The sequence below is a fragment of the Sebastes fasciatus genome, chromosome 8, assembly GCF_043250625.1.
Source record: "Sebastes fasciatus isolate fSebFas1 chromosome 8, fSebFas1.pri, whole genome shotgun sequence".
Lineage (NCBI taxonomy): Eukaryota > Metazoa > Chordata > Actinopteri > Perciformes > Sebastidae > Sebastes > Sebastes fasciatus.
Window position 1 is genome coordinate 22,955,250 of NC_133802.1, and position 135,087 is coordinate 23,090,336.

A 135,087-nucleotide genomic window follows, 5' to 3' on the forward strand; every position below is an offset into this window, starting at 1 on the left:
ATGGGAGCTCCTCCATGGACAGTTAATAGAGAAACTCCTGACTTATGAGAGTGGTAATGGTGATTTTACCGGGAGGAGTATTTTGTGATTCACAGTTAGAAGCCCTGCATTTACAGTATTTAACTCTTTTATTCTAAAAAACAAAATCTATGAGTCAGTCAATGATTCTCTGTCAACAGCCTGACTGTGATGTAATCTGATTTCTTTTTAAACAGTTTGCATGTTTGAAGCGATCAACTTTACCATCCAAAACAATCAAACTAACACAATATTAATCTTTTTTTTAAGGTGGATTTTCTCTTGAATGTGACTGTAGTGATATATACTGTATGTACTACTAGGACTTTGTTGCACTGAGACCCTCAATGTACATGTATTAGAGATACTGTATGAGATATTTTTTAGTATTTTTCATGACATTTGATCGAAGGTGTTGGACCACACAAACAAACTCTGAAGACCTTTTGTTTCATTTAATGATTTATTGACATTTACTTTTTTTTCCCACCATGGTTTCTCTCGATACCAATAGTATTTACCATAAAGTTTCTTTTTCATTTAAATTACATTTATAATGTTTTACTCACATACACATTTATTGTTTAATTTTCTTATTGCAATAAACAAGAGTAGCCAGAATGAGTCAGGTATTGCTACAGTTCGCCATACAAACTCTTTGTCCCCTCTGACAATGAAATTCAAAAATAACTTTATTGGCAAGACAAAATTACACCATAGCCTCTCCTCCATCTCTCTCTCTTACTGTCTGTCCATCGCTCTGCTCTGGGAGAGGCTGAGGGCAGAATAAGGCTAAGGCTATTAGCCTAAACACAGCTAACATGAAATACCTGCCCAGAAAATAGGAATCTAACATTTATTTCCCATATGTGAATAATGAGGATGAATTAGTGCCACAGCATGAACATATCTGTGGTGCTGCTACTTGACCGACCTACCAGGGACAACATTACTACATTACTTTGAATTCGGGATGATTGATCAATCTTCCCAAACATGTGCAGGTTTTTTATCTCCATTATTGTGTTAGGCCACTTTTATAGCTCCAGGTTGCCTCTGTCTCTGATTGGTGGGAAGGGTCCCAACACACACTAGAACACATATGGTACACACACCAACAGGAAGGAGAACACGGATCCTGGAATAATATCTCTCTCACAAAATGAACTCTGCAACGACTGTTTCGTTCAGCGACAAAAAAAAAAGAAAAGAGCACGACGGTGGGAGCTGACACCAAGCCAGCTTCTTCTTTAAGTAATGGCATTGATAATGTTCCTCAGGATTAAACACATTTCTCACACACACAGAGAAAAAAATAACTCAGTAAGTCCAACTAAAAAACAAATAAGCCTGTTGAACAATTCTAGCTTTAATCCCTTGATACCTGGTGTTGTACCCTGTTCCCCAAGCAGAGATTACCATCGTAAAAAGGCCCTTTAATATGAAGGGTCGGTCCCTAAGCCCAGCTACACCCGTCTCTCTCTCTCTGTGTCCGTTCGTGGGCTTGTACTCCTAATGGAAGAACAGAAAAGTCTGTTTACACATGACTCCAGACAACATGTCACAACATGTCACAATGATAACAAGTCACTCTGATAAAAATTGCTCATTGCATTGCAATATTCAGACAAAGGTAAGACATTAGAGCTCATTGCTTCTCTATGAAAGGGCACAGTGTACATCTCGTTCAGAAAAGGGTGAACGTTTTCAAGCCGTCTGGTCTGCTGCCGCCGCTTAGCTAGCTTCTGTGGCTCCTCCGCCGAGTCAACACTTATATAATCCACCCTTCTTCTTATCCCTTCATGAATGCAGTTATTACCATTTCCTACCTACAAAAATATTTTTATTGTGTTTCCTATTTTCTTTTTTATGTGTGATATAAATGCAAACCAACAGTCCGAACCAAAACAAAACAAAGTGCTCACCAGTCTTTGTAAAAGAAAACAAATCATGGTGCGTTTCATGGCTTTCAGTTGTAAGACGGGAAAGTATGGGTGGACGCCTTGAGCTGGACGTCTCGGCTTCTCTGCCCCCGGGGCGGCCTCCATCGCTGGGCTTCTGGCTCTGTTGTCACTCCAGCTCAAGATCATTTCTCTAAGGATGTATTTGGCTTTCATCTTCCTCTCTTTTATAATTTGTTCCCTTTGATCATTATGGTTGCCAGTGCTGATGTGCCCTCTGCTATAGACTCATACGAACCTTTAGGAAATGGGGGAGGTGAGGAGGTGGAGGATAGGGCAGCGATGGAAACCCAATGATGTAGAAGCCTGACCTTGTTGATCTTATTGATCTTATGCTGCATGCAGGACATATATGCACCGGTACAAAGGGTCGCACGTAAGTCATACCTCCTACACAGTCAATCAGCCTGCGAATAAAGACCAGGGAGGATGTCGATAATTTTCTTTTTGATGGCTTAATGTGAACAGAAGTCTCACCAATTACATATGAACTATGCTCTCTCCAGTATTTTTCATTACTGTAAGTAAAAGATTATTGCCATCCAACACAATGTAAGCTACAGATAAGGATCAAGTATGAAATACAGCAGTACAGTATGTGTGACTTCTGCTCGTTCCCCTTTAGTGAGGCCCTGCTCTGACTGATATGGTGGTTGACAGACGTGCCCTGCGGCGCAGTCTATTTTAAAACACAGATTCGTTGGGGCCTGTGTGTGTCTGCATGCTGCCTGGGGTCAACCCATCCACTGACCCGTGCCAGCCCTCCTCTCACCTCACCGTCTCAGGAAATGACAGCGGAGCGCAATCCCCCACAGTCACTTTTCTGCTCTCTTAACCCACCCCCCCCCCCCCACTCCCACCAAAACCATCAGACATGTTCAGATGTGGCAACCACCTGCCTGTCATGCCCAAGTCATGTTGCATCTAGCGAGGACCTAGTGTCACAAACTGAAGAGTTGCTGACCTCCGGCGCAGAAGGGGACATGTACAGTACCGCGGAGGCCGCCACAGCTACACGTGGCGCATACAGCATAGACCGATTGAAGCAGCTACCCTACTGACATGACATTATTGTCTTGAGGTGCATAGGATGAGAGGAACACGTTGAGCCGCGACGACGGGAGAAAAACCAACCCGGCCCAGAATAATTATGTAACACTACATGTGGTTTTTTAATGTTTCTAGAAAGGTGTGTTTCTTCTGTAGCTATCGAGGCGGCCATGACGGGGCCACAGTGCAAGGGAGAGGGAACGGGGGAGGTGAGAGATGTACAAGGGAGTTCAATGCATAATGAAAGTCTCTCCTCTGCTCCATCTGCGGATCACTCAGAAGTCTTTGAAATGGAGGGAGAGTTTCAGGTAAAGGGAAGCGAGACATATACTTCTACTCCGCTCCGCTGCTCCTTTCCCTTGCGTTTCTCTCAGTTCAATATTTAAATGGTTGGACTTTTTTCCCCCTTATCAATTGCTGTTTGTTGATCATGTTTTGTATCTTCACAGTGTGCTTTTGGAGTGGCTGTTCCTGACTGGCCCGAAGTCAGAGGGGGATGTGTCAGTAAGGGGAGAAAAGGATCTGCCCGTGGGTGGTGCGCATGGGCCCGGGGGCGGGTCTCAGGATGGCGTGGCTGAGAGGCGGGCCTTGCAATAGGTGGTGGTGCGGGTGGAGGTGATGGTGGTGCGCGGGATTTGCTGCGCGGAGAGCCAGCTGGTTCGAGGAAGCTGCGGCGGCCATTGCTGCGGCAACAGCCAAGGGGCTGGGCAAGAGGCCTGCACCCAAAGCTTTGGTGAGATCCTTGGAGAAGGTCAAAGATGACTGCAACCAGAAGAGAAAAGAGAAAGAGAGAGGGGGAGGGATAAAATGATTAGTTCCAGAAGGTCAACACATGGAGAGGAAACAGATCGACCTTCCTCGCCAGACTCTTATGATCTATCATAATGCCGGTTTCAGTCCAACCGAGTTAAAAACGTTCAGGAGGAGGACACGGCCAAAAGGGGGATCAAATAGGGATCAAATAAACACGCTCTAAGCATTCCAAGGCCTTGCAGACCTCATGTTCTCGATTATCACCGTCTATCTGATCTGTGGGTCTCAGGTTCACTGACTGTGTCACAGGAGGAGTCAGAATTCAACAGTGAAACGTGAAAGGTTACCGTCAGATCAGCTCCCCTGTGCTTCTTGTGTCGGCTGAGGAGGGGGTTAGGCTTGCCCGCCATGCCGTCCCGGTGTCTTCGACTTGATATGTGCTGAAAGTAAGGAACACAGGAACTTATTCTCAATTTCAATAGGTGAAATATTTGCCAATTTAAACCATCAAAAATGCACATATTAAGGCATGTCAAAGTTAATAGCAATATAAACATGTTACACGCACACGCAAATTCATTTTAACGCCACTAATTTCGTTAACGCGTTAACGTAATCGATCTTTCAAAGGTTATAGCAGGCTCAATTTTAAAGCTAGGGTGAAGATACTGGTATCATATGAAACTGGAAAACCTAAGGAACCCATTGCTTATGTCATACTAGTCACTTACTTACTTACATACTCACTAAGGAGGTTAAATACGAAGTAATGCTAAATTTTGGCAAGGAAAAACTGTTATGGCCATTTCCAAAGGGGTCCCTTGACCTCTGACCTCAAGATATGTGAATGAAAATGGGTTCTATGGGTTCCCACGAGTCTCCCCTTCAGACATGCCCACTTTATGATAATCACATGCAGTTTGGGGCAATTCATAGTCAAGTCAGAACACTGTTGTTGACTGAAAGTTTTACCCATATTTGTTTCTGCTACATGCAGTACCTGTGAGGGTTTCTGGATGTGAATGTATCATTGTTTTGTATTGTTAATTGATTTCCAGTAATAAATATATACATACATTTACATAAAGCAAGCATTTTTGTCTACTCCCATGTTGATAAGAGTATTAAATACTTGACAAATCTCCCTTTAAGATACATTTTGAACCAATAAAATATGTGAGATTCATTTGCGATTAAATACTTTAATCGGTTGACAGCCCTAATACATACTGTATATCTTAGAATCTGGAGACTCTGGACCATTTTTGAGACTCTGGATTTTACAATGTGCTCTAATGAAAAGAGAATTTCTTCCATGATTAAATAATTATGTCGCTCACAAAATGCTTGTTGCATGAAAAAGTCATCTTCCAAAAGAGCCAGTTATATTGTATGTACAATATTTTGCAGATAACTATCAGATAGTAGGAGAGATACCGTCAGTCCTTCCTTCCTGCTGCTGTCAGACTCTACAACCAACACTGCTCTCATTAGACTGCACACACCAAAGAACTGACAATTCATTCATTCACTCAGTCATGTGCAATCAACATTTCATATTCATATGTGCAATAATGGCAAACCACTCATTCAGTCTATTTCTTTATATTTTGTTTTTTACTGTATACTTACTTACTATATATTTATTGTGTGCTTATTTATTGGATCTTGTTCTGTTTTTTACTGATACCTCTTGTTTGTTTGTACTTCACCCTTTTGCTTATTTTATTTTATCTTATCTCTTATCTTAAATCCAATATTACTGGATAAAAATACATGCATAATTTCTCCGTCTTACCTGTTTGAGTTGCAGTTCAGAGTTGACCCGCACATTGCAGATCTCACAGTGGAAGGTTCGTTCCTGAGTGTTGGGGTCCACCGGCCCCCCTCCCTGCTCTCCGATGGGCTTGGGGCCCAGGCGAGGATACGCCTTGATGGGGCCCAGCCCGCTCCGTGCCTCCAGGATAGTTTTGTGTTTGGTACCTGCAGGCAGACACACACATAGCCAAGATGAAATTACATATTCAGAAGCTAATAGAATAGAATTAAATAATACAGTGGAGATGCATGACTATTTATAACATACTGTATGAGTCAGCTGTCTGACATCAGTCTGGGCAGCGTTTCTCTGTAGTATGTAACAGTGACAGTGACAAATAGGCAGGGCATGAAAGAAAAGTAATCCCACCACTGGCTTGATTCTCCAATGATTGACCACATATGCACAACATGCTGTACAGAACATGTGTGGCTGTATAAAGTTGTAGTGGTGCGTTTTTACCACTAGAGGGCTGCAGTCAGACAGCTGTGCAACTGAAGGATGAACTCAAAGCCCTCTCTAGTGTTAATATTACAACATTGGTTGATAATGTTTGATCAGTGGAGCGGAGATGATCCTACTGTACAGTGAGCACTGTACTGAATTATATTTCCACATGTACCAACATCAATAACAGCGCTGGACCACTGAACCCTCGCTGTCAAGATCAATCACTTTGGTTGTAAATGTCAAAGACAAAATTTAAGGCCGAGTTATTATGAGAAGCAGGTTTGTCTGGTCTTAGGATGGATTTGCAGTCAAGACATTTGCTGCGCGGACACCTTTTACTTTTTACTGTTTCAGTAAATATTTGTGATGAAATGGACCCATTTTAACAAGCTACATAAACTCTGGCTTTTTTCATACTAGATACCGGATTTTGAAGGAGGTTCACGCTGTAAAACATTTCATTAACACTGCTGAGTAATCAAAATAGGGGCATGTTTCATTACAGATGGCAGTGTTACACTAGACACAAAACAATTACATTTAACAGATGTGTTTCTTGGCAAAACCAAATAATACATAGTTACATGTGTACTCAGACCTCTTAGTAATGGTTCCCCAGAATCCACCCAACGCCCTGCTATTAATCCAACCATGATTCCAGAAAAGATATTCTGTCAGATGTTGTCAATAAAAGATGTCCACCTGCTAAATAATGAATTTACAAGAGATTTTAAACTGTGGGTATGCATGTTTCATACATTTACATGACGCATTTCCATATGCAGCGTTTTTCTTAATCTGAACACTCCAGGGGGGCTAATTTTACAGACGAGACGGCACACAGAGGGGTGCTCTTGCACATTACTTTCCCTTTCAAGTGGTCTGAAAAGCAGCACACCAAAGAGTGCCAGAATAGTTTCTCATTAAATAATCACATTTTGTTCCTGGCTGAAAATTTTTAGTCATGCCCCCTCCCCCACCACCTCGCCATCGACCCCTATGTCTCTGTAAAGCATCCCTCTGTCTTTGGCTCTGACTTTGAGTCCCTCTCTAAAATCCCTTTGAACAGAGTTAAAGTTACCGAAGAGAGAGAGATGGTCGGGGTGGGGGTGGTGGGGGGGACATGGAGGCTGTGGGCTCCACTGGGGAGGGAAAGGGGTCTGGAATGACGGATTTCGCTCGTGGCCAGAAATGTGCTCTTGGGCTGTCTGTTTTTGCCTTTGTTCTATTTTGGTCTGACAATGGATGGCCCTGTGGATTTTTTGTCTTTGTACGGTCGACTCAGCGCGTAAACCGACACACAAGCAGACAAGTAAAAACACGAAAGAAAGAAACTGTAGAAATAACATCACATACGCATCATCCTTTCTGTTTTTCTTTAGTATTTTCTGTTTTTCATTCTGCAGCATGCCACGCACGCTGCTCATGCGTCTGCGTGACATATGCTTTCATTTTTGAACCCCGGTAACATGCACAGTTTTGATTTTGAGAATGAGTGAGAGTGATTGTTTCCAGATTGTAGAGTTTCAACCGTATCAACTCGTTGTCATTCCGCAGGCTGTGGCCCAGGTCATGATTAGAAGCTGTAATATACTGTGTGTGTGATCTCTTTTTATATGTTCATGTGCGTGTACATCATAAACATCCAAACAGACAGACGTACAGTAACATTAATTTATTGTTGAGTAGTTGTTAGACTGATAAACTATTAATTAGTGCACAATAAAGCATGAATTGCACGAGCCTACCAGAGGTTAATCTAAACATAATGGTGGCAGCGATTGCTCTTTTATTGATTAATACTTCATCCAACCTTAAGAGGTATTTGTTGGCTGCTTTCATGTCTGGCTGCATCAAACATTACTCAAGGCAAATGAGATACAGTTATACTGATGTGTAGCCTGTACCCTCACTGTCTGTAGTTTTTCTTATGTGTAGGAGAATGTATAAATAAAAGAGTGGAGGTCAGCGGGTACAAACTGTCGTCACAAGGTCACAGGGAGAGCTATGTTGGTAGAGCATACAGGATTAAAGCAGGCAGTGGGCACCTCGGGTATTTGGAGAAAGTGTCGTCATGTGTGAAAGCTGTCTGACAGAACATTGAAGTTGGTATTGTGGCGGGCTCAGCCACAAAACATGTTTTTCTCTTATTCCCTCACGCGGTGGTTACCCGCCTTCATCCTCCTCCTCTGCAACTTTTTCAAGTGGAAGGCTTCAGGCTGTAGGGAACAGTTTTTATGCTGCAGACAAATGATGAATGTTTGAGTGGGGGAGAGTTTTCTTTTAAATGATCACGTCATGTGTGGGTGAAGAAAGTATAGGGTGTGTAAGCAGAGTGCTGCATTAGAGTGCAGGTAAGGCACCTTGACAGAGATCCTGAAAGCAGGAGATCAGTGCTGGGTTACACAGGCCGAGCCCGTCAGTGTCAAACAGATCAGTTATCTGCTGATCAGTGTTCCTCTCAGTACCCTCTGCTGAGCCGCAGTCAAGTCATCAACTGAGACGGTAGCGCTCAAAGTAAGGGCAGCCGGATAATGGACTGTTTGTTTGTGCAACTTCTAGGGGCCACAAAGTGAGGAATAATTTAAATTTGTGTTATTTCATATTGATTCAACCTGCACACAGTTGAATTTGTCAAGTTGAATTTGCACATCGGTTTACTACCTCATTTAATGTTAATCTAAAAACAAAATTATAACTTGCTCACTTTGCTAATGTATATGTTATTCTATGTTTTTATTTTCTATGTTAATTGTAGTAGTTTGGTATATTTCTAGTGTATTATATTGTGTATTCTATAGATATCTATCCCTAGTACATGTGTACATTTTATTTACTGTTCCTGTGGATTGCCTGGATTAGCTGCTGCTGTAACAACTATAATTACTCATTAAAATAACAATTATCCTTCTATTAATCATGTTCTAAAATAGTCTTAAAAGCAGCAATTGCAGTAATCTGGTGCACATGACAACCAGAAATTATTACTTTAGGAGGTGTGTTATATGTAAAAACGATACTGGCATACATTAAAAATGTTTACAAGATATGAAATGTTGGCTTGTAAATATAAATTAAGAGAGAATGTAATATCATGTGTTATTACATAACTAGTTAATGTTATGAAATCTTCAGCTACAATATGTAATAAACTTTATGAAGTAAATATGCTTTTTATAAAAATGTAAATATCCCACATCATTTCAAAGTTGTGAACTAAAATAGGGGTCGATTTCTTCTCTTAAATTGAACAGTTTTTGCTTTTCACTAATGCAGTCATTCCCAAAGATTTTAGATTTTATTAGGGAATTTCTTCCGTAGTCTTTTAACATTTACATCTGTGGTACAGTTTTGTGCCACATGAGGGAGCCTGAATGTTCATGTTGTCCTGACAACAGTAGCCTACTTATAACATTGAATCTAATAGTGTATATTCTGTTTGTTTTACTGATGAGAGGAAATAAAAAGGATGATATATACTCTATCTAAATGCATTTATTTAGTCTCATTTATAAAGTATATAACATGTGTATATGTTTTCAATAACACATGCATAAAACTAAATTGTGATTTATCAAATGTATATATCTATATTCAAAACGGTTGGTTTACTTATAAGATAAGTGGTGATGCAGAAATGGTGGTAAAAATGGTAAGGAACGTTCATTTACACATAAATTTGCTCTTCTCACAATTTATAGAAAAGGCCTGTTGTGAACTGGGTCATGATGGTTTGTCATTTTTAAAAAGTGGGTCCCCAGAAAAAAAGTTTGGGAGACACTGCACCACTGTCTTCTTGTATTTACATAATCTACGTGTATCACATTAGTAACCAGTGCATTTATTTTTTACACTTTTAGAGTATTATTTAAATTCCATTTTAGAAAGTCATAATATTTGGAAGTTGCTGCAGTACATGGGTCTTTCTTGGCAGGATTCCTCTGACACAGGATGTGACACATGATGTTTCCAGCAACAACAACAACAGCAGTAGCAGTGTGGTTGTTTGAGTAAACAGAGAAGGATCCAAACATAGCTGCAAAAGATGAGGGAGAAAGTTCCACCTCCAGAAACTCCTATTTCATCAACCGAAGCTCCAAGACCGTCACAGTTAATCCCACATGGTTTGATTGCCAGCGAATTTCTGGAGAGTGCAGCAGCGCTACAGCGATTTCAATGTATCAAGAGCTCAACAGATTAACCCACCTTTGTTGTGGGCCTCCAGCTGTGACAAGGAGTTGACAGCCACCTTGCACAGGGAGCAGTAGAGCAGCTTCTTGGCCTTGTCCTCCTCCGTCTCTGGATTGGACGGACTGGGGGTCGTGGTGCCGGCGGCTCCTGAAACAGGGGGTCCAGACCCGGGTTGCTCTGAGCCGGCGCTGCCAGTGCCGCAGCCTGGGGAGGATGAGGAGGGGGGGATCAGGGGAGGAGTGGGGGAGGGCAGGAGGGGGCACGCCAAGGGCATGGGGGAGTCCATTGGTGGGGTAGGCGGGGTGGTGAGAGGGGGAAGGGGCCCCGGGGCCAGCAGGGGCCCGTTTAATTGTAACAGAGGCCGTGTTTCATCTGCGAAAACAACGAGAGAAACAAAGAAAGAAAAAAATGTCAAATGCAGTGCAGAGAAAAACAAAGAACCGATTATTTTATGATACAAACTTAAACCATAAACTGTTTTACTGTTGACTTCATTGTCTTTAAACTCAGCGGTGAAGCAAAGTCCCCCTGACATAAACGCTCTGCTATGCAAAACCACATCGCTAACCACTCCCAGTTGAATGCGGACACAGCAGTCTGCAGCGTAGATCAGACAAACCAACATAAGGCGCTTGCAGACGGAAGTGCGTTTTATTTCCTGTACCGTATACAGTAGGCAATAATTGGTTAAAAAGAGCTCCTTTTAATTTAAATTACACATAAAGTGAATCAGAGGATGAAAACGTATATATGCCCCATATGTGTCGAGGCGCGTGTTTAATACATCTTTAGGCTTTTTGAAGTTTTCGAGCCAGTCTTTCACTGATGTGGTTTCGTCTTATTGAAATGTTTCCGAAGAGCGAAATAGGAAACAGATACCGCAGCCTGTGCATGTTTTGACTCTTTCCAACACACCTGTTGTTTTTGGCTGCAGTTTGAAGCAAAATGGCACTTGCTTTGTCACAAAGAAAATATCATTAAGTGAGCTCTCCTCCTCACTTTCCCCTCGCTCTCTCTTATTGTTGCATGCTTGATCTCGGGTCCTTTTTCTTTTTCTTTGTCTAACATGTTTATACATACATTTCCAGACACATGTTTCTGGTCAGCCACTCCCACACGCAATGCCTTCGGTATTCTCTGAGCAATGGGTGTTGGCTGAAAAAAGACCCCCTAAATTTGGGTGGGGTATTCAGAGCTCCCCCCCCCCATCAGAAGGCCTTTCTCTAAACGCCACAGGATGTACTGCAGCGCCGAGGACAGGCAGTGGAAAAGCCCCACTGGATTATGGTATTAAAGGGATAACATGGAGTATTTCTGGGAAGAAAACAAATATTGACTTTAACTGCTCAATTCCTTTTAAGGGTTCCCACATGCTTTGTCATTTTATCACATGGCGGAGTCCATAGGGGTCGTGATATATTTATCTTTCCATCCCACCCTGTGAGTCTTATGTGGCTATGATCATCTGTGTAATGTATAGTTACTCCATTGCATCATCTCTGGTGAAGATGCCATTGTGAGTGCTTTCCATTCCACTGTTATATCCAGGATCAGAATTCCCTCTCTTTCCATATTGGAAGTTTCCACCTGTAAAGCTGCTGGCTGATGTTTGAGAATATTTCTTACTCTAACTCTATATGACATCGAGGAGTCTATAATCCAGGTGCACAGTGTGAGGGTAAGTGCTCTTCGGAGAGGTTTGTGACTCATAATGTGCTTACGTTGCCACATCGCTGCCTGAGCTGGTTAAAGAGCTTGTACCTACAAGTGCAGGAAGGCAGAATGATAGAGAAGTTAACATCTCGTGTTGTTGTTGAAATTCGCCCACACACGGTCATGCACACATGCCTACAATGCAGAGAAACAAACCCAGAATCCACAGCGTCCATAGCATGTGGTTTGAGTTAAAATCAAGAGGGGAGGAGCAGAGGTGGTTGTTCAAATGAGGGATTTTATGATCCACGATGGCCTGGAGGTCTGCCTCACCAAACCATCACATCCAGTCACTGTTTCACCTCCTACCGCAGTGAATACACTCATCCCCCTTTAGAGCAAGTTCAGCTTGAGGCTATAACCCCTCACAGTAATTTACCAGTTGTCTCAGCAACCTAAAATTACGAATCTCACCGAGCAGCAAAGCGTTTCTTTTTGTCATATTTACTGACTAAAATGAAAAGCATGAAAGATTCATTCTCGATGTGCTATTCTCTCCGAGGAGAGGACAAATTGCTATATTTTTCTTGCCCTTTTTCATCCCCACTGTCAGAGTTATTTGAATCTCCAGACACTATAGGGATATGCTGTAAGCCTAATTAAACATTGATAAGGCAGTAAACTGACCTTCCTCCCTGCTTGCTGGCCTCATAGCCAAACAGAAGAAGGCATTATTCAGTTGGAGAGGTCAGCAGGGGGAGATAACTCAGACCAGATGCTTTACACTGTCTGCATTGCCGTAATCCACCACAGGAAATTAAAGCTATGTATAGTATGCAGTCAGTGAGGAGAGGTTTTGTTGATAAAGCCGTGGGGATTTAATACAGACTAATTCAAATTCAGAGCAAAACTGCTTCTGTTGTTTGCTTCAAGAGTCAAAGTTCGTCCTGATTTCTTAAGTGTGATATTTTCTCTAGTCTGCGATAGCTTCTTGATAAATCCGATTGTGAAATTAATGTGGCAAATGTTCCTTATTGTACAAGGAATGTAAGTGATCCCATAGGGTCGGAGAGGAGACTAGATAACGAGTAAGCTTTTTGTTGTTATATAAAATATAAAGTTGAAAGCAGAACAACGGAGTTATTGCCCTAATCAGTCCTGGGTGTAGGTGGACATTGTGCAGCGATAGATACGCTTTGTTTATTTCAAATGTCGAATTAAAGTGGTGCAATTTAAACCAAGGTAAACAGATTACTTGTGCTGTTGTTAGTCTTTGAGCATTGTGAGATACTGTTCCAGCATTTTTTATCAGAAGGTTTAACACAGGGCTGGCGTATTGACTGTGTGGGTATGATAGTTTGTAGGGGTGTGTGCCCATTCTTAATGATTTACGAGCTAAGAAACCCAACGCTGGCCCTACGAGAGCCCAGCCCCATCCATAATGCAGTTGGGTTCCTTTTTCCCAGTCTGGCCTGCATCCGAACTCTGAGTCACACACACACACACACACACATACGCAATTATGTGTATTAGATACTTATGTTGATTATTTCAAGTTGATTTAATCAAATAGCTCACTTCAGGGGGAAAAAAACTGTTGAAAACCCTGAAAACTCCAAGACTATAACAACAAATACAGACGGAGCATGAAAAGCACATCAGCTCCGTGTAACTGGATACTATAGTCACCTCATAGCCGTGCAACCCTAGCCCCTCACATGAAAGTCATCTGTTTAATTGACCTTGGGTGGGTGTGTATGTGTGTGTTTGTGTGGACTAAAGAGCGCCATAATGTCAGGGTGGTTTTAACAGGGCCCTTCATTAGAGTGGGAGTGCCAGGCAGCAGTAGAGGGATAAAGGAGGAGGGGAAGGAGGGAAGAGTTTCTCTCCAAGTAAACAGCTGTGTCTCCGTCGCTCAGCCAAACCCCTCAGTTCACCAGGCCAAATTCCCCAAAGCCAAGGGCCTCCTCTCTGGGGGCAACTCTGACCGCTAACCCTTTGAGGGCTATAAAACACGTGATAGCCCCGAGGTTAAGGAACCAACAGCACTGCCATAACTGACCTTTCACTGTTTGAGCCTTCAGCAAGGTCTCAATGTGTCTCGATTACAGCCATCACTGCTAACTGCATTTGATATGTTGTCAGGCTATTAAATAGGCATTATCAGTTGTTATAAGCACCATAAATGTGGGTCAATAAGGACCCAATATTAGGTTTTATAATCTATTCAAATGGTAGATCACTGAAAGAAGGTATAAAAGAACACGACAGCGATATCTAGCGACCGTAGTAATTATGACAGGAGTAGAAGCAGAAGTCAGGCGATGTAGTTTAGAGAATATGAAAGTCCATAAAGGGGCGGAAGTTGGGGTTGATGGATGGGACACAAAACACAGGGCTTTGACTCGGGAAACCGGGGTTTGCATCCCTTGTGAGACCAGCATGTAGTTTGTCCTTGTGTTTGGAAGCCTTAAGTTTCATTTTCACTTTAGAAAGTAGTTATTTTAAGCCAAAACATGATGTTTTCCCCTAAACTTAACTAAGGTTTTGTTGCCTAAACCTAAAGATGCCTTTTGTTTGTGTTCAAAACATAACGTTTCATTCAGTTTTACAACGTGTTAGAACGTGTTGCTTTTAGTTTCACTTTCACTTTTACAACGTAGTAGGCATAGTAGACCCTTATTGACCCACATCTATGGTGCCTATAGTGACTGGTAACGCCTATTTAATGGCCTGATATCGGTCAAAGCAGGTGGTTAATGAGAAGTGATGCAGTATTAGGTCATCATACCAATGCTAGACTGTACTTTGACTGTATCATATCTGTCGTATTGCGTAAAATCCCAGATCAACAAACAGACCATTCACAGAAAAAAAATCATTCAATATCAAAAACAAATGCTGCTCTGTATTACAAGAGATTTGTACTGTGGGAAATCTTCTCCTCATCCTTCCATCCTGTGTGCTTGCTTGTGCCTGTTTGTTTGTGTATGTGTGTGCAAGCATTAAGTGTACAGCCTATGTATCTTTGTCAGTTTCAGAGTAACTCCCCCAGAGTGACCCATGTGTTAGTGTCCACAGGCCAAAGCACAGTGACTGTCCTCCAGACACTAGCTTTCCCAGTAGAGGCCACGCACAGCTGCCTGAGATCAGCCCCCCCCCCCTCCCCTACCATGAAGCAGAGGGACAGGATCACACTGAGGACACACACACACACACAGAGTCACACACTCACAAGCAAGCGAGCATGCATGGCAGACCAGGGAGAGACAAGGTTCCAGGGTCACGAGAAAGAGGCTTGGATGGAAAAAGGCATTCTTTCACATGTTGCTACTTTCAGAACTCGGTCATGGCAGGCTTGTTTTTGGCTCTTCCTGCTTTTGGAGTTCGCCCCGGGAAGTCTCACTAATGGCGACAGGCCTGGAGCTGATCTCAGATCCCCCACGGGAAGGAGAATGAAAAGGACTGGCCCTCTTACAGTACTACGATCAGCTAGAAGAAATTCTAAAGCGTTATTTTTATCCATAAAAAGAGGCAACAACAGCCTGTATTGGACCTGTGTTTCATCTTTTCATTCATTGTGTTTGCTCTGTGCCCTCCTGTCAATAAGGTTGAAATGTCTTGTAAACAGACAGCTACAGAAACCTTTGTAAATGTCACCAAAACATGGCCGGTCTATTCATTGCCTCGTGTTTGATCCGAGGACAGAGCGGTGACACTGAGGGAATGGAAAACTCTGTGTGGAGAAAGGAGAAGGGCAAAAGGCCCACAGCAGCACCCAGCCTCTGAATTATAGCTGGAAATAGGAAGATGAGCAACACAGGAAGAGAGAAAGTAAGGCAGAGAGAGGGCTAAAGAGATGCTGCTAAAGAAAGAGCTTGCAACGCCTCAACCATGCCCTGCGTCAACTAATAAATGAATCTTCCAACAGTGAATACTCTTCATTATCAGCTGCTGTCTCTATCCTTTCAGACGCTGGCTTAGATTCTGATCAAACTGTTCCACGATGATGTCATCTTTATTTTTTCTCAATACGTCTTAGCACTCATTACCACCATCCTGAGCTGAGGCAACGTGGTGTATTTTGACTCTCTGGCATATAATGGTGTTGCACTTCTAAATAATAACTCACTCAGGAGTGTGCAAACACACACACACACACACGCACACACACACCAACAAATGCACACCACAGTGGGGTTCCTTGAAAAGAAGCCAAGAAACTGCAATGTGACCACGTGTATGCCAACTGACCTGCTCAGTCTAAATGGACGGACAACAAACCAGTTTGACATCGCTCAGCTGAACAAAGCATTGCTGTGTTTAGACTGGACTAATACAGAAGATTGTGTGTGGAACAGTCATGATGCTTCTACTTTGATCAACCAAGCGAGACACCTGACATCTGGTTTGGATAGTCTACCCTTCCCTGTGCTACTCAGCTGTCGGCCAGACGAGATCAATCAAAGGGGATCCCCTGGCATCACTACTGGGCTAAATTAAAACCAAAAGCCTGTGATGTGAACTAATGAAGCAGGTGTATCTCTTATGACATTGAACATAAATTTATGTATTATTGAAGCACTATCTTCATAATGTGTCTTCCAGCCAAGCAGGCAATCGTTCCAGTTATTTTTCTTTTACCAGAAGATACAACTGATTATAAAGAACTGAATCAGTCACTCTGTAATGAATACATACTGAATATTATATATTTGGTTAAGTTTGTGCTAGCATTTAAATTTAGGCTTCTCAACCTTATTGGAAAATGGGTTCAGACTTCTTCTGTTTTAGTTTATTTTTCCTATAAACCTGTTTCCCCTTCAGTTATCTGATCATCAGCTGTTTTCATTAAGCATTTGCCAGATTTTTACTGCATTCAGAATTCGACCCGATGCTATGAATTTAATTTCTTAAAGAGGACCTAATCTGCTCATTTTCAGGTGCCTACTTGTATTTAGGCTTTCTAGCTCTGGATTGGTCAGCTGGCCCACTGTTGTGATTGGTCAGCCAAACAAAACTCTTCAGACTCCGCTTCAGCTCCGCTCTAACAAGCTTTGTTTGAGGATGTGCCAAACTAGCCGCTATGCAGGTATTATGCAAATGTGTAACTTGGTGACATCACCACGTTACGGAAAAAAAAAGTAGGACTTCAATCAAGGCGTTTCAGGCAGTTCAGGAGCAGTGTTTCTGTGGGGGGAGAGTAACTCCCTTTGACCCTGGACATTGGGCTTTGTAACTTTGCAGACCTTTTACATGCACAAAAAACTATTTAACATATTAAAGGAAAGGGGAAAAGAACTAAAGCATAATAGATCCCCTTTAATGTAATTTAATGTGTCCAGGGCTAAAGAAAGGAACTTAGTAATTATAGTAACTTCCTCAGTATTCTCAATTCAAATACACTTACAAATAATTATCTCAAAATGTAGCAGATTATAACTGTCTAAAGTCCTGGCGCCTAAAAGTGTTGTTTAATCTATTATGAAAGAATGTGAGTGAATATGTGAGACCATACTGTCAGTGCAAATAGTTTCTGAGGTTTTGTGTGACTGTGTTGTTGGCCATAAGCTGCAACCACAGACCACACAGAGAGCTGAGATGCTCACAAGAACAACAACACACTGCAAAGCCACTGTGATTAGATGCCTTTGTTATTCTTGCATACTTTCCAACTCATTTTCCAGCAAAACCGATGAGCCTCTAAACATCCGGCACGGATTTAAATGACTATTTCAACAACAAAACTTCTAGTCCTGGTAATATTTTCTGCTGTCTCACCCGCTTTGCTGGGCTCGCTGTCTGGGGCGCTGCCAGGGGCGCCGGGCGGAGACGGGGAGGTGGTGGGGGGCACAGTATGAGGCTTGTCCCCCTCCTGAGGGCGACTCTTAGAGGTCTCGATGCCTTTGACTCTCCTGGCATGCCGGTTTCCTTTGTAATGGGCTTCTGCCTGGCTCTATAGGAGAACACAGAGAAAGAAACATGTTGATGTAAGTGAACACCAATGCCAACAGGTGAATAAAACATTGCAGGCTGGATTAGACTGATACCCGCACACACATGCATGCATGTTATTCAATATACTGTGGGGACTAGAGCCAAAGACAGCAGGCAGGTTTACAGTGGATGGATAAATGGATTACAAGCTTGGAAACAAAATATGCAGTGATGGAGACATTCAAGACCCGTATGCCAACAATAATAATAATGCACTTTATTTGTTAACCTTTCATACGACAAATGCAGCTCAATGAACATACCAGAAAAAAACACATTATAAAAGATAAAAGATAAAATCAGTGACCTCAACAATACGCTAAACAGCGAACTGTCGATTCTCATTAAATAAAAACAAGCTAAGATAGAATAAATGGGTATAAAATACAATAATAAAAGTTACAGTGTAGTGTAAGAAATTAATAATTATTTGATTTAATTAAAAGCAGCAGCCAACAGCATAGAATGTGTAAATCAAGTGAAGTACATTTTAACCCTCTGAGACCCACAATAGACCCATTTTTACAGGGGGTCTTTAGGGGGAGATAGCATGTCAACAGTGTATGTCACACATCAATGAATACAATTGGGCTCTTTGGATCCACAAGAGTCTCAGCTTTGCAGTGATACCCAATTTATGTAATTCCAAGACTGTTTAGGGACCCCAGTATGCAAAAATATTCAAATACATAATTTTTAGAATAGGTGAAAACAACACATTTGTACTGCATGTTTTTTGCCCCAAACTGCATGTGATTATCATAAAGTGGGCATGTCTGTAAAGGGGAGACTCGTGGGTACCCATAGAACCCATTTTCAGTCACATATTTGGAGATCAGAGTTCAAGGGACCCCTTTGAAAATGGCCATGCCAATTTTTCCTCGCCAACATTTAACCTAACTTTGGTCCGTTATTTAGCCTCCTTCCCGACAAGCTAGCATGACATAGTTGGTAACAATGTATTCCTTCGGTTTTCATATGATATTTGTAGCGTCACTCTGGCTCTAAAACTACTGCTACAGCCTCTGAAAGACAGTAAAGTCGGTCAGATTGCCCACAATCCCGTGGACCCCAGAGGGTTAAAATAAGGGCAGTAGTGCATTATGTGCAAAGCAAAGTGCACAAAAAGAATTTGATGCCTGAGCTAGTTAAAGGCTCATCATGCAGTATATTGAGTCTATCTGTTTCTGGATTATCTGTTTGTCAACAGTGGGCATAAATGCTCAGCTCAAAGTTCTGACATACGTTCTCTGCAATCTAAACCTCTACGACAGTACTTGGCTCCAGCTTTCTTTTTACTACAGCTATGCTGACAGACATGCCAAGACGAGTTGAAATGGGGGTCAATGAGATGCCACAGTATCTGCCTGGAGGCCCCATAAGTCCCGCCCTGACACTACCCTTCACTCCTACAACATACACGTATTATTATTACAGCTCACATCATCAGTGGGAGGTCGGCATACATGGACTCCTAGTACAACATAAATACTGTCATCGCCTTCAGCTGCTCACTGAACAGGGTCAGGCATATTCCCAGACTTATACATGCTAAACTGAAACTTTATTAGGGTCGTCATAAACATACAGGTACATATATGAAATTTGACCTCTGCATTTAACCCATCCTAAGCATTTTTAGGAGCAAAGGGCTGCTTTGAAGCGCTCAGGGAGCAACCTGGGGTTCAGTGTGACACTTTGAAACGCCAACCTTAAGGTTAAAGGACGACCGGCTCAACCCACTGAGCTACAGCCGCCTCGTAAATCAGGCTCCTACCAGGCAGCTAAGACCCTTTCTGTGATATCTCACAGAAAGATAAAATGGGGATGCGGACTCTGGAGGTTTCCAGGGACTGGAGATCATCCTGCATTCCAGGAGAGAGAAAAAAAAATGGTGGAGAGATCTATAACAGAAGCTGGTGTGGCTAATCTCCTGATGAAAGGCTAGCTACTAGCTAATGTGTTTGTTCGGAAGAGTAAACAACAGAGGCGAGCCATTCGTCAGGAGACTACCGGGACACCAGGGGAGTCTGTCTCTAGTCTGTGTATGTTTTTGTGTCGGCACAGAGGTATGAGAGTCTGGGACAACATGGCGGATGAGATGCAGGGTCGCCGCCAGCAGTCGAGCTGCACAGTATGGTGACTGTGAAACCAAAACAGACACACACACATAGGTGGGCAGGGGTGATTGATGTAACCCTATTTGCCATCTGTTCCTCGTTCTTTATCTCCCCTCTATCATGGTTTAAATGTCCCTCAATTAAAAGCACAAACAGGCTCCTTACTGATGCAGACACATTATATCAGAGCGGCACTCGAGTCAGATAGCTCCCTGCTGTCTCTGTTGTCTGAGCAGATTGTGTCATGCCATGTACTGTGCTGGCCAAATAATCTTTCTATCGAGGGGCCAATGATGAAGATGATTATTAAGCGGCTGGATTACAGTTAGTTGCCGGGGAGAGACACGGTCTTGAAGAGCGGCTGACAGCTGACACGGGTGCTGAAAGGCTCGGAAAAATTAGGACAATGCACTGACCACAGGCTCAGGAGTGAGGATAGAAAGGCAGGGGGCAGGAGGTGATGAGTACTGTCCACAAGCCCAGTTATGTATGTTTGCTGTATGTGATGGCATCCAGGGTGTGAGCTGGAACGGTAAACCAGGGCAGTGTGGCTCTAGCGATTTAGAAGATCACTTGTAAATCATGATGACAAACTGGGCTCTGGATATAGCAGAGCCTCTGTAACCGTACCCCCGTCAGAGGGGTCTTAAGGAGCTGCTTTAGCAAAGCCTGCAGATCAAGGTGGAGGTGCAAAGGGGGGGTGCTGGTGAAAAAAAAGTGATCGCTAACATGAAAGAAGGAATGAGGGGAGGTAGGGGGGCATATGGTGGTGCACGGCGAAGCCGCCACAGACACTCTCTTAACCTCTCTAACCAAGAAGAGGGGATCAGCTGCCAAGCAGCTCAGATCTGGATGGAGTTTAGGGAAAGAGAATGCAGGGAAGATGAAGGCGATATGGTGCCCAGCCAGGGAACTACAAGACAAGGAAGGTGATGTAAAGAGCTGGACGGAGAATTGGAATGATATAAAAGAGACAAAAATCTCAGAGAGAGGAAAAGCTGCAGCGTATCAGCCTGTGATGCCTGTGTTTCATTACGCAGAGGGTTCAAAGTGAAGTGCTTTCCAGCATGACGAGCATTGTTAGGGGAAAGCCGTGATATTACAACAGCATACTGTAGCTGCAGCTGCAGATGAGACAAAGAGGAATAAAATTGGAGAGGAAGCTGGAAGTGAGAAAATAACAGAAAGACTGGGACAATAAACATGCAGGAAACAGAGTAAGGGAGGGCGGCAGGGAAGTAGAGAGGAAGAGGAAGAGAATAAGGGATGTATATCAGCCATGCTTGTCTTGCTGCTGCAGCAGCTGTGACGTTGGTCAATGCAGCGCGACAGAGCCTGATGATGTCACTAATGCAGCATGCCACCAAGGTTATTGTGCATGAACCTCCGTTTAACACCTCACACCACCACACGACGCAGGGACAGTGGGGCACAAACCCTCCCCCGATCTTTTCCTCCTCTCCTCTCCAAGTCTCCCACTTTCCGAAGATGCACTGGGGCTGTCAGAGCCAGACACTAATCCATGCCCTTGACGAATGCATCTTATAACAAGTAGTGGCAGGCAATTTTAGGCATTTCCACACTGTAAATAATGCAGCATGAGAGAGGGAGACGGATAGAAAGAGGGGGGAGAAGGTTGCTGAGAGAGAAAGAAAGACGCACAAAGAGAAAGATCACACGGGGACGCCTGAATGATGGCAAAATGAGGCGTGAAATGAGGGGAGCACGGGGTGCGAGCAGGAAGCCAGAACTGGATCCTTTGAAGACAAATACATTGATCGCGACTTTACATGGTGAGCCCCCATCGCCATCGCTATCTTTGACCTAAACAACCCAATCAACTCACAGATGGCCGATAAAAACCGAGAAATGTCAACATCAAGGGCAAAATAATCTCTCTCAAGACAGACCTCCGGACTGGAAAAATGAGGCGGGGAATGCAGCAGAGGATTCTTCGAAGTGTTTCCCGCTGTATTATTTTCACCCATGAAATATTCATCCCGACTTGACAGTATGTAAAAGAGAACAGTGTGGGTGGGGGAGTCATTCGATGGGGATATAAAGGACAGTTTTTCTCCAGCCGAGCTTAGTAGGACAGCACAAATTACACACAGCCTGCTGCAAGTTTGACTTTGCTCGTATACTGAAGTGTGTGCTCTTTTTTTTCTTGTGTACACTGGAAGTGAAAGTGACAATGACAGCAGAGAGTTGGTGTAGACCTGCCTGCATATTTCATAATCCGCAGATTCACGTGTGTGTTTGTGTGATGTGTTATGTCTTTTATCTGTCAGGAGCCAGAAGAAAAGCCGAGGCTGCAGTAGGTCTCACCAAGTGCACAAATAATCATGACATGGCTTCAGTGGAGAGACCAAATCATTTATTCTTCTGTCTTTATTCTAAAAAATCATGCCTGTTTATGCGTCTTACAGTAACTGGTCTAAACTCTTTTATTGCACGTTAACCAGATATTTTGTACACTTTGCGACAGTTATCCTAGCGTGTTTATTGTTAATGTTTTTATGCTGCCCTCTTGGCCAGGTCTATCATAACGAGATTTTTTACCTAAAAAGGTACAGTGTGTAGGATTTGGCGACATCTAGTGGTGTGGTTGCAGATTGCAACCAACTGAGTACCCCTCCACTCACTCCTCCCTTTCCAAGATTGCAGTAACGTGAGTCACCGTGTGCAAAACCGTGGTAATGCCATTCGCTTCACTCAGAGGCCATCCTTACCATAATAACACTACTTTAGGAGCAACGGAAGTCAGACGGCAACTTCCGGTACCACAGTTTTGCACTCTGTGGCTCACGTCACCGCAGTTTCACAAGCTTGTCAGAGAACTACGGTGGCCTTCAGGTAACGTAAAAACACGAAAAGTCTCTCTCTGGAGCCAGTGTTTGGTTTGTCCGTTCTGGGCAACTGTAGAAACATGGCGGACTGTGAATAGGACCCGCTCCCTATGTAGATATGAAGGGCTCATTCAAAACACAGCGGTTCTTAGTTTCAGGTTATTATACACTAATGAAAACATGGTTATGAATATTATATTCCATTTCTGCTAATAGATCCCCCAAAATGTTACACACTGTTCTTTTAAATAAAGGAAACTGAAAATAAAACCAAGCCCTTCATATCTGGAGTCATTTGCCCAATGATTCATAGTGTTAATGGCACTGTGAGGTGGAGGGATCTGTCCATGACGGGGGCAGACTACAGCAAGATATCACTCTTAGGTTCATGTCAGAAAGTGACAAATATCAGAAATGATTTTTTGAGAGGCAAAGTGCAGTTTACTGCTAAAAACACTATTTATCACCCCACTCTGAATGTGATGGCAACAATGCAGTCTAGACACATTAGATGCTTCTCCTGTGACTTTGCTCCATGTCTTTTCCTTTATAGCTGTCATTATAACAACAGTTTAACCATTAAGTTAAATATTTAAATTCTTCAGATTTACTATACATCCTAACTTTATCCATCAGGACATGTCTTTAACCTCCAGCTGTGGGGGCTCCAAGTGTTTCATCATATAAACATCTTTGTCAAACTGTTTCCTGCGCCTATGAAGATATACAGCAGAGAACTCTGCAAAGAGCAGGCTCCCGATTACAGCCCTGCAGCTCCCTGACCACATGGAAACCATGATTGTAGACCTGAAGAGTATATATAGCACCGGTCCACTCCTTAATGTTGTGTATTGTGGATGAATGTACGCCCTAACCCTGAAGTCTGCACCACTGAATATGGAGCATCACAGCCAAATTATACACTGCACACATGACATTTGGCACCGATGTTGTCATGTGTCCGTCCTGTTGGTCCACAGCAAGAAGAAAAGACTGAGTACGGGTTGGCATCACTACACATAAAATACTTTGTTTTCTTTAATTTGTCATCAGTCACGAACGCATGTTGCCATTAAACTCCCATTATGAGTTTGAATATAAACTACACCATATGGACAAACAGATGAGACTGCTATAAAATTAATTGAATTACACAAAAGCATGAAAAACAACTTGCTATTCTTTGATGGCACGCTTATGTGAAACTTACCACATGTTGAAGATCTTAATCAAGCTTAGTCAACGTTCATGGGCAACAGAAAATCTCTTTGCAAAAGTCCTTTTTTTCTGCAGCAGCTCTCTCGGCTTTGTGCCGCAGTGATTATTACTTCCACTAACTCCACACCGTCTTGAAACAGATTAAATTCCAACAGGCTCGCAACTGCCAAAATACAGCCCAAAACAAATGTACCACATCCTCCGTGTCAACACCCGGTCTCGGGAGTGCAAACAGGATAGAAAGGCCTCCAACACATTCCTAAAGAAAAGGTGTATGAGGTGTGTGCACAACAAGATACAGCATATTTAATGCCACATGGGAAATGGAGGCATCACGAGAGATGGAGGGAGAGAAACGCTGTGCACGTGTTGGGGTTTATTTGATGTTTCCGTACCTCTGAGTTGAAGCGGATCTGGCAGACGTTACAGGAGATGACTGGCCGCTTAGTCTTGATCAAAGGAACTCCAAAGGTGTGGTTGATCACGGCCTTCTGCACCGGATCCATCTGACAGAGAAAGAGAGAAACCTGTGAGCTATAATTCATACTCAGTTACTGCTACAGTTCTTTGAGCTCCAGAAGTCCCGGTGCTGCAAGTCGACAAGCCCGTCCATGCCTTTAACCTTCGGATGGTATAGAGGTCAGTGTAAGTAGAGACTATAGGGTTGTGTGCTGGCAAGATTCAGGCAATGGGATACGTATCATGATACAGGGGTTATGATTCAATATATTGCGAAACTCTAAGCAAGGCGATATATAGATTCTTTTTTTTAAATCGAATTTAAGGAAAACTCATAGTTTAAAGAAAACACCACCATATGCATAAAATATGAGTTCATGCAATCAGAACAGTTGGATCTGCATTTTCATTTCTCACAGTCCCTGCAACATCCAACATCATAGCTCTACTTTGAGAGGGCACATACACTGAGAGGGCGCAACTCTTTGCAAATGAAATAAAGTATTGACTGAGTTCATCTTTGCATGTAATCGCTTGATTAAAAATCGTTTTAGTGCTTCGGTGAGAAATATTCAAAGCTTCGTGGCACGACTTGGCGCAGCAGGCAGCCATGTACTTCTGTCTGTCTGTCTCCATCCCCCCGGTTTCAGTGCCGCTGCAGCACTACTGTACAGACACGCACCTCTACACACAACAAACAGCGATATCCATCTGAGAATAACTTATACTCATTAATGTTGAATATTAATAATGAATAATGTTGTGGGATTATTCCTTATGTCATGGGCTATTTTATTAATACATACTTATAAATATAAAAATTAAAAAAACAAAGCATTCAAATACTGATATGGAGGTTGATTACCATGGCAACGGTCAAAGCTTAGAAGCATTTGGGTCAGCCCTAGAATCGATACAGTATCACAAAACATAATATCGCGATACTCAATATTTTCTTACACTCCTTGTAGAGGCCCACAGTTTTTCTGCTCAAGAGACTAAATCTAAAAGTCTAACTGACCACATGCCTGGGTGAATAAACTACACAGCCAAGTGTTTACAGCGTCAGTCCAGTGTTTGTTGTAAATCTGTGTTTATGTTCAGCAAACAGTGGTAAACAGTGTCGACAACGTGTTGCTACAACTGAGACACCTGTTGCATCCTACCCAAACTCAGGCTTCTGATCCGTACCAGGTTGTACTTTCCGACTGTCCTACAGTAATTGTTTCAGCTGGGACGTCCATCATCTACATGGTGTTATAAATTTAACCTACTCGCTTTAGGAGCTCTCCGACGTGTCGGTGGCTATAAGCCGCTGTTCCAGACACTAAAGACTCTGCCTGTACAGTTCTAAAAGGGCACCGTTCCAATTATTTATCTACGTTTGAAGCTGCATTTATCTAGCGATCATCGCTAATTGACCTTAGCATTAGTCTGGGGTCAATGGCTGGTGTGGATTTCCACCACAGACAATAGTCTGGCACTACAGAGCAGGCAACATGTATAAGATGATGTGGCATTGTGTGGATACACAAGAGGAATGAAGAGAAACAAACGTCGTGGCCTGAAGGACAAAGTGGATATGATGCTGTGTGTTTTGAATTCATAAGGCAGCGAGGGAATGTTCCAGAGAGTCCTCCAAGTCTGATGCAAGCCCTTTGGTTCGGAGAGCCCGACAGACTGTAAATGACTCAATTTGGCTCGTCCCTGCATTTAATTTGGCTAATTACCAAATGTTCCCTTAAGCAATGTTGCACCCTAGAGCCACATAGTCTCATCTAAAACACAAATTGCTCAAGACTCTGGCCCAAGGAGTGCCAGAGACAAAAGAATGGCTAAAATGTATATTCTCATAACTCAACGCACAAACAATTAAAATTTCTGCACAGTGCGTGTTACTCAGCAACTCCAAGGAAACTGGGTAAACAGAGAAAGAGAGAAAGAAACGGGGAGGAGGCCCGAGACATTTAGCTGGGTGACGGGACGGTGCAGAAACGCACCATCTGGAGAAGCGAATGAGTGTTAGAGGAAGATGGATTGGGACAGATAGAAAGAGAAAGGGAGGGAGAGATGGGAAAGAGCCCAGAAAGAGAGAGAGGGAGAGAAAGAGGCCCAGGCCGGACATCCTCACATCACACATTCTTATCTCATTTGGCTCTCTTTCTCATACTCCACGTTCCATGACTCCCTCTGTTTCTCTCCCCAGAAACAGCCTAAAGTAGGCTCAGTGCTGCTATGAATTCAGATGAATAGAAGAGGATGGGGATGGGGGGGGGGATATTGAGCAATGACGTTGGTGGACGAATACTATCTGAGCAACCGCATGAATACCTCAGCAGTGACTCTGCAGTAGTCCGCTGAAAACCACAAAACAAATCAGCTTTTTGTCAAATCTTTCGAATTCTTGTTACCCCAACTCCAACTCCAACATTACAAGCAAACATTACATGTCAAATACTGTATGTGGGTGTCCATGTCGTGACCCATCATCAAGTTTAACAAGGGCTCGCTGGAGTTACTGTACACATGAGTCATGGGCTTCTCCCCAGCCGGTCATACAGTACTCTGGGTATGGGTCAACTATGATCCATCCCGTCTGTTCAGCTGTTACAAACACCTCCCAGCTGCCAATAAGCCTTTTTGGACGGCAGCTCACATGGCCTCTTACACCCATTTGTTCTCCAAAACATATTCTCATGAAATAGGAGCTGAGCGTTATGACGTAACTGAAGAGGGAATTTCCAAAATTCTCACTCAAGACGCTTCGACCAACTCGGTCAATTTTCCGCCAACAAGAAAATTGGCGACTGTCTTTCAAATTGGCTGCAATTCCTGCATTAATGGCTTATGATTTAATCCTTTTAATCGCTAAAATCTAGTCGTAAATAATATATATGGTCATCTTGATTAATACCGAGTGGGTTTTGGAAACATATGAGCTGTTTGAATGGGGTGAGAGCTCTGACAGATGTTATGTAAACCACACAGACCACTGACTTTAGCATCACTCAGCGGTCACGTCAACAGCTCTACGGGGCCTTAAACACCCAAACTCCCTAATGCCTTTTGTTTACACAGAGCTTCTTCTCTGGAGAAACAGCCCAAAAAAGAGCAAGCAAGCATCTCCCAGCTCTGCACAAATGCATGCACCTAAACTCACAGACATCCTCTTTCTCTTTCCCTCTCACTTCTCTCCACTCTTTCATCCTTTCTTTTCTTCCTGCTCTCTTGTTCTATAGTGTGTTTGATCATCAGTCCTCTGCAACAAAATGTTTGGAGGAGTTGAATTCCAGCAACGAGGGCTGCACTGTTGTGTGTCTCTCAGTGGGACCACTCTGGCAGTCACACTGGAGTCTGCACTGTGCCAGATAAAAACAGCCTTTGAAGCTCTCCAGTACTTTTGAGTTGTGCCCAGATTAAGACACAGTTTGTTGAAGAAGAAAAAAAACCAACAACAACTGCGAAAAAGCTCCAAGCATTAACTCACCTTCTTCTCCTCTGTGTCTGCAGAGTCCTGGAGCTGCATTGGTCCTCCTGTGTGTGTGCAGCTGGCCGAGGTGTGCGTTTGAGCCTCAGCATGAAAGAGATTGAGAGTGTGTGGTGCACCTTCCTCCCTCATTCAGCCCCCCTGGTCGGTTGTCAATGCTGAATACAAACTAACACTTAGAAAAATAGGACTTCTGCCTAGTGATGCATTGCCATCTACGATTTCTTTGTTTTCCTCGCTGTGGTTGGCACACTCTGTGCTTCTCTTTGAAACGCTGCAAGAGAAGAAGTGTCTGCTGTAAGGATTTTCTCAAATCTTTGCCTTTACTCCCTTTTTTTTGTCACTGACACATCACCTAACAAGTGCCTGTCCCCTTTTGTTCAGCCTCCTTCTCCTCTCCTTTCAGCTGCTTTCTCTCTCTCTCTGCCTCACGCTTCCCTGTAGTGCATTTCCCTCAGTCTGCTTTCCAGTTTTCTCCTCCCCTTCTCGCTCACTCTCTCTCTCACTCCCCCTCTTCTTCACGCACACTCGATCTGTCCAGATGCAGCCAGGATTGTGTATCCCACTCTCCTCGTGCTCGACTCTCCCCCCTCTTCCCCAAGTTCACACCATCTATCAAATGTCATCATCAGCCGCAGGAGCATTTGCCCGCCCCAACAACCCCCAACAAAACCACACATGAACACACACACACGCACACACACACACACACACACACACACACACTCACACACAGTACTCTTCTCTGGTTTCTTGGACAATGGTGTGATGCCTTGACACCAGTTCACATAAGATCTGATAAAGCCCCAAAACACTCTAAATGATTACTATTTTGATATGAAACCTTTAGAGGCAACAGGTGTAATGAAATGTCAGTCAGTAGACAAGTCTTGTAGTCAAGACCACCTAAACCGAGACCAAGTCATGACCAGGACCAGAGTGTATCAAGGTTGAGACAAGACCAAGACTTTGAGGGGTTGAGACCGAGTCAAGATCAAGACCAGACCAGTGCGAGTCCCACACTGCATGACACACCTTAGGATAAAATGTGGAACATGCAAACCATAGCCACTCCTCAAAATGATCTGAAAGATCTACATAAAAACGCCTACAGAAAACAATAGAAAATTCCTTTTCATTTACCTCTTTTATTGCCGTATAATATATAACAATTTAGTGATATTCCCACCGTTGTGGTCTTGACCGGTCTTGAGATAAAATCGTAATTTAACCTTTATTTAACCAGGAGTCAATGAGATTAAAAATCTCTTTTTCAAGAGTGTCCTGGCCAAGATAGGCAGCAGCACAGTAACACGGTTGCAGACAAACGAAGACAAAGAGCTAATTACAGAATCATAAGGAACCAAAAAATTAATTCATCAGCATTCAAAACATCTGCAGCCAGATGTGCTTGCTTCCAAGTCTTTTAGAAGCACTTTAAGGACATTCAGTGAGACCAGCTCTTGAAGATGCATGTCATTTTGTAACTGATTCCAAGAAGAGGGAGCAGCATACTTGAATGCCCTTTTTCAAAGTTCAGCACGGACTTTGGGGACAGTTAATAGGTTTAAGTTCTTGGGAGCGGAGGCAGGATCTTCCCGTACTTTTTTGAAGGATGTAGATCCGCAGGTAAGATGGAAGCAGACCGAGAATAGCCTTATAAATAAGAATACGCCAGTGGTTCAGGCTACAGGTGGACAAGGCAGACCATCCTACCTGAGCATTCGAAGAGTAATGGTGTGTAAGGGCTGTAACATTTTAAATAAAGTGCTCCATGGTAGACAGTATCCAGCATGCGTAGGCTTTGAGAAGATGCATGAATAGAACGTCACCATAGTCCAGCACAGACAAAAAAGGTGGCAGCGACAAGTCTCTTTTTGGCCTTAAAGGAAAAACAAGACTTGTTTCTAAAATAAAAATCCAAATTCAGCTTATGTTTTTTCCCCAGCTTTTACTGCGATCAAGACCTTCAAAAAGTGGTCTTGAGACCGGTGCAATACTAATGTCAGTCAATAAATGTGGGGGAGATTAGTGCTGGTATAAGACTACGGAATAATAGTTGTTTAGGAGGAGGGTGAGAAAAGAGATAAAAGGAGCACGGACAGCAGGTGAGCTTCAACAAGTCTGATCACGACTTTGCATTATTGGACACCTTCATCGGAAATTCCTGACTTTGCAGCCCGAGCAAACCCACATCAAGGCATGTGCATCTCGGCTCGGAGGTGTGTGAGTGTGCGTCTATATCAGGACCAGCTGCTGCAGATAAATAATTCAGCCTCGTCACTGTCTGGAGGCACATCGGGCGAGGCAGGCAGGTAGAGGACAAATCACATTAGAGGACCATTAAAGCTGTATATGGCTTTAGGAGAGGCCATTCGTCTGCTATGAGGCTAATAACCCTCAATGTGAGCCTCATTAAGACTGTACAAACTCGGCACAGATCACTTAATAAGAGATTCTGATAGAATAACTGGCTGATATCTTAGTGCGGGGGCATTTCTCAGTGTTACCGCTGCTATAATGCCGCGTCTTCATTGAAATAATATGCACATATATAGCGTATGAATGCCACAGTAATGCGCAAGGCAGTTAGCGTGTCATTTGTATGGCATGTAGACTGTAGCCTAGTCCAATGTAAACGCATCCACGTAAATATCCTGGTACTTATGTAACGTTGTTTCTGTACGTATTTTACTTAGTTTATGTACTTATTTCAAGCCCAACCATGATATTTTTCCTAAACGTAATTAAGTGGTTTTGTTACCTAAACCTAACTACGTACGTTGCCATAGTTTTGCTGCATGGCGTAAAAAAATGACACGCGAAATGGCTAATATATACATCCTCATGACACGCAGAATGTCTGTGTAATGTTGTGCTATTTATTTTTACTTTTATAAAAAATACGGAGGACTTAATTTACTTTGTTTTTTTATTTTTCAAATTAGTAGCCAATGAAGGAAAAGAAAAGTAATACTTATAATAACCATAATCTTAGTCAAACAATACTGCTTAAAAACAAAAACAAAAAAGCAGGGGCGAATAAACAAGGACATATAGACAAATAGCAAAAATTACAGAAAACAACGAGCTCATGTGCTATTTATATGCCTTCTCATGATACCGGGTTGGCACATCATACATTTAGCACAGTGTGTTTGGTGCAGACAGGCACCAGGAAGCATCTAAGACAGTGGAAATGGCGCCTTTTTTAATGTGAAATAGTTCATTCATACAGTTCTTTGAAAGACATGAGACTCAAGCAGAGTCGTGCTCTGATTGTTTAAACATTCTTCTACCTAAAAAGCCCAACAAGCCGTAAATTATTGTCAGTGATGTAAACAGAGCTGCAAACACTTACTCTACTACTCTGGGTCTTCCTGTAAACTAAATTTAAGCATAAAAACAGTGGGAAAGCTGCAGGGCTATGACTTCCTTCTCCGTAGGAAAACATTAAGGCGGCAGAGCTCTCATTAGCAGCAACCAAAGTTGTGTCTTTTATTTTTGCATTTTTACGGATCAAGGATGCACTCAAAAGATATTCTATACATGATAAAAACAACTGTGCTTCCGGCATCAGATGCTCTTCCCCTAGACCTTTCAGTCAAATATCAACTGCACTATCAGGGTCAGACATTTCTCCATTATTTTTAATGCAATGCAGTAAAAGCATCTCTGCCCATGTGCCAACATGCAGTGGAGCTGTAAGGTCAGACTGTCCTCCAAGCCTCTCCTATGGCCCCATCTCCTGGCCACGGGGCTGTAAAGCATCGGCTATTAACATTCACGGCGTCCCTGTGGACCCTCAGACTCAGTAGTTAACGTTGTGACGAGGAGGATGGGGAGCAGAGTGATGTTACAGATGAACAATGGAGAAAGAGAGAGAGAGAGAGGTTCAGAGGGAGTCTTTCAGATGCAACGAGACAGAAGGAAGAAAGCAAGAGTGATTTCAGGGGCTCTGCTATGGCAGATTGTGGAAGAGTGGAAACTGAGCGCCTGCGTAATTTCAGTATCTCTATTAATCCATGTCTGCTGGGTGCTCTGCAGTTGTAACATCAGTGAGAACGCTTCCACTTATGTCACAGCCCATGGAGGGCTATTAAAATGACTGTGTCGTAAAAGAAAAATGTGTTTAACAGTGTCTGGACTCCTGTTACTATCCCCGTATCATACGTGGTCAAAAGAATGTGCCAGATATTTCCAATTAGTCGCAGTGGATTGTTGCCCCTTTGCCAAATATACCAGGCTGACACAAGCTCTGTTGCAGACGTGGGCCAGGAATAGCATTGCCCCACATACAGTACATACAAAGTTCACTAATTTTACATATTGCTGACGAGAAATGTGTGTTGACATTCCCTAATGGAGTCTGGAGGAACAGGCGGCGCATTATGCTGAGCTGGTGAAATGCTAAGTGTCTCTACGGTCTAATCTAAATGATAAGATGTTAGTCGGGGCCTGGGGAAACAGGAAGATCCCTCTCCGTTAGAATAAATACCACATCAAACAAACTGTGGTGTTTGAAGTACACAGCTACTAGGATGGCCTCAGAACTGCTCTTTCATTCTGCGCTTTGAATTAAAGGAACGGGACAGAGTGTGTTTACACAAAATAATACAGTCTTAGGAATACCCTGCTTCCCTTGTAGTGAGGCCTGTCTGACACAACATGCATTCAGCCTCAACAATTTAAAGACAAGCAGCAGAAAAATATTATGTAGGTAAATACACAGACAACACCATGTCCTACAAGTATCCCAGATTTTGTGGACAAACAGGTGTTTTCCGTATTGCACTGGGTGAGTTAAAGGGCACCTATTGTGCTTATTTTCAGGTTCATATTTGTATTTTTGGTTTCTACTAGAACATGTTTACATGTTTTAATGTTCAAAAAACACTTTATTTTTCTCATACCGGCTGTGCTGAAGCATCTCTTTTCACCCTTTGTCGGAAACGCTCTGTTTGAGCTCCTGCCCCGCCCTCTCGAAAAGTCCAGTCTGCTCTGATTGGTCAGCTGGCCCATTCTGTTGTGATTGGTCAACCAAACCAAACTCTTCGGACTCCGCTCCAGCTCCGCTTGAACTAGATTTGTTTGAGGGCGTGCCAAACTAGCCGCTGGGCAAAGTGTGTTACTTGGTGACATCACCATGTTACAGAAAATAAAGAGGGGACTTCAAGCGAGGCGTTTCAGGAGCAGTGTTTCTGTTGGGGAGAGTAACTCCATTTAGTGTGGACTTTGTTTTGGACTCACCGCGTTGAAGTTGTGGAAGAGGCTCATGCTGTGTGGAGGGGCGGTCTCCATGGGGAACTGTAGGAAGGGTTTCATGTCCAGGTGGGGCTGGAGCATCGTGGGGGTCCGCAAGAACGTCGGCACCGCCGCCCCGGCCCGGTTTATGCCTCCTGCAAACAGACAAAGACATAAGTAGATAAATATACATGCCATATTCTTACATCTCAAATAGAATTAAAACAGTCTCCATGTTTGTTTGAACAATTACTGGCAATAAATGTCTTTACTGAAGTATAAAATAGAAATAGAGAGAATTAAATGGAGCTTATTACAGCTCGCGTGATGCTTGCTGGAATCTGCCTCTGAATTCCAAAAAGCACAATGAGCCATAATTGCACCGCAAAGCAATTATTTCTCTGCATACAGAACAAAACTATGTGGCACCCCAGTGGAACACGTAATCTCTAAACTGAGAGGAAGAAAAGCAGCATTTGGGCCGTTAAGGATGCTTGAATGACTGCTGTGGTTTTTCCTGACAAGTTGACAAGACTGAAGCGCCAAAGTACAGCAGGCAGCACTGCTGTGCACACAAAAATGCTGTGATACTGAGGGCTTTCTGCGCTTTGTAGAACTCCCATCAACGAAGCATTTCATTATACTACTAAAACATTCACATCAATTGAAGCAGGAATGCCACAGAGAAGAAAAGAATGCCACAGAGTCTATGGGGATTTCTCTTATCCACCTGCCTGCCGCTCTCCTCTCTTCTCCTGGGAGACATCTGCAGCTTGATGATAATGAGTTTCATCTCAGCGTGTGTCTCTTTATGTCGTCCTGACTCGCGCACTAGAGTTGGATCACTTGGTTGTGTCCAATCATGGATTCCTCTACTCACGTCTGACAACATGCTGTTTGAGCAGATTTTCACAGGAGCTAAAACACAGTCACTGCAAGGGTATCCTACACGCACACCCACCTGTGCCACTATGTCAATGTTTAATTCTCCTTTAAGAGCGTGCGAGGCTCTCATAATGATACACTGCTCCCTATTCTCGTCATTGCTCCCATCTGCCTTCTCTTCCTCTCCTCCTTATCCCCCCCTCGCCTCCTCTTTAACCTCTGTCAAGGATGATAGTGATGGGGCCCACACAGCAAAACTCAGCCTCAGCAAGCTCTTAGATTAAGCCTCTTAATATCCGCAACTGGATTTCTGTGGCTTTCAAATTCCCCCGAGACTTAAAGCTTTGCCGTTCTCCTTTTTTTTGGGATTGCTCTAAGCTACTCTCTCGCTCCGTTACTCGCTGCTGCTTCCTGCTGCAACCCGCCTCTACCTGCTTCCACACTGTCACATGGTAATTTGTGCATTATTTGACACCTCTGCATTTTCATCAAGCTTTATGTCAACTGAATGTGAGGCAGAGTAAATAATATGGCTGCCGCATGGATATGAATATGGTGTTAGCAGAGGCAGTTTCCAGAAGTTTGGATTAGAGAGAGAGACAGAGATAGAGGTTGACTTTGTCAGACTGAGTGAAAGTGCTGTCTCAGCTGAAGCCCAGCTGCCTTCTGCTGCGCATCTGTGCGCCTCGAGGTGGAGAGCAGCTACTGCATCATTACCTCTAGTTGGGCGTGTAAGTTTCTTCCGCTGAACAAACCACAGATACACAAATGTGGGCACATGTATGAATGCATAAATCCATGCACGCGACTATTCTTACACCGCGAGGAACAAGTGCCTGTTGGTTTTCCAGCTGGTGGATTGTACTCTTTTCATCATCGCAGGCCGACTCAGAGCTCTTAAACACCTCACCATCATACAAAAACATTTCAGTATGAAAGTCTCACACTTTGTTGTTATGTATGCACAGATTTCACAAATTTCTCAGAAGTACAAATATCCTCAGTCAGTCTTTTAAGCTGCGCTCCTCCTAGATGCTGTTTGTTGTGATGAGGGATGATGGGAGGTCCTGTAGCTGCTCTCTCCTCCACCTCTGCCTCCATGACTGATGGAGGCAGCTCCTCCGCCGGGGCTGCACCACTAACAACATGACTAATGCACTGCCTCTTGACTGCGTTTATCATGACACTATACCGCATGTTGATACATGGCCTGCCTGCGCGTGTCTGTGGCTCTTTTGTGCAGGAATGTGTGCGTGCATGTGCTTGGAAGGAGTGTTAGCTGTTAGTTGCACAGTAGTAATGTTTGCAGCTCCCTAGTGAGTCTGCACTTGAACATGGAGGCTGTTACTGGCAGTGGGTCAGCCAGCCTCAGGCAGGCCGACAAACGGAGAGATTCTCAGAACGAGTCTCTGCAGCAGCAGCAGGAGAGATCTGAGGGACTGAATGGAGCCGAGGACCAGAGAGAAGAGAGAGGAACGGCCGTCCTTGGAGCAAAGACACAATCTGTCTCATCAGGGACACTGTGTGTGCATGTGTGTGTATGTGTGTGTGTGTGTGTGTGTGTGTGTCAGTGTGCATAAATCACAGTGTGGCTGCTTTCTTCTCCCAGCGTATAATTACCCCATTAATTTAAACCTCTCTTTGGGGACCTTCCCACAGTGTAAATCAAACAAATTGCTGTACGGAGCCGGAGTGTGCCTGTGTGACCTGCGTGAGTTCTAGTGCATGTGTGTGTGTTAGTGCGGAGTGTGTGTGATGTTTGTATGTGGTCCCACCAGACTTTACACAATGACAAAATCTTACATTAGAGCCAGAGCTAATAAAATGATAAGTCTTAAGTGTTTCTTATTAAAAAAAACAAACTGTTTTGTAACAACAATAGAACAAGATAACAACCACATGGTCCAATAAAACCACAGCCACAGTTCACACCGCATTGCTACCGTGCACAGCTGTAACAGCAGGGCTGAATGGATTCTTTCATTAATCAACAGCAACAACAAGCAAAAATGCTGAACATTTACTGGTTCTTAACAGTGAGGATTTCTCTCTTTTGCATTACTGTAAATTGAAAACCTTCAGTCAAAAAATACAAGCAATTTGAAGACATGACCTTGACCATAAGGACACTTTTCCCGTTCTCATTTCCGACCTCAAATAGCCACGCTTTGACACGGACGTTGGCGTTCGATACAGCCGCACAAGGCACCCTTTAGCGGCGGTATGAGACGCACCGTGCGTTCCATGAACCACAATCTAAACCCGTCCACAGCAATAGTAAATGCTCAGAGAAAGTGATGTGATGATGTTGTATGTGTGCTCACAACATCAAGTCACATTTGCACTGTAAAAACGTAGTCATTTTAAGCCCAACCATGTTGTTTTTCCTAAACCTAACTGACTGGTGTTGTTGCCTAAACCTAAGCAAGAGTTTTTGTTTAATTCACAACATTAAGCATGAGTTTACCTCTGACTGAAAAATGACGCCGAGGGGTCTGACAAAGCGTCAGTATGTGACAAGTTTGGATGAGAACATGTTGGGACACTGTGATGGACATTTTTCTCTATTTTCTGATTAACTAACTGGTTGAAAGAACATACAAATATATATATTTATTATGGTCACGTAAAAATGAGCTGGTACATAACAATGTCTGTCTTCACTCTATCCCCTCCCTCGGCTCTCCCTACTGGCTCTTGGAGGCTGATCTGTGTGAGACAGAGTGACAGACAGGCCAGTCTGGAGGAGCTGCGAGGACTCGGACAGTGATTTGGATGTTGTTAAACCCTCTGGCGCGACAGGAATCCTACCAGACTTGCAGCGGCCATAATCAGAGCTCTTAAAAGGCCCGCGGGACACCGCCAGAGGGCTCGATGTTGCAGCCAGCGGCTTGCTTGAAGTGTGGGGGAGTATGTGCGTGTGAGCTTTTGCGGTTCGGGGCATTGAAAATAAGGACATCTTTGGTTTGAATTTTGATTTCTTTAAAAAGTCAATAAAGAGTAAATAAAAAAAAAAAGCATGCTCACACCGTCGTTACACAAACAGAGAAAGTAGAACAGTACAAAAGAGAAACAGACAAACAGGATCTGCAGGTGGAGGCAGAGGGGAAAGAGTTAAAGATGAAACTGGTGCAGTATAGACGGAGTGTTGGGGGGAAAGAAGGAGGGTTAAAATTAGATAGCAGGCAGAGGAGAGATCAAAGGCGAGAGCGACTGATTCTCCTATTTGGAATAATTCGCCAGCCTGCGTGGTCCTGATAAATCTGCTATTGGCCACATCCCCGCCTCCACTTGGGAAATACACACATCCACACACACATCCACACACAAATCAATGCTCCCCATCCTATCCTGTGTGTTTGGGTTTGAACAAGTGGAGGAAAATAACACACGAGTAAAGTGCAAATATCATACGGTCAATCAAAATCAATTAATCAAACAAAGATAAAAATATGATATTTAAAGGGGTTTCACATGAAAAGCAATATACGGTTTTGTATATTACAAAACATTATTCCATCAATAAAGTGTAAGCTTGTTATGCTCATGCAGGATTGTGTTCACTCCAGTGAATTTCTAACTCTAGAAACTGAAGCTGACAGAGGAAAGATCTTATAAAAATCACCATGGGGTGTTTTCCTCGTCTCCGATGCAAGACAAAAAGCGGTTTCTAGAATCTAGGCTAAGAGAATCTTTTCATGTCTTGAGATTATCTAACAGGCTGTGTAGGTTGTGCCTGCTCTCCCATGGGCGTTGGGTGCATTCAGGGGAGAACAATGGGAGCGGGCTAGTTGGCACCGGGCTCGCTGGACAGGCACAGATGTGCCAGGGTTGTTGGCAGCAAAGGCAGGGGGGAAGGAGAAGGAGGTGGTAACAGTCAGGCTGCCAACTCGCCTCTCTGCAAGCGGGCACCTGTCCTCCACGTGGCGCAGAGGGGAGGGCGACATCAGGACTACATACTCAGTTATAGTTAGTGCTGCTGATGTGGGAACATTACAGACAGGAACGCTGTAAGATTCAATACATTTGATAACACATGGCCCGACTGAGATAAACATAATATTATTTTTTGGCAAAGTTCTGTGCCACGCAGCAGCTTTAGTGATTATCTGTACAGCGTTCATAATTTTACTTTATCGACATAGTGTGCACGGGGCATTGAAATTGAGATAACTGCTGGCTCTAAATCCTGAGAAAACCTGCCCTCGGCTTATGTATACATTATTGAGGCGACTCCGAGTCGAGTGAGATGATTTAAAGAGACCGGGGCTGCACTGGGAGCTTCCTCAACATATTCCCCAACATAGTCTCCCTCGTCAAACCTCTTTTTCTCTGTCTCTCTCTCTCTCTCTCCCATGCACACACAACAGAGCACATCAGACTGGTACTGCAGAGACACCATTAGCAACTCCTCAGACCCAGAGTGACAGTTCAGAGGATGGTGGCTGTCTGCACATTGACTAACTCAGGGCTGAGATACAAACTGGGGTTGCCAGACTATTTCATAACCACTGAGGAGGAGGCGTCTAAATGACTGGTTTATTATTATTATTATAACAGTGTTTGTGGTCAGGCGAAGCTGTTTCATATGGGTTGTAGTGGGTGACAAATGGCCTGCCATCTGTCTGTCTGTCTGTCTCCATTTGTCTTAACCATCTCTCTCTCGCTCTCGTTCGCAGCCTCGCCTCCCTCATGATCAGCTCAGTGTGTATTCCGGGGTTGAACACAGCTGTGCCCCGGCCTACAGGAATAGCCAATTCATTTGAGCCGTGGAGGCAGCGTGCGGACGCAGCGAGGGTGCAAGAGGGAAACTGAAGGGAGAATGAACATTTTGGCCCTGCTCCATTCAGTATTCCCGTCCAGTCTCGGGGCCCAGCAGGACTGTGAGGTGTGCCTGCCTTTCACCTGACCACAGGCACAATCAACAGCATCACAGGCCTGAGCAAAAAGCCCTGCACAAATGCACAAAAAAAAAGCACTCACACACTTACATCTCAATGCACCCACTTTCACACATATAGAGGATTATCCAGCCGGGCCCATGAAAGGCAAAACTCCTGACATGACTCCTCAGACTGACTCACATGTCTCTCTCTGTCCATCATAAAGTAGTTGAGTCTGTTTTAAGTTTGCCTCCACATATCCCCGTCAAAGCAGCCTGATGATGCCTCACCTGTCACCTCAGGATCCTGCAGCACAGAGCACTGCGCAGGTCATTAGCCCTGAGTGTTTGTATCCTAAGCTGCTTGATGCTCCGCTCACAGACAGCTGTGGCAGCAGGCAGCCTTCCACCAGATAGCAATGAATTATGAACTCACAGCCTCTGACTCACAGGTAGCGATGCGCTTTGTCAGAGAAAGCACTGAGTGCAACAAGGCTCACACAGTGCTGGGAGTCACACAAGCGTGGAAAAAAAAAACCTGACCAGGTAGATGTGACTCTAAGTGGCCACTAGAGTGTGCTGCTGAGCCCCTCTGTGGACTTCAAAGCAGACACTTCTTTTAGAGCCGGAAAATGATTGTGAAATATAAAAACCATCAAACTTTATCGTCCCCATCTTCTCTAATCATGGTATGCTAATTCATAGCTTCCTATGAAGGTTAATACATGCACACAAAGGTAGGAGGATGCAGATAAAGATCTGTTTGATTCGCTGCCTGGAAGTGCTGGTGTTATGCTACGCTTTAATGGGAGGATTATGCAGGGGAAAGCTGGGAAAGCTGAAACTTGTTTCCTTGCCTCAAATGCCAGTTGGCTTCTCTGTATGCATTAATGTTGCATGTAAGGTATGTGTGTGTGTGTGTGCGCTCGTGTGTATGTCAGGTAGTGTAAAAGGGTTATGAGAGCTTAGTTATGGTGGAATAATGCAGCGGTCGATGCTCAACACTTCAGCACAGTGCTAGGTATTAGTCAGAACATGTCTCGGCCCTTAATCCAAATATACGCACTGCAGTGAGATTTATGAACACACACTCACAAAACTGACAATAACCCTTTACTGTACAGCGCTGTGTGAAATATGGTGGCTTTATTCATTTATTATAACTGCACTATTCTATGCCTTAGATTATCATTTTGCTTTTACATTTACTTGTTTGATTTTCCCTTTTATATATACATATTTTATGAGCATTGTTGAAGTAACCCGAGACCAAAGATTTTCATTGCAAATGACTGCTTTGCTGGAATTGAGATATGACAATACGAACCCTGGCTTATGAATGAATACTGGCTTTGTTTCTGAATGTTTTTCTTTGCAGCAGTAATCTGACTGCACAGGCAACATGTTTGTGTCTGTGTACATATTTCCGCATCAGAGGGAGGGTGTTAAACTTTCCCCTCTAATTGTACGTCTTTTAGACTTTACCCAACCTACCAATTTGGAGAACGGCAATTTTGCTAATTTGGTTGCACTGTAAGGTACAAGTAAAGTACAGACTGCAGCAGAGTGTGTGGTATTATGATCTGTGGCTGCCGGGATGTTAAAGTTAAAATAGCTTCCAATGAGTGATCAAAGCCTCCGAAATCTAAAGTCTCACACGCATAGTTTACATTTTTAGGCGAGAGGACAACAAAGTGTAAGTTCATCATCCGCCTCCTATCCCAACACACACACACCAGAAACTCAATCTGCTGCCCTTTGCAATCTGATCAGAGAACTTAACTCCGGACAGGTCCATTTCAGGAGCAGCTTCTCTTCCAAAAATTATCGCATATAACGAACAACACCAGACATACGCACTCGTATAGACGCTACACACACAGATAAACCTTCAGCCAGGAGTATTGTGCATAATGACAGAGTGGATGGGGCGGTAATGACACCCTAGTGAGATAATATGACAGTGGTAGGCCCCCCAAAAAGCCTCCCCAAAAGATCCTTCCTTGATCTCTCCTAAGTAGCTGCATCAAGGCTGGGAGGATTTAATTGCCAGTCTGTCTCTTTGGTAGACACTGAGGAGGTGACTGGGGAATCCAAGAGAGACGGGGAGAAGAAAGATGGGCGCTAAGGGAGGAGGTGTGATGCAAAAATAATGGGATGGAATGAGGGTGAAGACAGCCTCTGATGCCCCTGACTGTCAACTCCACAATACACAGTGTCCAGAAAACAGACCAGAGCCAGCGCACGTGTTTGAGCCAAAGAAGCAGATGCACGCCCCTTTAATCCTTCAGATAAATCTCCTGCTGGCTCTGCGTCCAGCAGCGACTGAACTTTGGGAGGCTTTTGGCTTTTGTTACTTGTGGGGTTGTGTGCTGGTACAAACATGCACATACATGCACACGCTGATCTCTCTGGCGTAGGTTGCGATCTTCCTGATTCATACTGTGGATATGTTGCAGCGCTGCGATCAGCTTTGCAAAGCCAAATCCTTTTGACTCAGTAGTTTTCCCCTTTCTTTTTAACATTGGATCTGTATTATCCACCCATCGAAGGGCAGTAAAGGTGGGCCGGTAAAATGAGACAGCTCTATTCCTTCCCACATGACTGATATCCTATTTGACTCCGGTTCCACCTTAAATCAATGATAATGATGATACTTTAGGAGAGTAGCCGCGTGTTGGGGTTTCTTGTTACAACCTGCACCAACCCATTCAGGACAGGATTAATAGACTTAATGAAAATATGTCTGAATTGGCCTCAGCCTCATTACATTCCAATGTGATGCTTATCTCTATAGCACCTAGCGTGATGAAACCCCACCATGTAATTAAGTTTGAACTATGGCGCAGGCACAAAATGATTTTGCAGTGCAAGGCTCAGCTAGTGTGCAGCCTGTGTGTGTGTGTGTGTGTGTGGTGACGGAGAGTGTTTGTGCTGTTTTGAGGTCAGTAATGACAGACAAATAGCTGTCAGGGCTAATGGGAGGGGACAGCCAGGGATGATGGGAACACAGAGAGAACAGCGCAGCGCAGCTCAACGCAGCCCGACTGTGGAGACGAGGCATACAGCGCTGCTACAGTGTTCACACACAGAGAGAGGGTCACAACGAGAGCACAAAGCAAACACACAAATATGCACAAACACACACCCCTGTGTGGTTACCCTTGTCAGGGCACTGGCATTCATTCCCTATATTTTATGTAACCTTATGTAAACCTGGATCCTTAAAGGAATACTCCACCGAAAATCTGTGACTTTCTACTCACTGCCAGTAGCTAGGCTTGAAGGGTATAGCTCTGACAAGATTGTTGCTTTCTTTTTCGCATACAGCTGCCGTAGGAGGCAGGAAAGAGGATTTTGCTGTGGTGCTGAGTGGTATGAGAAGTTTCTATGGACACTTGGTACTTTTTGCTGTGACTCACTGTTGGAAAACATTGTAGCTGCTGTGCATTTAAGCTGATGCTGCCATCCTCAGCAAAGAAGCAAGTGACAGGTGTGAAGTATTTGATACACAAATGATTTTCAGTGGAGTTTTCCATTATGCCTTCAGTATATTTCCACCAGGCTGCTCTCATACATCCCGTTAAATCAATACGTATTTAATCCACGTACTCGTGAACCGGGAAGTATAAAGAGCAACAAACACTGCGTAAAAACAACACTGGACTTTTGCCCAGGAGACTGGTGTCCGTTCCCCGTGTGAAACCAGAAGTCAACTTTGATTTATTTGTCACGTAATTTCCTTACTTGCCTACGCCACTTCCGAGGTTATTTTAACCCAAACTAAAATCTTTTCCTAAACTTAACTAAGTAGTTTTTGTCATGTAACTTCCATATTTAGGTTGCGCCATTCTGTAGTTATTTTAACCCAAACCATGCACTTTTCCTAAACCTAACTAAATACTTAAGCTTAACCAAGGCGATCTTTTCCTAAACCTAACATAATAGTTTTATTTTGAAAAGACTGGTGTGGAAATTGACACGTGTGTCACGTGTTTCTGGACATTTGTAGGAAAGCGCATGAAAAATGAGGAATAACTTTTCTTAAGAAATCATACAAACCGTATGAAATATTTGGAAATACAGCCTACATACAGTAACCTGTTTGAGTACTAGTCGTTCATTTCAAACATCATCCCAATCATTATTGTGATCCTGATGCCGTTATATAGCAGCATTTCTATGACAACTACCGTCCTGTTTTCTTTGCAAACTTGTGGGCCTTTAAAGCCCTTTGAGATGACATACTGTCATTTGAGGCTCTGGCGAAGCGTTTCAGAGATTGAGAGAAAATGTTGCTAATAGGTGAGCCTTCTGCTCACCGTAGCCGTCACAGTGAGCTCACGCGGAAGTCTAAACTATTAGAGAGATGGAGAGAAAATGATGCTTTCCCCGAGCTACTACTGCTGTAGCTACCGCAGCCATGAGCAGAAGGCTAAACTAATAAACACTTTCTCTCCATCACTGAAACGCTTCACTGATATTGTCTGGCTCTTTTTGATAAGTCTGTCTTCCTTTGTTTGGTTGCTTTGCAGTGTATGCAGTTGTTGCCGATGCTGGAATAGCAACTTTTCCTATAGACTTTCACCAAAGGGAAATGCACACGCATCTGTATTTCTAAAACAGCCAATAGGAACGCTCTCTCTCTGAAATGACCTGTGATTGGCCAAAGTCTCCGTCACCGGCTAGATTTTCTAAAGCCTGAAAACGGAGCCATGAGTAGGTGCAGAAGTCTAGTTTTCTCTCAGAACACTTGAATTACAATATGTTGAAAAGTTATTATTGAAATTTTGCCCAATGATGCCAAAAGTATTCTGCCTTCCCCTGCTTTAACAGGGAATAAACTGACTGTATCATCCAACAGCTGCAGTAAGAAGAGAAACAGCTTCGCCTCCATCCCCTCTGTCCTCTTTTAAATTCCCTGCTGTCTGTTCTCTTTCCTTCTCAGGTTTCTATCTTTTTATGTATTTTCCTTTTGTAATGAATGCTCCTCCCTTGGCCGAGGGCCAGTCAGGTGTGTAAGATGATCACAGAGTCGTCCAGGAGATGTGTCTGAATGTCTCTGGCTGTAGGCGACGTCTGAGTCGGTGATGGATGGATTGTTGGAATGAGGAGAAACCGAGGCATCGCTTTGTTGTGTCTGCTGAAAGACAGTGATCCACTGCAGCGGAGGGACATTAGACTTATGGCGCTGGGATATGGGAGAGAAAATGCTGTCTGTGTATCAGTGCACTGCAACGGGAGATAAAGAGATGGAGGGGAGAGAGGGAAGGAAAGAGAACAAGGTGACATTCTTCGCATGAGAAGGCAGCACTCCAGAACATTTCTGCCTCTCTCCACCTGTCCTCTATATTGTCCGTTGTTTTTCTTCCCTGCATCCTGTTCAAATCCGCTCCTACTTGTTCCCCCGCCACCCAGCCCCCACCCAAACCCACATTTCTCCCCTTCTTCCCTTGTTCAAGGCGGTGGTCACACACCCAGGTGGAACAATAGCCAGTGACTTTATTCCCATGCACCTCCCAGAAACCTGCGCCCTCAGGTATGGAATTCTATCACTCAGTCACAATCGGGTGGATCAACCCGAATACACTTCGAGGGACGGCAACAAAGGCGCCAGATTCTCTCTGAGATTAGACCCCCCCGCTCCAAGGGAAGAGGAAAAGGAGGAGGCATGATGGGTACATGTAGGTGTGCTCTTTGAAGAACAGCAACCATAATGTACCGTTGCCCTGACCAATGTTTGCCAGTCCATTTCAATGACTTCCATTCCCCAAGGAGGGTAGAGGGCAATATGCTATCAGCCTAATAGAGTGGGGGAGGAAACTTTATGTGGTTGACGTCCACTGCTTTTATTCCAGCCCTGCAGTGTATTGTCTATGAATATGGAGTAGCCATGTCCTCTAACACGCCGTTCTCTGTTCCTCCCTGGGCAATCCAACCACAATCTCTTTAAGTGCTGGGGGGTGTCTTTTGTAATGTCACTTGTCATTGGTGTGACCACAAATGACACTTTTGTTTAAATCAGCATCCATCACCTCCCCCTGCAAAGAATAGCTGGCAGCCGGGGAGGTGTGCACGCTCAGAGAATCAGGGCAAGCTGCCGAGAACATTTTTAAAGGTTAAAACATCTGAGATTTAAAACGCTGTGTTGAAATTGCGCGCCAACACTTTGTAATTGAGACTTTTGTAAGTGAAACACACACATAAGGTTCCCCCCCATGGATGCTAATTCCCCTGGCATAGCTCATTAATTGAAAGAGGGAAACCTCCTTGAACCAGACCTGAGCTCATTTGTCAAAGTAGAGAGCAGTGTTTCCCCTCTGTTGTCTCACACATAGAAGCTAAGTCAAGAGCAAGCTTTATGCGTTTTCATACCTCATCCTCCCACACCTTCAAGTTCAGCTGAGGCGTATTCAGCATATTTTTCCATGATAGCGGCTGATGCATTATTCAGTGAGCTCTGGTTGATCTTGGCTGTAATAAATCCATGCTCTATAGACACGTGGACATAAACCCCGCACACACTCACACACACACGCAGACTTGCATTCTCCAGTGTTGATGCATGATGAATAAAAAGGAAGTGAGCATCTATGAATCACGCCGCCGTGGAGAGATCTTAAACAAAGCGTACCATGGATGAAAGGAGCGCTGGGCTTTTTGAAAAGCTTTCCAAAGCAGAATGGTAATGAGAGTAATGAGGATATCAGACGAACGTGGTGCAATATGCTTGTTAAAGTTGACAGCTGAATTACATCAGAGGTTCACCCCCCTGTGTAGCAAAACAATGCTGAAGTGAAATATTCTGTCACATATCCGAACCTTTCCTCACCTTACTGTAGGCATGGGCATAGAAGTGTTCACACTCATAACCTACAACAATGGTAGCATGGACACCTGGCACCAGAGGGTCATAGGATCACATAGCTTCAAAGGCTTTAAAGCGCAACTCATGCATCAAAATCAGTTGACTCATCACGAGGGCTGTGAATACAGTTGTTGTTTAAAGTCTTCTGTGGCTCTAGAGGGCGTCTCATTTTGGGTTTGGAGACATTAGAAACTGGAGCATGGAGTTTGAAAGACATTGTTGTATAGCAGGCCGTGACGGTCTAATGAAAGAATGATTGAGTTGCATTATGAGAAAAATATGTTTTGGACCCACACTAAGAACTAAAGTCAGGATATCTTCACTACTACATTTTGACTATTCTTTTTCAATCTGTCTCTTTCGTGTCCCGTCCCCGACTTCATGGAAGTGAAATACGAAAATCACTGGAGTGCTATTTTAAACAAGATACTGAACTTAAAGCCATAGTTTGTCATTTTTTGGAAAATACACATATTCGCTTTCTGGCGGAGAGTTAGATGAGAAAGTCGATACCACTCACTTATGTTGAATATAATGCTGCAGTCGGCAGCGGGTTAGCTGAACTGGGTGCAAAGAATCAGCCTATCAGCTCGTGGAAAGCTCACCGATTAACACGTTGCGGCACATTTCAACCAGATCCAGTGACGGAGGGCATCTCAAAGCTGTCCATTAATATCCTATGGAAAGCAGAAGCACCCATCTGGCGCGATGCTTCTAGCTCACAAAACTTGGACCAAGCTGTCCAACTAGGCGATGTTGTTCTATAATCAAACAAGATTCAGCAGTGGCATAGCCTATTTCTTGCCTCAAATGTTTTGAGAAATGTTGGTGGACTGTTTTAGATGAAATAATAGAAAGTTTATGAGCATTTTGTTCCCTGTTTGAAACGGCAAGCAGAAATCCAGGGACCAATCAGGCGCATTCAACAATAGGGTACGTCATCGCTTGAGTGAACAGATGAGTGGATCTGATGGACATGTACAGTAGCGTTAGGCTATATCTTGTTTCTTTAATCTGTACAAAAAACAAAGTGAAAAACTACAATTTGCCATTTTACGGAGGTGGGGGTTAAGTTTTGGATTATTTCTTGGCTCTGTTGCCAGGCAACCAGCAGACACTCCAGGAAGTTACTGGTCACGGATTGTCGTTTATTTGTACAGATTAAACAAACAACATATAATGTGTTAATTAGTGAGCTTTAGTGAGCTAACTGTTGCATTTATAGTCTTTTGCTAAACTAAGCTAACCGGCTGCTCGATGTGGCCTTATATTAAACATACAGATATGACCGTGGTATCAATCTTCTCTTCTAACTCTCTGCTGGAAAGCAAATAAATGTATTTTCCAACATGTCAAACTATTCTTTTGACCTTGAGCAACTGGCTATCACTGAGCTCTGAGCCCTCTGATTACGTGTTAACAGACACACAGTAAATATAGTGTTTAAGTGTGTCTCAGTGGGTGAACAAATAACAGCTCCTGCGAGTAAATCCTAAAATTCATATGCAGGAGTGCATCAGGGTTTTGACCTTATGTAAGACCTGGAGATGACCGTGTGCTCTAATTGGTGAAGTGAAAGAATACAAATTAGCTACGAAGACTGTGTGTCTGCGTGTCAGTCTGTATGGAGAACAGTGAGAACCGAGAGAGGAAGATTGAGAAAGGTGAAAAGGACAGAGTGCTGACTTGACATAATCTGGTTGTCAGACGATTCAGAGAGTCTGCACCCTCATGCACCCTGCCTGTTCTCCACCTCTTCCTCCACCTCTTCCTCCTCCTCCTCCTCCTCCTCCTCCTCCTCACCACCCGCCAACCAACCAGCGGCACTTTTTGGTGGCTCGGCGTGTCTGAAGATCGGAGGACGGGTATAAAAGAGGGACGGCTGACCATGCAGGAGTGTTTTCAGAGGGGAAGAGAGAGGAAGAGAGAGGAAGAGAGAGGAAGAGAGAGGAAGAGAGAGGAAGAGAGAGGAAGAGTTCAACGTCGCGTCTTAGGTGCTGCTTGGTTTTGCAGCCCGGGCCTCATTGTTATTATGATTTATTTTTTAATGAGCAGCACTGCCCTCCCCTCTGCCATACAAAGGCCTGATTGAATCTGGCGTTCCATTAGCATGTTAAAGAGGCCCAGCTTCATCTGTGAGCTGCTGACTGACAGTGGATATCATCTCTGTAATTGCTCGGTATACTGGAGCCAGAGAGAGAAGGGAGAGGGGGGAGAGACTGTAGAGGAAGGGGGGAGTTGAAGCAAGATAGGGAGGGAGGGATTAGGATTTGAAAAAAGGGGGTGGGGGAGTTGCAGGAACCGAGCTACATCTCTGTATATCTCAATTTGGTACGGTTGGGACCCCATGCAGAGAGCTGGGAGCAGTCGGTTTGAATAAGGTTTTTTTTTTAAGCTACACTTACAGCCCATGACAGTTATCAAAGCAGAAACAGTGGTGGTGTTTCATAATAGAAACCCTGCATGTACCGAAGCTGTTATACAAGGAAATGATGTCGCACAGATTTTTTTTGTTTATTAATGTTCCAGCCTGAGCAAAGCACACATGAGATTATGTTGTGTATATATACTGCTGTATACTGTAAGGACGTGACACAGTACCTGACACCTTCATGTGACAGTTTGCTCTTCTTGTCAGCTCTGCACCACGTTCCCTGCTCCCTCCCCACCTCTGTACGCATCATGTTTTTTGCTTTTTTCTCTCTCCCCCCTCTGTTTTCACTCTCCAACTCTTTCACATCTACTTCCTCATCCCCTGCATCACTGAGCACCTCCTCCTCCTCCTCCTCCTCCTCCTCCTCCATCGCCCTCTTCCTCTGTTCCCTCTCTTTCTTTGTGTCTCTCTCTCTCTCTCTGCAGTAAATGGTAATTGAACAAACAGTGTGGTGGAGGAGAGCTGCAGAAAAGATGGTTATCCTAACTCCACATGCCATGCATCCAAAATTAGCCCCCCTCCCTCCCTCCCTCCCTCCCTCCCTCTCTGTTCTCCTCTGCTCTGCTGTGACAGTGTGACATACATGCAGTCCCACAGCATCGTCAGCCTTGTGTATTAATATTGGAGGACAGCCCAATGGTACCATGGTGTGTGTGTGTGAGACTGGGGTGTGCAGCGCCAGCACATTTCCAACGGTGACACTGAAAGATGTCAAACACATAGAAGTACTCATATCCCAAATCTGCACAACATTGCAAAAGGGAAGTTCATGTTAGGCGCTGCAGGAACTGTCCAGATACTGTATGAAGTCATTGAATGAAGAGTCGTGTCGTACATAGAGCTGCAACGATTAATCGATTAGTTGTCAACTATTAAATTAATCGTCAACAGTTTTGATAATCGATCAATCGGTTTGAGTAATTCTTTAAGAAAAAAGTCTAGTGAATATTTTCTGGTTTCTTTACTCCTCTATGACAGTATTTGAGTTGTGGACAAAACAAGACATTTGAGGACGTCATCTTGGGCTTTGGGAAACACTGATTGACATTTTTCAACATTTCCAGACATTTTATAGACCAAACAATTAATCGATTAATCGAGAAAATAATCGACAGATTAATCAACGATTAAAATAATCGTTAGTTGCAGCCCTAGCTGTACAGCAGAATAAAATATGCGGGGCTTCCACATCAGAAACGACAATGCACAAAGCACATTATGTCACAATGTCTGTTTCAAATAAACTGGATACATTTACTAATGACATAATTAATGCGCCTGTTTAATGCTTCCAGGTCTTACTGTCACACAAAGCAGCTTAATCCATCAACCGCTGGCTGCTATCAGAGGTTTATTTTAATCAGAATGTGGTTCATGTTGCGTCCTATAACCATCGCCATTCTCACAGATATTTAAGTCCTGGACTGAGTATATAGACTTGTGTAATTTGGGGTTCTCTGACACGCATACAGCTCTGGCAGACTAAAAATTAACTTCTTTGGAGTTTTTAGTCGGTGCCAGAGCGCCATCGGACATGCCTCGTAAAAGTAAATATGGATTACTCAGTTTAATTTAGTTTAAAGACGTGCAGTGGCCAAGTGCTCAATTAGTTTCACATGTAGTAAACCCAGGCAACCTTACAGTACTCTTGAAAATGAAAAAAAGGGTCATCGACAAAAGAAAAGCAGTCAAAGCAAGGAGAAAAGGTATTATTTAGTTCAAACATGATTGAAAATGACAAGCATTTGACCTCATAGGCTTTTCATTACGGCGGAGATAATAAAAACCTACTTATAAAGATAATTCAGGGCCACTATGACTTTTAGTGTTTTCATCCCGTGCCATGCTTCAATTTTATGCATATCCACGTTTATTTTTAAATGCTGTTTGCATAATGCTGGACTGCATGTCCGTGTTTCATGTTGGCTTCATGCTGTGTCTCGTCTGTCTGTTTGTTTTTGTGAATATTTGACAAGTGAGTCACATTCAAGATACAATACTTTATTGCCATATCAACATGATTGATTGGAGTTTGTCTTGGTGAGCTCAAGACAGAGAAAGGCAAACATAGTAAAGCCTCTCACTCATAAAGTACATTAGGGCTGTCCACGACCAAAGAAATTCTTAGTCGACTAACACTCATACAATTTTGTCGACGAATCCATTAGTTGATTTAATCGACAGATCTGTAAAACTGAGTTTCTCCACAAAGAATCACTCAAAAGCACCACTTTAAATCAGAGATGTGCTCATAAGTTTCTTGGAAATAAGTCATTCAGCATGAAAAAGCATAAAAAACGACTAATGGACTAAAGAAATCTTAGTCTAAGACTAAGAGTCGGCAGCCCTAAAACACATTACACATTAAACAAAGTTTAAAAAAGATAAAGCGGGTTATGTGATATTTATTTTATGACAGAATAAAAACAAACCCAACACCGGAAGTAAACCTTTACCCATCACATTCAATCACTAATTCAGTTTAACTTTGACTGCAAAAGCTGGAGGATTATAAGTCAATATCAATATTCAACCTGGTATCACGCCAAAGTGTGTAACAGACCCGCCTGTCCACCAGAGGATAGCGTGTCAGTGTTACGTTTTGCGTCAACGAGGCGAGAAGATTATAGGCGTGTATGAAGGTGCAGTACCAGGAAGGGGCAACAAAACCACTTAGTTAGTTTTAGGCAAAACGTCATGGTTGGGCTTAAAATAAGTACGTAAACTAAGTAAAGTGCGGATACACAGTAACATAAGTATGGAAAACACGTCACTGACATAACTTAAAAAAGAAAACACCGGTCTCCTGATTGAAAGTCCTGTGTTTGTTGGACCCATCCACCTCCCTGCCCGCCCGCCATTATCAGTCTTTCTCTCTTTTTATTCTACATCTATAGCTCCGAGGGTATATGTACGCGGATGCATTTACATTGCAGTCAGTACAGACTACACTGGCATGCCAAAAGCAAGAACAGCGTTGCTTTTGCCTCTTGTCATTCATATACGCCTATTTGTGCGACCGGCTGCAATATCGATCTGCCACAAGAAGAACACAGAAGAGCACAAAAACGTCATCCATTGTCTTTGCTCTCCACAATGACACGTTGATATTCGCTGTGAACGCCAGGCAGCAACACATTATTTCACGGGCACGATGCCATTTCACATTAAACACTGGTTCAAAAGAAATCCTTTAAATTCAAACATCTTCAGGATAACCCCACCTCACCATCATACATATCTCTCCTTTGTCTTTATCACACATTTATGTTTGTACCCATTATAACCATCATGATACTTTATTTTTTTAAACTACTAACTGAATTGGTCTTGATTCGGAGCCAAAAGAGCACAACACCTGAACACTATGTACCCGGCCCACATTCAAACACACATTCATGCACACATGCGCACACGCCGTAGTCGTCCTCTCTGCCCTGCAGGCACCCCCTCCTCCACTAACACACCATGAAATCTCCAACACTCACAACACATTTACATGACATTATCGCTGAAGTGCTATAAAATTGCTGCCTGAATAGCAACTGCAGAGATGCATTGTTTGCGTGTGTGTGCGTGCGTGTGAAGCACAACAGGATTTTCAGAAGCCATTTACATTGTGTTTATTGTCAAAAACATCCTTTTACCAGCGGCCTTTAAAATGGAGAATATTAGTGTGTGTGTGTGTGTGTGTGAATGGATTCTACATTTGAGTTAAGACGATAGTCGAGTCTGATTGTAATGATCTCCTGTGGTCTCCCTTGTGCTGTTTTGGGATTAGCATGGTAATCATGGAGCATGTTGACACACACACACTGTTAGTCAGATTGATGTGTTTGTTCGAGTGGTGCAGAGCAGCGCAGCTTTACATGCCGACCGACTGCATTAGCCACTTGCTACTAATCGGAGACTTAATGGCTTTCCCCAACGATGTCGTTCCCATGCACGATGTTTTATTCAAATGCTCGCTGGGTCCGTTTGTAAAGTGTTGAGATCCATCACTGTTACTTTCCCTTACACAAACGCTCTGTCCAAATCAATGTAGCGGCGTCTGAGTTTATCACCGGCAATTATTCTCCGAGTAACACCCTCTCTCTCGTCTGCAAATGGGACGAGTCAGAGTTTCAGATTCAATGAATATTGATGGAGCAGCCCCGAAGGCCAGTGATGACATACTGTATGTACATGTGTGTGTAAATGTGTTCCGAAGAAGAGGACAAAGAGCTGGCCGGCTGGTTTGCATCTGCAACGATACAAACAGCCACAGGAAACAAGCAGAGTCTTCATTTCCATCTCACTCCCCGTTTTATGCCCTACGATTTAAAAAATGTGTGCGCTGCTTAAATGTCATGCGCATATATCAAAAGGCTGCAATTGTAGTTCTTGGAGGGATTCTAGATTTGACCACATCTGTATTCAGAGTTAAAGATTTGCTCGTGTATATCTTTGGCCTTACTCTTGATGTTCCTTTTCTGCGTGGCACACAAATAACCAAAGGCACTGTGGCAGCAACTCTAAGCAATGATGTAGTGTGCATGCTTGTACATGTCACTGTGCATGTGTAACAGGCCACGGACAGTGTTGGAAAGCATGGTGATGCAGCTAGCTGCTGCTCCACTGCTGCTAAAAGGGACAGACAGATATGACGCTACGGTGACGACGAAAACAAACCATTATCTAGCCTTTGCTGTTTCTGCCCTGCGTGCTGCACACGTCCTACCATCACCCTCTTTACTCTCATCTCTCTCCTCCTTCTCTCTCCGTCCTGCTATCAGAGTCTCAGACTGCGGCAGCGCAGGGCAGTGAGACGGAAAATACTGTGATTGTTTCTGACGAAAATAGAGGGGCTCGGTGAGAGGGAGACGCTAAAAGAGGAGAGGAGAAAGGGGGGAGAGAGGGAGTCAAAGGATGAGGAGAGTGAATGAAGGGAAGGTGGAGCGAGAGAGACAGAGCATTAGAGCATTTCTAAGGTCGCTGCGTGGCTATACGGACTCAGGGGAGGCTTGTAGAGAGTAACAGCTCCGCTGAGAACTCCTAATTCTGTGTGTATTTGTGAGTTAAGAGAAAGGAAAGGAGGGGAAGTGAAAAGGAGAGAGAGCGAGAGCTGGGATGTAGTCTCACCTTGTTCTGCACCATGCACACACAGCACCCCAGCTGTCATCCAGCTTCGCTCTCTTTCTCCATCAGGGCCGGTGGATGCATCATTCATGAGCAGGGACTTATTTGGCTGCGTCATCTCCTCAACTGTCAATAACTTTTTTCGGTAGAGTTGCTCAAAATTGAGCTATACTCCATTAGAAGTTGTGGCACTAACAAAATGATTGATATAGAAAACCTTTCAAAGGATCATATATATATATATATATATATATATATATATATATATAAACTGAATCCGTTATATAGAAATTAAATGCAGATGTGTTCTTTTCTTTTTTTAAATTAAAACTCAGCCTTTTGGAAAAGAACACTTTAATATTCATCATACTGTTTAATGAAAGAGAGAGAGAGCAACCACACGTAGAGTGTAATATGAAAGGGTAATTATCTAAGAACGGCCGTGTCCTGCCCCCAGCACCCTTTTTGCCCGGCCTGTCCTCTTCCCTGAGTGGCTGTGTCGCAGCCTGCTGTGAGGCTGCCTGCTGTGAAGGTCACCCTCCCTGCAGCTATGGATTACACAGGCGCGCACAGTCAGGCAGAATACGATATTGCCCTTGAGGGGAGGTCTGAGGCCCCGGGGCTGGCAGAGACGAGCCCTCTGGAGCTTCAATCTGGACCCCACCGGGACCAGCCGGTATGATAACGGAGCTATCAAGGAGCAAAATAGGCGCAGCAACAGGATATATAAAGATGTAAAAGTCAGTGTGTTCCCACCACTTGTCCGTGGCTGCTGTATGCTCACCACCAAAGTGTGTGACAAGAAAGAAACAGAACAACACTCCCAACTGGCACAAGAGGGAATCTAAATCCCGTCATAGTCTTCATCGGGTGCTATCAAAGAGCCTTCAAAAGAGCATTCTTCCCTCTGTTTTCAAGCCTGAATTCAAAGGGAGGTTGTGACACCTTTTATCCTGCAAAATGGTGCAATGAGGGTCACTTTTTCTTGGCGTTTGACAACAGCTCTCTCTGGAGTCATGCCACTGTTTTAGAGGTCAGAAGAGAGGAAACAATACAGGCACGCACATACACACAGATACACTTGGCAGATGCCGTCGTCCTTCGCCGGCTCGGCTCTCCCCGCTGTGACCTTAATTTGTTCTGTCTTGAGTATGGGTGCCCACCGGGGCAGCTGATGCACCACAGGGGAACAATCTGACAGGATGCGTGAACGTTATGTACATGTGGGTTTGAGCATATGTGGGAGAAAGACAGAGATGGAATGAGACTGAAAGAGGAGATAAAGTAAAAGAGTTTGTATAGGTGTGGATGTGGTGTGAGAGTGCGGCTGTGTTCACAGGTTTAAGCAGAGGAGACAGGGAGGGGAGAAGCTGAGGCTGAAAGCGCTGGACGAATGGGCCACCAATAAAAGCAAAAGAACACAAGCTGTCTCCCCGCCGGCTAATCCTCTAATGAAGATTTGTGGCGGTGGCTGGCTGGTGATTATTGGCCCAGCGCAGAGACAAAAACCATCCTCAGTGCTACTGTAAATACAATCTCTCACATTTACGCATGCCATCACGGGCCCAAATGAGAAAATTTGGGATTGAGGCAGAAACACTGCTGTTGCAATGCATATACGGGCCGGCTATACTGCTGTGCTCTGACACGCTGTCATACCCCCGATGCTACTTTAATAAGCAATCCCATTACAAGCCCAAACATTAACCGACATTATTCAGATGTGAAGAATGCAATGTGAAGTCGCTTATGTTTGTGCTGTTATTCCCGTCTCATCGGGCCAATTGCACCGATCCTGACTATGCTAATTTTATGGAAATGCTCGTTTCCATTCTTCCTCTCTGCCTCCGATTTGTTTCATTTCATCAGTGCTCTTTTGAACCACATTACCAGCCTGTCTGAGCTTCAGTAGCTGGGAGCTGTGTTGGAGCAGGAGTTCACCCATCCGTGTATCCCAATATACAGACCGCTACTGCATTAGGAGATACTGACAGTGGGGCTTTGTATTGGCAAGAATCTGGCGATACGTATTATGATACAGGGGTAACGATCCAATATATTGCAATACTGTAAGCAAGGCAATATATTGCGATTTTTTTCAAATCTAATCTTAGAAAAACTGTCATAGTATAAAGACACACCATATGTATTAAATCTGAGTAAAAACGTCACCATGTGAAATGGCTACTATGGGGACTAACATCATTACACATGAATACAGCTGGATTCATTGGATCCACAAGAGTCTCAACTTTTCAGTCATAACCAATTTATGCAATTCTAACACTGTTAAGGGACCCCAGTATGCAGAAATATTCAAATACATAATTTTAGAATAGGTGAAAATATCATATTTTTACTGCATGCAAAAAAATACTTGGTTTTTTTCCCAAACTGCATGTGATTATCATAAAGTGGGCATGTCTGTAAAAGGGAGACTCGTGGATACCCATAGAACCCATTTTCATTCACATATATTGAGGTATGACAGTTTTTCCTTGCCAAAATTTAGCGTAAGTTTGCAGCGTTATTTAGCCTCCTTCGCGACATGCAAGTATGACATGGTTGGATTCCTTAGGTTTTCTAGTTTCATATGATTCACTCACACAGATTGAGCATGCTCCAACTTCCGAAAGACAGAATAGCGACCAGGTCCGCCAGCGATTTAATTAAAAATCGACACAGCGTTTTGGAGAATCGATTGCAAAACATAATATCATGATACTCGTGTGTATCGATATTTTCTTACACCCCTAACTGACAGTGGGGCATTGAAGCTACAATCTCCACACTTTGATCTTCATATAAGCACAAAAATCGCTCCACTAAATGTACGCAAGAACTGACCTTGAAGGAGCCTAAAATACAACGTGTGACAAACACCAACAAACATGCTGTAAATGGATGACCTCAGATACCACATTACCCCTGTGTCCCTTACAGCCTTCTAATCCACACCTCTGGCACACCTCACCCTCCCGATCCTCCCTCTCTCCTCCCCCCACTCCCCGCAGGCAGGTGCAGGGAGCTGTGGTGCAGGTCCTGGCAGAGCCCTTTCTCCTCCTCCTCCTCTCTCTCTATTTCTCTCTCTCTCTCTCTCTGAGGGGTAGGGCTGCCTGTTCAGGGAACAACTTGTGTGGAGACAGGTGTGCATACCAGACGCCTGCACTAAGCCCTACGCCACGCAGATCCCATAACTACCTGCTAGTGAGGCTTCCCCGGCTCTCGTCCAAATGTTGAACTAAACCTTTTTCCAAAGCGCTCTTCTGCTATAGCTGTGTAGCTACAGTAGCTGTGAGTGGGCAAGATGCCACAGAGGGCAGGTCTGAGCTACTGCCACCTTTTTATCACCAAGCTTTCCTGCATCCCATCCGCCACTATACACACATTGGCAGTGGGAAGGCGTTATGGGTGGAGATTAGGCTATTTTGAGCTGTTCATGTAACATTGAGGATTAAAAGGTAGCTCAAGGCTTCTTGGAAGCAAAAGCTTGTCATTCTGTGTCTGTGCCTGCAACCCCGTGGTAGTAAGGTGAGAGCTGTTTGGGTGGATGAGGTCACAGTGAGGAGATGTCCTTGTGGCAATAAGTAAAGTTCATGCAGGGCTGTAGGGTGACATTCCCAACAGTGTGTCAGATACATACTCACGTTTCCCCTTTGCATGAGTCAGATGATACAGAGAGACTACAGCTCAATGCATTGCTGCCGGACGGGAGCATCTATTCCTCCCCGTGGGCCAGCTTTAGAAACGAAAGATCGTCACCCCACTGCCGTTTGCTCATTTCCTCTCTGCCTTTATCCCTGCAACGCTCCCTTAAGTCTCTCTCCTCCTACACCACTCGCTGAATCCCGCTCATCCATTCTTTGGTTGCTTCATCAACCTCCTCCTCCTCCTTTAGCTTCCTCATCTCTAGCCATGCCCCTATGAATTGACCTTGCTGCATCTCAAGGAGAATTGATTTCTCTTTTGGTCTTCGTGTGAAACCCTATCTCAACCGCACTCAGAGGAATTTCCTCCCCCCAACACCCCAAGAGCTGGATGGAGCTAATTCTCTTTCATGAGGACACTTTTCACTCCATTTTATCTGTCTGCCTTTCTCTCTCTCTCTCTCTCTCTCTCTCTCTTCCCCCTACTCTTCTACCCCTCTTCTCTTCTGAGCTCACAGAAATAGAGCAGGCTTGATTAATGCAACATCCATCGACGCCAAACGTAAGCTTTGCTCAACCTTTCTTATGCTTTGCCACTGTTTGGGAAATTGTTATTCATGCACCCTCCAACGCTGTTACTGAATCATCACGTTAGCTGATCAATAAAACAGTTTGACTTTTAACATTTGATGAGCAGGAGAGAGAAAACACAAGGGCTGGATTTGACATCGACTGAACATGCACCTCTTATATTTTTATAATTCTGACATATAGCATTCTGCTATTTCAAGCCCTGCAGCAGCAGATGGTTGTGTTTAATAAAAAAGGGGAAAGATGACAGGGTAACATACAAATAAGAGGTGCTTTGAAGCTAGCGGATACGTCTTTTCATATCTCTACAGTGCACCTGCATTTGTACGACACATGAAATTCTAAACCTGATTATGTCTGCATACATCCTTGATCTCTTGTCAGTATTTGAGTGGTATTTTAATACCAATGCTAGTATCACAGTTGTGTCACGGCTCTATCCCAACTGTTTCACTCTCTAAAAAGCCTTTCTGTTATAGAGAGAAGAAAAGAAGGATGTGCACACTTGAGTACAATGCAAGCATTTATTAATAATAATAATAATAATAATAATAAAGCCAGACTTTTGGTCTTTAGACTTTCATCAGGACAAATGTTTGACACGAGGTAATCCAACACCTGTGTGAGCAAAAGAGTGCACCTGTACTATGTCACGGAAGTACACATTGAAAATATAGTTAAACTCATTTGTAGTTCCCAAGAACTAAATGCATGGGATGTCCTAAAGAACCAGCCCGACACGATAATGCACAAGGCAAAAGCCTCATCTACTTTGCATACAGTCTATGGTCTGTACTGACAACAATGTAAATGCATACGCGTAAATATGCTACACTCAGAGCTAGTGACGTAGAATAAAAAAGTGAAGAGAAACTGCTTATGGCGGTCGGGAGGAGAAGTGGATGGGTCCAACAAACACAGGACTTTCAACCTGGAGACTGGTGTTTGAGACTGGTGTTTTGTTTTCTAAGCACGTTAGTGTTGTTTTTTTTAGTGACGTTTTTTTATGTTTTCCATACTTATGTTACATTGTTTCCGTACGAGTTTTACTTAGTTTACTTACTTATTTTAAGCCCAACCAAGACGTTTTTCCTAAACTTAACTTAGGGGTTTTGTTGCCCCCTGCTGGTACTGCACCTTCATACACGTGTGTAATATTCACGCCTTGGCGAAGCAAAACGTGACACTGACACGCTGTCCTCTGGTGGACAGGGGGTCTATTACATGCTTTGGTGTAATATCGGGTTGAGAGAATAATGTCACAATACATGAACATTAAAAAAAAAAAAAAAAAGGTCAATCAAGATATCAATAAGATATATAAAAATTTCAGTGTAAGTATTGCAAAGTCATCAGGAAAGTAGATGACAATAAATATTTAGCATGATAAAAGCAACGGTGCCCCGCTGCAAACACTAGAGAGCTGCAGTGTGAAGAATCATCTGCGCCTCTTTCCACTTTGTGATCAGAGTGACTGCTGAAGCATACAGAACATTTTCCAGGCTTCAACTCCCAGGTGTCTTGTAGCCCCAGGATCCCCAGTAAGTAGTCAGCCGGGCTGCCTTGGTGAATGCACTAATGTGACACCATAATCACGCACAGGTGCATTTCTGTGCTTCACAGAGCAGCAGCAGCGGGCTGTTGGTGGCGGCGGCAGGTGCCGGCACTGGTGTGTGTCGCGTAAACTGTACATTTTATTCAAAGCGCTGCATCGTGTTTACATTCAGTGTGTGTTTGGAGTGAGAAAAGACCTCATCAGTCCAATTCACAAAATGAAACCGTGCGTGCTCTTCTTGCGCTGCCCTGGCCTTTACTTTTAGTGAACGGTGTGTGACAGAGGGCACTGCAGTGGGGCCGGTAAAGCAGTGGGAGTCAGAGCAGAACAGACACCTCCACCTCCCTCTGCTCTGCAGTGTTACACACACTGATGGGCCATGTACACACACACACAGATGCACTCACAGACACAATGGGTTGCCTTCCCACCAGTCCAATAACAGGCCTATTCATTAGAGTCTCTTACAGACGGTATTGACAACCTGCTGACACACAGTCACTCCAGCATAAACAAATGGAGCACTACAGAAGAGAGGGAGGAGCTTTTTGACTGAGGAGTCCTCTCCGCAAGACTTGGAGAAAGAAGAGAAAGAGTGCTGCCTCTTCTACTTATACATCATCTCACACACACCAACGTATTCTCATAACGGCGTAACTACTTAGTTGGGTTAGGTTTAAGTAAAGCTCGTGGTTTGGCTTAAAATAACTCTGGAAGTGGCATTACTTACATATGTCAGTTACATGAAAAATAAATGAACGTTAACTTATGGTTTCACACGGGACATGAACGCCAGTCTCCTGGGCCACCCGATTCGACTGTTATCAGGCCATTAAATAGACATTATGAGTCTCTAATATATAAGCACCATAGATGTGGGTCATAGGGAACTACTACGTTGTAAAAGTGAAAATGAAACTTAAAGCAACCAATCTAACATAGAAAACTGAATGAAACTAAAAATTACAACTTCACTTCTAAAAACCTACTAGTGGGTGTAGTAGGCCCCTACTGACCCACATCTATGGGGCTTATGGCGACTATAATGCCTATTTAATAGCCTGACAACAGTGTAATCGGTTATTTTTTGACCCACCCATCCACCCTGACCTCCTCCATACAAGTGTTTGACACTATTTCTATTTCCTGATTCACCATTACGTGAATTACAAACAAATTGATTTCCTGGGATATACTGTATATGAATTACAGTGCATCACTTTGCGTAGGTATAGCTACGAACAGTGTATGAGAACAGCCTACACACACACACACATACAGCAGAGTGTCACATTAATCTTGCACCCTAGGTCACTCCTGAGATATGTGGCCTATTCTAATTACGATTATGGGAATAAGTCTTCCTCACTGAGTGGTGTGCCACATACAGGAGCTATTGAAAGGTGAACTGGGTCAAGTGCAGTGAAGTCATCACACAGCACTATGTCACAGCATCCCCCCTACTTGCCAGAAAAAGATATACCCACTGAATGGAAACGGGATATTCTGCAAAACAACTTGATGAAATTTGAAGCCTAGCTGCTAGAAAAATGTACATATTGAGTTTTAACCAAACAGCCAATTTTTAGCTGTGAGTTTGCAGATTGACTTGGCGAGATTTAGCATTGACAGGTGCTTATCACTTATGAAAGTTTATATCTCAGCAGTAGCCAAGTTTGTTGAGCATGTTTCACTGCAGAAATCTCAAGTTTCCTCGGCACAAAAGCGTTCCAGTTATATCTTGGATATGCAAAGAGGCCTAACGGAACAAACTGTGCCATGCATACCAAATATCTGGCTCATTAAGGAGTTATAATTACTGTGTCACTTTGACATAAACACAGAGAGCAGAGCAGTCATGGAGAAAACAGAGGGGAAAGACTGCTGATGTGCTCAAAGATGCGTTCTCCGGTGTCTCTTCGAGCTGACCTGTGGAACCAGGTGAGTGTGTGTTAGAGGAAAGGGGGGGCGGGCGGCGAGCTCGGTGAATGGAATGAGCAATAGCTATGCAGACAGGTCAACAGACTTTATGAAGACAGATGAGGCCAGAGTGGGCGCACAAAACGCAAAGACAAAGAGACAGACAGACTGCATGGCCCTGAGCTCAGGAGGTCAGCTCCTACTCAAACAGACAAGACAGATGAGACATGAAACAACATCCAAACATGAACTGATCATGACTGAGGCTCCCCCCCAAAAAAACTTTGAGATGAAGCTAACAAAGTGGAACATCCCAGGAATGCTTGTCAGACCGTGATCATGCAGCATTTAGGGTGACAGTGAGGGGACGTGATAGGAACGTCTTATCTAAAAGCGGATTCCATACCAGGAGCTCCCTTCAGGCATCAGCGAGAATGCGTAGGCGGATTTTTAGACAACATGGCGGCGGATCACAACGACGCCACCGTCAATCGAGAGGCTCTACGTCAACGGGAGCCCGGTGATCATGTTCTCCATTAGCTTGCCATTGTTCTGCCGCTGCTTGGCTCAGATAACACAGACACGTTTTAATACATAAACAGCAGCAGCAGCAGCCCCATGCCCCTAACTTGGTGCAGAGCCCATGTCAGGCAGAGAGCTAAACCGGCTGCCCGCGGCTTTGTATACAGCTCGCTGTGCTGTACAGCACAAACACACATCCATTGCCATTATCAGCATCAGGACTGTCATCGCTATCACGGCGGCCAAAGACCTCTGCCAGGGGCCCGGACTGCCTACGAAAGCTAGTTATCATGGACTTGTGAATGCAACGTCAAGGACAGAGGCTCACTGGGAAAGGTCGTTTGCTCAAGGTCATACAAAACAAAAGGATAGGAAGAGATTAATAGCCCTACAGACACAGCTGGTAATGTGGTGATGTGCAGGCGTACTCACACCGTACACACACATATCACATTTTATTATCAATTTCTTTTTAATGATAGATATTGCCATTTGTCAGAGATATATATTATCACAACCTTGCAGATTCATATCACTGAGCTGAATCAGGAAATTTGCTGATTGGAGGTCCAGATCAGCCGCCGTCAAAATTGTAAAGGTCATTACAATGACATTACCCTTTTCAGTGGAGGAACGGCAGAAATGTCAAATCGCTCAGCAGCCACATCATCACGCAAATGGAGCAGAATGTTAGGCACTGGGAAATCTCAATGTTCAGACAGAAATAATGGAAGATAGCTATCTGAGTGACAACTTAATGAGGAGAAGTCTAGCTCTGCTTGTTTTTTTGGCCGGTGTGAAGGGGGGGAAGAATTTATAGACCATGATGTGATGAAAAAAAACACATATTTGGTGTATCCGAGCTACATTATCACCGTTTTAAGCACCATTCAGTGCATGTAGTGAACTGGTAGTGACAGCATTCGGGCAGAATTCATAGCACTGCACAGCAGAATTCACATTCCATGTTTTATTACTCCGACCACAACTAAACAGTTAAAATACGCACTGTAATAACTACCCTACAAGCTCAAACCATTGGTCTGTTTGTATTCGTTAGGCAGCTGTGGTTGAGGGCAAATCCTGGCCAAATACCATTTACGGGAGCTGCTACCACCTGCACCCTGATCAAGACGGTGCTTGTCTAACTGTTAAATGAGGCTCAAGTCAGATAATTGTTCCCTTTTGACCAGCGGCAGCAGAAACTGGATATGTAGCTACTGCCAAGACCGACAGAATGACCATAAAACAAAAGAAAAACTTGAGAGTGAGAAAGTCTCATACACATTAACTTTACCAACTCGCTTTAGCTCACGGGAATACATATCCTTCAATGTGCACACTTCAAACTCTGCACACCTCAGACTACATGACTCCCTATAATCATTAGAGATGTCTGGTTGAAAAACATGCCTGGCGGGAGAGCAGAGGAGCAGAGCTGCGCCTGAATCAGCCCAGGCATGCGTTAAAACAAAGCGGCCTCTCCGGCAGAGGACATAGCAGCACACACACACACACAACACACACACGCACACTTAAAACAAATGCACACACCATGACCTCACACAGTCTCACACACACACAATTCAGAGGACTCAGGAACACTTTCTTTCACATAGCTGACACGCACTGCGTTGCTTATTAAACACGCACACACACACGTTCTTCCTATTCTACCCACCAAGCAGCATTATCGGTCATATCTGTGGACTTACAGTGACAAGCTCCCATCCTCTGTATGGATGTACAAGCTGAGTATGTGGAGCACAGAGACCACACAGAACCCCCTCTCTCTCAGACATAGCCACTATGAGACCAGAATACTAAAGACGAAGAAAGTGCTGGCTGACTCAGAACAGAACAACCTTGTATAATAAACTAAAAGCAAACTGAGGACTGAATCTTTTAGGTTTTTCTTTTAAAAAAATGCCATTTGTGTGATGACCCGTTTGCTCATCATTGGTTTGCAGGGTGATATGGAAAGGTTTGGTAGAAACTAGTGTAACAAATACCCAAAATAAATACATATGTACTTGAGGATTGGTACGAAACCAGCATTTGTCTCTTCACCTCTTCTAGCATGACATGAGAATGGTAGTCACGTGACCAAAACAGTCCATAATGACACACTTTGACCTTCCCTGTCATCACTCCCACCTGCCATATTAATGGCACACTATTATCGTAATTACACGCACTAACCATGATTTAAAATGCTCATCCCGGAGCTCAGTATTGACAGATGTCTCTGTGGAATGGATACCAAGCAGAGCACGCTCACTATTAATACAAGAGAGCTGCTGGTGGTCAAGTTTAAGTAGGGATTAGTGATCCAACGACATGATTGACCTCTCCAAAAATCCCCATGCACCAACAAAAAAAAAAAAAAAAGGCAACTCACCCAAAATCATGATGTACGTTGCCTTTGGTGTCCCTCACTGCCCCCCCGTCTCGCCTGCTTTCGCCAAGGGACGATGGCTCCAAAATCTCTTTTTCAGAGTTCCTCTCCACTCTCCAGAAAGAGGCAACTCAGAGAGGCAGCGCTAGATGTGAGGAGAGACTGCTGCTGTTGCTGCTGCACATGCCTTCCCTTGCGAATGCCCTCTCCAGGTGAAAAGCTGAGTGTGTGTGTGTGTGTGTGTGTGTGTGTGTGTGTGAGAGAGAGAGAGAGCACGAGGTGTGTGTGTGTGTGTGTGTGTGTGGAGGAGGGGGGTCCAGCGTTTCTGCAGTTGTGGCTCAGGTAAGCCTGAGGACTGTATGGAGAGGGTTAGAAGCAGAGAGAGAGAGAGAGAGAAGAGGGGAGTCAGAGAAGAGGAGGGGGAGCCTAAAGTGTGACAGCCAATCACAGTGGGAGGCTACCAGGCTTCTTCTCCACAGCAGCCAGGAGGAATTGTAGTGGTCTCCAACAAACAGCTGACAAGCACTTTCTTCTCAACTGTGTCATTTCACAGAGACTTCACTGCACTGTAAAGCCGGCGCCTGGCTGCTTTGGTCTCCCTTTCCCACTCTCTCTCTCTCTTGTTTTTGGGGTTGGGTATAACCTAAAGGCACCTTACATGCCTCTGCTCTGATTGGTGACAGCCTCGACCAATGGGAACAGCGGCAGACACTTGTCATCATGCAGAGTGGAAGTCAGCTTGACTGAAAATGCCGTCTCCCCCCTGTAACCACTGTTTCTCCCTCTCATTTCCCATATTCTTCTCCCCCACCTCCCCCTTAGCTCGATTGTCAGATCTGTTTTATTGTGTTTGCTGTTTAACCCCCTCCTCTCTGTCCTTTGACTCCATGTGTATGAGGACTTGTTAAAGGATTAACCTTTTATCCGTTCTCCCTTTTTCTCCCTAACCTGCCCAGGCAAGGTTACGCATTTTATCAACCACTGTGTTTTCGTGAAAGGGTTGGAATTTAGACTGGGAGTGGAGTTGAGAGAGGATGTGGGGGGGGGTGAGATGAAATAGAAAGCGACAGAGCGGAGGAAGCAGAAGAAGGAGGGGCAGAGATTAAACTAAATACAACTGACAGAGGGATGAAGAGACGTGGAGTGACAAGAAGAGACGACCGGGAGGATGGAACGCAGAGACAAAGACAGACAGAGTCGGACACGGGAGAAGAGCTGCGGAGAATTAAAACTGTGCGGACCGTACAGCAATGCAGCCACTAATTGAAGAGGAGCTTCACAGCCAGCTGCTTATGGTCCACTTCCTCCACACCACTCACACAGCGTCTGCTGTCATGCCCAACCACTGCTCTCTCTCTCTCTGTCTCCCCTGTGAAGATAGCCAAAGAGAGAGACTTTTGAAAATCACAGAGCCTCGATGTTATTGAGAAGCTCGGTGCTTAAGAGAAGGCTTAACAAATCTGTCAAAAAATTAATCCCCCTGGGCGGGCAAGCTTGCAAACACACAGATACAAACACGTGAGCCCGGGGCTACAGAAAATGATGCCTGATGTTCATATTGCCTCCTCTTGTCCCGCTTCGCTTTTTCTCTTCTATCTCTACCCCCCCTTCCTTCTCACGCTCTCCGGCTGAGGCTGTGAGTCACAGGGTGTTGGAGTGAATACTAAGGAGGCTGGCTGACACCTCCAATACCTCTCTGCACAGCAGCTCCACTGCACACGTTTAAGCCATTGCATGTAAACATTGGTAGACTTAGGGGCCACAAACACCCGCACAAATTCTTACAAGTTCAGGTGAAATCCAATGACTAAAACCCGCTGGTGTTATGGAACATATGGTGGCTCATGCGCAAAAATACTCCCACTTTCAGAACCGCCACTAACACCTGCAGCAGTGATAAAAAAAATAAGCAGTTATACGCAGAGAATAATGAGCTCGCAGATGTGGAGCAAACGTTTTATGGTGCAAAAGGACAAACACACAGTTTAGAAAAGGAATTTCAGCCCGTGGCTCCTCGGATCGAACGCACAAACTCACAGTGTCTGCAGGAAATGGACCGAGCGCTGAGGATATTAGTTTTTGAAAATGGGACACTAGCAGCCTGAACAATAGTTATCATCAATACAGCAATGCGTGCAAGTCCTTCCATGAGCATTTATGTGTGTGTGTGTGTGTTTGTGTGTGTGTTTGTGTTTGTGTGTCAGCAAAAGAGCTGAGATAGGGTTTCCTCATTAGTTGTGTTGGTATCAATAATTCAGAGCCGGCCCTTGTTGGCGTTCAATGGGCCGAGTGCTAATGTGCTGTCGGGCCAGCGGGGGCCCAGGGCCCAGCGCCACTGTAATGGATGTCATGATGAGAGGGTGAAATCGGAGCGTGGGGATCCTGTATCATCTATAGGTAAGAAGAGGGAGGAAGGACAGAGGAGAGGAGAGGAGTGAGGAGACGGGGGTGGGGTGAAGGCCACTGGGGGGGAAGACAGATGGCATTATTGGACAGGTACGGGAGCAGAGAAACAGGAAGAAGCGAAAGGAAAGGAGGGGAGGAAATTGGGCTATTAGATCCCTCCGTTTGCCGTTGGCTACAGATCAATCATTCTTAGGATGACCTCCATCACCTCTGGATGGGGGGTCATCATGGGACACAAGTTAAGTGGCCACCAGGGGTATATATACCTTAAATGAATAATGAACTAACATTATTTCATTTGCAATCCACTTGACTCGCTAGAGGTGCTTCACTCACTAATGCTCCTTCAAAAGTGAGGGGAGAAAGAGAGTATGGTATGGTAGTATGGTTTATTTTACAGGTCTGTAATCTCCAAATCATTTCTAAGAATTGTGTAATTTGTAATAAACTGCCCCGTTCAAACCATTCATTTATTATCATTCATATATGTTGAACTGTATGATCGATAAAAACGTTTTGTTTTTTTTCATTTTTTGCATGTTCAGCTGACCTGCTGTGCTCTGGCCAAAATAATCTGTTGATTATACAAGCAATCAATTGGAATTAAATAAGCAGAAATGTATCAATTGAAGACTATTTTTATTTTCCATATACAAGTACAAACTTATAATTATTATTGCTATTATTATTTTAATTATTTTCAGGAAACTTTTTAGGAAATTATTAGGATGTTATTCAGACATAACAGACCATTAAAATAAAGCATGAAAAAATAAATAAGACTTTCACTTTTACTTCCTGTTTTGTTTTCTATTTTGTTATGTCCAATATTGTTGTGTTTTGCACCTCAGGGCCACCGTTAATATGATGCTGAGATTGAGTAAGATAAGTGACTTCCTCACTCTCCCGCAGTCAGCCACCTTTCCACCCACACTTTTGCATTTATTGTATGCTTACTGAATTGTTATTGTGGCAGTATGTTTTGTTTTGTGTGTTATGTGATCATATGTTTTGTTGTTGAGCTCACAACAACAACAAATTCCTAATCAACAGCGGTTGACATGGCAATAAATTATTGAATCATGAATCTTGACTTTGTTTTTGTTATTTGTGTATTGACTCACATTCATTCTCCGGAGGCTTATCCCACCTTGACCAGACTTTACTCCAACTTTATTCTCACCTTAACACTGACACCAAGTCTTAGCCCTAAAATAACCTTATGAGGATCAGTTTTCGTCCAAAGATTTAAGTGTGACATCCCATGATGTGATTAATAGAAGCATAGACACATAGTGTGAAATCAGGGAGAGAGAGGACTCAGTATTGTGAACACCACTGCTGAGCCTGGATGGTGATTAGTGGTTAACCTATGCTGCCCTCTACTGGTGTAAACCTGTCAACACGGGATGAATTACCTGTAAACAGACTGTGGGAATCTGTCTAAATATTCCAGCTTTAGTGACCCTGGTACTGGACAGCAGTCTGGAAAAGTGAAAACGATGCCATGTAAACTGAGATGCTAATATGTTCCGAGAGTCATGTCAACACATGCGGTGACCAAACAGACATGAGGCACAGCTGGTATTGTATTGATGGCCTGTCAGACTGAAGGAGAAATACCTTACTCATGCAGAACACTATCTGGACAACAGACTTGACAAAGCTGTATCCTTACTGGAAGTATTTTTATGGTGATCTAGTCAAAGAGCCTGAGTGCAGCAGTTCAAATGTGAAAGGAATGCCTGCTGAGTATGAAGGACTTAATAATAAGGACTGTCTGCTGATGTGCAGCAACAGCCTGCGAGAGATTTATCTAACCTGCGGGAGAGGGACATCAAACTCTTCCATTCATATAACGCCATGATCTGTCTTCCTCATTCTTCCCTGCGGAGGAAAAACAGTAAATCTACACTCATTGAAATCTGCCAGACAGACTGTAACTCAAGTCCTCCACACAACAGCAGCTCAAACGCAGTGTCAAAAAATGCAACTTCTGTTGAGCATAAATTCCAGTCGTATTTCATGAGGCCCGCTGGCGGTATGTGGCTTTCCAGAAACGTTAGTTCAGTCTTTTTTCTTCTTCTTCTGCAGTTTGTTTGCATGGTGCCATGAAAAAGGATTTCTGTGTGTTGATAGAGTTCGCACCTAGGTCGTATATCATGAGTTGGGTGTCTCCTGGCACCGTGGTGGTGAATTTAGAGACTGACCATGAAGGTTAAAGGTGAGGGGGTGAGGCCAGCAATGGGCATCACTTCCCCTCATAACGTGGCAAAGCATTTACTAAAGCTACCAGACAATAAATCACAGCTTATTAGACTATGAAATCTTAGGTAACTTTCTATATTGACCAAATAATGAGCGTGTCTTGGCACACATGGCTTCATTAAGAGCATAACAAGTCAGCTCAGTGTGAAGGAAAAGGACCTCTGCATTCCCCTTGAAGCGGCCTGAGCCTGCAAGTCTGACAGTTGAGCATATCGGTTTGCAACTGTGAGGGATAATCATCTCACTAAATTTAGACTATTGATCAGGTGTGGACATGTGCAGGGAATGTGGCCAGCTGCACATTTCCGATTGATTCTCGCTTTATTATTAAAGTGTTAACAGATAGTAATTGTTTAATTTCATTTACTGTATTCAATGACTAACTGATTTATCAACAACTATTTTAATAATGAATTCTTCGTTATTTTTCAAGCAAAAATGACAAACATTTAATGGTTTCAGGCTCTCAAATGTGAGATTTTGCTGCTTTTCTTGATCTTAAAGAAGACCTATAATGCTTATTTTCAGGTGCCTTGTATTTTGGGTTTCTACTAGAACATGATTACATGGTTTAATGTTCAGGAAACATTTTACTTTTCTCATACCAAGAAAGAGCTCGAAAAGCCCGCTCTGATTGGTCAGCTGGCCCTGTTGGGATTGGTCAATCGAACCAAACTCTTCGGACACTGCTCCAGCTCCGCTCAAACTAGCTTTGTTTGAGGGCATGCTAAACTAGCCGCTACACAGGTATTATGCAAATGTGTGACTTGGTGACATCACCACGTTATGGAAGAAAAGGCAGGACTTCAAGCGAGGCCGTTTCTGGCAGTTCAGAAGCAGTGTTTCTGTGGGGGGAGAGTAACTCCCTTTGGCGTGGATTTTGGGCTTTATAACTTTGCAGACTTTTTACATGCACAAAAAAACTATATAACACACTAAAGGAAAGAGAAAAAGCCCAAACGCATAATAGGTCCTCTTTAACTTACTTGGTCGTCATTTTTCATGACTTTCCGACATTTTTTAAGCCAAACGATTAATCATGAAAAGAATCTATAATGAAAAGAATCATTAGTTGCAGCCCTTTTAATTTATGTTTATGTTTCAGCAACATGCTTTATGATGAAAATGCCATATCAATAAATCTTCACAGAGAAAAAAAAGAAATAGAGAGACTGAGGATTCAAGATGTGTGTGCACAGGTGGGTGTGCCCGTCCTGTGAATAAACGCCTGCCTACAGAGATGGAGAATGTTGATGTTGACTGTCACACTCTCACACGTCCCTGACATTTTTACACCAGAACTAGAGGACAGGGTGTCTTTCATTCTTTCCAACCACCTTCAAATCACACATCTGCGCCATAACTGCTGCTGCAGTTCATACTCGTTGAAACTTCACTACAATAAGTTCTGTTCTGCTGCTCCTATACTCAACCAAATACTTTAGGCTGACACATTCCTGTAGTCGTTGTTACGAAACGCTGTGTACGTGTTTTAGAAGACATCGATTAATTATCTCCTCCATAGATGACAGTCTATTTGTAAAGCTCAGACATTCCTCAGCTGAGAGTGATGCGGCAAAAAAAATCTCCATGGAAGTCAAGAGTCAACTATATCCCTGCCACAAAATTTTGTCTCCGTCACACACTCGGACTTCAAACTACAAATGGTGCATACATTAACATGAACAAGTCTCACACAAACAACTATTCATTAGCCCTACATACAAACACATACAGCATGCAAACCTGCACACACACATGCACAAGATAAGATCAGCTTCACCCCAAATGTGCAAATGTGTTCAGTCTGGGTAGGCAGCAGAGGACAGGTGGAGCAGTCAGGACAGCTGTCAGCTCCACGGAGACGTGTATATATTTGAGTCAAGACGAAGATCAGTTGCTTACACACACACACATTTGTCCAATCATTCATTGAAACAAATGTCATTTTTCTGTGCTGCATAAAGCACATTTATAGTGCCAAAAACTCACACTGACTGTACATGGGAGCAAAAAAACAAAGATGTATTTCTTGCTCCCCACCAAGACAGCACTGCATAAGTTTAAATAGAAGCAGACACAGCAGCAGTAGACAGTAATAGGTTCCTTTCTTACCTGTGCTCCACATTGCACCTCTAGTCCTCCTGCTGCTCTTACTGAGTGCGTCCAATCTCCAACCCTCTATACAGGCACACTGACAAACAACTAGTCCCTCTGTGAAATTCTGCGCAGGTGGAAGAAAAATGACCGGAAAGATCCTCAACTGTTCTCATTAATTCGGTTCCAAGAGCTGTGTATGCAAACCAGACAGCCTCACGCCCACGCTGGCAATGTAAAGGACATGTGGAAATAGAGACCACAAACACATTGCCACTATCACCTCCCCTCCACCTCTCTACATCCTATCTCCTCCTTCTCTCTCTCTCTCTCTCTCTCTCTCACTCTCAGCCCTGTGTGAAAGCACAAATAGAGTCCAGTAGCTAATCGTAGCAGGCCTTAATAAGTGATGGCAGAAGAAAGAGAGAGCAGAGAGTTGAAGGCAGCAGCAGGGAGGAAGAATCAAATGTCAATGCAGGTATGAGGAGTAAAAGTGAGACACAGATGGAAGAGAAATATCAACCTATGAAAAGGTGATTTGTGGTACAACATATGCCAGTCAAAACAGTTGCAAAACGGTCTCTCAGGACCTCTCAAGAACATGTCAAAGGTACAATGTGCAGGATTTGCACATTCTAGTGGTGCGGTTGCAGATTTCAACAAACTGAGTACCCCTCCACTCACTCCTCCCTTTCATTTCTAACGTGAGCCGCCGAGTGCAAAACCGTGGTAACGCCGTTCACCTCACTCAGAGGCCATCCTTACCATAATAACACTGCTTTAGCAGCAAGACGGCGGCTGGCGGTACCACCGTTTTACACTCTGCGGCTCACGATACCGCAGTTTCACAAGCATGTCGGAGAACTACGGTGGCCTTCAGGTAACGTAAAGACACTAAAGGCTCTCTCTAAAGCCAGTGTTTGGTTCGTCCATTCTGGGCTACTGTATGGCGGAGCAACATAGCGGACTCAGTGAAGAGGATCCGCTCCCTATGTAGATATGAAGGGCTCATTCTAAGCTAACAAAAACACAACGATTCTTAGTTTCAGTAGATTATACATTAATGAAAACATAGCTATGAATATTATATTCCATTTCTGCTAGACTGTTCCTTTAAACTTGTAAATAACCTCAGCCTTTATTGCTGAAGCTCTTAATTACACAAACATTTCACTGGTGCAACAAGACGACCACTTTCAGGACAAAACTTGTGAATGAAGGAGGGTAAACTGATAAAACTTACACCTATATGGTGCAGCAGTGTTGAGAGGAATGACAAAATACAGCGAAAAAAATTTGAACGTATATGGAAAAAGTAACACACACAGTAACACACACACACACACACACACACACACACACACACACACACACACACACACACACACACACACACACACACACACACACACACACACACACACACACACACACACACACACACACACACACACACACACACACACACACACACACACACACACACACACACACACACACACACACACACACGTGTAAATTCAGAGCTAGATGTGATTCTTCACCGTCTGCAGTAAGCAGCCACCCACCATACAGGCCACTGGGAGCCACAGCAACATGACATTAAAGTACAGTCCAGCTCACTCCAGGCCTACTGCTCAATAAGCCCTTACACTGCATCACCTCAGCGGGCTGCCGACTATTACAGCGTGATACAGTATAAAATCCACACTCTCTCAGCCTTATAAGCAGGCACACTGCGTCTCAGCGCTCCCCCAGGCTCTCTGCTGGAAGATAAGGTTAGAAGGGGAAAAGGACAGCAGTTTACAGCTGTAAGCACATTTCAGCACCCAAGGGCCTAAGGGGTATAGTGTTACAGGGACACACTGCTGCACCAGGACTGTGCCTGTCTCTCACAGGCCAGTAAAGTTTACAACAAACCATTAAATTGGACAGTTGGCTTTCTGGTTATTATGTCTATGTTTATTTTTCTTAAAAATACTCAGCTGGAAACTACAATTCAGGCCTGAAAAGTAAATAACAATAACTTCAATAAGAATACCTGATCATGTTTGTGGCTTTGTAGTCATGCATTTATACTTCTACATATATTATTATATTATTATTATACACTTCTGTGATGTGGCAACGAATTTTAATATAAGCTGTTTCTCAGACATTAAGAAAGAGCAAAGTAAAATAATAATAAGCCATCACATACTTTAACTCTGCCTCTTTTGGATAGTTCATTGCATAACAAGACAGGAGCAGAGAAATTATAAAATAATCACTACAGCAAACAATATCCTTGCATTTCTTTCAAGCGCCAACAGGGGGAGTTAAGTTCCTCCACTACCTCCTGTGCACTACAGTTGATGTGAGTGTACATTTTTTAAGAGGACTAGAATTTATCTTTTATAAAGCACATTTAAATTTTTGTCAAGTAACCTCTGCTTCAGTGGATCAAGTCAGATGAGGGAATTTGGCACTAAAAATAGTGTAAATTTGGAATATCATCTCGATTTGTCACTAACTCAGACTGCTGAAGCCTCAAGTACACTTTTGTTTTTTAAGGATTTCATTTGAAACCGGTTTCATTCATCACGTGCTCATAATATGAAATGCAAAGTGGGTGGCATTGTTGAGGTTGTGCTAAAAAAAAATGTCAGTGTGCAATAAAGAATAATGATTAGAATAACAGTAAAAATAATGATTAGAAAAATAAATATAAAGGATGAATATTCAAATATTAAAAATGTATGTAATAGCTTATAAGTATTAAAGTGCTGTAGTGTATATTGGCCCGGTGAGTAGAAGGGCTGTACAATTATTTTTTTCCTGTTCAATTTGTATAAAAATGCACGTCAATTTACATGTCACAGTTGTAATAAAAACTATACAAGGTCATGCAGAGGTCAGAGGACATTCAATTAAATTTAAGTTAAAGAGTAGAGAGAGAGGGACTAGTAAGATTTTGAAATGAGTTAAGATCCAAGCAGAAATGCAAGTTATTATTTGAGTGGTTTTGGAGAGAATCAGCAGATCAGTTTGTAGCCAAATCCATTGTTGCATGATTGCATCACATGTAAAACAATGTAAAACTGTGTTGCATATTTTCAATTCATATCCAGGTCAAATTAGCCTGTAACATATAGGTTACTCTACTGCTTGTGTTTTGCTACATGAAAAACATATAGGTGTATAGCAGCACTGAGACAGACTTACCTGTAGTTGTCACACATGTTGAAAACACCAAACAAACAGGTTTGAAGTATAATGTAACTGAGGAATGATGTAGACTAAAAGAATATATATTTTTATTTATAAAAAAAACTTCGAAAATTGCTGCAGTCGGAGCTTTGCCTGATTTGACCTTTTATCGACCTTTATCGGTGACCTTACGTACCTGTTACGTACCCTTCAGAACCCCGCCCACCTCGAACCTGCGCGCGCAGAGTTCAATCAGCCAAAACTGAAAACACCTGTGAGAGGAAACGTGCTATCAAGATGTCCACATCGACCCCCACACCGGGAATGAAACTGAGCCCGTTGTTGTTTCTTTAAGATATGGCCGACATTGATGTACTGTCAGCCAGGTTCTCTTCCTATGATCTAATGTACAGTCATGATGTTCGAGAGCAAAGCTTTGCAGACTGGCCATTCAGAGAGGACTGTAACTGCACACCTGAGAAGGTAAGAAGGAAGGCAGCTCTGTCCGATGAGGCTTCACAACAGTTGTTGCTTTCCGAAATATTCACGATTGATAGTTCATTTCTTAAAAGTGCAAATGGCACAGTGTCTTTAATCAAGAGGGGGATTTATCTGCAATGAAAGCACCAGAGGTGGAAGAAGTACTCATTTTACTTAAGAAAAAGTGGCAATACCACAGTGTGTAAACATACTCTGCTAAAGTAAAGTAAGTAAAAATACTGCATTAAGAATCTTACTTAAATTAACTAAAAGCACTTAAAATGATTGGAATCAAAATATACTTAAAGTACCAAAAGTAAAAGAATGCTTCTACCCCTAATTTACATTAACCTACAGTTAACCTAGTACATGAAATAATAGGGCTGCCCCCTTTTAGTTGATTAGTAAGATTTCTTTAGTCGATTAATCGTTTTTTATGCTTTTTTTTTTCATGCTGAATGAGTTATTTCTGAGAAACTTATGAGCACATCTCTGGTAAACACAAGGTTTAAAGTGGTGCTTTTGTCAATTTTTTTTTTGTAGGGATATACCGATTTGGATATCAGGTCAATACTGACTCCGATAGCTGGAGCGGGTATCGGTGATATTGGGGCCGATCTATTAAATTCTATGTTTGTATACTATATACATTATATACTGGAATTTGAAGTCCTGTTTAAGTGTTGACCAATTTGTTGCTGCATTAAAAAGTTTACACTTGAGTTGTAATTCTTGTTAATTTTGAAGATTTTTTTAGCCAAGTTGCTGGTGTACGATTTATTATTTTAATAATAATAATAAAGAACGATTCAGCACATTTCTATCTATGTATTTATTTGTTATATTTTTTTTTACAAATTTAGAAAAGCAACGCTTATGTCACGCCTGATGTTGCTTTACACATGAAGAATGGTCACAGTGAGGCATACAGCTTATTAATTAAACACTGGTATCGGATCGGTACTCGGTATTGGCCGATACCCAAAGCCCAGGTATCGGTATCGGGACTGAAAAAGTCGGATCAGTGCATCCCTAATTCTCGACTGATTAGTCCGCAAAATCGCATGAATGTTAGTCGACTAAAAATTTCTTTGGTCGAGAACAGCCCTAGAAAATAACTATTGATATCCCCCAACCTTGTTTACACTTAAAGTTACGTAATTGTTTACTCCAGTCTTTGATCCAAGGCTGTGACAGCTTGTGATATACAGTTAAGCAGGTGTCAGATTCAGTTTCATTGCATCAGGTATCCAGTGCATGGACCCCTCACTCTGCCCATCTTGTCATGATGGATGAGCTGCTGACACCTCACTTGATGAGCAACACTATATGCCATGTTAGCAGCTCTTGACCCCCCAACAGCCAAACGGACATCATCTGCCGGTCTCCTTCTCGCTGACACTAACCCCCCTGCAGCTATGGGCTTTTGTTCCTGTCATATTTGTCATTGAATTATCAGCTCATATAATCACTTTAATTTAGTGCTTGGTTTTTATTTTACAGTATACTGCAGTACAGACATGAAGGCATCTGTTGCTGCTTTGTTTGTGTTTGCAGATGGCCACGGCCGGGTTTGTCCACTGCCCCAGTGAGAATGAGCCGGATGTTGCTTGCTGTTTCTTCTGTCTGATCGAGCTGGAGGGCTGGGAGCCAGACGACGATCCTTGGTAAATAAAGCATGTCAACTTCCTCAGGCCCTTACCTTTACCTGACCTACCTTCATGTAAGCTTTGGGTCACTGAAGGATAGCATGCCAGTAGTGTGAGGGGGTAGAGTATAGCTTCAGATCTGAGATTATTTTTGTCTGTATCACTCAGTGTTGCATGCGGCCATTACAAGACTCATTTAATATTAAATACATCACCACATTAAGTTGATTACTATTGTTTTAAACCTACTGGATGCAAATACTGTAGCTGTTTCTTCATCTCGATCGGCATAATGTCAAATTTAGAATAATTTTTTTTAGTTTGATGGTGTTTTTTCTTATAAAGAAGATTGTATCCCGATTGAGCTGGATCTATTTAAAGTGGACATATCATGCTCATTTTCAGGTTCATACTTCCTACTAAAACATGTTTACATGCTTTAATGCGCAAAAACATTATTTTTCTCATTCTGTCTGTATTTACCATGAAACTCTCAGTTTTAAGGTGGGTTTATGCTCGGCATAGTGTCCTCGGCGTGAGAGTGCGCGAGCCAAAGATGACATCTCGTGATGTGCGTGAAACGCTAAGGCTCCGCAAGTTGTCGCAGCGCTTGGCCATGCACCTCAATTTTTGTAACTAGGCACCCTGCAGCTTTTCAGATATGGCTGCCAGAATAAGATAAAAGCAAATAACTTAAATTAAGACGTAAAATTATGAATTAGAAGGATGGACAATTTGTTTTTAAATGCTTTAAAAGCAACAGATCTTAGAAATCTACATTTGAGTAAATACTTTCCCAGCCGAGTCAAATTGTTTACAGAATATTAAACCTTTCAACCTTTGTTTCATTATAATACATTTAATACTTGACTCTTTTCTTTACATGGGCTGTATAAAGGTGATAAAGTATGTCAATAAATATTAGGTATGAGTTCACAGTTAATTACAATTCATTCCCAGCATTAAGGAGTTTAGGAGCTTTTGGCGTTTCGGAGAATACTGCAACGAACAACGCGTTGAGCATAAACGTGTTTAGTATATACGCCTTTGTGCGTGCTCGTAGCTCGCGCACCATCTGTGTAGGCCCGTGCCTCGAGCAAGTCTAAACAAAGCTTTAGCTGGTCTCTTTAAGATCCCCTCCCGAAACATTACAGTCTGCTCTGATTGGCTTGCGGTGTACCCTTGCAAAGGTAGTTCTCACGCCATGATTCTAATTAGCCAATCAGGCTGAATTAGGCAGCCCACAAAAAAACTGACTGGGTCGTCTTATTTCACAGTTTGTGGGTTGGTAGGCACTCCAGATACCCAAATGTGTTACTGAAAAAGTGAGTTTTTCATGATATGTCCCCTTTAACCCTCATCCTAACAACGTATTTAACATACAGGTACAACCGACTGGGGTCCCTGGGGACCCCAAGAATAAACTACTGTAAGAAACAACCATCATAACAAAATGTAAACGTATTTCTTCTCAAAACATTGTTAGTTATGTAATTAATGTCATCTGAAGAAAAAAAAAAAAAAAGATTATTTTAGGAAAGTTAGTTAATTTGCATGTTGTGTAAAATGAAAATAGACAGAGGACCCGTGGTAAACATTTTATTCTATTCTATTTTACCGTTTAAAACTGCATAGGCTGCAATTGGGTGCTTTTGACTGGGGTCCCCCAGGACCCCGATACATTGGTATTTATAATGAGTATTAAAAATCTGACTTTATTTGTATAGCACTATTCATACAAATCAAATGTAACACAAAGTGCTTCACGCTATGAAAAAAACCCTCCCACACACACACCCCCATCCACACACAATGTGATAAATGACTTTGTAATAAGTAAAATATTCAATAATAACAGCGTTCAATTAAAAAAATAGAAACAGGAATTGAGAAATAACTAGCATAAATCTCATCAATTTACTGTGAGGAAACACCAGCGGCAGGATAAAAATAGATAAAAACTCTGATACATCTGGTATACCAACATATAACAATAAACCAAACCGACTAGAATACATGAATAGATAAATATTAAAGTTCAATTAAAAGCCAAACTAAAAAGGTAGGTCTTGAGTTTGCTTTTAAAAAATGTCAACATTCTCTGCCGCACTAATTAAAACAAAACAATGATGTGAAGTCATTAGCGACAAAGTCATGAAAAATTGGAATGATAGAATAAAGCACCTGTGAGATATAAAGTATACCTCTGGGGTTGGATGACGGTTAAGAATAACAAAGCATTCCTCTCTGTGCCACATTCAGATGTTGTCCCTTCAACTCATTTCTTCCATAACATTTTCTGTGCCCAGGTCTGAACACTTGAAACGCTCCCCTAACTGTGGATTCTTAAACCTGAAGAAAGACTTCACCGAGCTGACTGTGGCGGACTACAATCACATGGAGAAGGAGAGGCTAAAGATATACATTGTGAGTGTCCCTTCAATCTGTATAGATTGTATACAATGAAGTGAGGTTCAGCTTGAATACTTATGCAGTGTTTTTTGGGGGTTTTTTCTCCAGAGAAAGGTTTGTCATAAGAGGATGGCGTATTTTCGGGAAGGCATAGACCACATGATTGAGAGCCTTAAATCTCAGTTGGACTCTATGTGATATGATTGAAACAAACATCCTGTCTATATATTGTAATTTTATTGGCACATTAATCTTGACTCAATAGTTTGACGTAATGGCAGTTTAAAAAATCAATAAAGTCGTGAAGAATATTCCACTTTCTTTGTAGTATTGTCTTTAACCACAAGATGGTGCTTTTGCACTAAAGCTGCAGTTTTTTCCCCCCCATGTCACACACACTTTCTGGGAGTTCCCAATCTCACACTCCACATCCTTCACAAAGGCAATCTGAAATGAAAGACGCACATTGAGCAGGATTACAATGTGGGCTATATTCCCTCTTTTCAAGCAAATACTTACCATTTTCCTGAACGTGCCACCATCCCTACCACCCCTTTTCAAACCTTGACCCTGGACAGATGGCCTGAAGCCCCTCCCTTTCAATACCAACTGTTGCCCCAGTAACATCTGTTACATATAGGGGGACAGTGTGCACTGAGAGGGCTTGCCAGGACACTAGCCTAACCCCGTGAGCAGGACTAAGATTTAGGAAACTCTTAAGGATGCTGCTGCTGACAATGGGGGAAAAGGTGGTCATGCAGTAAACACTCGGAGAAAGCTCTGTCACACTGTAATGCTTCACTGCTCTTATTTAACAAAGGTCTGACACTAATATTATTTGCAAAAGTTGGCGTAAAGTCTTGAGAGTTTCATGTCCGTTTTGTAGCAGAAAGAGAAGATGTTGGGCTCAGTTTTGTGGCGAGAGGGTTGGCTGGATGGAGTACAGGATTAAAAGATGCTATCCCTTCTCCAACCTTCCTCTGTTCTGGATTAATGTCTAATGTAACACTATGGCCACTGAGCCCAGATCAAGTGCTTAATTCCCCTTTATCCGCTCGCTGCAGAGCAAATTGAAGGGAGACTATTTTTAGCCCCAAAAACTGATGTAACATTTCTAACGAAACTGTTATGCTTCCGTTTTTCAGGATGTCTTTTTTTTTTTTTTTTATCTTAACCCATATGTGCCCGCAACTGAAATTATAAATTTCCTTTGGTATAAGTGTTCTCTGGGCTTGCCTAAGCAGAAATGTGAAGACATTTTCATGTCCTTTCATTTCATTTTTTCATGGGACGACTGTTTTTGCAATAGACTCTATTATATTTTAGGAAAAAACAGTCGTCCCATGTCCCCAAATACAGTATAGTATGATAACCAAATGGCTGTATCTCAGAAACTACAAGGAGCACAATCAAGTATTTGGTATATATGGACCCATAACAAGTTGAATATCAAAGATATGCACACCTACAGAATGCAGCATTAAGTTATTTCATATGGAAAACATTCAATAAAGACAATGTTAGCATTGTATGTTTCCTCATTTTTCAAAAATCCTGATTTTGACTTAAGTTTTTTTTTTTTTTTTTTTTTTTTTCATGTGATCTAAAAATTCACAAGTTGTATTGTTAGATACTTGTCCAAAGTATGTCCGTACCAAATTTCAAGACTTTTGACTAATCAGAGCAAATGTTGTGGCTCTTTTCCTTGTCATACTAAATTGGCACAAATGGGTTAAATTGACGCTGTTATGAGATCAGTCATTCATATTTTGCTGTCATGGCCAGTATTAATTTTAGGTTCATATAGCTGTCTAGAGGAACATCCACTAAATCTACCAGATAAAAATCCCAAACCATTGAGATGTTGGTTTTGACATTTAGTTCAGTAAGTGGTATTTGCATAAGAACGTAGATTATAAGGAGCATGTTTACAGTTAATTGCTAATGTAACTCTAATCAGGCTTTATACCCACATCCCATGTCAATCCACTTATTTATGTGTGCTCCAAAAAATGAACAAAGAGAGTGGCATGGCGTGACTTCTATCCCTGACTGGCACAGATGTGATAGACGGGCTTATCTGTGGGAATGGTGCAAAACTGTTGATTTGATTGGATCATAACTGGGGTGGGAGCTTGGCTTCATATGTTTTCCCTTACCCTGGTTTTATAGCAGTAAGTATAAATACTAGGGCTGTCAAAGTTAATTTGATAATAACGTGTTAACGCAAATTCGTTTTAACGCCAGAAATGTCTTTAACGCATTAACGCAACTTGTGATTTTTAGATTTTAGTGGGCTCAGTTTTGAAGCTAGAGTGAAGATACTGGTAACATGAAACTAGAAAAACCTAAGGAATCCATTGGTACCAACCATGTCATACTAGCTTGTCATGAAGGAGGTTAAATAACGCTCCAAATTTAACGCTACATTTTGGCGAGGAAAAACTGGCGTGGCCACTTTCAAAGGGGTCCCTTGACCTCTGACCTCAAGATATGTGAATGAAAATGGGTTCTATGGGTACCCACGAGTCTCCCCTTTACAGACATGATCAATGCAATACATAATCATATGCAGTTTGGGGTAAGTCATAGTCAAGTCAGCACACTGACACACTGACAGCTGTTGTTGCCTGTTGGGCTGCAGTTAGCCATGTTATGATTTGAGCATATTTTTTATGCTAAATGAAGTACCTGTGAGGGTTAATGGACAATATTTGTCATTGTTTTGTGTTAATTGATTTCCAATAATGAATATATACATTTGCTTTAAGCAAACATATTTGTCCAATCCCATGTTGATAAGAGTATTAAATACTTGACAGATCTCCTTTTAAGGTACATTTTGAACAGATGTGTGATTAACTATGGAAAATCATGCGATTAATTGCAATTAAATATTTTAATCAATTGACCGCTCTAATAAATATTAGAATAGATATATTTAGAATTAGTCATCAAGTAAATAGGAATCTGCATTGCACTACTGCACATGGTTTTCTGATCTAATTAATATACTGTGACAAAGGACGCACCAGTTGCCTCGACTGCAGTTTTCTAATTAATGAGTTTCTGCTAAACAAACTGTAAACAGTGAGTGTAGCAGATGGACCAACGGACAGATGTTACCAACAGAAAGTTTACAACCTGAGCTTTTTCCATCAGGCCCCATCTGTTGCTCCTGTGCCTGGTACCTCCCTCTACCCTCCTCCAATGCTTCTCCTCATCAGCATCCATCACCAAAACCTCTCCCCTGATGCTCCATACACCGCTAAATGAGTGACATCAGCATTTACCATCTAGCCTGACCTGGTGTAACCCTTAATAAACAGCGCTTAAAGGAACGGCATATCACATTTGCTGTCTTGTTCCACTCTGAAAATTACTTATGAGAACACACAAAGCAGGATAAATGATTATAAAGGCCTAGATTGCACAGTGATCCTGAACCAAAGCCACGTGAATGTGTCTAGATCACGCTGAATTTACAGATTACCAGAGCAAAAAGGGACTCTCAAAGTTACACTCTTCCTTGCATTATAATTAGGAATCCCCTTTTCAGTTTCTCATCTCCCTCCTCCACCTCTAATGTTCTCCCACGTCTCTGGCAGCAGGGCACGCTGGCTGCTCGCTCCCTCAGACACCACAGCCCTCCTACCTTGGCTGTTTTTTTTGTGCCGTTCGTTCGAAAAGGACCTCCATCTGTCCCTACACTCAGCCCATTGTGGTGTCCCAAAGCCCAGCAACTTCCACAATGCAGTGGGCGTGCAGGAGAGGGGGGGGCAGGGTAAACACGACAGCATCCAGATCCCATTAGAAGCTCTTTAACTCCTACACCCTAATACTCTCGGAGAACTCTGGGAGGAGAAGGACCACCCCTTATCCTCATGCACACAATGTCACCTTTTACACCCGCTCCCATAGGTAATGAGCCGGCGATCTGCCCTCTTTCCTCCCCTCCTATGTTCAGCTTTTCTTTTTCTCTTGCACAAGCTGTCACGTTATCTCAGTGTTTAGCATTATTTCTCTGACCATAATTATTTGAACTTTTCTTGAATTTTGACAGGGTGATGTATACCGGTGATGTTTTTATTAAAGGAGCTGTTGACGTAGAGAACCAACCGTGATAGTCTAGTCTGATGTGATGTGCTAATAGAAGGAGCCATTCATTTATATTTAATTGCTTCCACCATGTTGACCGTGACCAACCCAACCCCTACATCTTCTCATAACGCCAGCCTCGCCATCTTTTCATTGTTTTCATCCGTCTTTTCCCACATCTCTCTCTCTCCATCCATCTCCTCAGTCTTTCTTCTACCAGCTGCTCCTCTAAGTCTAGGGCGTCTCCGTTTCGGGGTGCTCCACCTCTCAACCTGGGCTCTCGTGTCCCTGTGCTCCCCACAGAGGCGTGAGTGTGTGTGTGTGTGTGTGTGTGTGTGGGTACATATGTGTGCATGCACACTGTGGCCCAAGAGGAGGCGGGGGGATCACTGTGTCCGCCCCAGCTTAAAGGCAGAGGGATTACCGGCACACAGACACTGATTAAAGCCTTCCAGCCTCCTATGGCCCCATTAATACAATCTTAATCACAATGCTTTATCCCTCTATCTAGCTCCTATGGATCAGGACCTTTTCATTTTAGTGGGAGCCACTCGTGTTTGGCCAGTGGATTAAATGTACTGCACACAGAAACTAAAATATAAGCACGAGAGTGAGAGACCGAGAGCGAGCTTCATTCTGCACTTCAAAAACTTATCTCCGGTTTAGTTTTTTTTCCTTTTTTTTAAGTCGGAGTTGCCAACCATTTCTGCCAAAATGAACTTCAACATTCAACAGGCTCATGCTGTTGGCATCTAATTTATATAAAGATAAAAACCACAAAAGTTTAGGAGTCAAGAGTTGGAGTGCTGCAACATTTATGCTCTGCGGGCTGATATGTGACATGACCTCACGTTCCCAGGGGATCGAGCCACAGGTCGCGCTCTGCTGCTCGCCGTGTCGGCCGAGATGGCATGACAGAGCATGTGTCCCCTTCCCATTAAAGAGACCCTCGTGCCCTTATCTGGATGAGAGCCACTTGATACACTCAATCTGGGTTTGAGGCCTGCAGATTACTGTTAAATCAGGATTTTCTGTTGTTGTACTTTTTCAAGTATTATGCATATTTGTTTTATCATTTTAATAGGGCACCGATACCGGATCGGATATCAGGCCGATACTGACTCAAATAGCTGGATCAGGTATCGGTGACAATGGAGCCGATATATTCAATTCAATTCTTTTATATACTTATTATAGATAGTTCGATATACTATTTTATACTGGAATTCCTGTGTAAGTTTTGAAAATGTGTTGCTGCATTAAAAAGGTTCACATTTCATTTGTTATTCCTGTTAATTTTTAAGATTTTTTTACCAAGTTGCTGGTGTAAGATTTATTATTTTAATAATGACAATTCAATAAATAAATATCTATGTATTTATTTGTTAGAAAAGCAATGATTAAGTCAAGCCTGATGTTTTTTGACGCATAAAAGAATGATCCCAGTCACTTCCACACAGTGAGACATACTGTAGTTATTATTAATTAAACACTGGTATTGGATCAGTGCTCTATATCGGCCGATACCCAAAGCCCAGGTATCGCTATCGGGACTGAAAAAGTTGGATCGGTGCATCCCTACATTTTAACATGCTAAACATTCTTCTTTGCACAAGTTAAGTGCATATTTAATACAAAATATTAAACATAAAAACTACTTTTAAGTTAATGAAATTCATATCTTTTCTATATCTTCCTAAATTGTTCCATGTAACTATCAAACAACCTCTCCACCACCATTGCCCCACTCTCCAGAGACTGTCCTGCATCTCTCTGTTTTGTAATCTTGTATCCAAAGTTAATTTACGTGGATTATTTCTATATCCACCCACTCATGTATTTGGACTCAGGAGGATAATCCCCGTCCCCTACCCCCCACCGTTTTTTGCCGTAACAAAACAGCAAAGACACAAAGAGGGTGCACGCCAGCTAAACTCTGCCAGTACTTTCTCACAGGCCAAATGTCTGTCTGTGTGTAAAGCTATGTGTCATTCCTATGCCAAGGCTGACACACGGGAGCAGAGAGGACAAACTTGTGAATGGGGAGCAAGGACCTTCGTCACCTCTTCTGCCCTCTCCTCCTCTTTCCTCTTCTCCTTTTTCCCCCCAACACACTAATTCCCCTTTCCCTCTCATCTCTCTCTCTCATGCTCTCACTCTCTTCTCTCTCTCTCTCCCCAAATTGGCCCAGCTGTCCATCAGCCCCCCCGCTGCTCCCCCAGCTGTCTGCCCTCCCCAAACGAGAAGCCCCACAACAATAGAGGTCACAGGTCAAGAGAAAGAACAGGCTGCGTTCACAATGGACCAGTGGCGCCCAGTAAAACAATCGTTCCCTTTTTCTCCTCCAGCCTTTCTCCGCTGATGCCAGGACTGGAAAAGACAAACCTTTTGGAGAGGTAGCTGAAGAGGCGAGGGGGAGTCCTCTTGTACAACGGCCTCCGAGGCACCTTCCCCTTCTTACAATTGCCTAAAGGACCACAATGATAAACACACTCGAACACACCAGCGCTTGCTCTCACCTCTTCATCTTTACACTCTGCCACCCCGCTCTTTGTTTACTTCAAGTGCAATCATGTTCTTCAACGCCGTCATTAAAGTCAAAACGGGAGTCTTCTGTCGTTAGTCAAGTGATATAAATGTGTTAGGAACCTTGAAAAGCTTGTGCTGATCCGGAATACTGTATAGTTTATTTCCTCTTCCTTCAATTTAAATAGGTTTTATGATATAAGCTGGGAGTTGAGGTTATTTTCAGAGAAAGAAAAAGTATATGACAAACTGATTTATGACGTCCGTATTCATATGATGGAAATCTGGTGCTTTTCTCTCTTTTGAGGTTGAATTCTTTGCCCTACAGTGTTTTGGCATGAGCTAGATGGGAAAATGGGACATGTGGGAGACAGAACTCCAAAAAGCCTCTGTGACACATTCACCTGTTCCCCAGAGCGGTTTTCCCAGGGCCCACAACAGCCTCCCGCCTGACCTGATAGAAACCCCGGAGCACACACACACACACACACACACACTCACACATCCTGCAACACATCTCTATTGCCACAAAGTTCTCCTATATTCACTCCATCTTGGTCTTCATTTTTTATATTAGTTTGTCCATGTTCAAAATGAAACCGAGCCACTTAACATTAATTTTCTTTAGTCTGAGATTTTCCATTTTTTATTGTTGCATTTGCGTATTGGAGTTTTTTTTCATATATCGATATGACATATCAAAGTAGTGAGAGACGTTTTTGGATGTTTTCAAATTACAAACCTGCACTTAATCACTGCCGTATAGTGTGAATTCAGTAAAACACCTGAAACTGAATATGTGCAAAAGGAACTTTCATAGTGTGAGTGTGATATGTGAGCTGGCATTGATTATCCTGTTTCAAATTATTACAATAATTTGAACTTAATTTGATATAAGAAAATAATCAAGCTTAATTTTCTGACTTGTGGTGCCTTAAAGGAACAGTGTGTAGCATTTAGAGGGGCCTATTGGATTTTCATTAGTGTATAATCGCCTGAGAATAAGAATCGTAGTGTTTTTGTTACCTTAGAATGAACCTTTTATATCTACATATGGAGCGGGTCCTCTTCACGGAGCCGGCCGCCATGTTTCTACAGTAGCCCAGAACGGACAAACCAAACACTGGCTCTAGAGAGGGCCATTCATGTTTTCACGTCGTCCACCATAGTTCTCCTACATGCTTGTTGGTTGCAATCTGTAACCTCACCACTAGATGCCGCCAGATCCTACACACTGCACCTTTAATTAGGGTCGGGGGCAGCCAAGTATTTCACCATACTTATCACACACCAAGTTCAACATGAGTCTATTTTAATCGAAACCTCACTACATTATTAATATTCAACACTTGAATTGATGTATTGGAGCTGCATATAGGTACTCTGCAGCTATATTGGGAGACGTGCACTTTCTGTTGAACTGAAATTTAACAGACCAGAAGAAAACACATGGCAAGTATTGTTACTATGGAAATAGCATATAATATAAGAATATTTATTCAATTAAGTGCGAAACAGCAAAAATATTTACAAGAGTACAGTATGACAAAAATCGTGACACCAAATGAACAAAGTACCTGAAAGACCTCAAATAAATAAATTAAATACAGTACAGCTGCTAGTGACTGACGACAAAAACCAAGAAGACGGCAAAACAAAAACTGTGCTGAGAAAAAAATATAAAAAGGACAAGACGTTATCAAAATAAATATTAAATACAGATATATATAAATGCATTGCTTTTCCTTATGGCGAGGGGGACATTGGCTGTCAGTGCACAATTTAGGTTTAAGACTGGATGACTTTTTGTTCTTTTGATATGCAGACGAGCACAGTCCACATGTTTTTGTTCAATATCTACACTTGAAACATCTGTGTGATGCTTTAGTGTCTGATTTGGTAAAATAATCTTTAGTCACTCTAAACAACTGAGGGGGCAACTTCTCCAGAAATAATTATAATCCAAATAACATCATTATAACAAAAAAATAATAAATAAAACATTAAAAGTTATGGGTGCTTGTTTGTATCAGGTAGATTGAGTTGAGGTGGTGAGTCTCTCTCTCTGAGCATTCAGTGCTCTCCCAGAGTACTAGACAACATAATGCAAACCATTCTTCTATACCATCGTTTGTACAGCAATTCATTCAAGAGCAGGGCGTCTCGCTCGATCACTGGGCTTCTCAACTGTTCATGGTCAGATGCCTCCCATCTGAGAGGCGACCAGGTGAGAGGGAGCGTAGGAGTCAAAGGCCACATCCAGGGGCAGCTCATAGCGTGAAGCTTGAAAGAGTGGGTGGCCCTGGGGGCCTCCTGGTAGGCCGCCAGTCGTGGAGGTGGGGTAATGGTGGGACGAGAGGTAGTGGCCATGGTGTCCAGGGTGGCCAGCGTGGCCAGGGTGGACAGGATGGCCAGGGTGGGGTGCGTAGTTCCTCTCTGCTTCCCGGGGAGAGGGCTCCTGCTTCAGGGCAAAGCTGCCACTGATGCTCAGCGGGGGAGTGAGGGGCCCGTCGTACGGCGGGGTGCCGCTGCTGCACTCGTTAGGAGAGGGGTTGTCGTACACAGGCCCCTTGAATCCCTTCATGTGGAGGAGGTGGGAAGCCTCCAGGGAGCCATAGGGGGGGCTGGGAAGACCTGGAGACGGGTAGCTGAGGGGATGGCCAGCCTGACCCCCCACACCACCCACCCCCGGGCCTCCGCACTTATCGTCCATCTTGTTGAGCATCATGGGAGTGTGTCCCAGCTGCAAGCAGCCGGCCACGAGGTTGCTGGTGGGCTGAGACAGACCTTTACACAGCATCTCCATGAAGCCGTTGCTCTCGGGAGACTGGCCGCTATCGAGCGACTCCGACAGAGCCCAGATGTAGTTGCGTGCCAGCCGCAGAGTCTCAATCTTTGACAGCTTCTGTGTCTTGGAGTAGCAGGGCATCACTTCGCGCAGGCTATCCAGGGCGTCGTTCAGCCCGTGCATACGTGAGCGCTCTCTGGCGTTGGCTTTGCTTCGCCGGACACGAAATCTCTCCTGTCTTGCTTTGGTCATCTTCTTCTTCTTAGGGCCTCTCCTCTTGGGAGCCTGTTCTCCATCTGGTCCAATCTCCTCATCAACCCCCTCCTCCTCCTCCTCTTCCTCCTCTTCTTCCTCCATATCCTCACTGCCCAGTTCTGTGCAAGAGCGCATTCGGCCCCCTACGGTCATGTGGTGGCTTTCCTCTCCATCCTGGGAGCTGACGTCGTCCTCATCCAGCCAGCTGAGGGAGCTCACCAGCTCGTTCACATCCCCGCTCTTTCCAAATGGTTTGGTCATCATTTTGATCTGAAGAAACAGCACAAAACAACCAGTCAGTCAACAGATACAACCTCGAGAGTTTAATTTCTGTGTGTAAATACATGATGCTACTCCCTAAAATATATAGGTGGTGATATAATTTGCATTGAGGTTGATTAGAGACAGGAACAAGAAGCAGTGCCTGACATATAGCAACTAAATGTCAGTTCTCATTTCAGCACTACAGTGTGGACAGCTCACTGCTCTTATTCAAGAGCTGGTGGCTCTGTCTACACACCAAAGCTATTTGGAAGAAACCCTATAATTATCTCAACTGTATTATAGTGTGATTTTCTGATATTAAGGAATAGATGGCTGTTTTTTTTAGAATGAATGGTCCCCTTCTGTTATAGCCAGTCGCTACAGATCTCTAGAGACGCTGTCAATCTGGGACACTACGGGATTTACTCAGCATATAAAGCTCAAAGATTAAATAGGCAACATGCAAATCGAGGACGAAATGTGGACAAACCGCCCCAACATCTCAGGGCTTGTTTGTTTTTTAATTTATATATTTATTTTACATCTTGCAGAATATATTATGCATACAGTATAGCCAAAATGTTATAAGTAATTAAAGCAATATATTGTTGTTTTTTAAGTGAAACTCTGACCTCGGACAGAGAATTTGCTATTGTTTTGAGAAAAAAAACTCTCCCAATTAATTATTGTGCACTAATGCCTAAAAGTGGAACAGAGTAGCCTATACTGTACTTTATGAATCCAGAAATTCAGACACACAATTATATGCTACTGAACATAATTAGACTACAATAACTGCAAATATATGGCTTTCATTTCAGTTTATTGAATACATTTTTGTAAAATTTACTTTATAGCAAAACAACATTGGATCACTAATAGAATAGAATAGAAAGCTTTATTGTCATTGTATTAAATACAACTAGATTCACAGTTGCCACTTCTGGTCAGTGCTTTAAAACAAATACTTGACAAGACTAAACGAGGCAGATAAAACAGGTAAAACACACATACAGTTATAAAGCAATATAAAACAGGTAAAGTAGATGTAATGAATAAATATAAACAGAAGTGTTACACTAGAAGTCTAAAATATAAAAATATAAAAATCAAGATCAATTTGGGATCTTTATACTGGACAGATGATGACCAGATTTGTAAACTCACCTGTTTGTATTCACAAAAGCAAAATAACAGCAACCACCAGGCTAATTTTTAAAAAAAACTGCAACTGAGTGGTTATAGTCCAGAGTCTCTGCGTTTCTCCACTGGTGTCCCTATAACTCTTCTGCTTCCTCAGATCACCATAAGTGCGTGTGGAACTTTCATCTCCAAATGGCTCGACCTGCTCTGATATCTCTCTGATATCTCTGCCTTTAGTCATGTTTAGCTCCTCCCTCAGGCAGCCCCACCCACCATCACCATCAACTCAGACAAACGCGCGTGGCGGGCTCGTGGCCAGAAGTTTCAGCCAGCAAATAAATAAATAAATGAGTGGAGGGACAGAGAGAACGCGCGCGCCAGAGTTAGTGCACGTGCTTTATTTGTAAATCAGGAGGAGCTGAAACACTGGGAGGGTTCGGGTCAGTGCAGAAAATGCGCACACACTGCAAAAAAGGATTTTTAAGGAAGTAAAAAAAACCTTGTTTCTAGGAATTTTTTCTTTTTTATTTGTCTAAAAAGAAAAATAATCTTAACAAGCAAGTTTTGCATTAGAAAAGTAATCTCATTTTAAGAAAATATATCTAACTTTTTCTTAATAAGATATTAAAATCTTAATTAAGGTGTACATTTTTAAATTAAGTAAAAAAAATCTTAAAGTCAGCTTAATCAAGAAAGCACAACACTCCTTTTAAGTAAACATTTCTTACATAACAGTTTCTTTGCTTGTAATAAGCAACATTTTGGCTTATTTTTCTAGTCTTAAGACACATTACAGTCTTATAGTGTCTAGATTTAAGAATTCTAGCCAAGCAAAATTTGCTTACCCCATTGGCAGATTTTTTTTGCTCAAAACAACAAGATTTGTCGAAATTTAAGAATATTTGGCTTATTTCTAGTAGGGCTGTTTTTGCAGTGTATAGTGTGTGCACTGTATTTTATTTCATTCATTCATTCATTCATATCCTCGACCTACTGTATTTTCCTCTTCTTTGCAATTTTGTAAGAGGATATTGTGTAACCTTGTTTGGACTTGTAGCTGTGTGTTTGGTCACAATTTTATCCACCAACAGAAGTGAAGGCCAGTGTTTCTGTCCTCACATCACTTGTCATTAATTTGCAAACCCATCAATGTTTTACCCTCTATATGTCACAGAATCTAAGGGGTCACAGAAATCAAGTCCTGTATATATGTTCCCCCTATAAAAGACACTTCACACTTGGAAATGTGTGACTAACCCCCCAAAAAGGCATTATTCTGTTTTAATTCCATGTATTAACCATCTTAATCGATTGTCTATCTCTTCATTAGTCGGTTGGATTAGGAATTTTCCACTTAATTAAGCACAGTGTGGTCCTGGTCTTGTGCTGCGTAAAGAGACGCTCTTCCATGTGTGCGCATTTAAGTGATTTTGACAGCTTCGTGTGCAGAGAGCAGGTGTGTGCGTTGTTCACCCGCGCTCGTTGGATTGTTTTCTTGCATTTTTAGCGTCATATTTTGCCCTCCCCAAGGATTATCTGATTATTGAATCGATTGGTGCAACGATGAACAGACAGGTACTTTATGGTATAGGGTTAAAACCTGACCTGCAGGCAGGGGGGGATTATATACTATAGATGATTATACAGCCAATACAGGATTAGGCTAATTTTCAGTTTGTAGTTTATTTATTAATTGTTTCTATCTGTTTTGTTTCTATCTGTTCCAGTACTTAAGTCCATACACTGGCTCCCAGTAAGTCACAGAATTGACTTTAAACACTACTGCTTGTTTACAAATCACTAAAGGGGGTAGGTCCAAATTACCTCTCAGATATACTTCAGGAGTACACACCTACTAGACCTCTAAGGTCACTGGGGAAAAAATCTATTAGTAGTACCCAAGGTCAGAAGGAAACATGGTGAGGCTGTTTTTAGCTGCTACGCTGCTCAACTGTGGAACAAATTTACAGATGAGATCAAAGATGCATCAACAGTGGCCACTTTCAAATCTAGACTCAAGACCAAAAACTGTTCTCAGACACTTTTCTTAATTGATCAAATGCTGCACTTTACTGTCTTTTGATTGTTTTTTATTATCCTTTTAATTTTTTTCTTTTAACTTATACTTTTATATTATTTTATTCGTTTTTATCTTATGCACTTTGTGCTCTTTTATCTTTCTTTTATATATGTAAAGCACTTTGAATTGCCTTTGTGTATGAAATGTGCTATATACATAAACTTGCCAAACTTGCCTTGTTTTCATAGTTTTTTGTATAATAGAAGTTTATCAACACATTAACTTGACTTCTCAACGCCGTCCGTGCAGTTCTCTAAATATGGCCAATATCATTCACGCACTATAATCGCATCTCAATATTGAACATTTTCCCCCAGTTTGGACTACAAATACCACTGCACAATAAACGGCCGCCGGTCCTCGTGCGTGGCGCGCAGTGGGGGTCTAGTGTGACAGCCGGGGGTCTCGCGAGCCGCACGTGCCCCCTGCATTGATCCCATTGTGCGCGCGATTGCTCACACAGCTGTGCTCGAGACTGAACTTTGCCAACTGCACCATCCACTGTTGTTGGTCCTCTGAGTGTTCCTGAGTGTGAGATGTGTATTTTCCATGTCTGAGAAATAATAAGATATGACCACGTGGTTATAATCTGCAACATCGCGTTAAAAACAGGCACTTATCCAACGATTTATTGAAGAGACCCCGACAGATGGCTGGATATAGGAAGCGTTGGGTTTTGGGTGAGGGGGGTGGGGGGGGGCATCTGTTGCTTGGATGCTCACGCGTCACTGCTTGGCCCAAGATGATGTCTCGTGCTGAAACAGCGTTTATCCACACAGCTTTAACGGCCCTAATCACTGCTGGTCAGTGCACCAATGCCATAAAGGCATGTGGACACTAGAGAGAAAGAGGAGTCCTGTCCTTTGTGTGTGTGTGTGTGTGTGCTGTTTTTTGTCATTTCTCTCATCACTGCTGCACCATATCACTGTTAATAATTTCCCAGTAAAATAACAGTAAAGAACTGGCAGCAGGGTTGCCTTTATATTACTGTAAACTAACATTATTATACTGTCTGTGTATACTATACATCATTTTTTTTGCCTAGATGAATAGACTTAGCAGGTTACAGACATTGGAATAGTCACACTAAATACAATAAAAGGCACTTGTTAGGAAAAAGGCTATAATAGACTTGTTGACACTTTTCCCAAAATGTATGTCTATAGCTGGCTACAAGAACAGAATGCAAACCATAACAACATGTGAGTGAAGAACAGAGCTAATTCCCTGATTTTACAATCATGTACAATGTACAAGCCTCACATGTGCAGATCAGGTCCAAGAATTAACAAAATACTGCATGAAACTGTTACTGATGATACTTTAGACAGTTGATCAGCAGTAAAGTGCTGTTTTTTAAGAATACATTATAGTTCAGTTAAAAAATGGCCTATGAGTGTAATTTAACAGGTTTTCTTTTGTATTAACGGTAAAGCACTGTTTTTAGCAATAACAGGTTAATACTGTTGAAATCCTGCTGTAAATTAAAACAGCAACTGTCTACAGTGTTGGTGTACTTTTTATCAGTTTGCCCTCCTTCATGCACAAGTTTTGTCCTGAAAGTGGTCGTCTTGTTGCACCAGTGAAATGTTTGTGTAGTTAAGAACTTCTGCAATAAAGGCTGAGGTTATTTACAGGTTTAAAGGAACAGTCTATTAGCAGAAATGGAAAATAATATTCATAGCTATATGTTTTCATTAGTGTATAATCACCTGAAACTAAGAATCGTTGTGTTTTTGTTAGCTTATAATGAGCCCTTCATATCTACATATAGGGAGCGGATGGATCCTCTTTACGGAGTCCGCTATATGTTGCTCCGCCATACAGTAGCCCAGAACGGACAAACCAAACACTGGCTCTAGAGAGAGCCTTTAGTGTCTTTACTTGTGTACAGCAACAACTCTAATGTGATGTGCCCAAAGGTCCCCAGGTACACATGCACCCCCTATCCCCCCTAAACCCAAAACCCCCTCACCGAACACACACATCATGCACACTATACCTCCTGTCCCATGAGTGTGAGCATGGCCTCCAGCACACCTGCAGCCTGCATTGGGAATTGGATCCTCACAATCCCCATCGGTTTCCCAAATGACTGACTGACTACCGGAGAGGGAATTGTGTCCCGCTCCCATTTAAGCAGTAACATAGATAGCCAGCCTTCTGGAAGAGGTCACGGTGGACACATCTGATCTGAACCAACTTTTGATGAGTCGGCATGAATTTTCAGCAAAATATTTATCTAAAAAACATATTTTTCAACAATGCAATGCAGTCTATTGTTTACTTAACATGTTCCTAAGACATTTATAGTGTAGCCTACTAAATAAAAGAATCACAAGAATGTTTGTGGGTGTTTTGCTTTGAGTTTTTGTGGCTTCCATTTAAGCAGTAACATAGATAGCCAGCCTTCTGGAAGAGGTCACGGTGGACACATGTGATCTGAACCAACTTTTGATGAGTTGGTAGAATTTTCTCCAAATGATTTATCTAAAAAAAATATTTTTTAACAATGTAATGCAGTCTATTGTTTACTTAACATGTTCCTAAGATATTTAAAGTGTAGCCTACTAAATAAAAGATTCACAAGAACATTTGCAGGTGTTTTGCTTTGAGTTTTTGTGGCTAAGATAGGTGCATGTTCAGTTTAGGCATGAGCTGTCCAAAATCAGTTTTTGACCTAAAGAGTACCAGTCTTAGCTATTTAAGTGCTGCGGTTGCTGTTAATGGGGGTAACCCCCGTCCTCACAAAAAAACACTGCCACAAGTGAGTTGTCTCTCGCTCTGGTCCCCAGGGACTCGGAGTGGAATGGGAGGGATTCGTGCGCTGTGCTGACAGATGGGTCCTTGTTCCTGTCTTTTTCTTCATCTCTATCTCCCTCTCCCTCCTTCGCTAAAACACAGACACACTCACACACACACACACCAAGACTGCACGAATACAATAGGAATTAAAGCTCTACACACATGCTCCCTGGGCCGCTTCTGAAAGCTGAGCCCCTTGTAGTGATCATAAAAGATGGAGAGGGAGCGTGGATTTGCAAAGAGGGGTTTGTGTGGTAAGGGGTGGGGGGTGATGTGGCACGGGATGGTGAGGGAGATGAATTTGTATTGTTGTCGAACCAAAATTCAAAGTTTGGTTGTGTCAACCATTTGTGTTTATTTGTATACCCCCAAGTTTTATTTGTAGCATTTTTGAGAAAAGTTTCTTGAGCATGTTTATCCTGTGCATACGCACTTTATATTTAACTGATTTTAAGTTATTTCCATTTTATCGCTAAGCTTTACAGCAATCGTGTGCATGTGTGTGTTAAGAAGTCCCAGGGCTCAGTTCTCCCCATTTGCTGCTCACTGAGGCTGAATATGGTTACATAGCAGACTTTCCTGAGGGAGAGACTGACAGGCCTACTGACTCTGCTGCACACAGGGGAACATCAGTGGTCTAACACACACACACACACAAACACACACACACACAGTTGTGAATCAGGGTCTTTTAACTTCAGTTAGATCTCTTGATGATAACTGATTCTTACCCCGTTTGCCATTCATTTTAACATATTTAAAGGAGATATTTTAGATAGGTCTAAATGTTGAATTATTTTAAAAGTTCAAAATGATTTTGAAAGCCTTTTTTTAGCCTTTTTTTATAAGCCTTTTTTTATTTTCTCCATATAAGTGTTTTTCTCTATGTGCAGATCAAACTATAGAAAATCATGAAGATCATAGCATAAATGGAAGTTTATAATTGCAGGTTCCTGCTGTGCCACCTGCAGCCAACATACAGTACATCATATCTTTGCACAAGACGTGCAATAGCTGCAATCAAAAAAGGCATGTGTGTGCCCGTTTTCATTTCCAGTGCGTTAAATACCGACGCTTTGTCACGGCCGTCGTCGTTCGGTACCGCTGCACAAGGCACCCTTTAACCCATCCGGGGCAACAGTAAATACTCCTAGAAAGTGCGCCGGGAGGGTGGTGACGTAGTTTTAAGAGAAAAAAGAGACACACCCAGAGCAGGCGGGAGGGGAGGTGGATGGGTCCAACAAACACAGGGCTTACATCCAGGAGGCCGCTGTCACACAGCAGTTTGTGAAATAGTCACGAAATGTAAGGTATTGATTCGTGTACATTGACACAAATTAAAAAAAAATTTGAGATGGTCCGCACAAAATCAATTTGTATGTAAGCCACGTAATAGTGAACCGGGAAGTATAACGGGAGGGAAGAGGTCGGGGTGCATGGTTGGGTCAAAAAGCACCAGACTTTCGTTCAGGAGACAGGTGTTCGTATCCCCTGTGAAACCACAAGTCAAAGTTGATTTATTTGCCACGTAACTTCCGTACTTAAGTTACAGCCCTTCCAGAGTTATTTTAACCCAAACCGCGATCTTTTTCTAAACCTAACTAAGTAATTTGTTGCCTAAGCCTAACTAAGTAGTTTTATTATGAAAAGACTGGAGCGGAAATTGACACGTGTCGCGTGTTGTTGAAAGTCGTGGTGAGTGTCACAAACAAAGGGAAATTCGTGTCTATGTACACAAATCAAATAGATTCATTTTCATGCCGTGACAATATTTTGCCTATTCACAACGTTCAGTTTCATTTCCACTTTACAAACGTAGGCTAGTAATTTTAAGCCCAACCATGTTGTTTTTTCCTAAACCTAACTAAGGGGTTTTGTTGCCTAAACATAAAAGGACACCAAGAGGTGTGACAAAGCGTGACAAAGCGGCCATATGTGACAAGTTGGGATGAGAACGTGTTGGGTTTTCACTGTGCCATCTGCAGCCAATAGACGTTATATCTTTATACATGAACACACAAGACACACGATAGCTGTAGACTAAAAAAAAGGCATGTGTGCAAATTGATGACCCACAGACAAGTGGATCTTTATCTCCATGTGTGTGGGAATATAATCCCATGTTTTGACTTCACACCAGCGTATACATGTTTTGGCAAATGGTTTGCCATATCCATAAAACTAAGATGTCTTCTGGTTTACATAGTGAGTTTTGATAAGATCTAGCAGGATCTCATCCAGGCAGTATGAGCAGATTGTGTGCATCTTATTCCTCTTCCTTTGGGCTAATGGATTTGGAAAACATTCCAATCGGGCAGAAATGTAGCTACAGAATGGGAATCAGGCCTGAGGGCAATTCCCACTAAGTGGGGAGAGAGCCATTAAACAAAGGTGCCTGTGGTTTCATATTCAGGATACTTTACAACCTCCGTCCCAGGACATCAACAGTGTTTTTGGGTGTGCTGTTAGAAGGGGGCAGGAGAGGGGGAGGAGGATCCATCTGCCACGCTGCCGGTCCTCAGGGAGACGGGCATATCCCAGGGGTGTTTTGGAGAGAGAGGGGCTGAAAGGATTACACCCAACCACTAATCAACGACGGTAATCTGCGGGCCCCCGTGCAAAATCCCCTCCGATCCAAACAACAATTTGGGACAGAAGGAAAGAAAACCTCAGTGTACAGGGACGTCTAACTGATGTTGAACAACCTGACAAATCCAAAGACAAATCCAGGTGATTTTTAATTGGGAGGATCGACCGTGGAGGTGTGATTGGCAAGGAGCCATGGTGTCTCTGTGATCAGGTGCAAGTGTCCCACAAGTGGCCCAGTCTGATTCCCAGTGTGACCATTATGCAAATACAGCAACTAGACAAGCCTGCGACATAAATTAGACTAACGGATAAAAGCACTTTTCTAATCAAATCGGTATGCAAAAGGGTTTTCTTGCATTTTGGTGTCCCAAAATATCAAGATATTGGTTAGAAATTGTATTTCATGAGTGTTTCACATGAGCTTTTTCAATTCAACATTTATTTATTTCTGTTGACAGGAATCAGAAATTGCCTTCATTGGTCTGTATAGTCTTGAAGATGAACTTCCAACAGCTGATTTCATGCTGTCACAAGGTGAGCTCTGCAGTTTTCCCTGAGCCTTCCAAAGACTTCGTCACAGCAGGAACCTCCACAAGGTTCCAGCTGCTGAGCTGTTGTCCCGGCAGGTCTCTCCATCCGCTAAAAAAGAATAGCAGGGAATCAAGTTGCCACTAGTTTTATGGTCCCTTGTCAGCATGGATTTGATGTCTGGGGCCTGGGTGGGGTCTGGATCTGGCAGTGGTGGGTTTTAAAGCTCCACAGCAGGACTATAGACGATGCCGCCTAATGATGGTGCCAGTCCTCCGGGGCATAGGGAACTGGAGCATCCTGGCCTGCACCTCCTATACCTCCTGTAGTATGCCCATTGGCTAGGCCGCCTCTAAGCTCCCTATCCCCATAGCCTCATTGTTTAGCGGGCCCGGCACTGTCAATATTAAGCCTGGCTAATGTGATCTAGAGGCAGCTGGAGCAGCCCCGATTATTACCATGACACAGCCGACCAAGGGGTGTAATATCATTAAAAATAAATCAGGTGGTTTGGAGATTTGCTGTAGCAGGGGCAGGGGACTTTGAATGACATTAGGTGGGAGAAGTGCCATAATTTCATTAGTCAGTTGGGGCACCTCGGAGGATCTGTTGAAACATTTCCTTTAAGTTGGAGTAATTGAATTTGCTTTCACAACACTGCACACAAAATGAAAAGAAAGGGAATAATGTTTTCAATTAAGTGTCTAATAAATTTAGAAAATTCATTTCAGACCTGTTAAGACAGACACCTGGATATCATAACAGGATTTTCTAATTACTATATATTGTAATCTATTTGAAAGCAGACATGTAGGATATTCCTGTTGTTATTATTAGCCTCATGTGGTGGATTATTGTTGCAAAATGATGAGGAAAACGTGAGGCACTGCTTAATCTTCTTAACTGAGCTGTCTGCTCGGCAGACTCATCAGCAATCAGCTGGCAAGTGAATAAGCTGACAGAATATATTAACATTTCAAACATGAAATCATTATGTATAGAAAAAAAAAAGCTATTCCATATTGTACCTTTAACTTTATTTCTTGTTATGTTGATAATCGGAAGGACTTTGTTGGGGGTCTTTGTTTATTACATCATTTTGCATGTTCGATCCGCTATTAAAGCGCCAGAAGTGCCGTTGGTCTCGCAGCGAGGGTCGCATGTCGCTATTGTTTTGGCGCTCGAGCCGCATAAACGGTAATTTCAAGGCCCATTGAGCGCGCGATGGATTGTGCCCAAAACCCACTGACTGTGAGTGGACACCATTGATTATTGGAGGAGTGACGCCACGAGCTGTAAATCTGTTCTCCGATCTGCACACTGACGTTCAATTCAATCATTTAACAGTGTCACTCTTAAAGCCATGCAGAGATTGATCCTTTTACAAAAGTGTGAGGCTATACCATGAAAATATAGAGCTATAGACCTGCTTGAAACTCCAAAAGTAAGCACTGATTGTGCAGAATGGCCCATTTCAGAATAGGCCTATTATAGCTATTATTGTATTTCAATACATCATCATTTTATTTGTTGATTACATTTTGTTATATTAATCTAAATCTGCAAAGTAAAGCTATCAGATACATGTAGTGGAGTAAAAATATAGGCTACAACATTTCCCTCTGAAATGTAGTGGAGGTAGTATTAAGTAGCAGAAAATACTCAAGTAAAGTATAAGTACCCACAAATTAAGTACAGTACTTGATTAAATGTACTTATAAGTCCACTGGATGGATGGACAGACAGAGGGATAGAAAGATAATGCATCATTATTATTATTATTATTATTAAGATTATTATTTTTATTATTATCATAAAAAACACTGTTCTTTTTGAGTCACTGTTATATCAAAACATGAATGAGACTCGATAAACTGATTTTTTTTTTATTGAGTTGAAGTAAGTTGAAGCCAAAAGCTTTCTGGGGTCGTGTCTTCCTGTTGTGTAACAGTGACATCTGGTGGCACTATCTTGAACTACTGTTTCCCTTTGGTTCTGTCATACTGTGCACATGAAGTGTGTATAAATAGGTGGTGAAGGAAGAAGTATTCCTATCCTTTAATTAGCCTAAAAGTAGCTATCCCACAATGTAAAATACATTATAATTAATAGTTTGTAAGTATTGTCAGCAACATTTGCTTAAATTATCAAAAGTAAAATGACTCATTGTCCTGTCAGTGTTCTACTATTATATATGATGTTTCTGGATTAATTAATGTGTATGTTCCATTTTTATTATTTATTATTTTTATTTACTATTATTATTATTATTATATATATATATATATATATATATATATATATATATTAGTATTATCTTATTATACTGTTGGGTAGTTTAATCTACACCAATACATTATATTCTATAAGATCATCATGCGTTTGTAGCATCACCATACTGTGAGAACCAGGTATCTCTAAAAGTTGACTTTTCATAAACTCAGAAAAACAGCCTGTTTTCAGATTTGTGACGATGCATTTTCCAGCTGATCCAAGAGGCTTTTAAAATATTTTATTTAGGAGAATTTCCTCAACCCATAAAGGAACACTTCATCCTTCCATCAAATTCAAAAAAAATATTCCTGTCAGTGCTATATTAGTATAATTATATGAATGAATTATTGATTTACTGTGTAAACAGCATTGTGATGTTGTAGCTGGTTGAGGAAAAGCTTTTTTATACAGTTAGTTTGACTACATATAATAATGGATCATGCTGATGATCATAATATCATCTTTTGTATTTTATATTTTAATCTGCAGAGTAATTCTACAAAATAACTATAGCTGACATAAATAAGTTTAGTGGAGCAAAAGGTATAATTTACCTCTGAAATATTGTGAAGAAGTATAGCATAAAATGGTCCTTCAAAATTGTACTTAATACAGTTGAGTAAATGTTCTTAATTACAATCAATTTGCCTATTTTGGTCAAAACCAACAATGGTAATCAATGAAATGTGACAAAAATATAAACATTGATGCCAATAATATCCATGTGTGGACATTTGACCTATGACAGGCCAGTCGTAGTTCCTTGTGCAGGGTTCGGGCGATATGTTCTGTACAAATCATTGACATTCAATCTAAAGCAAAACATATTCTAGAGTCTAAATGTGGCTCTAATAATGGTGAACAATTTCACACCTAGCATCCTTTTTCCTCTTTTTATGAGCATGTAGCATCAGTGTCAGCAGGTCTGCGGGAAGCAGGGGGAAGAGAGTAGAAACAAAGAGAACATGTGTTTAAGCTAGAACAAGATATTATTATTCTCCTTATGACATTTCCTCACATGACTCTAAAGTCAGTTAGACAAAAATCTTTGCATTGAGCTCGACAGAGAAACTCTTTACGTTGCTGCTTCTCCCCCCCCCCACACACACCGAACACACACACACACATTTCTGACCCAAATAAAAGCATGTGCTTGGAGTCATACAGCTGCTTCTTTCTATATCCATCCCCCTCTTCATACACTCAAGCTTTCATCTCTACTCCTCCTACGCTTTGCTTCAGAGATTCACTCTCAATGCTATTCCACATATGTCCACCTCTGCCTCATCCACCTGCCGGTCCCTGAGCATCATCGGCATCATCAACCTGCTTCTCTCCTCCCCTCCCCTCCACGGCTGGCACACTTTACTTCATAGCTCGATATCACCTCTCAGCAGGGATATAACGCCAGGACGTTAGGAATGGCTCCTAAAAGAGAATCCTCCATTAAGAAGTCTCCTTCACCAGTGACCCAGCCCAGACTGGGTACTCCTTACCCCTGCCTCCCCACGGCTACTGCAGATCCAAAACCGGCTCCGGAGCAGAAACCTAGGATGCTGCGTCCTTCGGATTCCCCATTTGACCCCAGTACTTTGGAGGTGAGTGGAGTAGTATGCTTTTATGACAAAGCTAATGTGGGGCATTCATAAATTAGGACTATATTTAGAAATGCCATGTCCTATTAATCTTATTTCATGCATAGTTGTTCCTAGCCAAGATGGTAAATCACAGCTAGAGGTACTCAATAGTAATGTGTTTGCCAATTAGTTCTGATATGACACATTGATTAGTTGCAAAGTAGGTTTAAATAATCTGTCAGCGTCGATCTGGAATGAGACTGAATCTAAGCTAAGCAAAGAAATGGGGCACTGAGAGTGAGACTGTCAGTCAGCCGGTGACCTCCTTAGGGAGAAAGAGGCTGTTTTCTGACACATTATGTGCTATTTCTTTCATCAAGAAGCTGATTCCAACATATTAATGTGATCTACACACCTGTGATTATTACAAGAAGCAAAATAACAAAATTAAATCTCTAATTCAAAACTCAAAGAGAGGACATTTTTATTCTTCACTAGATTAATAATTCACGAGAGGTTTTACTTGCCCCATTTTTCAAAAGCTTGCTGCAAAGTGAATAGACCTCCCTATACTTCTGGCCTGTGACTCAGATCACAGTTTAAGACTGAACCTGACCAACCTGAGGCCAAATTATTGGCCACAGGGCCGGCTTAAGGCATAGGCCATATAGGTGGTCGCCTAGGGCGCCACCTTCTGGGGGGCACTCGTTGCCCTCTAAAAAAATAAATAAAAATGAATAAATAAATAAATAAATTGCCAGTAGGCGCCCTTCCTCATTTTCTGCATTAAGGTAACAAATGAACAAAAAAAGAAATACACTTTTCACTCCTGTAACTATTAGTTAAACTAAACACTTTTAAGCCAACAACATCAGGGACCAATTGTTTATTCATATTATAATAAATACAGTTATTTATGAATATAAAAATCTTATTTTTTATCTTGAAACCACTGTGTGTGTTGCAGTTTACGAGGCTAGGGTTAGGGTTCTGGGGGGTTGAAATCCAAATTTCGCCTATGGCACCAAAAGGGCTAGAGCCGGCCCTGATTGGCCATGACTGGTACATCACAGATAGGCTTTAGTACAGCAGCCTATATCTTGGTAGTGACAAATTCTGTCTGCTTACGTTGTAAAAAAAAGGTATTGAGCAAAGAGGATGAGGTTATTTAGAAAGTCATTATTTCATAGTTTGTCCAGCAATAAATATTGTACCCTGGAAATGAAGTAAATATAAATTAGTTAGTACATTTAATTAGCAAATATAAAATGTCAGTAAATATAGAAATTAAGTAAACTATACATTAATCAATGAAAACATGTTAATATTACATAAGTCCAAAATCGTTCAGGTCAAAGGTCAATCAGACAAAACATTAATGTAATTAAGATGTATTGAAGAAACTCAAACTATACTGATGCCCACATTAGACTTTGTACTAATGTGCTGTTGGTGCTTTAGCTTTGCTGCCATTCCTGTGTGCTTTAAGTGTTACACTGTGCTGCTGTTACTGCATGACTTCATGGAGTGAGACTGTCCCATTTAGCCTGCATGTGAGGATACAGTATGTGGGTCATGTTCAGACACCCACTTCTGCTCACAGGGGGACTACAGACATGACAGGAGGCCAGAGTCTCCTGCTGGGCAAAGACAGCACTTTAGCTTTAGCCAGGCTGTTAAGACACGTGGCATCAGTCCATGATCTCACAGGCCTAAAGTAATCATCATTCCTGCATGGCCAGACACTTATTTCCTTAATGCAAAGCCTAGCAAAGTCCTTCAGTGCAATCACGCATTCATTTACCCATGTGGGTCAAAATCCTCAAATTCAAACACACACTACAAAGGGACAAAGATTCTTTAAAACATCTCTTAACAAGGGATCTATTGACTCGTTGATTACTCCATACAGTTAAGGGCAGGCTGCTTAACGGTGATTTATAAATTATTAAAGATCCCCTCATATCATGTTTTAAGACATAAAATATTGTCCTTGGAATAATAATTTGTGTCTCATATGGTTTTTCAACAAAAACAGTGCACATTGCTAAAAGTTCTTAATCCAGAAACCATGAATATGCCTATTGTAATTAAAAAATTGAAAAGGTTTAACTATTTGACACAATATGTATCCTACTTCTCTGAGTTCATTCTCTAGTCCAGAGGTTTTCAAAGAGTGATGCGGGCCTCTCTAAGGGGACTCCAAACACTTTGACGGGAGACAAGTGAAAACATATTACATTAGTTATCAAAAGATCACATAGAATAGCTTAAATGTGTGTGATTTTGTTAAAGAGATAGTTCAGTTTGGGGTAATTTTACCGTTTTCCCTACTTTCCCAGTGTCAAACACTAATAAATGCCTTAGGACAGACATTTATTATGTATTTGATGTAGTCTGAAGTTGTGTCAAACAGCAATAATAGACTTGGCTCAGTTATTTAGTGTCTGGGATCAAATAACATAATCATGATCCGATAAGGCATGCAGGAATTCAGCAAAACTAAGCAAGTAAACATCACACTGGTTGTGATGTCACACAATCATGCTTGTAAATTCCTGAATTCAGCTCTTAAATTCAGTTTTTAACCTTAAAGTTACTTATTGCATGTAGCCTAGCTGTCACCTCAATCATAAAGTGAGTAGTTCTAGGAGCTTTAAGGCATATCGACCTAATTCATGTAGCCTACAGTATTCAATTCAATTCAATTCAATTCACTTCAATTTCCTTTATTGGCATGACTGTCAGGTGAACAATATTGCCAAAGCGTCAATTCAATAATAAATAAAAAAAGAACAAAATAAAAACAAAAACATTATATACATATATACAATTCATTGAGCAAATTACAATATATAGATATTTAAAAAGAACATGCATGTAAATGGAAGAAAACAATAAAGAAGTAATTAATGTTTGTTGTGTCAATAAAACAAACAAACAAATAAAAAACAATTAATAAATTAATAATAATAAATTAATAATTAAATTAAATTCAGTTTTTAACCTTAAAGTTACTTATTGCATGTAGCCTACCTTTCACCTCAATCATAAAGTGAGTAGTTCTAGGAGCTTTAAGGCATATAGATGGTCTATAATAGACCTAATTCATCTAGCCTACAGTGCATCACAAGCCATAGGGCTCTATTCCTATATATGGAGTGTAGTTGTGCGAGCCACGGATGTAAGAGGGTTGTGTCTAGAAGGGAACCCGCAAATTGCAGGAATCTGATCTGAGAGCTGCATAAGCTCTCGCGAGACTCGCTGCCCGACGACCTATCCTAACCATAACTACTCGAGGTCAATGCCTATAACTTCAACTATTCGAGGTCAGTGCCTCAACCCTAAACCATTCGATGTCAATGCCTAACCGTAACTATTCGACATCACTGCATAACTTTAACAATCTCAGTTCAGTTCAGTTCAGACAACTTTATTTATCCCCAAGGGGGGAAATTCATTTGTAGCATTTCCAGTCCATACATCCATACACTGAAATTAATTTCACAGTATTTTACAGTTAATTTACTGTTTAAAGATACATTATATAGCTGTTTTTCCACCTTTCTTTTACATTATCTTACTGATTTGTTTTAATGCATTATTTAGGTTGTATTTTTTACATACATTCTAATAAACATTATTTTTTGCCTAAATTAATAGACTTAGCAGGTTAAAGACATAGGAATAGTCACACTAAATACAATTAAAGGCACTTGTTAGGAAAAAGGCTATAATAAACTTGTTGACACTTTTCCCAAAATGTATGTCTATTGCTGGCTACAAGCACAGAATGCAAACCATAACAACATGTGAGTGAAGAACAGAGCTAATTCACTGATTTTACAATAATGTACAATGTACAAACCTCACATGTGCAGATCAGGTCCCAGAATTAAAAGCATGAAACTGTTACTGATGATACTTTAGACAGTTGATCAGCAGTAAAGTGCTGTTTTTTAAGAATGCATTATAGTTCAGTTAAAAAACGGCCTATGAGCGTAATTTAACAGGTTTTCTTTTGTAAAGCACTGTTTTTAGCAATAACAGGTTAATACTGTTGAAATCCTGTTGTAAATTAACAGCAATTGTTTACAGTGTACATACATACAACAGACAACCAATAATTAGTTAAGTCAAAGGAAACATATTAAAGGCATTGGGCAGTTGGAGGGACAAGTTATAATAAGAACCATATAAATAGGATTATAGCAATAAAAGCCAAACAAATCTCGCGAGAGTTTTCCCTCAGTTTGAAGGCTCCCTTTACTTCGAGCCACTACCATGTTAGGACGTCGTGCGTCGTACGTCATGACGCAGCGCTGCTAGGGTCTTTGCCTGCCCTTCCCTGAGAGCCGTCACACATTCTTTGGTTTGCCGACGCCTCGGACACACCTCAGCCAACAACACAGCCATGGTGGGTTATTTCTATTCCACTCGACTTTACTAACATTACCACCTTTTCTTTGTGTAATTACCTTTGAGAATGGTATATTATTAGCGTTGCAAAGACGTTAAATTGACTGTGAATGTCTGAATTGTTCGCGGGTTGCTACCGGAAGTGGAACTTTTCAGAAGCTAACAACCTAGCAACGGATAAAGTTAACAATCGCATTAAAAAGCTAAATAACGCCACCAAAGTAACCCCTGCGTGTATTAATCATTGCTTAATGTGCTATTGTTAGGGAATATGTGGTTTGAGTGAATCTAACTATCTGGGAAAATATGTTTTAAAAAGCCTTTTGAAGTTGAAACCTGAGCTAGCTGCTCATTAGCAACCATTTTCATGTAAGCCTTAATTTCTCTTTTGCACAGTCTGACTTCTCGGAAGATCAAATATGCGGTGAGTTTTGTTTGTTTTGGAGAACATTTTACCAGATCCCTGCTTTGTTTTGCATGCTTTCATTCTTGCTTTGGTTTTCAGATGACCCTGTTATCTTCACTGTCACCCTGCTCTATGCACCGCCTGTCATAGTGGTTTTAAAATAGCTTTTTCCTCCTTTTATTTCCTTACTTGTTTCATCACTTTCCATTTTTGCAACTGCTTGTCCTTTCCAGATTGAATTTAACCTGGATCAGATTCATGGTAAGTCAGTGAGAGAGGGGAAACTGATGGCTATCTCGGGAGTGTTTTTAGGGTGTGATCTGCATGTTGGCTTTTTGGGTAAAACCTAATATGTTTTTAAATGTGAGTGAGAGTTGCTTTGCACTGTTGTTGGGTACGTCAAAAAATCAGTCATATGTTGCATATACTGTGACTTTTATAATACTTAGCAGCTTTGACCGTGTGTTGCAGTGTTTTTTGTACGTGGTCAATCATGCATTAGTGGCATTTCTGAAAGCCAAATGTGGCTCATATGTGTCCTCATAAGTCTTGTTCTGTTAGATTGCAGTCATTCCTGGTTGAGTTTTCCATAAACTTTTGACTGTTATCTTCCAAGTGGCTCATCCTCCAGCGTGCCCTTTTTTGGTACTGGATACAGTGGTGCATGTTTTTTGTCCTAGGGCTTGTTTAATCACAGTTGACATAATAGGTTAGAGCTACTCTCACTCTCCTCCTACTTTCCTCCACTCCTCTAATACCAAATATGGTGCTTGGAAAAGTGCTCACAAGCCAGAAGGGAAGAGTCACATTCCTCAGAACAGGAAAAACTCCACAACAGTGCCTGAGCTTTTTTGGGGAATAGCTTGTCCCATAACATTAGGACCACAGATGTGGCACGGATATTGTGTAATCCTTCTCCCTGATTGCTAGATCTTAGCTCAGCTTTTTGTTTGACTGTTGAGTCGAACTAGAATACCTGATGTTGGATCAAAGCTTCTTTAATCAACCTTGTGATCAATGACAAGATTGCATCGTTGCTGACGGATGGTTAAGCCTAGTTAAATCCCTCTTAAACAACAACAAAAATACTCAATACTTGGTAATGTGAATGCTTTAGAAGGCTTAGGTAGCTCACAGCCTTATTGACTACTCAACCGTACTGTAAAATATCTATGTCAGAATGGAGTTGGTAAACAGTAGGGATGTCAGGTGAAGTTTTTAAAAGCTTTGGAAAGAAAATGTTCCAACCACCTGCAAGATGCAAAACAGTGTGAACTACTGGCACATTAATCTTTTTATTGCTACCATAAAAATAAGTGACAAGATATTAGAGATGACACTGGATTGACATGAACCTTAACTGAAACAGATAGGTTGCCTAACAGTCACATTTTTTAATCAAATGAGTTTTGTTTAACATTTTTGTCTGTGATTAACAGTTTAGTCTTGGTTTAAAGCCTCACAACAAATAACATAAAACAATTAGTTGATTTATTCATTATTTTGTGTTGTTTATTAAGTGAAATTGTTGTTTACAGTTTTGCATATAAGATTTGCGTGCTCTTCTATATAATTTACTTAAATATCCTTTGCTTTTTTACCATTGGTCACACAGAATAAACAATAACATATAAGGCGACCTTTAAAATACTTAAAAAAATTAGTTTACACCCCTTACTGTACTCTAAGAGTTTAAATACAAGTTCGAAGCTTTTATCTGATGTTGATGTTATGTAGGAAATGTGTCTGCTTCTGTTTAGACCGAGAGCATTTAGGATGGTCTCAGCCTGTCATATTTTCTACAAGATATACATCTCTTTAAACAGTTGAGCCCTTGTGACAATTTTTCTTACTTTTCCCCTTATCTTCAGTTTTATAAACACTTTTTTCTAACATGCGATATCCATACCTGTTTGTTCTGCTGCTTTATTTAAGCAATGACATACATATTTACTACTACATTTTAAACACATTTCCTTGTAATTCAGACATATTTTTGGAAACTAAATGCATAAGTGTTGCATGTTCAAACTACAACGACAGAGCATGTAGTGTTGCATTGGTGAAGTTGGTTCACCTTGTTTTTGTCAGTGTGTGTGGTGAAAAAGTCATAGACTGACCAGATGACTAACGTGAATATACATTATTTGCTGAATTGAGGAAGTCACAGGGGTGTTTGCAATGTCAACCAGCAGAGTACAGAGAGCAAGCTGTTTTTTGGTGGTTGCGCCACGCTCTACCATGCACATGGAAATAGCAATGATGACATATTAACAGAATTTCTGAATTTATTTGAGCAAAGCTTGTCCTTGGAACATGAATTTGGGATTGCTTATAAAGGTGTACAGTCTATCAATACATCTATTATCCTCGATAGACCGGCGAGAGAGAGTTGCCTAGTAGAGTGGTATATGAAACGTGGTTTGTCAGTGTAGTGCTGTGTGCCCTGCCTGCTCACTTTAAATTTAGGCCTACCGGCAGAAAACCAGATCATGTCCTAACCTGTGCTTTCTCTTGTCTGCTTGTTCTCATTTTCTGGCTTTTCTGTTTTCATCTATTTCCAGTTCTCTTCTTATCTCCATATCATTCCTCCGTACATGTCTGCTGATCTCTTCATTTCTACAATAATTCATACCCCTACTCTAATTCGTCATGTGTCTGTGTATCCTGCAGAGTTTAAGGAGGCGTTCCTGCTGTTCGACAGGACAGGAGATGGCAAGATTAGCTTCAGCCAGTGTGGGGACGTCATGCGGGCCCTGGGACAGAATCCTGTCAACGCTGAGGTGCTCAAGGTCCTGGGCAACCCCAAGGCTGAGGGTGAGAGGAAAAAAATAACCTTAATGTCTTTAATGTACAAAAATGATTAGATTGTCACTGTGCTGAAAATAACCTCTTATAATTTTAATGTTGTGTGTTGCCGCTGGAGGCTCAAAGACTTTCCTCATTTATTCTGTTCCTTTTTACAGAGATGAACTGCAAGATGCTAGACTTTGAGCAGTTCCTGCCCATGTTCCAGGCTATCGCTAAGAATAAGGATCAGGGCTCCATGGAGGATTTTGTGGAGGGACTGCGTGTCTTCGACAAGGAGGGCAACGGGACAGTAATGGGAGCAGAGCTTCGTCACGTCCTCACCACGCTAGGCAAGTTACATCTTTTTCATCACCCTCCAATAGATAGCTGGACGGGAATGCTATTTTGAGTTGATTTCATTTATACACTCTATTTACATTTTTTTACTTTCACGAAAATACTGTAATCCCCATAATGCATAGTGCCGGTGCAAAATTATTTACTGAAAACTGTCTGTACATGGTATATTTGGCATCACCGGGTGTGAAAGTGTATTTTTAGTGTTAGTATTATAATTGTTTTTACTTATCTTTTATTTCATGTATTGTTCATTTGTGAAATCCCTTGCTATCACACTTTTAAAAAAAAACATGGTAATGTTGTCACATGTAATATGAATTAACATTTTATGTTTCTTTTTCAGGTGAGAAAATGTCAGAGGAGGAAGTTGAGACGCTCTTGGCGGGACACGAAGACGCAAATGGCTGCATCAATTATGAAGGTAAGAGGGAAAGAAATAAGCAAGAATAAGGGGAAACTTGCCATAATTAGGCTGATGGTGTGACGATGCCGTTGCCACCTCATACCCAGTCTTGGCAATGTGATAATGCAACCTCAGTCATGAGTTATACTGTATGTGTGCTGTGTTGACATGTGAAATATTGTGTGAAAATGTAGTTTCAGTTTTCTGAAAATCCTACCATTGCCCACCACCCCCTGAAAGAAAAAACATATTTTATTTGCATAATTTATGTGCACTTGTTTTATTTCAGCTCAGTGTGAAGTCTTGACTGCATTTTTGCTGTCATTAAATGTCACGCTAGTTTCTCTTCTCTGTGTTTCACCGAGGGCGGGGCTTTGCATACATTGTGTGTGTTTGTGTGTTTGTGTGAGACCAGAAAGACGGCATTCAAACTCTCACCACTAACCTGTTGCCCTCGCTACTAATATTAGCTGCCTTGTTTCAACAATGTCAGGCTGAACAAAAAGCGAATTGCAGGCAGAAATTCAACTGCGGTGTTCTGTCGGGAGATGCAGTGACTTAAACAAAGTAAGAGTAGAAGAGCTACGAGTAAGGAAAAGTCTGCTGACCGCTAGGCTAATTTATGCAATGTAAAATGCCATACGTTTAAGCTAATGGTGGTGACTACTGCCCCGGTAACCTAGGGGAAACCCTGCCCTAGTTATCTGAAGGCAATCGTTGGAAGCACCTTTTTTAACTACTAAACTTTCACTGCAGTAATGCTTGATTTAGTCTTATGATGATGATGATGAGGGTATCCATCCATAGCTACTGTCTTTGTCTTTGTCTTTTCAACTGCTGACAGTGTGTTAACTCTTCTTCCTCCACAGCATTTGTCCGCCACATCATGTCAGGCTGAGGGCCGGTACGGTTGTTTGGTATACCATTAGACGGCACCTCCAGGCTTTCCTGCAATTTAGCTGTTAAATGATCCACTCCCATTAGACCATCCTATAACACTAATCTGCTGTAGTTGTGCTACATACATGCCTTCATATTTGCAAACAGGAACAATGTGCTGTTGCAACGAATATTTGACCCGTAGGTGCCTGTGGGAAAGCCTGGTGGTCCCTCATCTTTAGTCCTGAGGCTTTGACCCATGTGTAGCCTCCTGCTGTCCTGTCTCTCTCTCCTGCAGCCCTCTGTCTTGGCCCCTGGCTGCAGCATGCCCCTCTGCATGTGTCTGGGACCCCCCCTGTTTATTAGGGGATATGGTGGACACACAGGGAAGTGACTGGTCTCATTCGGGGAAAGCCTGGTGGCCACTTTCGAGTTATTTGAGCTGATGGGTGTGGAGGTCACAAGGCAGCTCTTCTAATCTCATTTGCATGTCATTGGTGCTATTGAAATAGGCTTTTTCCTCTGGTGGTGTTAGAGGTGCTGCTCTTTTCACAGACGGGTTAAATAGACAGTTCATTACATTGCAGACACTATTTTTTTTACATTTGAATATAAAGTGTTGCACGGTATACCGATACCATAGAGATATCGCAATACCTTATCGTTAAAAATGGTACGATACCCCATTTTATTAGTGCCAATACTTTAAGAAAGTCAGTGTCTTAATAAGAGCCATAGGCTATTTCCCATGAGTTGCGTAGATATGTGACAGCGGGGCAGTGTTTGTGTGTGCAGCGCTCTGCTTTAGAGGACGGCATTCTTTGCTGCGGATGGGAGCAAGCGGTCAAAATATAAACTGAGATTCCCGGGATTTATCAGCGAGCTAAAAAGAAGGGTGGAGTCAACAAATGAAGTTGAAAAGATGATTAAAGCAGGTCATGAACAGCTCACCGGCTGCACAGTCTGGCTCTGACCTGGTGTCTGTATCAGCAGAACTCCCTTCAAAAAAATATGGGAGATAACAACACGGCTCTAATTACCGACCACATGTACCGATAAAATTAGATCCACCATCTTTTCTAAATCTGTCCAAGCATCTTGTGTAAATCGGCCAACGCATAATCCACCAAAAGAGTGTGTTGAATTATTATTTTACCGTGTTTCTCTGTATTTCACGTGAGATGGACAGAAAGGAAACCCAGTCCGCTGGCGACAGTGACATTCTCTTCACCTCCTCACACCACTTTGACACAACACAGCACGTTCTACAATTACTGTGGTGTCTTCCTGGTTTTAGCAGCTTTTCCCTCATCAACTTCTTACAGAACTTCATCTGAATTTATTCTCATTTTGTGGGCCTTTGTTAACCTCTCACCGTCTCCTGTGCTGCAGTACCACTCTCCGCCTGAACTGTTATGATGTGCCGGCGGGGGCGCTGTTTTACAAAAGAAAAAGCTGTATTAAACGCTGTTTAATAAGTGATATCTGGTTGCAAATATAAAGTCAACTATCAAAGAAATCACATAAACCCAAGTATAGGGTACATTAGGTTATGGCATATTATGTATTTTTTTTAATTAATACATTTTAAATTCATTATAACAAATAATTTAAAGTTCCATGTTTTGTCATCTATTACTTTTCCCGATGTTTTAGGTTTTTGCCGTGGTATCATTTCACTATCGGTATTGAGGTATTTAGGCAGGGTATCGTATCAAAGTCCAAATTTTGGTGACTTCGTGACAACACTACAAATATAGCCACCAGCTTTGGGAGAGTGGACCAGTCCCTTTTTCTACTAACCAGAGAATTGCAATGAGTTTCTCTTGTGCTGATTGTTTTTCTCCTCTCTACTGATGGAGGCTGAATTTGTAGCTGACCGCCCTCTGACTGGACTTTTAGCTCCCTCGATCTTCTCCCCCTTTTTCTCTGCTTCTCAACTAGAGGAAAACAAACAGCGAGGATGGCTTCTCTAACCAGCTCTTCTTGGATCATAGACATGGCCAGATGCTTTGGCTAAATAGGAGATAGAGATGATTACCTCACCTCTTTCTCTCAGTACCCTCTTCAACCCTTCTTTCCTCCGGGTGAACAGAGTATGGGGATTCTGCCTCCAAATGCAGCATCTCCCAACCCGGCTCACCGAAGCTGGATGAGGAGCACATATGCTGTAGTTGGAGTGAGTCTCTGCCAAGATCTAGACCACGAGTCTCACACTTGTCTCTCTCTCTCTGTCTTTTACAGAACTGGTCAGGATGGTCATGAACGGGTGAAGACGAAGAGCATCCAGCTTTTTTTTACCCTGTCACATGTACCCTCTTTTTGCAGTTAGCTTCTATCCCCCCCCCCAATGTTTTCCATGGGTTAGTTTTCCACATTTAATTTAAGAAGTGCCTTTACATTCCCTACAAAAAGACCACAAATGGCCCCTGGCTAATTGGTGCCAGGTCCATTCACATATGTGACCAACTTGTATGCATTCAGGAGTCTTAATGCTTGCATTGTTTGCAATAACATTCCAAGATGCAGCACATAAGACGACATAAATTGATAATGATATACTGTAAATATTGATACAAGTATGTCAATGGATGGGACATTAATATATATATACGGTATACATAATAACTGTCAGCAACCTACTGTATTATTGGCTAAGACTTGCTTTTCCTCCAATCCTGCGGTAAACCGGTATATTCAAAGCCATATTATCATGAGGTAGAAAGAAACATTTCATATGGGTTCCCGTGTTTTTAATTCACCCCAATTCTGTTGCTGCATTTAAATAAATGTTTTTTCCTGAAAACTCATCTTGGTTGTCTTTGAGCTTATTTGTTTGATTCGATAGATTAAGATGCCAGATTCGCTACTGCCTTGTCTTACAGTTTTTCTCAAAAGCTTTGGCTCATTTTTTTAAAGTCTTAACAAATGTGTTCTTAATATACAAATCTCTGTTTTGTTTTACTTTTTGTTGACACCTACTTCTTACTGTTTTATACCAGAATGTCAGTTTTGTCCAGCTGAATGCGATTGTGTATCACACTGAACTTTTTATATTCACATTTCAACAATGGGTCAAAGTTTACTGGGAAAAGTCAATACTGTAGGCTACAATACTGAATCCACAGGTTACACATATTTGTGTTTACAGTAACTGTATTTGTGTAGCAACCTGTTACACGTATTATAAACAGGAAATTCATCTTTGAGCTTTCACGTAAAGTCATATACGGTAAGCAGATAATTTGCCACAAAATGACATCCATGTCAATAAAAATTTTAAAAGACCCGCAATAATGAAAAATTCCCCGCAGTACGTAACACCATGTCATACATATTTATGGAATATACATTTATGTGTGACAGATTTTGATAATAGAATGGATTATTTTGCATGTAACGGCTCAAACGATGAAGCAATATTTAGAAGTTGTGAAGAGGATGACAATCTCACTGAGAATAAACTCATCAGTTTGGTCATGAACAAGTGATTATTGTGCAAATTGTAGACCATTGTACTCACTCTTTTGTGCCAACACATGTGCAATTTGCTTGAATAAATAAGAAATTAAAGTCTGTTTGTGAACAACAAAGTATTTGTTCAGAGATTTTAGTTTATTGTTTTGAAAAAAATAATTCTCATTTGAGAAATGAGCCAAAGCGAATGAGAAAAAGGATTAGGTTTTGCACAATGCATTGATGTTTTTCCATCGACACAAGAGGGCAGTGTTGCTGCTGGAATCTGACCACTTTAATGTTCAGTGTTTAATACAAGAGGCATAGCTTAATCTGCTCTTTGTGCTTTTTAAATGAAGAATCTTAAGTACATCATGAGTGTAAGCTTCGGTGCTCGAGTCAATATAAACCATTATTGGCTGTCTGAGACAATTTAGGGTTTCACCAATTGGTTGTGATTGTTTAGGGACATTCAAAACTCTAATTTCAGCCCAAAAATATTTAATTTAACATGTTTTGTGGTCATGTTGTAAATTGTCCGAGGAATGATTCGGTGACAGAAGCACCAGGATATGAGCAGTAGAAGGCTGTTTGGTGGCTTCCTGACCTTTTTCTTCATTTTCCTCACAAGCAGCCACAACTATTTCCCCTCATTAGGCACCGTGGCTATTGCAGCGTGCGGCTTGTGAGGGGTGGTGGGTAAGGTTCAGGAGGGTGTCATAGTCCACTGCTGAATAGGTTGTCCACTAATTACTCGGTGTGTATGTGTGTGGTCGATGGAAGTCAAGACTATTGATTATTTTAATCCTCCTATTTGTGAGTCTGTGATCCTCGTGGCTCTGCATCCGACAGGGGAATCACTAATGGGCCTCAGCTCAGCTTGTCTCAGACCTCTCCCCGTCCAATTAACTTTCAACTGGAATCTGCCAGGAGAGAGAGCCGGGGGCTGGGCCCAGGCATGGCACGGAGGCTACATCCCTCTCTCTCTCCGCTCAGGAGCAACAGATTCACCAAATCCTTTAAGTCTAGAATGCCATCAGCTCTCTTCTCTAATTAGACACTTTGCTTTTTGCCCGTAATCTAAGAGGTGTTCAAGATTAATTCTCTTTAACATGGAGAGGACGACTCTCTCTCTGCCCGGGTTTAGGAACTGTTAAAGTGGCAATATTGAATATCATGCTCACTTGAATAAACTGGTGACATTACCTAGAAAACGATGCATAGTGTTGAAACATTCATCAACTCACTCTGTAGTTTTATATCACACATAGCTGTGATTTGTAGGCAGTGTTATGCATGATTGTTTTTGCCCTATTGTATATTGTATAAAATTACACCCACAGTGCCAATATATGCAGTGTTTTTCAGTCCTTTCCTGCCATGTGTAACAGAATAAACACATTTTATAGATCATTCGTACACCTAAAGACTGTAAAAGAAATATTTGTGATACGTTTTAACAAAGAGCTGTCTATTCAATGTAACGGTGAGCTAATTAAATAGCAAAAACAATCTTGTATTCCAATTACCTTTCTGATTTAATTTGATAAAAACAAAAACACCTAGAATATTGGATAATATATGATTATTAGCACATATACAAAGAAACAGAATAACAAGTTTGATTTAAGGTCAGATAGTCAATAGGAAATTAATCAGGAACTTTTTTGATTTTAATCATTTATCAAAATATTTAATTTCATTATCATTTGCTTATTGTCTTTGTGTTATATGATAGAGGTGTAAATCATGAGTTTCATCATGATACAATATTTTATCAATTATTTGGACGATATATTTGCGGTTATCACAAAATCTGCCACGATACAATTTCGATCCGATTCAATTCAGGGGCCTGCGATCGATATGAGACGATATAATATTTCACATATATTGCACAATCAGTGACATTGATATCAACCCACAAAAAACAACTAAATTATGATTTGACCATTTTATTTCTGGGCTCTTCTAGACACTTAGATGAAAAACGATCCTTTTTATTAAAAAGAATACAAATAGACTTCATGTTGTTCACTATAAAGTGACACATTTTTCATGTTTTATCAGTTAAGAATTTCAAAATAAATGTGTCTTAAAGATGACAATATTTATCGACGTTTTCACTTTGCATCGACATTGAATCGATATATCGATCCAGATCGATGTATCGTTACACCCCTATTATACGGTATTAAACTGAATTTCTTTGGGCTTTGGGCTGTTGATCAGACAAAATTAAATTTTATAGACCAAACAATCAGTCGATTAATCAGGAAAATAATTGTCAGATGAATCAATAATGAAAACAAAGATAAAAATTAATTTGAATGAATAATTAATTAAACTTAGGAAGTGATAAAGTTAGGTGTTTTATTTCCCATAGAACTGTAAATAATACTGTATGTATTCTGAAATATAGATTAACTGGACAAGTGGGTGTGTGTGAGAGAAAGAGCAAAGCATGACTTCCATAAAATCACAGTAGGATTATCAATAAATTTAGAGAAATGTACCAATATTATTTAAGGAAGATTTTTCACAAATTCCCTGGGTTCATTTCTTGTTATCGGTGGGCTCTCCAACAACTGATCACGATTCAAAATTCTGATAAACAACGTCAAGCCTCATCACACACTGAACCAATTTCGTTTTGTTTGTACAATTGATCACTACATTGTTAGATTTAAATTGTGTACATCGGCTAGATTTTGTAGATCCTGGGTGTATTATAAGCAGAGATCAATATAGCGGTATTAATGTTTGTGTCTTAGACAGTGTCTTAAGACATATTGGAAATCCATGTTGTAGCAGGCAGAGGCTGTGGTCGGCCACTGTTGCTTCGATCTCAGCCGTAAATCCACGCAGCCGTGTCATTAAATCCAATCCTCCACTGTCGATCCAATCGGTCAATCCAAATAAAACTGGGTCTGCATGTATTTATGACATGTTGGAACATATACATACTTTTATTCAGCCCTGACCTTTATAAAAAAAAAACATCATGGAAGAACACAGACAAAGTAGGGGTATATATATTTTAATAGCAATTGTCTACTCAGCCTATTCAACATACCAGATAGCCCATCCCAGGATTACTGTGTTTATACATATAATACTTTGACAGGGGTCTCTCAAAAATAAAGTAGGTATGGCAGTGTAATTACAGTAACGTGCCTGTAATGTATTGTACAACATTGAATGTAAGTAAAACACTGCAGCTGTTACTTTTCACTGCCTCAGTATATTACAGTATATATATATATATCCACTCATACTACTGACCCACACACACACGCACACAATATTGTCAATAATGCACTTGGCAATTATCATCACACACATCCATAAAATGTGTTGCATTGTATAATATGTTTTGTTTTATCTTGCTGTGATATCCTGCGTCATGACGGAAACAAGGTCCAGCATCTGTGTTTATTCAGATGGCCTTATTTTGATCAGCGCGGCCCCGATGCAGCGTGAATCACAACAGGGATTTAATTTCAACTGGTGTAAAAATATTTTTTACAATGATGAGTTGCGGAAAAATAGGCAGGCCGTTCGATCAGAGGTCACTGGAATGGAGAGCAGAAGATAATGTGTAAGGTAAAGACCGTGGGTGTGCATTCGCCTCAGCGTAGTCATCTTGATTAATGGCACCTTCAACACCATTATTGCATTAAAAAACAATTAGACTGATGGTGTTTGTTATATTCTAGTTCTCACGATGTCCGTTAATATGGAACACATTAAAGTATTTTAGATATTTCCGAGCCACAGCTTTATGTGCACCTATACTGTACATATTCTGTTATTCATAGGCGCCAATATTTGCAGTTGATGATTGGCTCAAAATCACACAACTCCACTTAATTCCACTTATCTCTGATTTTCACTCGATCCACGCTTCTGTTGTAATCTCAGGATTTCTGTATGTGTGTGTGTGAGTGTATTTTTGTCTGTACATGCAAGCATCGTGCATGTGCATGTCTGTGTGTGTGTGCATTAATTTGCATACGTACATGTCTGTGTAAAGTGTGAATATGTGTGTGTGTCTCCGTGAGTACGGATTAGGTTCAGTCTGGGTAGATGAGGAAGCCGGAGAAGGTGCTATACTTGTTTGTGTTCCCTCCGTGGACCTTCCCTCCGTCCAGCTGCACGCACACCTCATCACCCACGTCCAAATGCAGGATCACACTGTTGGAGGCGTAGTCGTAATTCTGATCAGCGTCCTGAGCGATGGCGCTGGCTCTTACCTGTCACCCCACAGAGGACATACATATTGACAATTAGAACATGGACGAAACTGGACAAACACTTGCAAATGTCACCGCCACTTAGCTCCATGCAGGAACTCTTTAAACTATCTCATTCCTTTCACACTTTTTCAGGCTGGATCAATTATTAACAGCCTTCAAATGAGTCACCCATGAGTATAACATCACCTCTGCATTCATGCTGGATAAACAGATGGATGGTACTGTGACCTGTGACCCCAGAGGTGGACTGAGAACACAGCCACTCTGACTGTTATTGATCAGGTGTGGCTGTGGCTCAGGGCAAAGGACCGAGGATGGCGATCTGATTGGGTTTGTGGAGATAAGCGGACTCACTGGGGACAACAGGTTGTCTATGGGGGAAACTATAGCGCGGCCGAGAAACAGCATCACTATCCACACCAGCTATTGACCTGTTGCTTATGATCCTGGGCCAGTTCAATATGCATGATATTGAGTGGCTATGCCGAAGCCAGACATTTTCGCATTTGCATGCTGTGTGTGAGTTCGGTCTTATTGACCCAGCAGCAGTGGATCTTTACTTGTTTGTTAACACATTTAATTGGGTTTACTCATTGTAGACATTTAAGTACACATGCCTAGATTGCAACATAGCAAGCATATATTACTGCATTATTCAATGTTTGTTAAACTGGCATGAACATGTATAGATAGATAGATAGATAGATAGATAGATAGATAGATAGATAGATAGATAGATAGATAGATAGATAGATAGATAGATAGATAGATAGATAGATAGAAAACTAAAAACGTCCTAATAGGATGTATCAATAATTCTGGTGTAGCAGCTCCAATCATCAGACATATGTCAGCCATCAGTGGCCTTGTGTCTGGCTCAGTGTCCATCTACGGTGGAAGCACTCAATCTGTGTCAGCAGCCAGACGAGCCACGCACATCTCCATGACAGCTACAGAATATGATCTGCAACTCAACTATCATCATGTCATTCCCATCACTGGGGCCTCTTTCTCCCCAACGAGCACGCATCAATTTTAAAACAGTCAATCACTGAGCAACAGGGCCTGGATCACTGTAACAAAAAAAATGCTCTTTTCCCCGTGCACCTATCCATTTTGCCCTTGTCTCAGGGCTGAAATACCGACGCATTGTCACGGCCGTTGGCGTGTGATTCCGATGCACAAGGCAACCTTTAGCGTCTGTATTAGACGCACCGGGCTTTCAAGTAATGTGAACCCATCCGCGTCAATATCAAACGCTAAGAGAAAGTGCTCGGGAGTGTGGTGCAGCGCGGTCGCACGAAAAGATGTATGAGTGACACGAAAAACGTGCAATAATAACGCCGTTCTGGCTTCTGTCATTTGTAGCTACATCATATAGTCTACTGACTGCAATGTAAATGCATTCATGTGAATATGCTACGCTCAGAGCTAGTGATGTAGAATAAAAAGCGCGAAAGACTGCTTATGGTATTTTACGTATTTATGTTATGGTGTGTTTGTACGTATTATTTTAAGCCCAACCATGATGTTTTTCCTAAACCTAACTAAGTGGTTTTGTTGCCTAAATCTACCTGCGGATGTTACCGTAGTTTTGTTGCGTGGCGTGCAAATGACATGCGAAAAGGCTAAAATGCGTCCTCATGACACACGGAATATCCTTGTATTATTGTGCTATTTATACGCCTTCCCGTGAGATCAGGTTGTGTGGTGACATAGTTTAAAGAGCAAAAAAACACACATTGGGTGGGAGGGAAAAAGGGAGGTGGACGGGTCCAACAAACACAGGGCTTTCATCCAGGAGACCGCTGTTTGTGTCCCGTGTGTCTTTGTGTTCACAACGTTAAGTTTCACTTTGACTTTACGAATGTAGTAATTTTAAGCCAAACCATGATGTTTTTTCCTAAACCTAACTAAGTGTGTTTCTTTGCCTAAACCTAAGCAAGTGGTTTTGTTTGAATTCACAATGTTAACCACATATAATGGAGCATCATAATTTGACGCGCTGGGCTGCCTCTGCCCATTCTCATTCCCAGGGCATCAAACACCGAGGCTATGTCACGGCCATTGCCGTTGGATACCGCTGCACAAGGCACCCGTTAGCGCCGGCATGAAGTGCACCGTATGTTCCATTAACTATAATGTAAACTTATCCGCGGCAACAGTAAACGCTCCAAAGAAAGTGCGCCGGGAGTGTGGTGACGTATGTTAAACCTAACTAAGTGAGTATGTCTTAGTATGTGACGAGTTAGGATGTGAACGCATTCCCCATCTATCAACAGTGTTCAATATCCTGGACACAATCTGTAGGTCTCCTCAAAATAAATGCAGGTCATGGATGTTGCATCCAACATACAGCGTGTTGGTGACCAGTGGCTCAGCGCGGCCCTGTCCAGTCTAAACCAGATTGATTAAGGGAGCAGAGAAGTCGATCTCCTGAGGCTTCACAGCTCAACAACCACACAGTAAAACCGACCCCAGCTATTGTTACACTACTACAACAGTCTTGTTTCATTAGATTTCAGATTCCGTAGTCCACAGGGGTGTTTTTAGGATGAGGAAGCCTAGGCTGCCTGTGCCTAAAACGGCTATATTTCTCACTGCAGAGCTATTCAGCTTTTCTCATTTTAAATTAGGATAAGTGTGCTCTGTAGCCACATTATGTAGGAGGAGTTAAATAAAACTAGAATTGAAAGAAACATTGCCTCAGTCGAGGAAAAATGAGGAAGTGAGAAATCAGATACAGTAACCTGTTTTTCAATCTGTCTAGATATGACAAAGACCGTCTGGGATGTGGAGAAGTGAAAGACATGCCTGTTCAGACACTAAGAAACCATGTATGTGATTAAAATCACGATTATAATTAATGTATAATTAATGTATAAAACCAGTATGAGATATATGACATGTAGATAAGCTCATTGCACCTGTATTCTTTAATTAGATTTATACTATATTGCAACATAAAATATGTTTTATGAAATAAAATTGATTGAAAATAAAACATCAAGTTCAGAGCACTGATGGTGAAAAACGACCCTGTCTGTTGACACTACATCGTCCTGTGGTTAAGAGGTTTAAATCCGGTAACTGAATTATTTTATCACTTCATGGAAACATGGTGCAGATGGAGAGATGAAGATTACTTTTAACAATCTATAGACTGATCTTAAGCTTCAAAATATAATAACCCTAAACAAGTTTAAAAATATGGTAAAATGTATTGAGTCCAGGATGTCGGTGTGCAAAATGCTTTCTCTGATAAGTTTACATTTTACTCAATACTATGGACATTAATGTTAATTGTGTATTGTGTTGCTTCTATTCTTGGCCAGGTCTCCCTTGTAAAAGAGATCCTTGATCTCAATTGGACAAACCCGGTTAAATAAAGGCTAAATATAAAAAAATATATCATTTGACATCCTTTATATTTACCAGCTACGACAGCGTGTGGCTGGTATCGTTTTCACCTTGTGAGTCTGTGTGTGAGTCATCATGGCAAAATGTGGTCCTACTGTAGCGGGAACCTGTCTGCCTGTCTGCCTGTCTGCCTGTCTGCCTGTCTGTCTGTCTGTCTGTCTGTCTGTCTGTCTGTCTGTGGACAGATTTTGTCCCCGCGATAGCATCACAACCATGCAAGATGCAGAACAGTCCATAGGTAGCGTGCAAACATTTTGCATTTAGAAAGATCTAATTAATTTGTTATATAATCAAAGCCATGTTTTGTGTTACCCAGGATGCCCAATTAGTATAATTAAACACTGAACATAATCTACTCTTTCTTAGGCCCCCATAAGACCATCTCTCAAATAACGACACCAATCCATTGTCATGGAAAGGTTATATTGTTGTTCTGCTTGACATGTGTAGTGACAGCCAATATCACATTTGCATCTCTGGCTGCAGCTGACAGCGGTGCTGTTGTTGTGACTTCCTATCGACACGAGGCATATGTCATCTGGCTCATTATTTTGGCCAAACAGTGTAACGGAGGGAGATGTAGGGAGATCTTTCCCCCCTCAGGCCTTCTCACATTCTCATGACTTAATGCATGAAAGTGCGGCTGAATACGATACAACAGAATCATATTCATCAATCAGTGTAGAGATCTCTTTTGGCCAATATATGATATATGAAATGGTGGTTTGGCTGATGTTGCTGTGCGTGAGGGAATTACGCAGATGCCAGACAGAGAGGCGTGAGGGAGCCGTGGTGGGATTAGGACAGGAGGCCGACGGAGGACATGGATACGGCTGGAGGACACGGGCTGATCCGTGTGAACCAGGCAGCACACTGCGCTGATCCTGGAGCTGGAAGGGTTGTGAGCCGCAAGGCAGGGGCCCCCGGGGTTTGCCTGTGGCTGTGTCTGTCTCTGCCTAGCCCTTTCATTATAGGGCCTCCGGTAAACACGCCTGGGAGCAGAGGGGGCCACAGGCGAGGAAGAAGGAGGAGGGAGGGGGTGGTGGTGGTGGTGGTGGTGGTGGCGGTGTTGGGAGCAGCTGTGGTGTCATTTTCTATACAAGTGGAGCCGCAGCGCTGAAGACAGACAAGGATAGACAAAAAGAAGAGCGAGGGAGGAAAAAAACAAAAACAAGGGCCAGGGGGTTGAGGGAAGGGGAGGAGGGGGGCTAGAGTAACAGACTGATCAAGCGAGGCTATTTTGTGAGGCCGGTGAGATGTGGGGGTATATGAAGTCTTGTTTTTATCTGTGGGTCTGTGCTCCACTGGTAATAAAACTGACAGGATTCATTCACTGTGATATACTGACCTCTTAGAGGGGAGACAATAGAAAAGTAGCTGTTAAACTTACCTAAGGGACTCCAGCACATGGCAAGAGGGCTGGGGACGGATGGGGGTGGTGGTGAGGAGGGGGCGATGTTGTGGAAATAGAATATTTATTGAATAGGTTTTCCCTCTCCTTTGGGAGCTCGGGGATTACATGGCGACAAGCGACTGTAGCATTGAACCGTATACCTTAGATTGCTATAACCTGCCAAGTGTGCTGCACTATAATGGTCAAACGTGTGCACAGCATGAAAGGGATTGAATTATTTTAATTATCTCTTTCACCAGAGGCACATTTTGATATTTTATTTAGTTCTCTTATGGACTGAAAAAGACAACGTCTTGTCTTCATAGAGCAAATCCTGTTATATATCTAACACATTCTTGCCCCTCGCTAATTACATTTCACCTGTAGCATATCTATATCTCTGCACCGGGGAAGTTAATACAGGCTCCGGTCATTATAGCGAGTGATGACATTTTAACACTACCGTGTGAAATAACTTGACCTTTAACTGAGCTATTAAAAGAGTATATGATGACAGGTGAAAAAACAAGGGAGAGATTAAATGGGAGCCGAGCCAGTACCTATTTGTCTACATTGCACATTGTATTAAGAACATTTAATATAGACATACAGTGGTGCACTATGGGAATATAAATGAGCAGGTGAACAGCTCGCACACCAGTTAATGAGGGGAAAGGGAGAAGTTCTGTTGAGACGGTACGCATGACGTATTACCAGCCTTCACAGCATCAAGCACGCCAACATTAGCATAGACTGTCTTAATAACTACCAAGCTGGAATATTAAGCAGCATACAACTCATATATCCTTGATAATGATTAGGAATGAAGTGATTATTCACATTTATAATAGCAGTGGCACCAATGTGGAGTGCATTCATAACTATTTATTTTGATCTATCAATATTCAATCATTAAGGATCGTAAGGATGTAATATGGATACTGCGTCTGAAATCTCATACTATGCACTACATACTCAATATGTGTGCTATCGTTCAACATACTTTTGTGTGAATAAACAGTAGTTTGTATCTTTTTGGACGCACTTAGCAGTAATTTACATCGTCACCTCCTGAGAGCCTCCTTACAGGTTGAAGACATGTAACAATGGTAACACGTACCAACCTCATGTGACCAAAACGATGAGTCGTGAGAATCAAAGTCTGAATTCATTTTCAATATATATTACGCCTAGCAAAGTGAAATCTTATACTTACACTTAAATTCAAGCGTTATTGACATTACAGAGATGTCCGTCAACGTCTGTTAAGAACGTTGTCGCCACTACCGCATTGCATTGTGGGATATTTATGCCTCCGTAGTGTCCAGCGTTGCAAACATGGGTTGCATACGAAATTCCATACTAACATGCTATTTAGTACACACTAGTATGTGAGATTTTTTAGTATGTCCGAAACCTTAGTATGAAACCAATAGTACACAAATTGCATACTGTTTCCAGTGTAATATAACAGAATGCAGCGCTGGACACTACGACACAACATAACAGATGTTGACAGACATCTCTGTAACGTCAATAACACTTCCATTTAACTATAAGTATAAGATTTCACTTTGTTAGGCGTAATATATACAGTATTTTAAATTAATTCAGACTTTGATTCTCACAAACCGTCGTTTTGGTCACATGAGGTTGGCACAGGTTGCAATGGTTACATGTCTCCAACCGGCAAGGAGGCTCTCAGGGCGTGATGACGTAAATTACTGCTCAGTGGATCCGAAAAGATACAAACTACTGTTTATTCACACAAAAGTATGTTGAACGACAGCACACATATTGAGTATGTAGTGCATAGTATGCGATTTTGGATGAAGCCATGGTTGCAAACTGTAATATTTCACCAGAAATAGTATCCAATTTGCATATTATTGGTTTCATACAAAGGTTTCGGACATGCTAAAAAAATCTCACACACTGTTTTAGCGTACTAAATAGCATGTTAGTATGTAAATTTGAACGCAACCATAATCTTTCCAAACTGGTTATCAAATTTGGCATTACATGCCTTCTGTTTCCTACCTGTGCATTTAACATTCAACAGGGGGTGACTGGGGTGTAACAGTGTTGAGCAAACATCCATTATCATCATACATTGGAATTGTACTGCAAGTCAATTACCGTCGCATCAGAAACATGGAAGCAACTGAAGTGTGACCCCTTTCAATCACAAATCCCCCAACTCTAAAACCCTGTCAAGCTGCAATGATTTGTGAAAGTTAGATTGAGGTGTGAGCAGGTAGGCTTTACAGAGTGGGGATTTAGTGACGGTAATAGGTATTGGATCTATAGGAATCCCATGGAAGCCCTGCTACAGTCAACACATCCTCCTGAGATCCTGGCATCACGTTATACAACACTCGTGTAACACGAGTCCAACAGTCCAATGCTGTTTAAACATCATTAGCAAAGATACAGGAGTGATACATCAACAACTCCCAGAGGAAATCTATTGGTATCTAGAATTAATTAACTAACTGTTTTTACACACTCCCTATCTGCAGTTTGTAAACCAATTTTCTCTCTTTCTCTGGCCGACCTTGATCGCTTGTCAAGCCCAGACGTGTTGAGTGGGTGTCCATTGGTCATCGCGCCCGATCTCATCCTGGCCTTCACCACCAGCCTCCCTGATGCCTCGTCTACCAGCCCACTGTCTCCACACCTCCATTAAGTCATCTATCTTCCTCTGCTCCACCCCTGATCTGCCCGTCAACTCACTTGTCTTGCTTTGCTCCTCCACATTCACTGTCTGTCTCCACGTGGACGCGTCGGCGTGTCTTAGTCATGTTGAGTCTCTTATGTTTCATTCATTCTCGCTGAACCTGTCCGAGTTGTGAATCTGTTGGACTGGCAGCCTAACAAACCCAAGGTTGCAAATAACCTGTTGATGTGTAAAAGTTACAACACAAGCGGAAAAGGGAATGTGGCAAATTTGTAGCTATGGGCGGCAATCCTTCTTTTTGGGGGATTAAAAACAAACCCAGTGGGCAGACAAAATATCTAATAAAGCCTCAACACCTACGGCGATGGTTAAAGCAGTAGGCAACTCCGGGTCTGAAAAGATAAGCAAATGCTGAAGTGCCTTAAACTTGCATTCTTTCTAATAGCCAGCAGGGGGCGACTCCTCTGATTGCAAAAAGAAGTCTGATTGTATAGAAGTCTATGAGAAAATGACCCTACTTCTCACTTGATTAATCATTGTAATCATGAGTTTATGCCGGTGGGTGCTCTTCCTCATTTTCTGCATTGAGGTAACAAATTAACAAAGAAAGAAAGAAAGAATTACACTTTTCACCCCTGTATCTTTCTTTCTCACACTTTTTCATCTGCCCGGCCGCACTTATTTGTTAATAAAAGTGTAAATTTGAAAGCTCGCTTTCACGGCGTTGTCTGGTCTGGAAGTTGTCCTTGTTTTTGTCTTTACAACTTTAACCCTTTCACAGTGTGTTTTCAGTTCATGAAAGTTAATTACAACTTTTTTGGTCACCTGAAAATGTCTTATTCAGCGTTCGGTTGTACTTAGCTCCACCCTCTCGTGTCACTTCTGGTTGCAAAAAACAATATGAAACGAAGATGGAGACAGCCAAAATGAAAAACTCAAGGCTTCAAATCGGCAGTCCACAAACCAATGAGTGACGTCACGGTGAATACGTCCACTTCTTATATACAGTCTATGGATAAAACAGGCCGTTTGATGCAGCACTTATACACGTCATTGTCAGCTACCAGCAGCTCTGCTTGGGTAGATCCTTATTAGGTGAGTGCCTTAACAGAACTGTTTGAGGAGGCCTCCTGGCGGGTGTCAGATGGACCTGGGTGAGGTTGAATGATTGAGTTGAGTGAAAAGATAATTAATGGAGAATCAATGAACAAGCTGGGGAGGAGAACATAGCGGGTGTTCATGGGATCTAATCTAAGATGTATAATCATTTAGCAGGCTAAGATGACTTGAATGGCAATATAGGACATTAAGCAGGCGGCCTTAAACACATTCACCTTTGCGGCCTACACAGTGTAGGATCTATTTCATTAGTTTGATTATTTCATTATTATTATTAGTTATTTTTGTATTTATTCATTTTGTGTAGACACTAGGGGCACCAGACCAAGCACGTGGGTGAAGCGATAAAGGTGGTAGGTGTGTCCATGTCAGGTCATGAACCAGGAAGTCATATTTACTGAAGCAAGAGCGAGGCAGCATGATGAATGTTTGTTTGCTTTGAACTGGGAATTTAATCAACCTAAATGATAATCCTGCCTGGATGTTGGACTTCTTTTGCCAGAGTGCAACCATCTGAAATGGTGCATCAGTGGCCTTTTGATGTAAGTTTATTTTTTGATGAACTCTTTTTGACAAATAGCCACAATATACAGTCTAATAATTAATGAGGAATGATTTTAAACATTTAATTTTCTCACCAAATCAAGTCTAAAAGAGATATTCGTATTTAATATGGTGGAATTAAACCATACAGAGTGTATGAGTCTGCGTTAGCCATGTGTGCACATGTTTAAACAGTCCTTGGTCTGAGCAGAGACTATTTGCATTTGCAGTCCTTGATGAATGAATGAATGTAACTTGAAGAATGTTTCCTGAATTTGGAGTCCTCTGATGAAATCCCTGTGATTTATCCCACCTCTCCTCTCCTCTTCCTCCCATCAGCCCCTCTGTCTTTAATTAGTGTCTGGGGAATGAGGAAGTGGATGAGTGGACTGTCAATTTTACATTCATTATTTATTTAGCTGAGGTGTAAACTGACTGGTCTGCGTGCTGACAGACATTTCTCCCATGCTCTTTTGCACTTCTGTTTAGGCGATAATCAAGCTCTGTGTATGATACTTACTAATTAGACTGTTCCTTTTGACGGCGGCGGCAGCGGCATTCTGCCACTTGTCATTTAGCCACAGTGCATGTGAGAATGCAAATATACACATAGCTGTGATTTTAAACTGTATAGCATGAATTCCCCTTAATGAGGAGGAAGATTGCTCTTTCATTCTTTGGCTGTCATGTTGCCACCTGCTAAGTGGAATGTGCTCTGAATCTGAAGAGCTCAATGTTACCGAGGTGAACGCGAGTCAATGGTGACACGCAGGATGGTCAACACTGTTGCATGGTCGTGTGTGTGCATACATACAAACACATACATGCAGACCCTCTATTGTACACACACACACCTTCAGGCGTTGCACATACTCTCACACACACATTTACTAACCTGTCCGTTCTTCTTGAGGTCGGCCCACATGCTGGTCCCATCGCCACCTCTCATCAGAACGTGGTAGGTGAAGAAGTAAATGCCGGGCAGAGGACAGGTGAACTTGCCGGTGCTGGGCTCGTAGTAGTTACCTACGTTGGTCACCACGTCATCAAACTTCAGTATTTCACTCCCCTCGTGCTGCTTGCGTAGCCCCGCGTAAAAGGCGATTTTTGGAGTGTAGAGTGAGGGAGAGTAGCCACCAGGACCTGGACCTGGGGGCCCCTGTGGCCCCGGTTTGCCTGGCTCTCCAGGGGCTCCTCGTGCTCCTTGAGGGCCAGGGATCCCTGGAGGCCCACGAAACCCAGACTTTAGCTTCTTCCCAGAGTAATCCTGGGGCGGCATAGACACAGCCGTCAGCTCTTGGCCTGGCTGAGACGTAGCGTAGGGGTCGCATACCATCTTGCAACTTCCGAGCATTTCATAATGGCTCCCTGCATTTCCAGTGTTCCCCCCTTTGGTTGTGTGGACCAGCAGGGGAATGGCCACCAACAGTATTAGAACCATGGCCACACCTACAGCCGCTCCGATGACGCGTTTCCTGCGGCTGAGCCGTGAGGCGGCCAGCGTCAGGAAGTCCTCTTCCCCCTTGGCTGGAATAGTGCCGGCCAGGATGAAGCCGCTCAGAGAACCAGTATGGTGTAAAAAGGTGAAGAAGGATGTTGGGAGGAGTGGTGTAGCCTATCACCGGGCTCAGTATGAGAGAGAACGCAAAATGGAAGACAACCAAAGCGGATCCTTGAGAAATGAAAAGATGTCCAAGGGACCAGGATATTTAAAAGCCTATATGGTTGAAAAGATGAAAACTTTACACACCACTGTGTTTAAGGAAATAAACACAAAAAAAATCTGGATGTCTCAGATTTGTGGTGACACACTACAAAAACATAATTTATCTGATTAAGTCTGACTTCCCCCGTTGTCCTCCAGTTCAGTTTATTTTTCAGCATCAGACAGACACCATGACTGGCACTGAGAGGCTTGTTGTGGAAGTGGAGCTTATTAAAAGTACGCAGTTGCCAAATTCAGCTCATTGAGGAGGGAGTGGGGGTATTGTTTGTTTTGCTGGATGAAGTATGATCTACAGTTTGGTTTTTTTTTTTCAAAGAAAGAAAAATCTTCTTTCAAGCCCCCCCTTTACAAAGCACAGGATTTCACTTCATGTGGATGTCTCACTTAATGCCATGACTGCCAGAGACTAAAGTTCATCAGAGACCTTTTCCTGACACAATCATCTTATGAACCCCCCCCCACTTCTATCTTGTTTCCACTGTCCACATTAAAAAAAAGGTGCCTTTTCAGGAAACCAATAACACTTTTAATAGATTCCTCCTCTGGCTATATCTGCATCTGGAAAGAATAAAAAGAGAAAAGACATTAAATAAATTATGTGTCCTTATTTACCACTGTTATAGCATTATATGTAATAGATTTGCATGAATTTAAAGAATGTTTAAAATTAAATTATACTGTATAAAGATAAATATCAAAACGACATGTTTTGAATAAAGAAATGGTATTTTCTTTAAATAATAATTTTATTTTGTTTTATTGTAATTCTTATACATGCAAATTACATGAAATGCGTAATTATCTACAATGCGTTGAATTTGAAAGAGTTAAAAAAAAAAGAAAAAGACAAAGAAAAACTCACCATCTGCTCTTTATGATCCAAAAATATTTTCTAGAGGATTAAATTCTCTGTGCATCTGCTCAGTCCGCGTCCCACCAAAACGACTGAAGCACTTTGAATGTGGAGCCGGAGAGCCGACGGGCGCGCTGGAGACGCTGCCAGGAAAGTGATGAGAGTTTCTTAATCGGCGCTTAATCCTCCTCTTTTCTTTCCGGGGTAGAAAACGGGAGTTTAAATGGCGCCAACTTCAGAGGAAAATGAAGCCCCATAAAATACCTGTTAGAACACTTTTTGACGCAAATCCAAATAAGGGGACGCACAACGACCTGGCGCTCCCATCCAGAAGAGTGGCTGCAGACTGGATGCTTATCGCACTGTTTGGTCCATGGGCAGTCCTAGTCGACACCTGTTAGATCTCTCTCTCTCGCTCTCTCTCTCTCTCCCTCTCTCTCTCTCTCTCTTTCTCTCTCTCTCTCTAGGCCTACATCACACCAGCATTGTTATTCTGCTCTTTTATGTCTTATAACCACCTGTAATGTATGAATATTGACATTTATATGCAACCACCAAATGCAGATTATATACAGCACTGACTACTTCTCACTGGATTTATTACCTCAGTGATCATTGTAAACATGAGTTTACAAAGCATGAGTAAAGCCTTACTTATGCTTGTATAGTGAAGAATACTCTAACTGGGAATACGTTCTTTTAAAAAAAAAATATGTTTCTATTTTTATTTGTGGGATGAAAGTGATTTGTAACAATATTCTGTTTCTGTCTACATGTCACTCATAAAACATGTTAAATAGTATTTCACTTACCTGGTGCTCCGCTTTTTTAGCAGTTTCGGTATCGTTGCCTTCTCCAAAGGGTACTTTCAGGTCTTCAAATCTGCAAGATCTGGTGTTATTATCCAGTTGTATTCCGCCGGTGGGCGCCCTTCCTCATTTTCTGCATTGAGGTAACAAATTAACAAAGAAAGAAAGAAAGAATTACATGTTGAGTCTCTTATGTTTCATGAACCTGTCCGAGTTGTGAATCTGTTGGAGTGGCAGCCTAACAAACCCAAGGTTGCAAATGACCTGTTGAGGTGTAAAAGTTACAACACAAGCGGAAAAGGGAAGGTGGCAAATTTGTAGCTATGGGCGGCGATCCTTCTTTTTGGGGGATTAAAAACAAACCCAGTGGACAGACAAAATATCTAATAAAGCCTCAGCACCTACAGCGATGGTTAAAGCAGTGGGCAACTCCGGGTCTGAAAAGAGAAGCCAATGCTGAAGTGCCTTAAACTTGCATTCTTTCTAATAGCCAGCAGGGGGCGACTCCTCTGGTTGCAAAAAGAAGTCTGATTGTGTAGAAGTCTCTGAGAAAATGACCCTACTTCTCACTTGATTTATTACCTCAGTAATCATTGTAAACATGAGTTTATGCCGTTGGGTGCCCTTCCTCATTTTCTGCATTGAGGTAACAAATTGACAAAGAAAGAAAGAAAGAATTACACTTTTCACCCTTGTAAATTTCTTTCTCACACTTTTTCATCTGCCTGTCCACACTTATTTTTTAATAAAAGTGCAAATTTGACAGCTCGCTATCACAGCGTTGTCCGGTCTGGGAGTTGTCCGTGTTTTTTTCTATACAACTTTAACCCTTTCACAGTGTGTTTTCAGTTTATGAAAGTTAATTATAACTTTTTTGGTCACCTGAAAATGTCTTATTCAGCGTTCGTTTGTACTTAGCTCCACCCCCTCGTGTCATTTCTACAATATGGCGACGGCCAAAAACCAAGGTGGAGACAGCTAAAATGAAAAACTCAAGGCTTCAAATCGTCAGTCCACAAACCAATGAGTGACGTCACGGTGAATACGTCGACTTCTTATATACAGTCTATGGATAAAACAGGCCGTTTGATGCAGCACTTCATATACACTTCATTGTCAGCTACCAGCAGCTCTGCTTGGTTGGATCCTTGTTAGGTGAGTGCCGTTTGAGGAGGCCTCCTGAAAGGTGGTTTTATGTCTAATAACCACCTGTAATGTATGAATATTGACATTTATTGGCAACCACCAAATGCAGACTATATACAGCACCGACGCCGTCTTGTTACCCTGACATTCACCTGTTGTTAGAGGCAAACTCTTGGCAAGAAAATGTTTGATGAAGTGTTGCAAAACGAAGATGTTTTTTATCTTCTGGAAGGGAAAAGAACAGAGGAACGGCGGCTAAGTAAAAGATGCCTCAGCATGATGTGTGAGGAATGGAGAGGAGACACTAAATGTTCCCCAGACCATTGTCTGTGTGTGTGACTCGCATCCCACAGCTATAAAGCCTCATTAGTGAGACACCCTGCCCCACACATTGTGCTGCTCTTTTTCCTTTACCTAAAACCTCACACACAAACACACACACAGTGCATGCACTCTGAACTAAAAGGCATGCATTGCACACACATAGACACATGCAGGTAGACAAAAAGAAGAGAGTTTGCGCACCATTAGTAATGGAAGGCCATGTTTTGTATTCGTGTATCAAATGTCTCGCTGTTGCAACGACAGTAGGGAAATAATGTGTTGCCATGTGGACTAAAATATGCTTCCTGGTCGCCTTCCATTTCAGAAACCTCTTGGGCAGATTTTCATCATTTCCTTGGAGTCTTGTGTCACCTGTCTGACACGCACAACCGCAAATCTGCGAGTTTAAAGTTTAATGACAGAAGCATTGGGAGCAAGGGGAATAGGTCTACATACAGTATTGATGATGCTCTTTTTATCAACCACCACCTCCTCGACCTCTCCCTCCACAGATATGATGACCACTGTCTGGCCGTGTAGGGATCAACTGACCTGATCCCACCGGACACGAAGAGGCAGACAATCACCTAGTTTTAAGGTGTTTTTCCAAGGATGGGTAGGTGTGGTGGGAGAAATACAAGTACACTTCTGTAACCAATCATAAGGTTTCAGCAGCAGGCGTACCTGCTGTGGAGTGTATGTGGACTGTTTAGATTAGCACTGGGCGTTCAGAGAACGTCAGGGGGCGCTGGAAGCAATATTTTTGAGGTGTTCTTGGCAGCGAGTCCCCTAGCGTCCTCGCCAAATCTCGTGGACATGTAGTGTCAGGCAAATATTGCCTCGGCAGGCGATGGTCACTAGCCTGCATTCGCGCTTGTGTGACCGTACCTAAAGGGCTATTCACACAGAAGGTTGTTTGAGCTGCGGTCGTCGCTGGGTTTAGCTCGCACTTTGCTAGGCGCAGCGAAAAGCGGTCGTTGCGCCAGCCATTGGAAATAATGGTTTTCAGAGCGCAGTGGTGCTATTGCCGTCCAGTGGCAGTGGTGGCCCTCAAGCTAACTTCACATGATATGAAACTTGCTCTTCACTCACTGCGAGGTATCGGGCGCAGAGCCTTGCTGAGGCAAAGTGCAGCGCAGGTATAATATGACATCAAAAAAGTGTGCCAGGAACGCCATTCACTGTTTCCAGGCAACAACAACAGTTGCAGCTGTTATCTCATTGGTTGCGCTTTGAAAGGTCAGTGGCAACCAAGGTCAAAGTTGAAATAATTTTAACTTTGAGCGCTGCGCTCTGTGGCGATTTCGAGCGGTGCGCCACGCCAAGGCTTCCGCCCAGTCGGGCAACACCACTCTCCCCATAGGAAAACAATGGCTTGGGGAGCAGCTTTGAGCTGCACTTTATTGGTGTTATTGTGGTGAAGTTGACATTTGCATGTACAATAAAGCCACACAATGGTGAGAGTTGCTGATCAGAAGTGTTTACTGATAGTTTTGGTTTAGCGTAGCCTACAGTTGCTTCTCTAAACTTGGTCTGATCCAGAGAAAGTCCCAAACGGGGTTCTGTGTCTGTCAGACGGTCTGAAGGGAGTACTACCATATAAGGAGAGCACAGAGCAATAACGTAATACACAGCAGACTGCTGTTTATGATCAATGATGAGACCTATTTAAAGTTTGAATGTGAAATTTCTAACCATTGCATTTGTTTAAAGGTGCTAAATGTGAGATTGGGAGCATATCTATTGCCTCTGCACGGCTCTCAATATGGCGACAGCTGAACTGGCGGCTCATAGCTAACGATGCTAGCAGTGAAAATAATGGCAAAATTGCTGACAGAGCTAACAGTGGTTACCTGAGGGGGAACTGAAGGGTGGGCGCTACGTTTCTGAGACAGAGCCGTCGGTCGGTACAGCGTTATCAGCTGTAACCGCCATATTAGTGCAGTGCACAGCGGCGGCAGTGAGCTAGCCAGTGGGGCACGTTCACATGCACGAACATGCACTGAAAGCTCGGACTACAACACACAGAGGTAGAGTGACTTTATTCTCTGGTGAGGTATGCTCCTCTATATCTTTACATAGCAAATAGTTGTTTGACGCTATATTAATACTCTGGATATCGTAAAGAGGACCTTTAACACTCATAAATATAATTTATAGTGACATGGCTTTTTTTTGTTGCTATAATCCAACAGTCCAATTTAATCAAATCTGTTATTTGTCATTCAATTACATGCTTGTTTAATGATAACCACAATAATAATCAACATTAGTATTCAGGGGAGACAATTGGCCTATGTTTTAATTGATGGGGGAAACATTGCTCAATGCCTGGATAGTATCTGAGACTGTTGAAGGTGGTTGTTGCAAGTCTAAAGATTCTCAAGAATAAAAGACATCTTCTTTCTTATGAGTCTTGATTACAGAATTTCCACCACAGTTGGATTGAGGCGGAGGACGTGGAAGGTTTGGTCAGCAACGTCCTGTGATATTTCCATTGGGAAATGTTGGTATAGCTGAGCAGCGCGGGGGGGGAGTTGAATGCTGTGTCAGTCCCAGTTTACAGGGTCAGTCAGTCTGGCCTG

General features: G+C 42.2%; 5 protein-coding genes across 9 annotated transcripts; 2 read left to right on the forward strand and 3 right to left on the reverse strand.

The window, feature by feature from the left end:
* Window positions 1-462: 462 nt before the first annotated feature.
* Window positions 463-74,210, reverse strand: znf385a (zinc finger protein 385A). Of its 3 annotated transcripts, none has more exons than XM_074644389.1 (8): window positions 74,065-74,210; window positions 33,276-33,424; window positions 24,475-24,585; window positions 17,677-17,851; window positions 10,258-10,614; window positions 5,581-5,765; window positions 4,130-4,222; window positions 463-3,791 (listed from the first exon to the last, which is right to left on the reverse strand). In XM_074644389.1, the coding sequence occupies exons 2-8, from the start codon at window positions 33,369-33,371 to the stop codon at window positions 3,531-3,533; spliced, it is 1,278 nt and encodes a 425-aa protein (XP_074500490.1). In that variant the 5' UTR covers window positions 33,372-33,424; window positions 74,065-74,210; the 3' UTR covers window positions 463-3,530. The 3 variants fall into 3 exon arrangements, with proteins under 3 accessions (XP_074500490.1, XP_074500488.1, XP_074500489.1); XM_074644387.1 differs by lacking the exon at window positions 74,065-74,210 and adding an exon at window positions 64,093-64,688; XM_074644388.1 differs by lacking the exons at window positions 33,276-33,424; window positions 74,065-74,210 and adding an exon at window positions 28,026-28,566.
* Window positions 74,211-74,289: 79 nt separating this feature from the next.
* On the forward strand, window positions 74,290-85,841 carry birc5b (baculoviral IAP repeat containing 5b). Of its 2 annotated transcripts, none has more exons than XM_074644391.1 (4): window positions 74,290-74,532; window positions 76,087-76,196; window positions 78,488-78,605; window positions 85,037-85,841. In XM_074644391.1, the coding sequence occupies exons 1-4, from the start codon at window positions 74,407-74,409 to the stop codon at window positions 85,157-85,159; spliced, it is 477 nt and encodes a 158-aa protein (XP_074500492.1). In that variant the 5' UTR covers window positions 74,290-74,406; the 3' UTR covers window positions 85,160-85,841. The 2 variants fall into 2 exon arrangements, with proteins under 2 accessions (XP_074500492.1, XP_074500493.1); XM_074644392.1 differs by lacking the exon at window positions 85,037-85,841 and adding an exon at window positions 78,699-78,901 and having other exon boundaries at window positions 74,301-74,532.
* A 436-nt stretch (window positions 85,842-86,277) lies between these two features.
* On the reverse strand, window positions 86,278-90,157 carry neurod4 (neuronal differentiation 4). The gene is made up of 2 exons (XM_074644390.1): window positions 89,689-90,157; window positions 86,278-88,527 (listed from the first exon to the last, which is right to left on the reverse strand). The coding sequence occupies exon 2, from the start codon at window positions 88,519-88,521 to the stop codon at window positions 87,412-87,414; it is 1,110 nt and encodes a 369-aa protein (XP_074500491.1). The 5' UTR covers window positions 88,522-88,527; window positions 89,689-90,157; the 3' UTR covers window positions 86,278-87,411.
* A 15,639-nt stretch (window positions 90,158-105,796) lies between these two features.
* LOC141772906 (myosin light polypeptide 6) lies at window positions 105,797-113,584 on the forward strand. Of its 2 annotated transcripts, XM_074644396.1 has the most exons (7): window positions 105,797-105,934; window positions 106,333-106,360; window positions 109,016-109,159; window positions 109,309-109,482; window positions 109,836-109,913; window positions 110,765-110,799; window positions 113,019-113,584. In XM_074644396.1, the coding sequence occupies exons 1-6, from the start codon at window positions 105,932-105,934 to the stop codon at window positions 110,791-110,793; spliced, it is 456 nt and encodes a 151-aa protein (XP_074500497.1). In that variant the 5' UTR covers window positions 105,797-105,931; the 3' UTR covers window positions 110,794-110,799; window positions 113,019-113,584. The 2 variants fall into 2 exon arrangements, with proteins under 2 accessions (XP_074500497.1, XP_074500496.1); XM_074644395.1 differs by lacking the exon at window positions 110,765-110,799.
* A 3,651-nt stretch (window positions 113,585-117,235) lies between these two features.
* On the reverse strand, window positions 117,236-130,571 carry c1ql4a (complement component 1, q subcomponent-like 4). Its single transcript, XM_074644394.1, has 3 exons — window positions 130,233-130,571; window positions 128,540-129,928; window positions 117,236-118,486 (listed from the first exon to the last, which is right to left on the reverse strand). The coding sequence occupies exons 2-3, from the start codon at window positions 129,083-129,085 to the stop codon at window positions 118,307-118,309; spliced, it is 726 nt and encodes a 241-aa protein (XP_074500495.1). The 5' UTR covers window positions 129,086-129,928; window positions 130,233-130,571; the 3' UTR covers window positions 117,236-118,306.
* Window positions 130,572-135,087: the final 4,516 nt, after the last annotated feature.

Excerpts from the sequence above, each read along its gene's own strand:
- neurod4 (XM_074644390.1), bottom strand. The coding sequence starts at position 88,521 with ATGATGACCAAACCATTTGGAAAGAGCGGGGATGTGAACGAGCTGGTG.
- c1ql4a (XM_074644394.1), bottom strand. The coding sequence starts at position 129,085 with ATGGTTCTAATACTGTTGGTGGCCATTCCCCTGCTGGTCCACACAACC. Across the intron at positions 118,487-128,539 it reads ACCTCAAGAAGAACGGACAG|GTAAGAGCCAGCGCCATCGC; the intron begins GTTAGTAAATGT and ends GTGGGGTGACAG.
- znf385a (XM_074644387.1), bottom strand. Across the intron at positions 5,766-10,257 it reads GCTGGAGGCCCACAACAAAG|GTACCAAACACAAAACTATC; the intron begins GTGGGTTAATCT and ends GTCTGCCTGCAG. Across the intron at positions 4,223-5,580 it reads CTGAACTGCAACTCAAACAG|CACATATCAAGTCGAAGACA; the intron begins GTAAGACGGAGA and ends CCTTACTTTCAG.
- LOC141772906 (XM_074644396.1), top strand. Across the intron at positions 106,361-109,015 it reads CTCGGAAGATCAAATATGCG|AGTTTAAGGAGGCGTTCCTG; the intron begins GTGAGTTTTGTT and ends TGTATCCTGCAG. Across the intron at positions 109,483-109,835 it reads TCACGTCCTCACCACGCTAG|GTGAGAAAATGTCAGAGGAG; the intron begins GCAAGTTACATC and ends TTTCTTTTTCAG.
- birc5b (XM_074644391.1), top strand. The coding sequence starts at position 74,407 with ATGGCCGACATTGATGTACTGTCAGCCAGGTTCTCTTCCTATGATCTA. Across the intron at positions 76,197-78,487 it reads GAGCCAGACGACGATCCTTG|GTCTGAACACTTGAAACGCT; the intron begins GTAAATAAAGCA and ends TTCTGTGCCCAG. Across the intron at positions 78,606-85,036 it reads AGAGGCTAAAGATATACATT|CCTTTCTCCGCTGATGCCAG; the intron begins GTGAGTGTCCCT and ends TTTCTCCTCCAG.